Here is a 143,672-nt window from a genome sequence, read left to right as displayed (position 1 = left end):
CACCAGGGTTTCCTGATCCCATACAGATAACGCTTAGAAGAGCATAACGCTCAAGGCAGACATCATTTGCTAGCTAAGCTAAACTACCATTTGATTTTAAAATGACTTCAGGGGTATTTTTGGCTTAAGGTTTAAGGGCAATAGTCTCAGGGGCTCATCCAACCTTCATAGCTCCAGGAAGTCTGGAGTCCATGAGAATTTGAAACTCTGCTCTGCATTTTCCCCCTTTTGAGGAAATAAACTTTTTAAATAATCTGTAACTTGGCCATTTGAATCAAGAATATGAAGAACATCTGCACTTTTCATGGTGTAATCCCACACACGGAAATTTGAGAATTTGATCTAAGACAATAGTCTCCAAAAAGGAAAGAATCTTACATGTGAAGATGTTCTCAACAGTGTTACTTAAAATAGCTGAAAAATTGGAAACCACCTATATATCCTAAAATCTGAGAATGGTTAAATGAGTAATAGTGTATCTACTTAATAGGTGTTAGATAAAAAGAGGTGTTAGATAGACATTTTAAAAGATGGTTATGATGGCTTTGTTATAACACAAGGTTTTGTAATGATGTAAAATACCTATGTTACAAAACAAAACTCTACATCCAAAATGTCTCCATGGAAAAATAGCAAAAGAAAACACAGCAAGTGTGCTGTGGAACTTGGGTCACTGTTCTACTTTGCAACAAAGTAAAAAGTAGTGGATTTTTGTTAGTCTAAGAAATAGAAACAAAGAAAATTAAGATTAAAAAAAAAAAAAAAAGCCCCACAGCAAAATGTTAATGGTAACAGTACCACGGGTGATCTCTAGTTTCTCATTTCTACTTTCCTATAACAGCATGAATAATTTATATCGAGATCAATTTTCCTTTAAAAATAGCTTTTTTTTCCTTATCTTGAAAGTCATATTTATTTTTGGCAAAATAATATGAATAAGAAAAAATAAGAAATGTTAACATTTCATGTATTTCCTTCCAGTCCTTTCTCCATGCATATTTCCATATCTATAAATAGGTACACTTTTAACTAGGGAAGAAAACCCCAAGGAATTTTGGAGGCATTCTTTCTGGGCTTGGAGGTCCCAGTTCCCTGGAAGTTTCTTGCGGCTCTGGGAAGAGCCAGGCTGCTGGCCCAGGCTGGTGTGACGAGAGCCAGGATGTGGGGGAGGGCATTTCTCCCTCCTCAGGATCTCAGACCAGGCTGAGCCCACCACCCTCAGGCCAGGCAGCTGCCCCTCAGGGACCAGCTTGTTTGGTGTCCCCCAGGCCCAACTTCCCCATCCAGCTTCCAGGCCCTGGCCCTCCCTCTTCCATGTCTTTCTAGGGACCTCTGAGCAACCCATCTGCTAATTAATCCTGGCATTTCCAAAGTCTCAAGTCCCTTTAACCAGCAGGAAACGTTCTCCTTTCAAGTGGTTTTGGCAGTTGTTGGCCACAGTTGGGGGATTTTCCATCTCCGTTCCATGAGTTGGCCAATTGGCAGACCCCCAGGCCTGCTGGGCCCTCCCCCACCTTGCCCTGCTCAGGTGGTGACCCTTGCTTTGGACTCTGCTAAAGCTGGGCCATGCTGCCCCCTGGGCATCTGCGGGTTAGTTTCTGGCACCCTACGGGCCTGTCAACTCATTCACCCCCGCAGGTCCAGCCAGCTCACTGCCCTTACGTCCCTTGATCAGGGAGGTAGATGCTGCCTTCACTCCTCTTAGGAAATGCCATGCACTTTTAGGGATGGGGGTGGGGTATGAGGAACCCCAGTTTCCGCACAGTCTGTCCTCAGTGAAGGTGTCCTTCCCCCTACCCCGCCCCTTCCCGTGCTGTGGCCACATCTGCCCCCATGAATAAGATCCTGTGATTCAGAACTTCTCTATTCCACCTCTAATAATCACCCTCTTCTCTTGGCCCCCACCCAACCCCCACCAACCCTGGGCCGCCCAGCAGCTTTCTGATAACCACAGCTGGGTTTCTTTCTTGGTCAGAGGTGAATATGAATAAACAGAGTCACTGGGTTCACCTCAGCAGACTTTTCTTTGCAGCAGCTTGTTTCTATGTAAAGGACAAAACAGGTCAGGCTGGCCGAGCCCTGCTCCCGTCAGGGTGAAGATGGGAAATGCGGAGGCTGGGCTGGAGATGGAACCAGGACACCCAGGAACTGTCATTTTCAGTCTGCTTAAGGGCCCAGTACAATCACAAAGGAGGCACTTCAGAGTATTTATAGACCAATGGTCTTCTCCAGGCCCCAAGGGGATGGAAGCCACCATTTTAGTTCCCTCTTCTGGAATCTAAATTCATTCAGAAAGCATTAGCTAAGCATCCACTGTGTGCGGAATACTTGCTTCTTTTTCAAAGAAGAACGTTGTCACCCCATCCTTCACCGCCTAACCAGACTTGGAGGATTGCTGTTCCTGATGTCATAGGTCAAACCCAGGCTCCTAACCCTGTAGGGGAGGAATCCGATGCTTTGCGTACCTGGTCTTACCATGTGGCCTGGTGTGTTGGAATTTAAAGTGAACCTTCTTAGCAACACTTCCTTTAATTCCTCAAACATTTATTTTTAGGATGAGATTTTACTCTTTTAATCATTGCTAATGGTATGATAGGGCCTCACATACCAAAGTGCCCCAGAATTGATGGCCAAACCCATAAGATGGCTGCTTGCCAAGGGCAGCAAAGAGAAGAAGGAGCAGGGCCTGGGGGGATATGGAGATGGTGAGAAACCCCACTATTTGTATTAGTGTCTGGCTCCTCAGAAAGGCCCACTCAAGGATTCCTCACAGACTGGGGGTCCACTGGAAGGATAGATGTGGAGCAAAAGATGACGACGGGAGAGCAGGCCTTGGGAGACCTGAGTGCCTCGGGATCTAAGAGACCTAGCAGAGCTGGGGGACCTGGGGCTGCCCCTCAGGGGAGGCCTGGCTAATCCCTTCTCTACAGCTCCACCCTTCACAGGACTCAGCAAATGTGCCCTCATCTCAGAGTCTGTCACTGAGGCATCTTCTCAAAGCTCCTTCTGTTCCTGTTCCCAAGAGCCTGGCTCTTTCTAGGTACCTCACATTCAAATTCCTGAGGGAGGAAGCCTGATCGGCCCAGCTCATGATGGGGGTGGAGCTGGCACTCCTCAGGGGTACCTCACAGGCTGCTGATTGACCTAGCTCAAGTTGGAGTGGAAGATTTCACTCCCCAACCACCTCTAACTGCGTGATTTGTTTAATAATAGGCACACAACCCAAACTGGCCAATCAGAACACTCCTGGCTACATTTCTGCAGTGTCACTGGAAAGCAGCCCTCATTTCTGGGGGGGAGTGCTGCTGGAGGGATGCCAGCCTTTGGTCTCACCTGACCCTCATTGTTTCCTCCTTATAGGGAATGCCTTATCTTAGAGATGTGGAGAATGACAGAGACTTAATGACATAATTTGAGCTCCTGGATCTTGATGTACCTGAAGCTGAAGCTGGCCAATCTGTGAACTTTTCATATACAAGCCTCTAGATTTTTCCCCCACTTAAGCTAGCTTGAGTTGGGTTTCTGGCACTTTTAAGTAAAAGACAACTCCACAGAGTTGCTGCCACTGCAACCTTGATGAACTCAGTTGGATATGGCTTGAGTGTCCTTGGGAGGAACCCAATAGAGTTTATTTTTTTTAAGCTAGGCTTGATACACCAGGCCTTTCATGACTTGACTTCAGACTCTTTCTGCAACCTCATGGCTCCCCAAGTCCCCAGCACACGCACACAAGCTTCTCTTTGGCTGTGCTCACACAGAATAATGGCCTCCCCAAAGATGTCCACGTCCTAATCCCTAGAAGCTGTGACTATGTTACCTTACATGGCACACAGCCTTGCATGATGTGAATAAGTTAAGAATTTTGAAATGGGGAGATTATCCTGAATTATCTGGATGGGCCTGATGCAGTAGCAAGGATCTTATAAGAATGAAGGAGGAGGATCAGCGTCAGAAAAGGAAAGGTTGGAGTGACCACAAGCCAAGGAATGCAGGTGGCCTCTAGAAGATGGAAAAAGCAAGGAAATCGATTCTCCCTGGAGTCTCCAGAAGACCGTAGCCCTCTTGACACCTTGATTTTAGTGAAATTGATTTTTTTTTTTTTTCCTGGTGAGCTCTCCTGCCTTGTGTTACAGTGGCATCCTGATCAAGGGGTCCTTTGCTACCATGTTACGATCTCTGATCTCCAGAACTGTAAGGTAATAAATTTATATTGTTTTAAGCAACTAAGTCTGTGATAGAAGAAAGGTCTGGTGACCTATTTCAAAAAAAACCCTACGGATCACAATAGTCTGATCCCATCGTGCAGTAGTCGGGGGCCGACTTGAAAGCAGCTAACAACAACAAAAATGAAGTTTGTGGTAATTTGTTCCAGCAGCCATAGGAGACTGATACAGTCAGTCAGCCATGCTTTCTCCCTTTCACTGTAACTTCTTCATACCTGCTGAAAGAAAAGGCTTGGCTAACCCCTCCCCAAAGCCACATTCTTCATAAGACTCAGTAACACTCCCTTATCTCAGCCTGCCTGGCATGCCTATTACTGCTCCTAGCTGTCTAATCCCTCCCAGTCCTTCAGTACTCAACCCAAGTGTCCAGGAAGTCTTCCTTGGTCCCCTACAACCATCGGTTTATTTATCTGTCCTCCACCCCCAACCGGGCTGTAAACTCCTATCTCCCATTCATCCATCTAACTGATGAGCACCTGCTGTGGGCTTGCAAACACCAATACTCTTGCCCTTTAGGAGCTTTTGTTCTGCTAGGGGAGAGAGACACAGGAGTCAGAGGGCAGGGTCTCCACCTCTCTCACCAGTGTGTCCCCAGTACCTGGCTGTGTTGGGCACATGGTAGACTCAATATCTGTTGCATTAATGAAAGGCAGAGTGAGAGAGGTAAGAGAGTCTAGCCTGAAGGAAGCCTACCATTCCAGGCCTCATCCTTCCACAAATCCCTATGGCTGCCCCATGCCCAAGGGCAGCCTCCTTCTGAGAAAGCCCAGACTCCAGGTCTCAAGGCTGGTGCATTGGTCAGAGTGTTTTTCTGGCACTGAGAGCTCCCTGGCTCCTCCTGCATTTGCCAAGTCTTTTCATTGCTCAGCCAGCCTCCAAGGCCAACTATGGGACCAAGGGCATATGCAGCCTATTCATCAGTCTGTGCCCTCAGTGTGTCCCCTCTGAGTGGCACTTCTCACTGTCTGGGAGGAAAATCAATCCCACTTTCAGGACCCCAGTGGTTCTCAACTCGGGACAATTTTGTCCCTCAGGGGAATCTGACGGCGTCTGAAGACATTTCTGGTTGTCACAATTTGGGGGTGATGGTACTGGCATCCAGTGGGTAAAAGGCAGTGATGCTGCTAAACATCCTACAATGCACAGGACAGCCCCACAACAAAAAATCATCGGACCCGAATGTCAATAGTGCTGAGGTTGAGAAACCCTGAGGCCTAGCCACAAACTTTTGAACTACTTTTGACTGGTAACCTTTAGTGTTTGGGTTATGGAGGTTTGGCTCCTATTTTCAAGAAATAGATGGACAGAGCTCTCTTGTCTTCCGTTATGGTGGAGTCCTGGTCAAGGGGCCCTCTGCTACCATGTTATCTTCTTTTCAAGGCCTTCCCTGATATCTCTGCTCTAGTTAAGAGAGAACCCCCACAGTGCTGTATTCTTTACCTGGCTTCCTCCCCTACAGTGTTATATAGAAAAATCATTTCCTTTGCTGGGCTCCCCCCACCCACCCCTAGCTTTGCATGTGAATCCTGCTTTTGTTTGGAGGTTATATGTAACCCCACTGCACCTGCATAGTAGGGCTAAGAATGACTACCTTGTATGAACTCCCTACTTGTAAACCCCTTTAAAAATAACTTGCCTGCCCACCCTTGGCAAGCTGCCTTGGCAGCAGCAGCTCCGACTGACTCTTTTTCCTTGTACAATGAAATAAAAGTGTCTTTCCTGTTCTCCCACCTCTGTCTCTCGTTTATTGGCCTGTACAAGTCACGCTGAGCAAAAACCTGGGGTTTCCACCTGGTAACAGTGGATTATTACCCACTGGGGTTGTGATGTTTGGAGGCCAGGCCAGACTGGTAGGTATGTGTGTTAGCCGTTTCCTGGACACATAAGTAAGTGCCCAAGCATCTTTGGGGGTCAGCCCCTGCTCACCTTGGCCCAATACAAGCAACATGTGAAGGATGGCATCATGGCATTCAGACCATCCTGAGCTCAAGTCCCTGCTGCGTGGTCTGCTAGCCTCAGATCCTCATCTGTAAAAGAGGACTAGTAAAACCTGTACTGCAGAGTTGTGGGGAAATGAAAAGTGAATTTCACTGGTGTGCTAGAGCTGGCTCCTAATGGCTTGAGCTGATTGTTAAATTTTCAGAAATCTTGTTAGCCAGTTGTTAAACACAGCCATCATTAAAAATTAAGTTATATACATTAACCAGTCAAATAAACTATGTTAAAAACAAAGCTAATAAATACTCAAAACTCATCACTTCCTAATTATTTTTATCACATCTGACTATTATCTATGCTTTTGAGGTTATTTCTATTTTATTGGATTGGTGGAAATACTGTAGAACAATGTGCTACTGCATGTCTCTTCCCAGCTCCAAGTTCAGTGATGCCATGTTGGTAGCTCGAAATCAGCCATGGCGGGAGTATTTACACCATGGAAATTGGCAAATGCTAGCAGTCAGAACTTGATTGTTTTACTGATTTTCTAGACTTAAGAAAGTGATAGGGAAAATGTTGATAAAGCAGATTAAACTTGAAAGTGAGTCATGTCTGTAGCTATTACATTATAAATAGCACAAAAAATTGAGATAATACTCTTTCAGTATTCAAAAACTATTACCCAATTCAGACAAAAGCATGGAGCTCCAATATACATCTTCATTGTTTCAGTTTTTTCCTAGACACTAATGTAAACGAAGATATCAGTCCACTTTCATGTCAGAACTGCTCTTCTTCATCAATGATACAAACTACTTCTTCGGTGAATGTGATAGTGATCAAGCATCTATTTGTAGTAAGATTTATACTAAACTTATGTACATCTCCTCTCTTCCCCAGAAAGCCAGTTGTTAAACATTTATCAGCACACCGTGGATGTAAAAATATTAGCATAGGGATGGTGCTCCACAATGTCAGCTCAGAAACATCAGGAGAACTTGGACTGAGCAGGTTGGAAGGGCAAGATCTAAGCCTAGGAGACTTATTGGGAGTAGAAGTGAGTCCTGTCTAGTAGGCAAAATGGTGGGCACTAGGTCATTTGCACCAAGTCATTCATTCATTCATTCATTCAAGCATCATCCAAAGAGCATTAAGTCTGTGCCCGACACTAAGCTGGGTGGTAGTCATATAGTTCACCTATCTTTGGTGAGCACCTACTATGTTCCAGGTACTACTTTGTGGTGAACAAGATCCTCGTGGAGCTTATAGTCTAGTGAGAGAGTGAAATAACCAGGAAATTATAACATCAAGTTGGAGGTCTTTGAATGGGCTACAGGGGACGGTCCATGAATCCTCTGAAATGAGGAGTGAATGTGTGTGTGTATTTCAGGTCCCAGGCCAAGACCCCCAAAGCCCAAGCACAGCTCCGGCAGAGTGTAGTTAAGTGCTATGGCAGAAAAATTACAGGGTGCGGTGGGATGGACTTGGGCTGTCAGGGAGGGCTTCCAGGAGAAAGGCAAAGGTGGAGAGAAAGAGCGTTGTAGGCAGAAGGAACAGGTTGTGTCAAGGCCTGGAAGCTTGAGAGTACGGCCTGAATCGGTGGCAAGGGTAGTAGTGGCAGTGCAGGGCCGGGCAGGGATCAGACTGGGAAAGGCTGTATCAAGAAGCATCACAGCAACCGTTGTGAATAATAAACTCTAAGCCGGCTAATGTGTCGCTGTTTTACTAGGAAAGTACAAAAGCAAACGTTGGTTGATGAAAGATAAATGAATAATTTATAAGGATCAGCACAAAGCTGGTTCCCATAAGGCAGAGGTTAAAGATCTCCTAAATGTCCAACTTTTCCAAACTCAGCATCTCTAACGTCAGCTCTCTTCCTCCTCTCTGTACTCTCCCTCCCACCTTTGGGTTCCGTAATTCATTGCAACTTCTCACAGAACTCACAAACTGTACTTAGAGTTAAGTGGTTCATTAAGGAAGTAACAGCATACAAGTTGGGATAGCGATCAACTTGGAAGTAACAGAAATAACTCAGGAAGCAGTTCTTCTGTCAGGACAGCTTCTTCTTGCCTTCTGCCACCAGGCCCTGCTGGGAGCCTTCTGCCCCTGGGCCCTGCTGGGGGCCTTCTGCCCCTAGGCCCTGCTGGGGGCCTTCTGCCCCTGGGCCCTGCTGGGGGTCTTCTGCCCCTGGGCCCTGCTGGGCATCTTCTGCCCCTGGGCAGTGCTGGGGGCCTTCTCAGGCAAGTGTTACAACTCTTAGTTCCCTTAGTCGCTAAGCCCCACTGCAGCCATCTAGTGCTGGTCTCCTGGTTCCTGCCGTATTGTGCCGCTATCTTTCTTGCTACTGCTGCGCTACCATCCCTGGCTGTCTTCTGGGTTATAGCTCCTGTCTCTCTCCTTCCCTCCCCCGCCCCATGTCTCCCCTTAAGCCTAGCGGGATGGCAAAACTGACCAATGCCCTCATTAGGATTCCATATACCTTATTTGCATAATACACCCCACAAGGGTGCCATGCACCTTATTTACATTGTCAGCCAGCTACCCTATTCCTTAGGTAGGCCACATACACTTCATTTGCATAGTCATATCCAGTTATTTGGTGTGAGTTACAAATTAAGTAATTCGCTGCAGAAGAATGAAGAAGAGACAGGAAACCCATCCCTGAACTTCGAAGGACTGAAAAGTTCTCAAATATCTGAGACCCTGCATGGGCAGGGATGAGCCAAGTGGGAGACTCCAAGCCAGCAAGGACCCCCACCCCCTCAAACAGAAGCCACAAGGACTTTCCCTTTCTCAGGACCAAATTGTCAGGTGAATGACTGGTGCAACGGGTCCTTGCCTATGATCAAGCACTTCCTGCCCTGCAGGATTGGCACTGAGTGGCTGGCAAGGTCAGGAGGGTGGTCAAGCAAGCTCAGACTTTATATAAAAGGCCAGAAGATGACCCTTCCTGGGGGCTTTTCATCCAAGCCCGCTTCCCATGACCCCACCTGAGATCTTCCACAAGGTTCTGCACCCATACCCCTAAGGCTGCCAAATTCAGCAAATAAAAATAGAAGACTCCAACTAAATTTGAGTTTCAGATAAACAATGAATATCTTTATATGAGTAAGTATAAGTATGTCCCATGTAACATTTGGTACCCAGCACTAAACCCACCTACCTTCTCTCTCCAGCCAGTTTTCTGGGGGGTTTTGTGAAAGACAAGTGATGCCTTTGAAGGGAAAAGACTGGAGAGAGGACAGAACTGGATCGGCCAGACAAGAGGGGTTGAGCCTAGCACTAAGCCAGGACCCTGGGTCAGAGCCAGACACAAGGAGGAGCCCTGAGTCTGGAGGGAACAGAGAAGCAGAGGTGTCAGGCCAGATTCCTGACGGCAGAGCTAGACTTGAAACAGAAATGGGCCTGAAACTCCTTAACTCCCACCCACAAAGGGTGAGGAGGTGGGGGCCCTGAGAGGCCACAGGCCAAGAGTTTAGGAACACAGGCTCCAGATCTGAGTTCAAACCTGATATTTATAAGCTCTATGACCTTGAGAGCCCTGGGGGCACGGTGGTTAAGAGCTTGGCTGCTAACCAAAAGATTGGCAGTTTGAATCCACCAGCTGCTTCTTGGAAATCCAATGGGGCAATTCTACATTGTTCTATAGGGTTTGACTATGAGTTGAAATTGACTCAATGGCAACAGGATTGTTTTTTTTGGTTTGATTACGATCTTGGGCAGGCACTAGCTTCTCTGTGCTCCTGTTCTCCCATCTGTCAAATTGGAATAACAATATTACCCATAGGTGGTTGTGTGGGTTACGGGGATTGTAGGGCACTCAAGAAATGATAGGCATTATCATAAACTTTCACATTATTGTTGTTAGCTGCTGTCAAGTTGTTCCCTGACTGATGGTGACCCCTTGTACAATGGAATGAAATGCTATCTGGTCCTGAGACATCCCCATGATTGACTGTGGATAGGACCATTGTGATCTATAGGGTTTTCGTTGGCTGATTTTCAGAAGTAGATCACCAGGCTTTTCTCCCTAGCCTGTCTTAGTTGGGGGGCTCCGCCGAAACCTGTTCTGCATCATAGCAACACACAAGTCTCCACTGACAGGTGATAGCGGTGCACGAAGTGCATTGATCAGGAATCAAGGCCACGTCTCCCCAATGAAAGGTGAGAATTCTACCACTGAACCACCAATGCCCCCCCATATCATTATATAACTGAAAACCAAACCCAAACCCATTGCCGTCGAGTTGATTCTGACTCATAGTGACCCTATAGGACAGAGTAGAACTGCCCCATAGGGTTTCCAGGGAGTGGCTGGTGGATTCAAACTGCTGACCTTTTGGTTAACAGCCATAGCTCTTAGTAATTATAGATTACTTGGACTTTTGTCTGGTTTACTAGTATATACCCAGTATCTAGAACAGTGCCTGGGACATAGTAGGTGCTCTGTATTTGCGTGTTAAATGGCCAAATGGTGGGAGCAAGGGCTTAGTGTGCAGGTACCAGGAAGGGACCAGACACCCAACATCTCTGAAGTTGGCCTGTCCCACTCCCCCCTACCATGCCTCCCAGCATTAGCCTGATGACAAATAAACAAGACACATGGGAACTTAGAAAGCCCAAGCTGAAGAGTGTGGCTTTGTTTCAGCCAAGTTCTGGGAAATCAACCCCTTTCCAACACACGACGGCGTCTCAGGATCCTGACTCCTGTCGAGGACCTTGTTGGAATGAACAGTGTCCTGATCCCAACTACTTCCCATTCTCACCAGGCGGATGGAGAGGAACTTGGGAAAACAAACGCAGGAAGAACAGCGAACCAATGTCTGTTTTAAGCTCCTCTCTGTCCCCCCGACCCCCATCCCGCCTCTGCAGGCCAAAGGATGCAGCTCTACCACAGCCCAAGCTGAGGTCAGATTCCTGGTTTCACGGTTATTTGGGAAAATGCACTTTCAAATTCCTGGGACTCTAATGAAGATGCCTCACAAGCCCCAAACTCAACATGTCTGAAAGGGACATCTGGACATCTGCTCTCCCTGAGTCCTTTTGCCTCCAAAGGCAGCCCCTCCATCCCCCTTCATGCCAGAAACCAAGGAATTTCTCCTGGCGTCTTCCATCTCTCTCTCAGCACCAGGTCCCAAATACCACCTGCTTTCTTCCACAGCCCCTGCCACCATCCCAGTCCAAGCCTTCCATCCTTGGTCTGATGATTAATAATCCCTTGGCCCCAGGCTTATCCTCAACCTCTTCTCCACTCATTGACCTCTCCAGGATGGGCCTTTGCCTGGCTGCCCCTCTGTCCTGTGTATGGTCTTCTCTGCTCAGCTACTTCCTGTTCAGCCTTCAGGTACCTACAAAGTCACCTTTTCCTCCTTGATGAACACCTAAATCCACACCTAAAAAAAAAAAACAAAACCCATAAAACCAATTCCGACTCATCACGATGCTACGGGACAAAGTAGAACTGCTCCATAGGGTTTCCAAGGAGCAGCTGGTGGATTCGAACTGCCGATCTTTTGGTGAGCAACCAAACTCTTAACCACTGTGCCACCAGTAAAGGCAAATTGCAGACATGAGACACTTCACTCCTGAATACTTAAGTATGTGCCTTCTAAGATCAAGGACAGTCTCCTACGTGACCAAAATGCCATTTTCATTCCCAGGGATTTAACTTTGATGCCGGAATAGAATATAATAGGTAGCCTGTTGTGGATTGAATTGTGTCCCCCCATATATGTTGGACTCCTAACGCCTATACCTACGGATGTAATCCCATCTGGGAAGAGGGTTTTCTTTGTTATGTTAATGAAGCCATATCAGTGTAGGGTGTGTTTTAAACCAATCACCTTTGACATGTAAAAACAGTAGATTAACACCAAAAAGGAACACAAACAAAAGGGAAGATGCACGCTAAAGGAGTATCACCAAGGAATAAAGGAATGCTAGGTATACAGAGGAAACCCTGGTAGCATAGTGGTTAAGTGCTACGGCTGCTAACCAAGAGGTCGGCAATTCGAACCCGCCAGGTGCTTCTTGGAAACTCTATCAGGCAGTTCTACTCTGTGCTATAGGGCCACTATGAGTGGGAATCAACTCTACGGCAGTGGGTTTGGTTTTTTTTTTTTTTTGGTAGGAGTCGAGACTGGGTTGTGTTACAGACACTAGGAGATCTTTCCCTGGAGACAACAGACAGAGCCTTCTGTTAGAGCCAAAACAAACAAACCAACCCATTGCTGTTGAGTGCATTCCTACTCATAGGAGACCCTACAGAACGAAGCAGAACTGCCTCATAGGGTTCCCAAGGAACAGGTGGTGGATTCAAACTGCTGACTTTTGGGTTAGCAGCCGAGCTCTTAACCATTGTGCCAGCAGATCTTCTTCCCTAGAGCCAGTGCTCTGAATTTGGACTTGCAGCCTCCTAAGCTGTGAGAAAACTGATTTCTGGTCTTTAAAACTACCCCCTTGCGGTGTTTCTGTTACAGCAGCACTAAGAAACGAAGATATAGTCCATATTTAAATTCTCCAATAGTTCCTAAAACTGGCTGCTGTCCTTATTTTAATACAGGATGCAACCAAGAGTTATACACTGTATTTGGAGCCGTCTCTTTAGTCTTTGTTAATCCCTCTGGCAGCACAGGTTCTTCCCCACTAGGGCCCGAATCCCGCTCGCCTGAGCTGGTATGTTTGGTGATCGATTTCCCTCTTGACCGCAGACTCTTTGAGGGCAAGACCTAGCCGGGCTTGGGTTTCCTCAACTCCCCAGAGTTCTTGGCATATAAGAAGCATTCAATATGTATTTTTTTTGAAGTTGAATTGAGGAGATGACACAAATTCTGTGTGGTCCTAACTTTTCTTTCACGATAAAATCTGTCATCCAGCTGAGAGGGGTGCAGCTGAGGAAATAATCTGGACTCAAACTCTTACTCAGTCTAAAACGTGGAAGCACACCGCATGAAAAGAGAAGGAGAGCTGGTCTTTGCTGAGTATCTTGTGTCTGTCTGTCTGGGATTTGATACTGTCCATTTCCAGCATGGAGGGAGTAAGAGGGACATCAAGGTGGGGGTGTTGGGGGAAGGGCAGGGTAAAAGTTGGGCACTTTTCTGGCTCTTTCTGAGTCAGGGCCTCCCAGTATTGCCCCTCCATCTGCACGCAGGGTCTTGAATTCTCAGGAGGGCTGGGGTGTTCTGGTTAAAATAAGAATGCAAAGCTTGGGTGCAGCAAACGCTTTCTAGATCATCACCTCTGGGGCCATCCATTCCTGAGCCCTCTCATTGGCTTGGAGAGTTGCACACTGGCTACAATAACACAGCCCTGACAAAGTCTTTGGAGGGGCAGGAAGGCCAAATGCCCCTGCGAGACAGAGAGGTCATTCCATGTCACCGGTATTTATTGACACAGCCGTGACTGTTCCTGGGACAGCTGTGAATCAGAGGAACTGCTGGGAATAGTACTCAAAGGCCAGACTCTCACTGTCTGACCAGCCGCCTGGGCATCCCTCCCTCATCCCTGACCCCCGCCCAGGGCAGGAACCCTCAGCGGGCCAGGCCTGCCAGCTCTGGTAATCACCGGGCTGTGTAAGGCACGGGGTGAATAAAATAGGGCGCCTGCTTTCATTTAACTTACTGCTTGGGGCTGAAGACAAACTTTATTCCTTCACTGTTCGACAGGTATATATTGAGTACCTTTTCTGTGCCAGACATGGATCTAAGCACTGAGCTTTGGTTATTTGTTCTACATTTTTTGAGCACCTACTGTGTGCTAGGCAGGCATTTTTCTAGATAATGGTTCTGGTCATTTGTTCTTTTTTTTTTTTTTTTTTTTTACCACCTACTATGTGCCAGGAGTCCCTAAGTGGCACAAAGACTTAAGTTCTTAACTACTAACCAAAAGACTGGCAGTTCAAATCCACTCAGAGGTGCCTCAGAAGAAAGGCCTGGTGACCTACTTCCCAAAAACCAGCCGTGGAAAACCCTATGGAGTGCAGTTCTACTCTCACACACGTGGGGTCGCTGTGACTCGATGGCAACTGGTCTGGTTTTGGTTTTAACTATGTGCCAGGTATGGTATTCGAATGCTCACCAGGTAGTCAAGTCCAGCCCAGAATCCAGTTCTGCCCCTCTTTCCCTTTGGGGCCTGGAGGAGGGCCTTGCGCTCAACAGGTCATCTCAGCAGGGGAGCAGCCCCTGGAGGGGCTAGCAAGAGTGAGTGGTTCAGGTTGGCAGCTCGACTCCACCCCAGGGAGGGGTGTCCAGGCCAGGCCACTCTCAGGCTGTGCAGCCCCCACCCACACCGCGGGCGCCCCCCCCCCCATTAGAGTGGATACTGTTGCTTGGAGACGCTGTGCAAAACAGTGCTGGCTACTCTGCAAACCTGGCGTTACCCCCAGCCCCTTGGCCCATGCAAGGAGCCCAATCCCCTAATTAGAACCGGCCGGCTTGGCCCAAGCCCTCCCCTGGCCCGAGCTGACTTCAGTGGCGGTAAAACTTGCAAACTCTTTCCTGTGCACTCCCTAGGGAGTCAGCTTGCAGGAGCCTCCGAGGCGAGTCACTTCCCCTGGCCGCCTGCCGGGCAGGTGCAGCTGTGGCCTTGGCCTCCCGGACAAGGACTTTGGAGCTCAGAGCTGGCCGTGTGCTCATGCCCACCCAGGACCTGGGAATGGCCTGATGAATGAAGGAGCCCCTACTGGGTAAAGCTCAGCTGCCTCCTCCCAGGCCTCTCCCACCTCGGTATCATCACCCCTTTCTGCTCAGCCAGGAGCGCCCAGCCCAACTCTGTATCCTGGGAGGCCAGCGCAGGAGCACCTACTCCAGGAAAGAGATTTACTGACCTCCAGGTGGTTTGTGGCTGCTTCTCTGAGCTTCCGAGGCACTCGTCCAGTGGCAATGATGGTGTTATCATTATTTTACCTGTCAGTCTGGGACTTCTTCTAGAGTAAGGACTGAGTCTTATCTATCTCCGTATCTCACCCTCACTACCAAGCTTGGCACAGAGCAGGATTCAGGGATGTCTGTTGGGTGGCTGAATTGGAGGCTCAGCCGTTGGTGCCAAAGCTCCTCTCCGAACCGCTGGTTCCGGGGGGAGGATGTCTACCCCCTGTCCTCCAGGAATCAGAGGCATCAAAGCTGAACTGCTTCCCCAAGGGACCCCGGAGGCTGGCGTGGCCTGGTCCATCGATGTCTCTGGCCAGGTGGATGGGGCTGATTCCAGTGCGTTAGCCAACTTCTGGCCAAGCCTGGGCCGAGATTTCCACTTGGAGAAGGTCCTTCTGGTTGGGCTGGCTGAGGACCCAACTCGGAATCTCTGACTAATCCCAGCTGTCCAACCTTGATCTCCAGGGCAAAGGGAGAAGCTGGCACTAAAGTCTTTTCCCAGGTCACCTCAGCCTGCCTGTGTGAGAGGTGGTGGGACCCAGGGTCAGGGCTTGGCGTCCCTGATGTCTCTTCTGGTCCCCCTTCTGCCCCCAAAGGCCATGTCAGTTTGCAGAAAATCATGGCTCCCACCTCAAGAACTGTGTGCAGCAGCTGCCAGTGGGCCACGCCTGGCTTGAGGTTTTCTGGAAAGGCCATTGCTCTTTTCTGAGCTCTGTCAGTGCTTGTCTACACCAGAGGCAGTGGGATTCCAGGTGGGAGGCCAGAGGCAAGGGCTGTCAGCCGAGACAGTGACTTCAAAGGGCTCTCCCAGGCCCCCTGCTTGGGTGTCCAGCTGCAGGATGGGCTGAGTTGCCAGCCCAGCAGCTGGCAAAACATGACGCCATGGCTTGAAGCACCAAACTGCAAACAAGGACAGTGCTCAATGGCAGCTCACAAGTCAGGGTGACAGTGGTATCCTTCCAGGGAGCAGGGGATCAGGGTGGCTTCGGATTACAGAGTCTGCATTAGCGTCTCCTGGGACAGGGGAGGACAGGGTCCCTGAGAACAACAGGGCCTGACTGGTCCTTAGCCACTTCTCCCAGGCACTCGTAAACTAGTTCTTGCTAATTACTTAGCTACCACTTTGTGAACATCCCATGCTGAGGGCCTATGGGGCGAATTAGGGATCTAGACAGGCTCTGGGTAGTGATGCTGAGGAGGAGAGGAAATGACATTTATTAAGCACCAGCTGTATATCTACCTGGCTTGGTGCTTGATCTTGGGGATAGAATAAAGGGGAGTTTACCCTCTAGAAGCCGCAGGTGGGGCGGTAGCCTAGGGGGGTGGAAGAGAGTGGGTGGAATGTGAGTTCAGACTGGGGGCTTCCCTGGGAACAGATGGGAATGGAGAGGCTGATGCCCTCTGTCCTTGTGGGTGGGGCTGTCACTTAGTTCAGAGAATAAGGTCTTTGGTGGGCCAGATCCCTGGCAAGAGCGGGGGAGAGGAAGTGGTGTCTGGGCCTGAGGCTGCAGCTGTATCCTCTTTCCCGCCTCTTTCCAGCTTTCCCTCACTGCAGGCTCCAGGCCCATCTCTCCTCCTGCCCTCTCCTGAGATCCTCGCTGAGACCATGACAGGCCCCTGGCCCTCCCCACACCACCTGCCTCCTGGTCTCCATGTTCTCGTGTGACTCAGGAGGGTGGAAGAACAGCCGGGAAGCCTCTCCACATCCTCTCTCATTCCCTCCCTGGTCGCTGGCCAGAATTCCCTGCCTTTCCTAACAGGACCCGGATGGCCAGTGGACTCCTAGGTCCCGCTGAGCACACGGGATCTGAACCCGCGTTCCATCAGGAAAAACCTGGTGCTTTCCACTCAGGAAGAGCCCGGTTCGTCCAGGGTGTGGCTGGCAGGACTTGACAGGGACCGGTGCCAGCAGTGTAGCCTGCAGCGCCCTGGGGCTGTGCCCCAGGGACGAGGGCCACTGTGAGCCCTCAACTACTTCAGTGAACAGTGTTTGTAAATCTCGCCAGTCGCTGGGTCATGGAGACCTGGGCAGAGTGCTCTGGGCTCTGGAATCTGCCCAGGAGACAGCCTGCAGGGAAGCAGGAGACCAGCCTCCAGCCCCCAGCCTCACAAAGCTCTCCTGGAGCTGTCTGCTGAGGCTTTTAAAGAAATAGCAAGGCACTGCCTAAGCTTGATAATTTGCTATGGGAGGCCTCAGTCCCCCAAAAGCCAGTTTAACAGGACTCAGGAGGCACTGGGCTTTTCTAGAGGGTAGTAGGAAGTGGCCCAAGCAGCTGGCCTCAGGGGCTCCTGCCACTGTCTGGGCACTGTCTTTGGGCAGAACTTTCCTTTTTTTTTTTTTCTCTTCCTAGCACTGCTGAGACCATTTCCAGGCCATGTTAAGCAGGGCCCAGCCTCTTGTCAACAAACGCTATTGCCAGGGCCCAAACAGTCCAAGTGCAGGATGCCAGGATCTCACTGAACGCAGGGTGCCAGGCCTCAGGGCGTGAGCCAGTCCGTGGGTGCCAGCTCTGGGAAGAGTGAGCTGTGTCAGAGTCCACCTCTCCTCTCCTGTCTTCAAGCATTTGCCTTTTTTTCTTTTTTTTAATCTTAAAGCTTTTTATTGGGTTTGGAATTCTGCCCCTAGAGTCTGTGTAAGTGGGGTTGACAAGCACAGGAAGCCAGCAGAGTTCTCTCCCTCATTCTAGTAGGTTCTTCTTCCTGGTTTTCTTGTGACTTCCTAGAGAGCCAGGGCAGGAACATGCCCAGGCACAGTGTCCCCTTGGCTTTTGCCACAAACCTCTGGTCCTCCATGCCTCCACCCTGGCACTTTCTGGGAAAGGTTATCTCTCTGCTACTGAGCCCTATTTGCATAGGTCAAAAGTCAGGGGCAGCACTGTCAACTGCAGGGGTCTGACATGCTGGATGAGCCTCTGAGGCAGGTCGTGAATCATCTGCCGCTGGTAAGAGTTAGGCTTTGAACGTAAGCACGTTAGGATGGATATGAGGCTAATCCTTATAGGTGATGTGGTAGACAGAATAACAGCTTCCTAAAGATGTCCACAGGGAGCCCTGGTGGTGCAGTGGTTAAAGCGTTTGGTTGTTAACCCAAAGGTTGGCAGTTCAAAACCACCAAGAGCTCCAGGGGAGAAAGATATGTCAGTCTGCCTTGGAAGCCCTATGGGGCAGTTCTACTCTGTCCTTTAGGGTCACTATGAGTAGGGATTGGCCCAACAAGAGTGGGAAAGATGTCCATGGTGATGACCTGATGTGTGGTGGAGTAGAACTGTGCTCTGTAGGGTTCTCAGTGGTTGGTTTTTCAGAAGTAGATCACCAGGCATTTATTCTGAGTCACCTCTGAGTGGTTAGCAGTCAAATGTGTTAACTGTTTACACCAGCCAGGGTCACAAAGAGTTAGGGTTGACTTGATGACAACTGGTTTTTAAAGATGATCACACCCTAATCCCCAAGCCCCAAAACAAAGACCAGCGCTGTCAAGTCCGTTTCAACTCATAGCGACCCTACAGGACAGAGCAGAACTGCCCCACAGGGTTTCCCAGGAGCAGCTGGTAGAGTCTAACTGCCTACCTTTTGGTTGGCAGCCAAGCTTTTGAGCACTACACCACTTGTGAATATGTTACCTTACATGGCAAAAGGGGCTTTGCAGGTTTGATTAAGTCAAGGATCTTGAGATGGGGAGGTTGTCCTGGATGAACTGGGTGGGCCCAATGTAATCACAAGGGCCCTTATAAGAGTGAGGCAAAAGGGTCAGAGTCAGAGAAGGAGATGTGACAATGGAAGCAGAGGTCAGAGAGAGAGAGAGAGAGAAAAGAGATTCAAGGATGCTATACTGCAGGCTTTGAAGATGGAGGAAAGGGGCCGTGAACCAAGGAATATGGACAGCCTTTGGAAGCTGGAAAAGACAAGGAAACAGATTCTCCCCTGGAGTCTCTAGAAAAGAACACAGCCCTGCCAGCACCTTGACTTTAGGAATTTTAACCTCTAGAACCGTAAGAGAGTAAAGTTGTGTTGTTTTAAGCCACTAGGTTTGTGGCACTTTGTTACAGCAGCAATAGGAAACTCATACAGGTGACATCTGTGGTCTCACCTGCCCTGTCTGGCATTCTTTCCTCCTCCCTCTGCAGACAGCTCCTGGACCTTCCTTTAGGAATCTCCCTTCCCCTATTCCCAGGCCCTGTGTTAGGTAGAGCTGGCCACACCCCCCACTTCTGGGGGAGCATGTGACCTGGCCTGGCCAATGGGATCACTGCATCACACTGGGCAGTACAAGTGCCTAAACAGAGTCCACAAGGCTCTGTTCTGGGTTTTTTGCTGAAACTGTGGGCAAGAAAGTATCACCCTTTCCACTGAGGTGGCAGAGGATAAATGTTAAGCCTGGGGCTGCTGGCAGTCACCTGGTCACTAAGAGGCGAGGACCAGGAATCCAGAGCTGAGAGATGTCCTGGGTGTGTCTGGATTAAACCAATCCTGAGCTTTTCTGATATACAAACCATTAACTCATCATGGAGTCCCTGGGTGGCACAAATGTTTAAATGCTCAGCTACTAGCTAGAAGGTTCATGTCCAACAGAGCAGCGAGTCTTGGCGATCAGCTTGGGAAAGGTCACAGTCTCAAAAACCCTATGAAGCAATTTTACTCTGCACACATGGGGTCACCATGAGTCAGAATCGATTTGACAGCAACTAACAAGAAGCTCACCATTTTTGCTTAAGCCAGTTTGAGGTGCACTTTTGTTGCTTGTGACCCAAAGAGTTCTGTCATAATGTCACTGCCAGCTACTTTTATTGAGATCGATTTCCTGATGGAGGAGGGAATGGGGTGGAGTTACAGCCCACAGCATGGAAATTACCCGACCCTTGGCCTGTCTTAATTGGACCATGACCACTTTAGTGTTCGTAGGGGGCAATTGTGAAATACTGGACTACTCCCTGAACAAGTTTAGTTTGGGAGCTTCCATGAAAATCTGAGTGGGCTCCTGCATGGATATTTTCCATCCGTCATGTGTTTGCAATGAAACAAAGTGGAGAATTCCATTTCCAGAGGCCTGAAAGTCATTAAACCTGTCTTAATCTTTCCCTGGAGTACCTAGGTGGCACAAACCGTTAAACGCTGAATTACTGGCGGAAAGTTGGTTGTTCAAACCCACCCAGAGGTGCTTTGGAAGACAGACTTGGCAATCTGCTTCCAAAAGGTCACAGCCTTAAAAACTCTATAGAGCAGTTTAATTTGCATACGTGGGGTTGCCATGAGTGGGAATCGACTTGACGGCAACTAACAACAACAGTCAGTCCCCAGAACTTTGTGATTGAGAAATGCATGCGGGGCCCACTTTTTGACCAACTTGGTGGGAGATATATGAGCTAGTGGTTACACAGTGAGAGATGTGTGGGCTAGCCTCCTGGGACTCTCAGAGGGATAAAGGGCTTGGCATTTGGTATTTGATGGACCTAACCCAAAAACCAAACCCAATGCTGTCAAGTTGATTCCGACTCATAGTAACCCTATAAAAAAACATAAGCAAAAAAACCCAGTGCCATCGAGTCGATTCCGACTCCCTATGGGACAGAGTAAAACTGCCCCATAGGGTTTCCAAGGAGTGGATTGTGGATTTGAACTGCCAATCTTTCGGTTAGCAGCTGTAGCTCTCAACTACTCCTTGATGAAGGAGCTGGTAAAAGACTGAAGTGAAATTCTTGCAACTCTCCTTTCTTCCCTTCCCAGGTGAGCACCTACCTCAGTTCTCCTAGACACCTTCCTGCAGATGGAGACCTTCTCTTCTGAAGCTTTCTTTTGTGACAGTCTAGAACAGAAGGCATGAGGCAGGGGCAAGGAAGCACGTGGTGAATTGCTGGAGAAAAATCTTGTGGTGCATGTGTGATAGTTGGCATAGAGTACACAAGCAAAGGTGTCAACGTTACCATCATTAAAACCAACCCTGAAACCAGGTGGGCAGCACTTCTTGTGCCCTCTGGCAGGTGGGGGTCCACTGAGGTCCTGTGGCTTCTGTTTCCACATCCAGGGGAATAGAAAGGCCACAGCTCTCCATGTGACCATCAGGGTTGGTGTGCCATTGTAATAATAGCCATGCCAGACATCTTCTCCCTGCCCCCCATCCTTGTTCCATCATCCCCCTGTGTAGGAATGACGTGGTGGGGGCATCTGACCTTCTCTAATTTCACAAGGGGGAAGGAGAATCATGGTCAACAGCCCAAGGCTGATTCCTATGAGGTGGAGGTCGGACATGTCTCCACGCTCCAACCTTTTTACCAATTCTGACACCAGCCATCCCTCCCACAATACTCTCTATGTCTCTTTGGGGTTCCGTAATTCATGTACAATTACATGGCCACACAGAACTCACAGACAATACCCACAATTATGGAGTTTATTTGGGAAGTAACAGGTTACAATTCAGAATCAGGAAGGACTCAGTATAGAGTATTTTGATCAGGACAGCCTCTTTTCAGCCCTGCCCTCAAACAGGCTTCTCTCTGGCCCTCGGACCATCAGCGCAGCCTCTGCCCCCTTGGGTAAGTGTTACAAAGCTCTTTAGCTCTGCCAATAAGTACTCTGAGGCACCCCACTCTGCCAGTAAGCCTCAGTCTGAAGGCACTCAGCTCTCTCGCTCAGTGGGTTGGCAAGCCTAGCTCCACCGACAAATGCCTGGAAGCACCCTCCTCTGCCAGCAAGTCTCCTGCCTGAAGGCTCTCAGCTTTCTCACACTGAGGACTGGGAAGCCTAGCACGCTCTCTCTTCTGGTTCTGCTGCTGCCATTTCTCTGCTGTGCTTCTTGCTATCTCCACTGTTACAGCTCTCTCTCTCTCTGTCTCCTGGGTTTAAGAGGGTCTCAGTGCATGGATCGTCCTGGGTCCAAAAGATGCACTCCACTCCCATCTTTTCTTCTTGGTGGTAGTCATGTTCCCCTCTGTTCTGGGATTGGCTCTCTTTCAAGCCTAGCAGGATGGCAAAACTAACCAATCCCCTCGTTAGGACTCCACGCACCTTATTTGCATGGTCCCACCCCACCAAATGCACCATGCACCTTATTTGTATCATTACAAGCTGTCCAATCCCCTTGGAGGGCCACGAGCACCTAATTTGTGTAGTTCCACTCAGTCATTTGGTGGGAGTTGGGCAAATCTGTTGCAAAAGACTTCTTTAAAGTGTTGAAAAACAAAGGTGTCACTTTGAGGACTAAGGTGAGCCTGACCCAAGCCATGATATTTTCAACCACCTCATATGCGTATGAAAGCTGGACAATGACTAAGGAAGACCAAAGAAGAACTGATGCATCTGAATTACGGTGTTGGTAAAGAATATTGAATGTACCATGGGCTGCCAGAAGAAAGCACAAATCTGTCTTAGAAGATGTACGGCCAGAATGCTCTTTAGAAGCAAGGATGGAGGGACTTCCTTTCACATACTTTGGACATGTTATCAGGAAGGACCAGTCCCTGAAGTGGGACATCATGCTTGGTAAAGTTGAGGGTCAGCAAAAAAGAGGAAGACCCTCAATGAGATGGATTGACACAGTGGCTACGACAGTGGACTCAAACATAGCAATGATTGTGAGGATGGTGCAGGACAAGGCAGTGTTCTGTTCTTTTCCAGATTTTGTTATTCATGCCCAGCTTTCTCATGCATGTGAGGCAATTGAAAATACCATAGCTTGGGTCAGGCGCACCTTAGTCCTCAAGGTGACATCTTTGCTTTTTAACACTTTAAAGAGGACTTTTGCAGCGTATTTGTAGAATGCAATACACCATTTAATTTCTTGACTGCTGTTTCCATGGGCATTGATTGTGGATCCAAGTAAAATGAAATTCTTGACAACTTCTATCTTTTCTCTGTTTACCATGATGTTGCTTATTGGTCCAGTTTCAAGGATTTTTGTTTTCTTTATGTTGATATGCAATCGATACTGAAGGCTGTAGTCTTTGATCATCATCAGTAAGTGCTTCAAGACCTCTTCACTTTCAGCAAGCAAGGTTGTGTCATCTGTCTATCGCAGGTTGTTAATAAGTCTTCCTCCTATCCTGATGCCGTGTTATTCTTCATGTAGTTCAGCTTTCTTGTAGGCCTATGGATATTACTCTATCACTATGGTGTTGTTGCAGTACAATGGATCCCTTTTGTGTGGCCTTTCTAGCCTTGGTCTTGTAACTCCCATCCACGTGATTGGGTGGGACTGTGCAATAAGTGCAGTTGTGGCCCTCCAAGGGGATTGATCAGTTTTGCCTTAAAAGAGAGCCAATTCCAGAGCAGAGAGAAGATCCCACCACCAAGGCAGAAGAGCCAGGAGAGGAGAGCACTTCTTCTGGATCTGGAATCCCTGTGCTGAGAAGCTCCTGGAACCAGAAAACCAGGAGAATGAGCTGTAATCCTGAAGATGGTGAGAAGTGGTGGCAGGAGAGACCAGCAGTAGACCACACAGTGGTCTTCCCAGCCCACCAAGCGAGAAAGCTGAGTGCCTGGAGTGCCTCTGGGGGACTTATTGGCAAGGGTTAAAAGAGTTTTGTAACACTTGCCTGAGCAGGACAGAGGCCTAGGGCCAGGAAGAGATGTGCCTGTGAGCACAGCTGAAAAGAGGCTGTCCTGATGGAAGAACTGTATCCTGAGTGTTCCTGAGCCTGAATTGTAACCTGTTACTTCCCCAATAAATCCCAAAATCATGAGTATTGCCTGTGAGTTCTCTGTGGCCATTGCAATGAATTATTGAACCCAGCAGAGAAGTAGGGAGTGCTGTGTGAGGGACAGCTGGTGTCAGAATTGGCAAAGATGGCCAAGAGAGGAGGCATGTCTGACCTCTGACTCATAGGAATCAGCCTTGGGTTGTGATCTTGATTCTCATTCCCCCTTGTGAAGTTACAGGAGGTCAGACACCAGCCCCGTGCTATTTTTACAGCTGTACTACAGGATAGATCTTGAAATGTTCTTTTTGACAACGAACACAACGCCATTCCTCTTCAATTTGTCATTCCCAGCATAGTAGCCATATGATTTTCTGATTCAGTATGGTCAATAGCAGTCCATTTCAACTCTTTGTGCCTAGGATATTGAGGTTCAAGCATTCCATTTCGTTTTTGAGAACTTCCAACTCTCCTTGGTTTGTACTTCGTGCATTCTGTGTTCCAATTACTAATGGATGTTTGCAGCTGCTTCTTCTCATTTTGAGTCATGCCACATCAGCAAACGAAGGTCCCAAAAGCTTTACTCTATCCAGATCATTAAGGTTGTCTCTACTTGGAGGAGGCAGCTCTTCTTCAGTCGTATTTTGAGTGACTTCCAACCTGAGGGGCTCATCTTCCAGCACTATATCAGACAATGTTCTGCTGCTACTCATAAGGTTTTCACTGGCCCATTTTTTTTTGGAAGTAGATTGCCAGGCCCTTCCTCCTAGTCTATCTTAGTCTGGAAGCTTTGCTGAAACCTGGCCTCCCCATAGGTGACTGTACACGTGAACCTTGCTGGGGGAATACACAGGGTTCAAATCAACTACCTTTGTGGAAAGAGATGATTGAGAAGCTCAATATCATCAGTCAGACCAAGGCCAGGGGCCAACTGCAGAACAGACCATCAATTGCTTGTATGCAATTTCAAACTGAAGCTGAAGAAAATTAGAGCAAGTCCACAAGAGCCAAAGTAAGACCTTGAATATTTCCACCTGAATTTAGAGACCAACTCAAGAATAGATTTGATGCATTGTACACTAATGACCGAATACCAAAGGAGTTGTCATGTATGAAGAAAGCAAAAGGTCTTTAAAAGGACAGGAAAGAAGGAAAAGTCCAAAACAGATGTCAGAGGACTCTGAAACTTGCTCTTGAACATAGAATAACTAAAACAAATGGAAGAAATGATGAAGAGCTGAATAGAAGATTTCAAAGGGTGGCTCAAGGAGACAAAGTGAAGTATTATAATGAAATGAGCAAAGACCTGGAGTTAGAAAAAACAAAAGGGAAGAACATGCTTGGTATTTCTCAAGCTAAAAGAACTGAAGAAAAAATTCAAGACTTGTGTTGTAATTCTGAAGGATTCTACGGGCAAAATATTGAACAACGCAGGAAACATCAAAAGAAGCTGGAAGGAATACACAGAGTCACTGTACCAAAAAGATTGAGTTGCTGCTCAACCATTTAAGGAGGTAGCATATGATCAAGAACCAGTGGTACTGAAGGAAGAAGTCCGAGCTGCACTGAAGGCACTGGTGAAAGACAAGGCTCCAGGAGCTGATGGAATACCAGCTGAGATGTTTCAGCAAATGGATGCAGTGCTGGAAGTGCTCACTTGTTTATTCTAAGAAATGCAGAAGACAGCTACCTGGCCATCCAACTGGAAGAGAGCCATATTTGTGCCCCTTCCAAAGAAAGGTGATACAATAGAATGCAGAAATTATCGAGCAACATCATTAATATCACATGCAAATAAAATTTTGCTGAAAATAATTCAAAAATGGTTGCAGCAGTACATCGACAGGGAATTGCCAGAAATTCAAGCCAGATTCAGAAGACGATGTGGAACAAGGGATATCATTGCTCATGTCAAATGCATCTTGCCTGAAAGCAGAGAATACCAGAAAGATGTTTGCCTGTGTTTTATTAACTATGCAAATACGTTAGACTGTTGGATCATAACTAATTGTGGATAACATTTCAAAGAGTGGGAATTCTAGAACAATTGTGCTAATGCAGTGCCTGAACATAGATGACAGGCAGTCGTTTGAACAGAACAAGGGAATACTGCACGGTTTAAAATCAGGAAAGATGTGAGTCAGGGTTGTATCCTTTCACCATACTTACTCAATTTTTATGCTGAGTGTTGTAGATTAAATTGTGTCCTCAAAAAATGTGTGTCAGCTTGGCTAGGCCATGATTCCCAGTATTGTGTGGTTGTCTTCCCTTTTGTGATCTGATGTGATTATCCTGCATGTTGTAAATCCTAACCTCTATGATGTTAATGATGCAGGATTAGAGGTAGTTATGTTAATGAAAGAGGACTCAATCTACGGGATTAGGTTTTATCTTGAGTCAATCTCTTTATGAGATAGAGAGAAGAGAGCAGAGAGGAGAGGAACCTCATTACCACCAAGAAGGAACAGCCAGGAGTGAAGTGTGTCCTTTGGACCCAGGGTCCCTGTGTTGAGAAGATCCCAGACCAGGGGAAGATTGATGACAAGGACCTCCCCCCAGAACCGGCAGAGAGAGAAAGTCTTCCCTGGGAGTTGGTGCCCTAAATTTGGACTTCTAGCCTCCTAAACTGTGAGAGAATAAACTTTTGTTTGTTAAAGCCGTCTGCTTGTTGTATTTCTGTTATAGCAACACTAGATAACTAAGACACTGAGCAAATAATCCAAGAAGCTTGTTTATAGAAGAGGAACGGGGCATCAGGATTGGAAGAAGACTTATTAACAACCTGTGATATGCAGCTGTCACAACCTTGCTTGCAGAAAACAAAGAGGACTTGAAGTACTTACTGATGAAGATCAAAGGCTACAGCCTTCAGTATGGATTACGCTTCAACATAAAGAAAACACAAGTTCCCACAATCGGACCAAGAAGCAACATCATGATAAATGGAGAAAATATTGACATCGTCAAGGATTTCATTTTACTTGGATCCACAATCAATGCCCATGGAAACAGCAGCTGAGAAATCAAATGATGCATTGCATTGTGCAAATCTGCTACAAAAGACCTCTTTAAAGTGTTAAAAAGCAAAGATGTCATTTTGAAGGCTAAGGACTCACACCTTTCCTGATTTTAAACCATGCAGTGTCCCCTTGTTCTGTTCGAACAACTGCCTCTTGGTCTATGTACAGGTTCAGCATGAACACAAGCCGTGGTATTTTCAATCGCCTCATACTCATGGGAAAGCTGGGCAATGAATAAGGAAGACCGAAGGAAAACTGATGTATTTGAATTGTGGCGTTGGCAAAGAATACTGAATAAACCATGGACTGCCAGAAGAACGAACAAATCTGTCTTGGGAGAAGTACAGCCAGAGTGTTCCTTAGAAGCAGGGATGACTAGACTTTGCCTCACTTGCTTTGGACGTGTAATCAGGGGGGGGCCTATCTCTGGAGAAAGATATCATGCTTGGTAAAGTAGAGGGTTAGTGAAAAAGAGGAAGACGCTCAACAAGATGGATTAACACAATGGCTGCAACAATGGGCTCAAACACAGCAATGATTGTAAGGATGGCACAGGACCAGGCAGCATTATGTTCTACTGTACATGTGGTCACTCTGAGTCAGAACCGACTTGATGGCACCTAACACCAAGACATGATGCTGAACACGTTTCAGGGGAGCATTCAGACTAAGATGGACTAGGAAGAGAGGCCTGGGGATTTAGTCTGAAAATCAGCCATTGAAAACAGTATGGATTACAAGGGCCCGATCTATAACTGATCATGGGGTCGGTACAGGACCAGGCAGTGTTTCCTTTCTTTGTGCATGACAACGCCATTTGTTGGGGGCCAACCCCATGACAGCTAACAATGATAGGCAACTAATGTGCCCATCTACCACTTTTAGGTACGTGACTTTGGACCAACTCTTATGCCTCTTGGCCTCAGTTCCCTCTGCTGTAAAAAGGGACAAATGTCTCCCCTTTGTTGAGAATTAAATGGAAATTGGAGGTTAGAATGTTGTCTGGCTTCAGTAGGCATTCAACAAATGCTGTGTCCGATTTTAAAACCTGGCCTCTGAATCTGTGCCTCGAGCCATGGCAGTGGAGCCACCACTGACATTTCTACAATTAGGTTCTGTTGTTTCATGTCCCCTCTCTGTTTCCTTCCCGTTTACCCTGTGCCCGACCAAGAAGGAAGGGCCTCTGGTCCTGGCAGTGCTTGTAGCCCTCAGCATCCTCAGTAAATGCTTGTTGAGAGGCTGCTGTGTGAACCAAACTCTGGAGAGCCGAGGAGGGCTCTGGTTTCTCTGGGTTGTTCACTGAATAAACATGTCTTGCGCCAGCGAAGTACCAGGCAGTGTGAAACAACACAGGGTGGTGGAGACTCGCTCTGCCTCCTCCGGCTGTGTGTCACCTTTCGGGCAAGACTTTCCCCTCTGTGCCTCAGTTTACCCTTTTGTGAATCAAAGCCAGAAGTCCAACTTCCTGGAAGTGCTGTGAGCACTAAACACAATGGAACGTCCTGGAACTTTGCCTGGGGCCTAGTGCACAGAAGCAGTCCCTAACTCGTGGGCTTTGTAGCTGGTTTATTGAACAGCTTGAAGTGGTTTTAGTTCTCCCCAATCATTATCCCTTCCCCACAGCTCTGCCAGGTCAAGCTGCTGTTTCCTGGCCCTCAATTCGTAGATATTCAATCTCTTTCAGTTTTTTAAAAATATAGGCCTGGGCATTGTGGTTTTCTGGTATCTTCTTTCATTCTTCCCTTCTGCTTCTGTTTTAGCTCCTCCTGAGTGTTGAGTGGGACTGTCCCTGGGTGGTGCAGACTGTTTGTGTTCAGATGACTGTTGAAAGGTTGGTGGTCCAAACACACCTAGCGGCATTGGTGAAGAAAGGCCTGGCGATCTGCTTCTGTAAAGATTACAGCCAAGAAAACCCTCTGGAGCAGATCTACTCTATAACACAAGGGGTCACCATGAGTTGGAATCGACTCCAAGGCAACAAGTTTCTTTTTGTTTTGTTTTTTTGAGTGTTGGGTAGGTAAGGGGTGACAAGAAAAAGCCTGTCCTGGCTGGCTCTTGCTGTCGCCTCTTTCTGATGCCCTTCTGGGTGGGCCATCCTGACCTCCGTCTTTCCCCTTCTGTTCCTGGTGATGCGTTCACTGTCCCTGCTGCTGCACCCTTGCCCGGAGAACCCCCTGGGTGCAGAACCAGAATAGTGGCCTGTCACCTCCTGCAGCATTTGTTTGCCACTAAAGACGCTCCAGGAGATGCTCCCATCCTTGACTGGCCAGGCATTGGGTGTGCAGCTTGCCCCACGGCTGCCCCGTTTCTGCCCCACCCATCCTCTTTCCTCCTGATTCTCCTACCTGCCTGCTTACATGGCATCAACAAGTCCGACGTGTGGGCAAACGTCCAACTGGGGGTAAGTGACAGGTCTCCCCTTCTCATTGCTCCCCCTTCCTTGTCCTACAACTCACTCAGATCTCCCTCCCCCACAAGTTTCTCCGATTCCCTTCCTTGTAGCCTGGGACAGCGAGACGATCACGGGCGGGGCAGTGGAGCAAAGCCAGTTCAGGCCGTCTTAGTAGGCTATGAGAGGACACCTGGCCTCAGGGGTTGGGATCTCTCTGTGGCGCTGGGTGTTGTTGCTATTTGCTGTCGAGTCAGCTCTGACTCATGGTGACCCTGTGTACAAGAGAACAAAACATTGCCTGGTCCCGCACCATCTTCACAATCGTTGGTGAACTCGAGTTTGTTGCTGCGGCCACTGTGTATTTTGAGTGTTTTCCAACCTAGGAGGCTCATCTTCCAGCCCTATATAGGACGATATTCTTTTTTTTTTTTTTCTATTATGCTGTAGATGAAGGTTTACAGAGCAAATTAATTTCTCATTAAACAATTAAGACACATATTGTTTTTCGACACTGGTTGCCAACTCCGCAACATGTCAAAGCTCTCCCCTTCTCGACCTTGGGCTCCCCATTTGCATTCATCCAGCTTTCCTGTCCTCTCCTGCCTTCTCGTCATTGTCTCTGAGCTGGTGTGCCCATTTAGTCTCGTATACATGGTATTACTGTTTGTTTTATGGGCCTTTTCAATCTTTGGCTAAAGGGTGAATCTCAGGAGTGACCACTGTACTGAGTTAAAAGGGTATCCCGGGGCCATACTCTTGGGGTTTCTCCAGTCCCTGTCAGACCAGTAAGCCTGGTCTTTTTTTTGTGAGTTAGAATTTAGAATTTTGTGAGTCTAGATTTTTCTCCAGCTTTGTCCAGGACCCTCTATTGTGATCCCTGTCAGAGCAGTCAGTGGTAGTAGCTGGGCACCATCTAGTTGTGCTGGTCTCAGTCTGGTGGAGGCTGTGGTAGTTGTGGTCCGTTAGTTATATAGGACAATATTCTGTTGTGATCCATGAAGTTTTCACTGACTAATTTTTGGAAGTAGGTGGCCAGGCCTTTCTTCCTAGTCTGTCAGTCTGGAAGTTCCTCTGAAACCTGTCCACCATGGATGACCCTGCTGGTACTTGAAATACTGGTGGCCTAGCTTTCAGCATCACAGCAACATGCAAGCCACCATAGTACAACAAACTGACAGATGAGTAGGGGTGTGTCACTGGAGATGGGTATAAATTTGGGGGCAACAGGAAGTGTCCTATTTGATCTCCTCTTATAACATCACCGTTACTATTGAATGCTTGGGACATAAGATGTTCTCTTCTTGTTTTGTGCATGCGGCCAGTATGAGGGGAGCGTGAAGGGGTGGAGAGAGGAAGAACATTGTAAAGCCCCTTTCACGAGGAGCCCTGGTGGTGCAGTGGTTAAGAGCTTGGCTGCTACCCAAAAGGTTGGCAGTTTGAATCTACCAGCCGCTCCTTGGAAACCCTATGGGGGAGTCCTACTCTGTCCTATAGAATCACTATGCCCCTTTCATGAGTCCTTTAGGGTTCCCATTGTCTGAGATGGTCTTGTGGAGGCCTGTCTGGAGCCAGAGGGGTAGTTGGGATGGTCCCTTCCCATTGCAGATGTGCTTGGCGTGATTTTGGGAATGTCTCACAGCACATTCGGGCCTAAAGTTGCCATTTAGATCAAATAAGCCAGCAGAGATCCCAGCAGGAAAGGCCTCTGGGTCCCCCTGGCTGGGTTTCCAGGAGTGGGGGCGGGGCCCAGGTGCACCATGGGATACGAGCCATGGCTCTGACCCCTGTTCTCCTGTCTCACCCGTTGCCCTCAGTTTTCTCTGGCTTGGTGCCCCAGGGCCCTGATCTGTGCAGACAGAGGGGTGGGGTTTGGCGATCCATAGGGAAGTGAGTCAGTGTGGGTGTGCTGAGTCCCACCGTGGGAAGCCTCCCGCTGCAGGGTGATTAGGAGCCTGAAGGGCAAGGATTTAGGCCCAAAGTCACCAGTAATGGAAGCAAGAGCTCTACCCCATCTCCAGGGCTGGTAGTGTGTGCCAGGCACTCTGATGGGCACTTAACTGCATATCCGTGCTGAATCCTGCCAACAGCCCTATTGGCTGGGCTCAATCTCAAAGCATTACCTCTTGGTGTAAATCTTCTTCTGCCCACTCACTGGCCCCCAGGCACCCCCAGTCCACACCAGAGGCAAAGATGAAGACTCTGCTGACCCAGGGAGGAGCAGGTTTCCTGTTCCAGAGTCTAGATCTGACTGGCTACCCTGGACAGGTGTTCAGGTTACGTACTGCACAAGGTGTCTCACCTAAGAGGGCATACTGTTCTCTGTGTAGACCTAAACTAATCTAGATGAGAGCATGTGGTCAAGCATGGAGATGGCCCTGTGGCTACAGCTGATACAGCCAGGCCAACTTCCTTGACGGATAAACTCACAGGTCTAGACACACTCGTGGCACTCCTACCCACCTTGTGTGCTGCTGTGCCATGCTCATCAAGCTCTGGGGACACCTGAGGTCCCCTGCCTGCCTGAAGCTCTCAGCAGCCTGATCCCTACCCTCACCCAGCTCCTCCAAGGGCAGGCCTGAGCCAGTGTCCGAGGAGCAAGTTGAGAACAAGTAAAGGATAAAGGAAGAAGGGGCCAGTGAACACAGGGGCAAGTAGCCGAGTGGCTGAAAAGTCCTGATCATGGGCCTGGGGGCTTGGGCTGAGAAGAGCTCTGGACCTTGGCAGGCTTTTGGGTCTGTGCCAGACCATGGAGAACACTCTTTTTCTCACCCCAAGTGGTTCTGGCGCTGGATCCTGCAGGCTCTCCCAGCCCAGGCCCAGGCCCGGACCTGGGGGGGCAGTGGTTGAGCACTAACTCTGGAGTCCAAGGTTAAAGATCCAGTGGGCTCCTCCAGTCAAGTGTGCCTCCTTACCCTCAACAGGCAGTGTGGGTGCTGCCCTCCTCCTCCTCACCCCCTGCCCCGGGCACAGGCTGGGGGCACAGCCAGGCACGCTGTGAGGCCGCCAGCCCACAGGGAGTCTGCTCCCACCCCCCTGGGCTCTGGAGAGAGGCTGGAACACAAAGCTATTTTTATTTATGATAGTGTCAGGGAGCCTGCCTCCGTCTAGACGGCTGGTATTATCATCTGAGGCCATCCTGGAATGTGCAGCCCCATTTATTTAGAACAGAGGACAGTGTGCAGATTAAACAGCTCGTAAAAATAAGCTGGGAACCAGCGCTGAGCTGAACTGACCAAGGTAACCTCGGCTAGGTCAATTGTCCTCATTTCTTTTGGACACGGGGGTGTTTTCAGAGAAAATAAAGAGTACTGTGGGCCTGGGGAAGCCAGCCCAGCCCTCCTGTGCCCCCTTGGCAGAGATGCACATGGAGTCTCTGCCTCACTAGTGGGGTGTCAGGAAAGGCTGCCACCCAGCCCAGGACAGGCCTTCCGGAATGCCTGGAACTTGGCCACCTTCGGTGATTGATGAGCGGCCACAGTGGACCCAGACACCCTCTCTTGGAGCCCCTGCCCTCAGCACAGAGGCGATAGTCCATCCTGGGTCACTGCTAGGCATCCCAGGATCTAGGCTTCATGGGGGAGCCAGGCCCAGTGACTGATCAAGGAGGCATGCCCTGGTCACACATGTACCATTTAATTAATTAATTCATTCATTCCTTCGCTCACTCAACCCATAAGTATGTACTGAGCCAGGCTGAGACTCAGGTCTCAAGGGGCTTCCAGACAGACATACAGGTAGACAGGCATGAAAACACAGATTCCTCCAGCATGAAATTCTAGAGACTGCCAAATTATCTGATCTTATCACTCCTTTGGTTAAATCTCCCAAGGGCTCCCTGGTGCCTGTGATAGAAAGTCAGGGCTCCAAAGGTGGGTGCCCCAGGCCTTCCCAGCCTGGCCTACCCTCATCTCATGCTAGGCCCAGCCCGCTCATCCTGCCCAGTATTGGCAGCCTCCCAGAACCCTCCCTTCCCCACCCCAGAGCTCCATCACACTGCTCCCTCTGCTCTGAGTGCCTTTCCCCAGGCTCCACCTGGCACAGCCCGCTCCGACATCTCCACCTTGTGAAGCCTTGACAACCCCTGTTCCAGGCAGGGTTCCTGGCAGCCACGTTGGTGGGCTGCAAAGACTTCTCCCCCTGCGATCCCAGAAGGCAGGCCAGGAGGCTGCACAGTGTGTTGGTAAACCTGCTGGCCTGGGGCCTAAGCCAGACATTCCTGTCTGTTGAGTCCAAGACGATGCACCTAGCTGCCTGAGCCTCATTGTCGTCATCTGTAAAATGGGCGTGAGCTCAGACCCTCTGTGCCCCAGGGGCCCAGGCACCAGGCATGGAAGGTGAGGCCTTCAAGCACAGGAGTTCTTTCCCAGGACATTCCCAGCTGGCTGCCCTGCATTGTGCTGAGCAGGCTCCAAGCAGTCCCCCATGAGAAACAAGACACCACAAGGGCGGGACCAGAAGCCACAACAGAGAGGCCCAGACGCTTCTCACGAGATGATCAGATGGTTCGTCCCCGGAGGCTGAGAAAACACTGAGAACGTAGATGGCTGGTGAAACCCATGACTGGAGCACCCAGCAAGAATCCAGAGCCAGAGTCTGGGCCAGGGGCTTCTGGAGAGGAAAGACCTCTGTGTTTAAGCAGAATAAATGACCCTGAATTCCTGAAGGTCTAGGTTTAAATCTGCTTCAAGAGACTGCCTGTGGAGACTGAGAGGCTGTGGGCTTAACACATCGGCTTCTTATCACCATGGTTCAGTGGTAGAATTCTCGCCTTCCAAGTGGGAGACACAGGTTTGATTCCCGGCCAATGTACCTCGTGCATAGCCACCACCCATCTGCCATTGGAGGCTTGTGTGTTGCGATGTAGCTGAACAGGCTTCAGCAGAGCTCCCAGACTAAGATGGACTAGGAAGAAAGAAAGGCCTGTTGATCTACTTCAGATAATCAGCCAATGAGAACCCTAGGATGGCAACAGTTTCACCTGCAACCTATCGTAGGGATGGCGTAGGACTGGGTAGCATTTCGTTCTGTTGTACTTGGGGTCACCACAAGTGGGAGCCAACTCCACGGCACCTAACAGCAACAACGGTCCACCCATCCCTTCCAGGGCACTCACCACATGCCGGACACACTGCTCTGGCACCTTACAAAAAGCCACCCACTCATTCTGACACCACCTCGTTTTATACAGGAACCTACACAAATTGGCTCACTTTCCTCTGCTGGCAAATTCCTATGAATCCACCGAAACCCTGAGCAGGCATCCCTTCCCCGATGGCCCTATCTCCCCCATCTGTTGGTCTCTGCCCCGCCCACTGAGCTTCTTGCTCCGGAGCCTGGTTTTCTGAGTCTGAATCCCCCCCAGGGTCCAGGATGTGTCTGGCACAGACCAGGGGCTCAAGACATGGAAGAATGGAGGCTGTGAGTGTGCAACAGTGCCCTCTGCTTTCCCTCATGTGGCCTCCTCACTCAGGTGCTCTGCTTTCCCTGGTAGGTGACAGGGACGTATGTCCTCAAGAGTCTGTCTTCCAAGGGAGTCTGGCTGTACGCTCCTCAGGAGACATACCTCCCCTAGTTAATCCTTCCAGGGGCCTTGGGGGGTGGGGGGCAAGCAGAGAGGGCCTGGCTTCCAAGGACGGCTGCAGAAGCCCCCAAGGAGAAGTTGCAGGATCAAAGCAGATGGCTCTCTGGGAGGGGTGGGCATCACTAGGATGCTTACTTTTCTAATTTCCCATAAATAAATATTATAATAATAAGGCCTTGGGCATGTGTGGGCTTCACAGCTGTTCAAAGCATTGCCTCCTTCCTGGCCCCATTTGATCTTTGCAATGTCCTGAGGTTAGCTGCAAGGTGTCATTATTCCCACTTTACAGAAGAGGAAATTGAGGCTTCCCAAGGCGAGGACCTGTCCAGAGTCACAGGACTGGCAACTGTGTTTTGAGTCCAAAGTCCGGCCCTCCTGACCCCTTGCCTGGGCCTGGACACTTCCGCTGGCCGCTGTGGGGTTCTTAGGGCTGCCAGGAAATGCAGAGCTGGAGGGGTCATCCCTCCACCCCAGGGAGACAGGGTCCCGCAGGGTCCCCAGGTCCTGGCATGTGTGTCCCCAGACCTGGCCCCAACCCTCCTGGGTAACCCCAGCCCTGCACCCAGCAGGCCCCTCTCCTCCTCAGGCAGCTCACAGAGGCATCGTCCCTGGAGGGAGGGCCAAATTCTACTGCAAAAAGAGGATGTTTTCCTTTCCTGTGGACAAAACATTTCTGGCTCTTTCAGGAGAGGACTGAACACTCTGTCCACTCTGGCGGACTCTGGCGGGTTCAGGATTCCTGGATGGACAAGTGTGCTTTCACATGCAACAAGATGAATTACACAACCTCCCTCTGGGCTCCTCACCCGCCCCACCCTACCCCCCGCCCCTCTTCCCCTGTCACCCGCTCTGCTCCAGAGCAAACTTTCTGAGAAGCCGTTCCAAGTGGCCTCAGGAAGTGAGCACTTGAGTTGTGTGCCTCTTGCCACAGTCTTGGTTTCAGGGCTTCTCGGGATAGGAGGAGCTGAGAGACCCCCTACCCCAAGCCTGTGAATCCCACAGTCTCATGTGGGAAAATCGCAGCTGCCTGATATGGTGGCCTTGATCCAAAGGTTGGTCCTACTGTTGCTCCCTGGGACTTCCCTGGTTCACTGGGATTTCCAGAGGCTTGAGAACCTTCCAGAGCCCCTGGCTGAGCTGTGCTCCCAGCCCTGGTCCGCATGGCCTCCCAAGCAACATTTAAAGAGGCTGGCGTCTGATAGCCAAGGGGAAATGCATTGCCTAGGAGGTAGAAAAAGAGGAAAGAAAGAGAGCACAGACCGGCTGTCTTGTGTTCTGACCTCCCAGCCACTCCCACATGCTTGGGGTCAGTGCTTGTCATGGAAGACCTGCTCCTAGGGATGCCTCATTGCAAAGCTGTTTTAGACAAAATGGGTCCAGCAGTGAGCTCAGGCAGAACATTCCATAAGCTTAGGGTGCCTGGAAGACCCCTTAAATTCAGGGCCATGCTGCCTCCCCCAGGAAGGTGGGGTGTCTGAGGGCTGGCTCCCACCCTATCTCACCTCCAGGCAGCACAGACTTGCAGACCAGGAGGGTGAGGCAAGGTTGCTGAGCAGAGGCCATGGCCCTGCGCCAGGGCCCTGAACCCGCTGGGGAGAGCTGAGCTCCAGAGGGAGGCAGGCTGCTAACCAGTAAGCAAGTTGTAAAAACCCAACTCAGACACAACATCTGGCAGCTGCTTCAAATAGTTCTGTGTCTGAGGTTGGAGCTGCTCACGGCCCTGCAGTGAATCAAACCGAGTCAGCGAGGAGCCCTGTGCGGGCCGCAGGCCCCTCGTCCAGCAGCGCCTCCCTGCCTCCCTGCTCTTTAAATAGCCGAGTTCACATTCCATCTCCTTGTAAGATCAATTCAGCACGGGCCTGGCTGCAGAAGCTCCAAGTGCTCCAGCCTCTGTCTCTACGTCCCAAAGAAAGACCAGGAGACGGGCTGTTGTGGATTGAATTGTGTCCCCCCAAAACACATGTTGTAAATTCTGACCCCATACCTGTAGATAAAGGAGCCCCGGTGGTGCACTGGTTAAGTGCTCGGCTGCCAACTGAAAGGTTGATGGTTCGACCCAGCTGTTCCTTGGGAGAAAGGCCTGACCATCTTCTCACGTAAAGATTTGTTGTTGTTGTTAGGTGTCGTAGAATTGGTTCCAACTCATAGCAGCCCTATGAACAGCAGAACAGAACACTACCCTGTCCTGTGCCATCCTCACAATCATAGCTATGTTTGAGCCAATTGTTGCAGATACTGTCAATCCATCTTGTTGACAGTCTTCCTCTTTTTCGCTTGTCCTTGACTTTATCAAGAGGATGCCCTTCTCCAGGGACTGGTCCCTCCTGATAAAATGTTCAAAGTAAGTGAGGCAAAGTCTCGCCATCCTTGCTTCCAAAGAGCGTTTTGGCTGTACTTCTTCTAAGACAGACTTGCTCGTTCTTCTGGCAGTCTGGTATATTCAATATTCTTCTCCAACACCATAATTCAAAGGCATCAATTCTTCTTTGGTCTTCCTTATTCATTGTCCAGCTTTCGCATGCATACGAGACAATTGAAAACACCGTGGCTTGGGTCAGGCGCATCTTCATCCTCAAAGTTTATGGCCTTGGAAACTCTGTGGGGCAGTTCTACTCTGTCACGTGGGGTCAGTATGAGTCGAAATCATAGACGCAACAACCTAGGTTTGGCAGTATCCAAGGTCGAAGCAGCACCAATTGTAGAGGGCCGCTGAAGGGATTACATACGGTCATGCATGCACATTGTTCCATAAAGCCTCATGGTCCTCCTAAGAGGGGGTGCTATCAGGAACCCTGTTCTGAAGATGTATGTAGTGGGCCAGAAAGACATGTCCACATCCTAATCCCTGTTCCTGTGAATGTGACTGTGTTTGGAAAAAGGGTCTTTGCAGATGTAATTTAAATTTTCCGGAAGAACCCTAAATCCAATGACAAATGTCCTTGTAAGAGACAGAAGAAAAAACACAGAGAAGAGAAGTCCATGCGAAGATGGAGGCAGAGACTGGAGTGATGCAACCCCAAGCCCAAGAATGTCTGGAGCCACCAGAAATTGGAAGAAGCAAGGAAGTTTTGTCCCCTAGAGCCTTCGAAGGGAGAGTGTCCCCAAACCACACCTTGATTTTGTACGTCTGGCCTCCAGACTGTGAGAGAACAAAAATTCTTTTGTTTTAAGCCATCCAGTTTGTGGTAGTTTGTTACAGCAGCCACAGGAAGCTAATACAGTATGGGAACTGAGGATCAGAGAGGCTGATCAAAGCCACACGGCTCTTAACTGCTCTGCTGTCTGCCTCCCTGGTTCTGAGCCTGGCGTTTAGGAAACTACGTATTGTTTCCACCCTGACGGACAGGGGCTCCAGGGCCTAGGCAGTTTCCCTGCTGAGACGCCCCCTAGGAAAATGTCGCTTGTGGACAAGGCAGCTTGGATAAACTTGCGAGCACAAAGGTCTCTGGCCATTCTGACAGGCATGTGAGTAACAGTACTAGCTGCTCTTATTGATTGTTTACTGTGTGCCACGCAGAGTCTTCAGTACCTTGCAGACATTAGCTCATTCGATCCTCACAACGACCCTATGTTGTTGCTGTTAGTTGCTGTTGAGTCGCCTCCAACTCATGGCCACCTTATGTATAAACGAATGAAATGTAGCCCAGTCCCATGCCCTCTTCACGACTGTTGACGTGTTTGAGTCCATTGTTGCGGCTATCGTGTCAATCCATCTCACTGAGAGTTTCCCTCGCTTTCATTGGCCCTCTGCTATACCAAACAGGATGTCATTTTCTAGTGACTGGTCTTTCCTGATGATGTGTCCAAAGTAAGAGAGAAGCCTCGCCACCCTAGCTATGAAGAAATATTATTCCCCCATTTTACAGATGAGGAAAATATGACACAGAGAGGTAACGGGGAAGGGTGTCCATGAGCACCCCTTAAAAAGCCAATTGGAAGGGAAAGAAGCCTGACACAAAAGGTCACATATTGTATGATTCCATTTACATGACTTATCCAGAAAAGGTAAGTCCATCGGATCAGAAAGCAGACAGGTGGCTGCCAGGGGCTGGGGGAGGAGGAAATGGGGAGTGGCTGCTGAATGGGTGGGGAGGGGTCTCCTTTTGGGGTGAGGAAAATGTTTTGGAACTAAATAGAGGTGGTGTTGTCCAACATTGTGACAGTACTAAATGCTACTGACTCATACACCTGAAAATGGCAAATTTGGTGTTACGTGAGTTTAACTTCAATTAAAAAAGAAAGGCCAACTAGAAAAGGGTGAGGTGGGAACCCTGTTGTGCCTGGTCCTTAATGATGGGCCTCCAGGGAGGAAACTTGTTCCCATTTCACAGATGAGGTCACCGAGGCTTGTAAGATTCTTGTTCAAGGCCATCAAACTGGGCAGTAATGGGGGGAGCTGGGCACCAATCCCAGGCTGTCCTGGCTCCAAACCCAGGCCTTTCTCCTCAATTACAAAGCTTCAACTCTGGGATCCGCTTGAAGGTGAAGTTCTTTTGCTTTTGGGCTGAAGTTTATTCTCTCTGTAACCAGCTGCCATCGGGTGGATTTCGACTCGTGGTGACTCCGTGTGTGTCAGAGTTCAAACGCACCCTGTGGGATTGTCCATGGCTGGTTTTCTGAAAGTAGGTCGCCAGGACTTTCTTCCCAGGCACCTCTCGGTGGACTTGCACCTCTAACCTTTTGTTTAGCAACTGAGCAAGTTCACCATCTACAGCACCCAGGGACTCTTAGTCATCAGAAATCCTGACCGTCAATCACCATTACCTTTACAGAAAACGTTGAGAAGGTACTTCACAAATGTGCTTTAGCTGAAAAATTTTTCGAAAGGTGGGGACCTGGGTGCAGGTGGGAGGGGAATGGACAATTTGCTCCTTATGCTGTAAAGAGACAGGGGAAGACCAGATCCAGGGAGAGATGGTCCTGGATGGGCACCCTCATCCCAGTTTGCTGTGCTGATGTTGTATGAAACACCTATGAGCAGCAAGCCTCCTCCTTGTCACAGTGGGCAACATTCTGGGAGGGGGCTTGCCTGAAGCAAGGGCTGTAAGAGGTGCCTTGCGTCTCCAGAGCTCCTGGTTCAGCTTTCCAGAGACTAATTTCCTTGGGGAAACAGGCTCAGGGCAAGACCCTCCACCTCTAGTATTGTTCCTTGGGCTTGACTTGCTAATTCTTGGTAAGACAAGCCCCTCTGGGCCTTGGCGAGGATGCTGGCATGACAGTACTAGGGTCCAGGTCTCCTGAAACATGGAGTGGGTGGAGATGGCTGAGTGTGGCAGGATGCCCCTTCTCCCCTACCATGCTAACCTTCCCATGGCATCTTCTACGTCAGTGTTCCCCAAGCTTTTCTGGGCTTTGGCACCCCGTAGGGCTGTGAAGCAAACCCTGGAGGCATAGTGGTAAAGTGCTACGGCTGCTAACCAAGAGGTCAGCAGTTTGAATTCACCAGGCGCTCTTTGGAAACTCTATGGGGGCAGTTCTACTCTCTCCTATAGGGTCGCTATGAGTCTCAGAATCGACTCGCAGGCAATGGGTTTTTTTTTTTTTTTTTAGGACTGTGAAGGCCCATGGGGAAGGACACAGGGTACAACTTCTCATATAATTCCAGGAGCCCCAGGAACCCCAGTGCAATGGCTTCCAAATACCAGTCCCCAGACCTGCTACATTAGTCATCTGTTATGTTGTTCGCTGCCATCGAGTTGGTCCCCGACTCATGGAGTACCATAAGAACAGAATAAAATGCTACCGGGTCCTGCACCGTGCCCGTGATGGGTTGGGGTGGGACTGTTTTGATCCATAGGGTTTTCGTTGGCTGATTTTTGGAAGTAGATTGTCAGGCCTTTCTCCCTAGTCCGTTTTAGTCTGGAAGCTCTGCTGAAACCTGTTCAGCATTGCGGCAATATGCAAGCCCCCACTGACAGATCCGTGGTGGCTGTGCATAAGGCATATTGGCCAGGGATCGAACTTGGGTCTCCTTCATGGAAAGCAAGAATTCTACCACTGTACCATCATTGCCCCCATCCCAGAGTCATCTACAGGCCCCACATACTGCCTCAGGGGTTGTGGAATATAGCTTTTTCCTAAGTCCCCCCTGGCGATTTGAATGCATGAAGCATCTGTGAACTTGAGACTAAGACTCCTAAACTAGGTCCCAAGACTCATGTGCACTTATAAGTGGCCTCTCTGAAGTGGACCTTGCAGCTGTCCCTAAATATGTGACTTACACGGGCACATGAGCTTGAAAGAGGTCTTTGCCTTTTCTGCCTACAAAGTGGACCCAGCAGAGGCTGCAGCGGGGGCCTGGCAGAAAGACCGGGCAGCAAGACCGAGCCAGGGCAAGGTCAGTGCCACCTTCTGTCCAGCTAGCTGTCCTCAGCCTGGACTTTTCCACCAAGAACTTTCCCTCTGCCTAGGAAAATCATTATCAAACCGGCAGCGACAGCAGCAGCTGTTCTCTCGTCCAGGAAGAAAGGTTCCAGCAAAGTGTTAGCTTTCTCTCTTCTTAACAAGAAAAAAGGAAAAAAAGATCAGAGCCCAACAGAGGACATGGAAGGTCCTGGGCCGGGTCGTGCTATTGCCAAGTGCCCCAGAAGGCCGGCTCAGGCCGCATCCTTCCTGCCCTAGGAGAGCTGTGGAGCGGCTGTAGCAGGCTTGGCTAGGGCAGGACATCATTTGTTGACTCTCGAGCCCAGTCCCTAGCTCATGGTTTCCTCCCTGGTTGCCATGGCCCCGTACAGAAAACACAGCAAACTCCTGGCCCCAGGCAGCTCATTTATTTCAAATATCCCTTGCAGCTGGAGTCCAACCATGTTTGGGTGTCTGGACTGGAGCATGAACTAATTGCTCTGTCTTCGGCCCCCTCCCCAGCTCCCCCAGCATAGTTTATGGTTCAGTAAAGTCCGCATTCCTCATCCCATGGAGGAGCGGCTGGGAAGACGTGCGCAGAAGATGGACGGAGGCGGGAGGCCACTTCCCATCCATGGCCAAGCCCTGAGAGCGGCTACCTGCTTGAAGGCAGGATAGTAATTGCAACCACATGGGCCAAGCCTGCACAGATGGTTTTATTAACGCGGCTCCCTTCAACACGAAACCCTGTTCCCCAGAAGTCTCCCGGCAGCACAAAGACCCTTATTTTCCCTGTGTGCCCCCCCTCGACCCTCCCCCACCGCCTGACCCCAATCCTCCCCCTGCCATCTTCTTCAAAGGAAGCCGGAGTTCCAACTGCAACCCAGACATGAACTCCCAACTAAAACTAAATTTAGACCACCCCTTCCTCCTGCCGCCGGCCTGGGCACGCCTGGGGAGGGCACCTGGGGGTCCCTCTTTCCAATGCCCACCTTGATTTGGGGGACTTCAATCCGGAAGAAGGAACGTTGATTTAGGAATGTTTGGTCCGTTTTCAAAGACAACGTCCCAATCCCGAGAATTTGCCATTTTCCAGAGCAGAAATGCACGAGCTTGTGAATGTGTCCGTATCCTTGTTAATACAAAGAGCCTTGTCCTAGAAGACTCACCTGCGAGGCCTCAGGCCAGCCATGCTACCCTCCTGTGAGATTGTTATTGTTGGTTGTCATCTAGTTGATTCCAGTTCATGGTGACTCCATGTGTTGCAGAGAACTGTGTTCTGTAGGGTTTTCTTGGCCGTAATCTTAGGGGAAGCAGATCACCAGGTCTTTCTTCCATGGTACTGCTGAATGGGTTTGAACTGCCAACCGTTAGGTTAGCAGTCGAGCGCAAACCATTTAGTACTGTCATTTTACAGAGGCTTGTCCAAGGTTAAAAAGCTGGTGTCAGCGCCAGTATTTGCATGCAGGTTTGACTCATGTCCAGGTGCTTTTCCCTGGGCCAACCTCCATGAAAAGCCAAACCTATTGCTGTTGAGCCGATTCTAACTCATAGCGACCCTATAGGACAGAGTAGAACTGCCCCATAGGGTTCCCAAGGAGCTGGCTGGTGGATTCAAAGTGCCGACCTTTTGGCTAGCAGCCAAGCTCTTAACCACTGTGCCACCAGGGCTCTCTGGGTCAACCTATCAACACTGAAATCGTTGCTCTTTACCCAGCAACTCTGCAAAAGGAAGAGCTGACAGGCAAAAGCAGTGGTCTTCAAACTCTCTTAGGCAAGGCCACCTGGGAGATATGGAAAAATGCAGATCCCTGGGCCCAGCCCAAGAAATGTTGATTCAGTCCATCTTGGGTAGGGCCCTGGAAGCTGCATGTTAACACCCCCAAGGTGATGCTGAGGCAAGTGGTCTAGAAGAAATCTGGTCAGGAGACTGTCTGAGCAAGGGACATGGGACTTTGGTCCCAGTGGTCTTAGACCCTCCACTCACTAATAGACCCTCAGACCAGGGCATTTTCCACAGTGCCATCCAATCTTGACATGTCTTTAGAATTCAAAATTCCCCAGTGAGCTGAGTATACTCTGGCCAATTTTTCTGGCAACTAGTCATTGACACATGATCACATTTAGTGAATTTTTGCACTGTTCACTTTGTCTGGAGCTCCACTCACCCAACCTCCAACTAACCCAGAACTTCCTGTCCTCTCTGCTGGGGGTGGGTCTGCCCTCAGTGGCTGGCAGGATTCATGCAGGCAAAGGCTCATAGACCATCATTGTGCTCTCAGCACCGGGGACTCAAAGGCGGATGATGGACCAGCTCCTACTCACAGGGCCCGCCCCAGAGCGTGGACTCCAAGGACACCCACACTTGCTCACCCTCTGCTCCCAAAAAGCCCATTGTCAACTCAAGCTTGACAAATATATAAAGGAGCCAGAGGTGCTCACGAGGCTGTAGAATCGCTTTCCAGTAGGTTCTGCAGGCTCCCTTTGTCTGGACTGCCAAGTGTTCTAGGGTCATTAGAAGTCTCCTCTGTCTGGGATTCTGGCTGCTGTCCCACCCTCTGCCAAGGGGTGACAGGGTCACATCATCCTCTGTTGAAAGCTGTGGGCAGTGGGGCCTGCTGGGCTGAGGAGGGATGTCTTAGTTTCTCCTTGCTGTTCTTGGGTGCTGTTGAGTCGATGCCAACTCATAGCAACGCCATGTGACAGAGTAGAACTGCCCCTTAGGATTTTCTAGGCTGTAATCTTTACAGGGGGCCCTGGTAGCACAGTGGTTAAGAGCTCAGGCTGCTAACCAAAATGGCAGATCACCAAGTCTTTCTCCTGGGGAGCCAGTGGGTGGGTTCGAACCGCCAACCTTTTGGTTAGCAGCTAAGCGCTTAACCGTTGACCCACTAGGGCTCCTGCTTAGTTTCTTAGTGCTGCTGTAACATAAATATTCCAAGTGGATGGCTTTAACAAATTTATTTGCTCACAGGAGGCTAGAAGTCCAAATCCAGAGTGCTAGCTGTATCGGAAAGCTTCCTCTCTTTCTGCCAGCTCTCAGTGAAAGTCTTGTCTCTCTTCAGCTTCTGTTCCTTGGTTCCTTGGCAATTTTCACATGGGTGGCATCTATCTTCCCCCATCTGTGCTTCCTTGCTTCTGTGCCTAATCTGCTCCTTTTATATCTCAAAATCGATTGGCTTAAAACACACCCTACACTGAGATGACTTCATTAACATAACAAAGAAAACCCTGTTCCCAAATGGAATTCCATCCACAGGTATAGGGGTTAGGATTGCAAAACATATTTTTGGGGGACACACTTCAATCCACAATGAGGGGTCAGTCAACCTTCTTTCCCCGCTCCCAAGGCACAAAGGAGGAACTCAAAAGTGGTTTTGTGTTTTAATAAACGTTCCTTTATTAGGTTACTGAGTATTATCAATGATCATAAAATAGAATGGGAATTTTGAAACTGTACAAGCCACAAGGCTCGGGGCTGACAGGAAAGAAGGGGTTAGGGGCACCGGGGAGCTGGGGGTAGGAGGTGCAGAGAGATGACAAAGAGCTGCCATTCACCCAGCCCCCATGGGGTGGGACTACGTTGGGGCCATAAGCTCGGCGTTGTACAAGTTCAATTGTCTCCTGTGCGACAAGGGTCAGAACATGGTCCACCCTGCACAGGAGCAGGGAAAATCTTTAAAAGTCTTACTGGTAAGCCCCTCTCCCCCCATGGGGGGAAAAAGACCCTCAAAATAATAAGAGGGTGATTTCTCACCCAGTCTTGGCACCAATTTTGTGCTTTAAAAAATATACTCCGCTGAAAGATTTTCTTTTTCTTTATAAAAGGTACCCTACAGCAGCTGTTTAAAACATAATCGTTACAGACAAATACATATGCGTGTATATATTAAACCTTTTAAACAAATAAAGTCATCTATTGTACCTGTACAGAAATGAACCAAAGTCAGAATCCAAGAGAGCTGACTTCAAGAAAGAACTGGGCACAACAAGGCAGTCTGCTAGTGGGGGGCTGTGGGAGGGGCATCCCCCACCTGCTGGCTGACCTGCCCTTCCTCCCCCCTCCCCCCTGCCCTGGGGGATGCTGAGGCTCCAAGGGGAGTCACGATGACCGGGGGCCTGCTCCAAGACAGCCCAGAGCCCAGGCAGGGTGCTGAACAGGCACTGGCACTGGCTCCATGAGAAGGGGCTTGACCCTGCCCTTGGTGGCATCAATTCTGCCCCAGCCCAGGCCCTTAGGCCCAGAGACCCACTGACCCTCCCAATTTGGTTCTGGCAGCCCTCTGGGGAGGCCAGAGGCCCTGAGGATGCACTTCAGAAATTTCAGCTAGAAAAGCACAACCAAAAACAAAACCGAAGCATCCATGGGAGGCTTAAGAAAGATGTGGGAGCCCAAGAGGGACACAGCCACAAGCCCACTCAGACAGGTTCCCTAAGACACTCACGTGGCAAGTGGGGCTGACATCCCCCGAGGGACTCACTCGGAAACTCGGGCAGAGTCCCGGGGAACTGAAGTCAGGGAGCCCAGACAAAGACTACCTGCACCCACGCCCGCGTGCACACATGGCACAGACACAGCCCACGGAGATGGGCAAGGGGGGCACGCACATCCCAGGGAGGGGGCAGGTGGGAGAAAAGCAACCTGACACTGCGGAGGAGACTGAAACAAGGTTTCCTTTCTCAATGGAATAAATAAATGGCTTTTGTTATTGTTAAAAGAATAAATACAGGGTATAGGGGCACCTACACCTGGGGCTGGTGCTGGTTGCTTATTTGCATGAGGTCCAATTTGGGTTTCTGCCTCGTGTCCATGGTGGGTTTCTGCCATCCTGAGCTTCACCAGCCATGGCTGGGCCCCTGCTGGGCTGGGCCCCATCGGCCCTTTTCTAAAGCACCTCTCCAGCTCTCCTGGGGATCTGTTTTGGGTGCTGTGGCACTTCCCACCGGCTCCACTGCCCCAGAACCCCCAAGTGGCTGTAGCCTTCTCCCGGACAGTATGGGGGGCTCCCCATCCCACCCCGAGAGCAGATCGGAGCTCAATGTAGGACTATAGAAGTTTATTCTGTCTTTTTTAAACAGGGGATGTATACGGCATGCAGGGTGGCTGCCTTCTGCCAACGTTGGGAAGGGGGACGGAGGAGACTGTCGGGATCTGTTCATGTCCGGCAGAGGCAACCGGGGAGGGATGGATGGGAAGAGCATGGCCTTCTGTCCACGGCTGCAGGTGCCGGTTTCAGGACCCAACATGGTGGGCGGCCCTGTGGCAGGTGGCTCAGTGAGGTGGCACCAGATGTCTGTTGAGCAGAGGTCCTAGGAGGCGCATCACTGGTAGAGGAGGTAGGCCCTGAGCGCAGCGGGCAGCGGCAGTCTGTGGATCTCCCCGAGGCGCTCCTTCCCCAGGGCCAGGCGCACTGAGCGGCGGCAGAGATCCATGAGCGGCAGGGGCTCGGCTGGGTAAACCGAGGCAAGAGAGAAAAAGAACATCAGTTAGCACAGTGCTCTGCACATTCTGGATGGTTCTGGAACAGACAATACTAACCACAGCAGCAATATTATGAGCTAACACAAGAACCCACTCTGGGCCAGGTAGCCCTCTGCAGACACTAACTCACTGGATCCCCATCACGACCCCCTGAGGGAGCTACGATTACCATGTCCCCATTTTACAGATGGAGAAGCTGAGGAATAAAAATCAGTTGCCATTGAGTTGACTCTGATTCAGGGTGAATCATAAGTGTCAGAGTAGAACTGTGTTCCACAGGGTTTTCAGAGGCTGATTTTTCAGAAGTGGACCACCAGGCTTTCTTCCCAGGAGCCTCTGGCGGGACTCAAACCTCCAGCCTTTTGGTTAGTAGCTGAGTATATTAACCGTTTGCACCACCCAGAGTAGAGTCTCAATGACTTCCCCAAGGCAGCACTGCTGGTGGAAGACAGGACTAGGATTCGAGCCCAGGCCATCCAGCTCTTACCCTCCAGCAGCAGCCTTTGATGTACGTCTGCTGGGGCACACTGGAGCCAGGTCTCCCCAGCCAGCACCTCAGCCCCGGGCCCCACCAGGCTTTCGGAAAGGGCATTGTTTGATGTTAACCCAGCTGCTCACAGACACTGTCCTCATCTCTGTTTCAGCTGCAGACCCTGAGGCTGAGTGGGGACGTGACATGCCAAGGCCATGGAGTTAGGAGGCAGCAGGGTAGGGGTTTGATTCAGGGAGTCTGGCCCCGGTGTCCATGCTCTGAGCCACCACACCATGCTGACAATTAAGATGTCAGAAACACTTGCCCAGAGTCCCCGTGACAGGTGGCAGGGCTGAGGGGAGGTCCCAGGCCAGTGGATCCCATGGCCTCGGTGGGTAGAGTCTGTGCTGAGTGTTGGCAAGTGAGAGCCTGAAAAACCCCCAGTCCCCGCGCTTCTCTTCCTGACAGGAGCTCAGTTGAGTGCTGAGGCTGACAGAAACTGGAAATGCCCGCCCAGCCATAGCAGGACCCTCTGGGGCCTCGTCCTAGGCCACCCCCTCAGCTTCCCTGGGGGAGCTGGGACCTGGGGCTAGTGGCAATCGGAGTGGCTTCTAGATGCAGCCTGCAGCCTGTGTCCCAGGAGCCTGAGTCCTGCCTTCCTGGAGGGAAGCTCCCTTCTCTCCCATGTCCCTGACACACTCCAAGCTCCAGAAGTCTGAAAAGCTTCTGAGTGCCTGCAGGGCCCAGGGGGCCATCCCCATCATGCTCCAAGTCCACCCCTCAGCTGTTCTCTGTCCTGAGCCAGGTCCAAGTGAGCACACCTGGGCCCCCAGGCCCCTCCACAGCCCTCCAGATGAAGGAAGATTAAATGAGGGGACATGGGGCTTTACCCATGGCCTCCCCTTGACTTTGGGACTCCTTTGTAAGCAAGACAAAGGTCAGACTTAAAATACCCCAGCATTCCCCCTCGACCCCCTAATTCACCAATAAAGGGTGAATATAACCTTTTTAATATTCACCAAAGCTCAGAATACTAAAAATAACTCAGGAAAGATCAAATCCTAGGTCTGGGAGGGCTTGGGGGGAAAATCAGAGAGTGACTGCTAATAGGTACTGAGCTTCTTTTCTAGGATGATGAAAATATTCTGAAATTGATCGTGGGGATGGTTGTACAACTCTGTGAATATACTAAAACCTGCTGAAAGGTGCACTTGAAATGGGTAAATTGTATGATATGTGAATTAGATCTCAATAAAGCTGTAATAAAAAAAGAGAGAAAATCTTAGGCTTGGTAATGCATCGACTAATTTCCAGGTTTTAAAAGCCAAACGATTGCTCTTCATCTCCCCACAAGCAGCCACAGCTACAGCTAGACACAAGCAGGAACTAAAACGGTGAACGCTTCTAACTGAAAGCTTTGAAATGGGCTTTTCCTGGACAACCTGGGATGATTACAGGGAGCCTGCCTGGAGGCAGGAAGATGAACCAAAATGATCTCCCAAATCCTTTTAGGGTCAAAGATTCCATAAAACCCCTAGTAGAGTAGGGCCCAGTCCCCTTCCTTACCCCCTGTCTGCATGTGGAGCCTTGAGTCTCCTCCACGTAATGTGTCCTGTCCTGTGGTCCCATCTGGCTCCTCACCCCAGTGGTGTCACCCTGCACAGCTGCCTGACTTGAAGCAGGTCGCTCCCTCTGCCTGGGCCTCAGTTTCCTCATCTGTCAGATAAGGAGACCAGTCCAGACGCTGCCTGTACTGGGTTTCAGAGTGTTCCCCAAATTCTTGCCCACCTCAGAATGTGACCTTATTTAGAAATAGGTTCTTTGCAGATATAATTAGTGAAGATGAGGTTATACTGATTAGTGTGAGCCCTAAATCCAAGGGCTGGTGTCCTTATAAGAAGAGGAGACGCAGATACAGACACACAGGGAAGATGCCACATGATGACGAATGCAGAGACTGGAATGATGCGGCTAAAAGCCAAAGAACACCAGGAGCTACCAGAAGCTGGAAGAGGAAAGGAAAGATTCTTCCCTAGAACCTTCAGAGGGTACATGGCCCTGCCAGCACCTTAATTTCCAACTTTCTTAGACAATTGTGGCTTAAATTGTTCCAAGTCACCCGGTGGTTAGTGGTAATTTGTTACAGCAGGAATAGAAAACGAATACAGTAGCAAACTGAAATACCATGCAGTCCAGTCATTCCAACTCATGGTGACCCATGTGTGCAGAGCAGAACTGTGTTCCGTAGGGTTTTCAAGGCTGTGATCTTTTGAAAGCAGACTGCCAGGCTTTTCTTCTGAGGCATCTCTGGGTAGCTTTGATTCACCAAACTGTCCATTAGTAGTTGTGAACTTAACCATCTGTGCCACTCAGGGGCTCCCAAGGAAACTAATACTCTCCCCAAAGAACCATCCAGCTGAGATCCCGAGGGCCTGAAACACCTAGTAGCAACCTCTTGGCCTGGACTCAACTACAGAGGAGTGGTGCTTCTGCCTGAGTGAGCAAGTAGGGGAATTCAGGCTGCAAGCCCTCTTCTCCACTCAGGAGTTCCCCAAGGGCCTGGGTTGCCCCAAGCCCCACCTACCTAGGATGTACTCAGCCACTTGGAGGTGAAAGGGCTTCCCCTGGTGGCTCGAGGGCACTTGAGGAACCACTGAGAGCCATTGAATGTGGCCCCACCAGGAGTTCCCATCACTGCCCTCTAGGCTTAATGGGTTTCAGGGCAACTCATAAGCACCCTCACCAAGAAACGTTTCTTAATGGTGGGGGCCTGGGTGAGCCCTGGCTCCAGCTCACTAATTACAGGTGGCTAACATCACAGCAGGAGCCATGGTGGTGCAGTGGTTAAGCACTCGGCTGCTAACCCGAGAAGTCATCGGTTCAAACCCACCAGCTGCTCCTAGGGAGAACGATGTGGCAATCTGCTTCCATAAAGAATCCAGCCTTGGAAACCCCAGGGGGCAGTTCTACTCTGACCTATAGGGTTGCTATGAGTCAGAATCGAGCAGAAGGCAATGGGAATATCAGAGCAATCTCTGGGCTGATAACCAAAAGGTTGTTAGTTCGAGTCCACCCAGAGGTACCTCAGAAGAAAGGCCTGATGATCTAATTCCGAAAAATCATTCATTGAAAACCCTATGGGGCACAATTCTACCCTGACACACATGGGGTCGCCATGAGTTGGAGCCAACTTCACAGCAACTGCTACAACTTCAAACATCACAGCACCGACAGCAGCTACAGTCTTTTGAGTGCCTATTGTGTTCTGGTGGGAACTGTGGCATCCACCCCGCACAGGGGGAAGTGGGCTTGGGCAGGTTAGGATTGGATGCCCAAGGTCAGAGAGCCATAGGCTAGAATCTGGACACACACCCAGGTCTATCAAATTCTAAAGTCTAGCTCTTTCTACTCCACCACCATGAAGCAGAAGTTCCTAATAGCCCTTCAAAGTTTATCCAAAGTGGAAATCACCTGCTGCCAGTGCCTCCCACTGCCCCATGCCAAAAGCTGCCCTGCAGTGTGGGGGAACTTCTGGTGCCTGGCCACCTTCCCTCAGAACTGAATAACCCAGTTTAGGGACGCATCCAGAAGCCAGAAGAGATGTGTTCTCCTGACACAGCAGACCTTCCAAGACTGTGGCAGCTGGTGGCTACAATGATGCATCAGGAGCTAAAAATGTGGCCAGAGTCATCAGCCAAGGCACCCATTGAATGGGTCTACACTCAGAGGCCTCATCTACACAAACAGATGAGATCGCACCCCCAATGACAGAGGGCTAGGGTCTGTGTTATGGATTAAAATGTGTTCCCCCAAATAAAAAGGTAGCTACGTATGCCAAGAGGTATGGGAAGATGTAAGGGAACATACCCACTGGCAGACATAGGTTTGGTGGTGGATATTTCTATACACGTAACCAGATATGGCTCATATAGAGGACACAAGGGTATAGTCAGGGAAACCTTTTAGACATAAGCAAACACCTTGCAGGTTGAAGTTCCTAAGCTGGAAGACAAAGGACCATAGACTCAGGGGACATCTACGTCAACTGGCACAACATAGTTCATAAAGACAATGTTCTGCATCCTACTTTGGTGAGTAGTGTCTGGGATCTTAAAACCTTGCAAGCAGCCATCTAAGATGCAAGTGTTGGTCTTTTCCCATCTGGAGCAAAGGAGAGCAAAGAAAACTAAAGACTCAAGGAAGCAATTAGTTCAAAGGACTAATGGACCACATGAACCACAGCTTACACGACCCAGGGAACAGAAGAGCTAGATGGTGCCCAGCTAACACTAACAACTGCTCTGACTGAGATCACAACAAAGGGTCCCAGATAGAGGGGGAGAAAAGTGTAGAATAAAAAATCAAATTCACAAAAAAGACCAGACTTACTGGTCTGACAGAGGCTGGAGGAACTCCTGAGACTACGGCCCTAAGACACACCCTTCTGACCTAGAACTGAAGCCATTCCCAAAGACCAGCTTCCAGGCAAACAATCGACAAGCCCGTAAGATTAAAAACAACACTTGAGAGGAACTTATTCCTTAGAACAATCAATTGTATGTGATCAAAACTGTAGTGCCTGCCCAAAAGCAAAGATGGGGTGGCAAGAAGGGGTAGAAAAGCAGGATGAAAGGAATCAGAGAACTCAGGGCAGAAATGGGGAGAGTGCTGACACATTGTGGGAAATGAAACCAAGGCCATGAAACACTTTACATACAAACTATTGAATAGGAAATTAATTTGCTCTGTAAATTTTTACCTAATGCACGATTAAAAAAAAAAAAGTATTCCCCCAAAATATGGCTAGAATCCTAACCCCTCTATCTGTGGCTGTGATCCTGTTTAGAAATAGGGTTTTCTTTGTTATGTTAATTAGATCATACCTGAGTAGAGTGGGTGGGTTCTAAATCTAATCGCTCCTGAGTTATAACAAGAGCAGATTAGACATAGAGATACACACACATGGGGGGAGACAGATGTCACAAGCCAAGGAACCAAAGAATGCCTGGGGCTACAAACAAGGAAGGAACTGACAAGGCTGAGACCATGATTTGGACTTTTAGCCTCCAGAACTGTGAGAAAATAAATGGATGTTCTCTAAAACCGCCACTCGTGATATCTGTGTTACGGCAAGCACGAGGTAACTAAGACACTCTGATTGCTTTTGAAAGGCTGGGCACAGACTGAGTGTGGGTACCAGCTACAGAAACAGAGTCAGATTCTGTGCCAAGGAAGAAGGTGTGTCCGACCCACTTCTGTTGGTTGCCGAGAGGACTTAAGGAGGCCTCCCCTGGCCCTAATGCCTTTGACAGGGGCTGCGAGGCTTTGTACTCAGCTCCATCCACAAACCCGATTCCTCTGAAATCCCAATCCTGGAAAGTTCCTGACCAGAGTTTAGCCGGTGGCTCCTCTCCAGCCAAAGCGTGAGCTGATGGCCCATGTCTCCTTGAAGGCCGCTATGCCAGTCTCCAGGAAGTTGAGGCACTCGTTCATTTACATAATTTATATGAATGAGAGAATGATGCCGAGTGCAGCTCAGAAATCAGGAAGTACAACAGGCGCTATCTACGGAGCAGAATGCCGAGGAGCTGGGAGAACCGAGGGCACTGACCTCTGCATGTCTGTGAGAACGGCTACCTGCTGTCCTGTCGGGTACGCATGGCCCAGTGCCCCCACCTGCGGCCCTCTGGCAGATCTCTGTGAGATTTCAACCTAACACAAACCTCCTGGGAGCACAGCACTAAGTGAATGAATTTCAGTCTGTGAGGTCAAAGGGTAAATGTCCCACGTCAGGACATGGCCCCAATTCAGTGACAGCCACATGAATCGCCTGTCTTCACGCCCCTGTGCCTGAAATGGCTTGCAGTGAAAATTCTCTGTGAAATGGATTCCAGAAGTTGTGGGTACAGAGATGGCCATCCCAGGAACATGTGTGTGCGTGTGTGTATGTGCGCGCACGCGCATTTCCTTTACATTATGCAGTTCTTACAAAAGAAGTCCCTAGGTGGTGCAAATGGTTAACATGCTTGGCTGGTAACCAAAAGGCTGGAGGCACTTTGGAAGAAAGACCTGGTTGGTGATTTACTTCTGCGAAATCAGCCATTGAAAACCCTATGGGGCACAGTTCTACTCTGATGCACATGGGGTCACCATGAGTCACAGTCGACTTGATATCAGCTGGTACTGGCACAAAAGAAGAACAAAACAAAGCAGCAACCCTTGTCCTTGTCAAGCAGGGAAGGATGCCTGGCATCTGCCCAGGTAATGGACACCCTCTGTGCCGTCCCCCCAGCTCTGACTGCCAGCTGTCCTTGCATGACCAGCCTTTCTGGGGGGAAAGTGTCTGGAAAAATCTCCCCTTCTCCCGTGGCCTCCCCTCGCCCCCTGAAGGAAGGCCCTGGCAGGGTGGGGCCGTCCAGCCCACAGGAGCTCCCCCAGAGCCTGGCTGCAAGGGGTGAGCAGGAAGGAGCCATCGTCAGGCGTCAGGGCGAGGCTCCTGGGGAGAACATCTTGTGGGGCAGGAGGAGTCACCAAGTGGAAAGGCTCCCGGAGGAAAGAGCTGAGCCATCCCTGAACCCTCAACTACTGGGAACCACGGCAAATTCATCTGGGGGTAGTAAAGAGAGAGCTTTAAAATGCCAAACCGTGGGGAGTCTCCTTAGCAGAGAAGGAAGTGAGGGAAGGGAAAGGGCCCCGGGTCGGGCGGTGGGGGGCTCCCCTTGGTGACCTGCCAGTCCACCGCTTTGTTGTTGTGTGCCATCCAGTTGATTCCGACTCATAGCAAGGCTATAGGACAGAACAGAACTTCCCCATTGGGTTTCCAAGGCTGTAATCTTTATGGAAGCAGATGGCCAGGTCTTTCTCCCAAGGAGCAGCTGATGGGTTCAAACCACCAACCTTTCGTTAGTAGCCGGGTGCTTAACTACTGAACCACCAGGGCTCCTCTGCTTACAGCAGGCTCCAGGGAGGGCAACAGGGGCCAGGGGCAAGCTAAGCCTAACCCCTCACTCGTCAGTGCCATCTCCGCCCCCACCCCCACCACATGTGGCACCGGGAAAAGGAGCATGGTGACATGGGGAGCTCAAGGAGGAGCCAAACCAAGCCGCTGTGGGGTGGTCACACAGGGAAAGATGGGTCCTGGTTTGCTGAGAATTCAAAGCCTTCACTTCACCCCGACCCAAAACGCTGGCCTCGCATACGTGAAAGAGCAGGGAGGGATGAAGGCTGGGGACATGCGCACACTGCAGTGTCCTGGGGGGGAACACGGGTGGAGTCGGTTTCAGCCAATCTGCCTCCACAACACCTGCTCCCAGCTGAGGGTCCCAACCTGGTTCAACCAGCTGGTGGGAGGTATAGACGCCTCAGGGAGTAGCAGTGGGGTCAGGGCTACCTCCAAGACTTCTGAGAGCCTGGCATCAAGAAGACATGTCCAGCCAGGCCTGAGCCCAGGCTTCTGCCTGTCACGCCCACTGCTCCAGAGACCCCATAGGACCCAAGTTTCAACGACAAGACAGCGAAGTTATAAGAGGTTGAACCCATAGCCAGGGCAGCGGAGCAACCACGGGGTGGGGGTGAGGACTTTCCTCCCTACTCAGAGAATGCTGCCTCAGAAGGTAAAGCAAACCCTCCAGGGGCAGGGAACTTATGCAACCTTTGACCTCACGTGGTAGGCACCTGCCTTCCACAGGAAGGAGTGAACAGAGAAAGCCTTGGGCTGTCTGTCACTGTCTATCCTTCCCCCTACCGCCTCCCCCTGCAGTAGCACTTAGCACCGGGTGAGGGAGGCCTCATGGGAATTTTCTCCACTTCCTTCTCTCTAAAACCTGCCCCTCCAAGCAAAACCCTGATCCCACCCTGCCAAAGCTGCTCCTATCAGGGCCACCAATGACCTCACTTTGCCACATGGGATGAATAATTCCCAGCTGCCAACATACCTGACCTGGCAGCACTTTGTTCTGGAAGTGCTTTCTTCACTGGCTTCCAAGACGCCCCTTTCCTGGGTCCCCTCCAGCCACGTGGCCATTCCCCGTCAACTGGCCTCTAAACCCTGATGCCCCAGGGCTCAACCTCAGGCCTCTCCCCTCTTTCTCCCCCACTCCTCCCCCCAACTCTCTTGGGAATCCCATCAAGGGTCTTGGCTTTAAGCATCATCTCCACATGGATGGTTCCCCACTTATAACCCCAGTCCACATCGCTGTCCTGGACTCCAACCTTGAATCCACTCCTGGATGTGACCAAGAGCATCACAGACCTAACTTAGCCCTGGAATCTGCTCCTCGTTGGGATTCCCATCCTGCCACCTGCTCAGGCCAAATACCTTGGAGTCATCCCGAATCTTCCCTTCCTCATCTCATATCCAACCCAGGATGGTGCTTCCAAACAGCTCTGGAACCTGACCACCTCTCCTCACCTCCATGCTCCCACCCTGGCCCAAGCCCCCACCCCCTCCCACCTGAATACTTGTCACAGCCTCCTCCTGGCCCCCAGAGGCCTTTCCTACCCCTGTGGCCCATTTTCCATAGAGCAGCCAAGTGACCCTTCCAAAACACACGATATCTGTTCCGCAGAGGTCAGGATGGCAGCTCTGACACTCAACACTCCATCCTGCATCCCACAGTGCAGTGGGGCTGGCGGCTCTGCACCACCCTCCCATGCTTCTGCTCCACTGACCACATCTGTTTTCCCATCTGGACCCTCCGAAGTCCACTGGCCATGGGGAGAGGCCCATTCATGTCTGAGCAGGTCTGGGGCAAGAGAGAAGCCAAGGGGCCCTGGCACTGCACGACATTATGACCCTGGTGTGGGGGAGGGGTCCTCATCATTCACCACAAGTGCCCTGAGGTCTGCGCCCCAGTCACTAGCCACATCTAGTCTCCATTCTGGGTCCAGCTTGCAGGCGCGCTTCCCAGCAACTTATTTTCACTTTTGTGTATTTACTCTCTCCCTTTAAAATTTTCCAAACAAGTAAAATTAGGAAAGCACCAAGCTCCCCCCTCTGATGCAGAGCTAAGGTGGCCATTCCTCTATTCACCAGGCCTGCGCCTGGATTTCCGGGCCATTTGGCAGAGCCATTTTGCTCTGCCTTGTTCTGACTTGGCACAGGCGTAGAGCTCCCAGCCCCTCCTGGCCCCTCCCAGCCACTCCTGGGGTCTGTGTTGTGTTGATGCCGTGCAAACCCACAGAGCTAATGAGGGCATCAGCAGTCTGTTCCAGCAGGGACATGGCCGGACCACTGCACCGGAGACCAAGAGTCTTGGTGGCCTGCCAGTGACTCCACAGGCCCAGCAAGTCCCTCGCCTGTCTGTCTGCATAGAACAGAAGTGAAACCTCCTTGGGTCTGGGACCACTCCTTTGCTGGAGAGGAGAGGCGGGCCACAGCCCAGGGCACCCCTGAGGTCCAGGTCCTAGGGAGGATATGCCGGGACTTCTGACCTGACCACCCAGCTCTGGGTTTACTACCCTCCTTCATTTCCCCCAAGGGGATACACTCATACAACTCACTCTGCTGGTTCCTAATCCATGTCTGAGGTGACCTCCCAGGCAGGTCACCTGCTGGAAACACACTTGGTAACCTCTGCCAGGAGTCCTGTGACTTCAGGGTGCTGGGCCTCCTAGGTCGGAAAGAGCAGCCCTGGATGCCGGCAGTGCGGAAGCCTGCCAGGGTCAGCGGTTCATGTCATTGCCCAGCCAAACCCTGGGTGGGGCAGCAGGGTTTCCAAAAGAAAATGTGTAGGAGTTGGCACCTGCCTGACTGCCCTGGAGGTTTTCTTTTCCAGTATCTTCTGAAGATTGAAAGGAGGGGCATGGAGAGGGGGAGAAGGAGAAGCAGGAATGGGAGAACCTGAGGGTTTGGAGACTCTTAAGATAGACTGAGTGTCTGTGGTGGGGGAAGGAGCCTCACCCCGCTCACTGGTCTGCCGGGGCAGTTAGAACTTTGGGTCCCAGGTCACACCCAAGAGGGTCGGCCCATGGTGGACTGAGTTTTCTGGCCTACCCCTTCCAGTGGTGGGACGTTCATGCTGCGGAAGGGACCCATGCAGGCCCGGAGCAGAGGGGGCCCGGCTCAAGCTCCGGAAGAGAGGGCCAAGTGGAGTGGACAGTTCCGGAACACTGGGACTTCCCACCACCTCGAGCACTCAGCCAGGCAGCCACAGAGCCTCTACCTCCCAAACCAGGGCGTGTGCCACATGTGGGCTGTTTTCACACAGACAGTGAGAGAGGCATTTTCCTAAGGACCCCTGGAAATTGCAACTAAGAGACACTGCCTCTTTCTAACACATGTGTTCCCCCCAGTCCAAGAGAAGTCCACTCAGGAGCCTTCAGCACCAGCAAAACTCCCTGAACCTGGCTGATGAGCCAGAAAGGCCATTAGCTTTCATTTATGTGAAGGAGGGGTGCCAGGAGTCTCAAAGGTCTTGGACTGCCAAGTCCACAATCCTCAGGCTCGATAAGAAACAGGTTACTGTGCTAGAATCTGGTCAACTGCAGATCAAACCTAGAGGCAGGTCAGGCAGAAATCAACAAGGTCTATCAAAGACCCTTCATTCATTTGTTCACTCATTCATTCATTCAGAAGCGCTGCCTGCCAGGTAATCTGGCAGATTCTGGCTTGTATTCCTCATTAAACCTGGAGCAGGCAAGAGTTGCCTTGAGGGTCTGAACACAGGGGTCTCTCTACTTAAAAGACATTTCCATTCCAGTGACTGGGTGGACTTGGGCCTGGGCCAAGCCAGGACCACTGGGACACATGAGGGTACCCCTCGGCCACGCAGGGGACACTTACGATCAAGCCCGTTCAAGTAGCGCATGCGGATCTCACAGTGGCCCCAGACAGCACTCACTACAGGATACAGTTTTTTGCCCTTGAGTCCCCGAAAAGCCACTCCCATGTACTGTCCATCCACAATGAAGCTGAGGGTCCCATCGTCCATGTCCAAGGCCACCAGGAAGGAGTCAGGGACGATGAAGGTCTCGTCGGGCTCCAGAAAAGCTGGGTACGTTTTGCTCGGCTGGTTCTTGCCGTCGTGGTAGAGCCGGTTGCGCCCCAAGTCCCAGCCCCAAGACTCGTGGTTGTTCCCCACGAGCGTCGTGTACCCGACGGAGTGCAGGGGGGCATCCGCTGTGGCCACCCCCACCACGGCATGGGTGCCCCGCTGCCGCATGGCCCACGTGATCTGCCACACGTGCAGCCCCCGCGTGTACCCGACCTTGCCCCGGATGGCGTCCGTGCTCTGGGCCACCGGGTGGCGGTGGAAGATAAGCTTGTCATCTTCTTTCACGAAGACGTTGAGCGAGCGGTCGTTGTTATTCCATGAGTGCAGCAGCTGCACGTCGTAGGACACCGGGGGCATGTCCAACAGCAGGTCCAGGCGGGTGGGCTTGCAGTAGTCCAGGCCCTGCAGCTCCTGCTTCAGCGGCCGGTATGTGGGGTCCTGTATGGCCACTGTCTTGATCCCCCCGGTGACCTTCTGACCCATGCTTGCCTTGGGTTTCACCTTCCCCCAGGAGCCCCGGGCCAGCTCATCAACCCCAGGGTCTCTCGTCCAGCTTTCCGGTAAGGCTGGGGCCCTTCTTCGGGAAGGTTGTTAGGAGACTCCTCAAGTTGTGGAGCATCCAGGGTTGCCTAACAGATGGAAAGAAAAACAGATGGATGAGCAGGGGTGCAGGAGGAAGGGGAAAAAGGAAACCGTGAGCACGAGGGTTATCGAGACAGCTGACCCCGTGGCACATCCCAGCCGCTGGGGAGCTGGGCTCCCCACAACACCTGACCTGGGGTCAGAGGGAGCCTTGGAACAGGAAAAAATCTCCCCTCTGGCCCGGCAGCTATAAAGGAAAGGGGCCAACCGCCAGCATCTGCATGAAGATAGGGACCAGACACTGTCCTCAACCATGGTGGGTGCACAGTGTGAGACCCACTCAGACGCTTGCCAGGTACCGCACTGAGGCCAGTGCTCTTGGTTTCAGGGCAGAGGCCAGGCTGCTGGAAACCCTGAGATGAGCCTCTAGGTAGTGGGCATTGTCTGTAGTCAAAATAAGAAAAAGCTTATCTCCCTGGCCTTGCTGCTTACAGGGAAAGGTGAAGTCTTCCACCCCTAGTTGCCATAAAGTCAACTCCAACGCATGGTGACTCCATATGTGTCAGAGTAGAGCTGTGCTCCATAGGATTTTCAGTGTCTGATTTTTTAGAAGTCTCCAGGCCTTTCTTCCAAGATGCCGCTGGATGGACTCAAACCTCCAACCTTTCGGTTAGTATGCAGACACTGCAGTGAAGCCCCCAGTAGCTGTTTAAGATGCCAAATCACAGCTTCTCTCTCTTTTCCAGCAGTGCAGCCTCCCACAGACACCCCCCCGGTTCACCCTGGGGAAGGTAATCCTGGTGTAGGCGGGAAGCTCTGCTGGGGTCTGCATGTGCACTTGACTGGGGAGGGCCAGGAACCTCCCAGCTCAGCAGTTCCTGAGGCTTCAGCAGCCCCTGAGCAGGTCCCCTATCCCGCCTGAACTGGGGGCCACAGAGACGCTCCTCTGCAGAGCCCTGTGCTGGTTCAGCCAGGTGGGCACCAGAAGCTCTCACACCACGCACCCCACTCCCTGGGGTTTTCTGCCAACTGTCAGATGACCCCCTCTTTTTCCTGCCTGCACCCGCCATCAGTGGATGGGTGCCTCCCTCCACTTGGCACCTCACCCCCCAGTCCCCTGGGTCCCTTGGAGGAGTGGGAAGGCAGGTTGGAAGACAGCCCTCACTGCGTCTATCTCCTGTCCTCTCCTTCCGTGGTGCCCTGGGAAAGTTCTACTCAAGAAGGAGGCCACTGAAAAAACCCACTGCTGTCGAGTCAGTTCTAACTCATAGTGACCCTGTAACTACCCTATAGGACAGAGCAGAACTGCCCCATAGCATTTCCAAGGCTATAAACTTTACGGAAGGAGCCCTGGTGGCGTACTGGTTAAGCACTTGGCTGCTAACCAAAAGATCAGCAGTTCAAACCCACCCGCTGCTCTGTGGGAAAAAGATGTGGTAGTCTGCTTCTGTAGATATTAAGCCCAAACCCATTGCTGTCAAGCAGATTCTGACTTATAGTGACCTTGTAGGACAGAGAACTGTCCCACAGGGTTTCCAAGGCTGTCAGTCTTTATAGAAGCAGACTGCCACATCTCCCTCTTGCAGAGCGACTGGTGGGCTTGAACCGCTAACCCTATGGGACAGTTCTCTGTCCTACAAGGTCACTATAAGTCAGAATCTACTTGACAGCAATGGGTTTGGGCTTAATATCTACAGAAGCAGACTACCACATCTTTTTCCCACAGAGCAGCGGGTGGGTTTGAACTGCTGATCTTTTGGTTAGCAGCCAAGCGCTTAACTATTAAGCCACCAGGGCTCCTTCAAGGAGGAAGAGGTGGGTGAAATTTGGGGACTGACGGGACTTGGGCCACCCTGCTGTCCCATCCTCTGCTCCCAGCCTTGAATAACAAAAAATGATGTTGTTTTGGCTTCCTGGGCCCCATTCAAGAGAAAAGGTACTTCCTACCATCAAAAGCCTCCTGGGTCCTGGACAGGACTCTTGGCTGCCCAGTTTGGGAGACAGCTTCTGGAGACCAACCAGACAATGGACAAGACAGGCTCCTGGCTAAAGAAATGCAACCAAACAAGAATGCAGAGGTTACAACGTGAGCCATTGGTGGAAAAGCGTCACTCAGGTTGCCTGTTGTAGGGACCACTCACGTGCCAAGTGAATGGAATGGAGAAAATACAGAGGGACCTGGGGTGGGGGTGGGGGGCTGTGGGTTTATCGCTGCAGTTGGCCTATTGCCTCTTCAGCCTGCACAGCAATTGCTGCCTCGTAGCCTCAAGGACAGGGTGCCTGCTGGTAGGTGAGGGGGGCCGGACCAGCCACACTGCCATCAGCTGCCCGACGCGGGGAATGCTGGGAACCTAGAGGCCCAGGCCTCCCCTCTCTGATCCTGGGGCTACCAGGGCCTGGAAAGAGGAGCAGGCTCAGCAGTCGGGTGGAAGCCTCCCTGGGATCTTCAGCCACCCTGGAGCTTGCTCATTGAGCTGGGAGGAGCAACGCCTTTGGGATGGCCAGGCCTCTGGAAGCCTTCTTCCCACAGAACGTTCTGAGTGGGAACATTGGGTGCCTGGACTTCCTTCTCTACCGGCAGGGATGTGATAGAAGGCCCGTTGCTCCCTGAGACCGGCGAGGACAGCTGTGTCAAAGGTGTGCCCCTCTACAGCAGGGGACCACCTGGTTCTGGGACAAGCTCGAGGGTTACAGTGACCTCACTGTGACACAGTGATCAGAAGACAGCATGGCCTCAAAGCGAGGCACACACTGTCATCTAGGCCAGTTCCAGCAGTGAGATCCCACCACTTGTGGTTGCCAAGCAAGTCCACAACACGCACCTGCTGCTAAACTTCCGCCTCCTTTGGGCCCTGTGTCGGGAACTATCGGAGGGGGCCCCATCTGGGCCTGGCACTGAATGGCTTTGAGCAGTGGAAGCTCTTGGAAGGAAAAGTCCGGGAGGAAGGGGCTGTGGAGAGGGTGGTGGGACATTCTCCTTGAGCATGGAGGGCAGGGAAAGTACCTGTGGCATCATGGGAGGACTCTCTCAAGGGGACGTGGGCCACCCACTCTGCCACTTCTGGGTCATCCTGCCATCTGAGTCACCTCGAGGTCATCAATTGCCATGGCAACTTCAAGGCCACTCTGACTCACCCATCACCTGCCCGCCCCCACCTATGTCCAGGCTATGGTTAAAGCTGACGCTTCCTTCTCTTCAACTTCCTGCCGTCCATACTTGGCCGCCTCCTCGCCGTGCATCGACACACGGGGCGGTTGGCTACTCGTCTCCTTCCATCTATTTTTAAATGCAGCTGCAGGGGCCCACCCTCCTTTGAGTCCTCCAGGAGTTCAAGTGGCCCACCTTCTCCCAGCTCCAGCCCAGCCAGGTGCTCTCTCCTTCAGCTTCTCCTTATCTGCCCTCTCCCACTGCCCAACGCTCGGTCCAGCCCTGCTTTCCTGAGCTTCCAGTCCTCAGGGAAACTCATGCACAAAACCACTGGCAAGGATTTGACCTTGACTTTCCCGCGCTTGTTTGCTCATTTATAATATGGGACGTCACCGGTGTGCCACTCACTCACCTGAAAATCAACTGAGACAATATGCAAGAGACAACCTGGCCCACTGGCTTTTTTACTTTGTTTTATGCTGAGACTGTGCTCTGTACAACTAACAAAGACCACTGTTACCTAGTCTCCCCAGTCACCACACCTGGCCCTATAGATGGAGAGCTGTCTTTAGGCCACAACCGCCCAGTCAAGTGCTTGGAATGCTGGGCTAGAGCAGATCAAGTTCAAAGTACCTTCTAAACCAGGGATCGGCAAACTTTTCCAGAAAAAGCCAGATAATAAATATTTCAGACTTTGCAGACAATACGTAAACAGGTGGGCATGGCTGTGTTCCAATAAAAATTTATTTATAAAAGCAGGCAGTAGGCTGAACTTGACCCATGGGTTTGCTGAGCTCTGTTCTAAACCCAAGAAAAACTCAGGCAGCCCCCATGGCCAAAATACCTGAACATGGACCTCAGGGGAGGGGTTGTACCACCCACAGGTGCTGAGTGACTCTGATACTCGTCTGGCAAGGGCTGCTTCTGTTCACTGCCAATCTGAGATGGGGCATCACAGGGCAGGGTAGACCAGGTAGGAGGTACGGGAACCCTTTGGAGCCCCAGCTCCGGGACCACCCCACTTTCCTACCAGTCTATGAGAGAGGTGAATGCACATGCCCAGGCCTTCCAAGGCCCAGAGGTGCCCCAGGAGCACAGGGACTGTGATTGCTTAGTGAGCCCTTGGGAGTGTCCATGAGGTAGTGAAAACGAATTTTAAGCACACAAAAAAGAATAAAAGCTGAGAAACACTGATTTAACAAATCATATTCACAAGAACGAACTGCCCCCAAAGCAATTCCGAAAGGCTCTCCGTGCACATGCCTTCTCATAAAGCAAGCACTACCATCCTGAGTGCTTCATCCACCAAGATACATGGTCAGGACCTGTATCGGCAGAAGGTCATTTAACATAAAGGACAAGAATTCCCAGATACAGGTCTGGGGCCATCCATGACATGATTTCTACAAGGATTTCACCTTAGATCTCCAATCACTGTTTCTCAGTCACACATTTTCATTACCCAGGAAACGGGGCAGCTGCCTGCCGCCACTGGCCAAAAGCACAAGACCAGAATGGCTGCTCGGATCTGAAACCAGCCTTGGCAAAAAGAGACAGAGGTTACCATGATGGAGTCACCAACCACTGGTCCGGCCCCAAGGGGCCAACTCCAGAGAAGAGGAGGCAAGGAGGGAGAAATTTGGCGAGAGGCATGGATTTGTGTGTGTGTGTGTGTGTGCATTAAAGTTTACCGAGCAAATTAGTTTTCCATTCAATAGTTTGTACATAAAGTGTTCCAAAACATTCGTTTCGTTCCCCACAATGTGTCAGCACTCTCCCCATTTCCATCATAGGCTCCCCCTTTCCTTTTGTCCTGATTTTCTATTCCTTCCTGCCTTCTCATCTTTGCTTTGGGCAAATGTCACCCTTTTGATCTCGTATAATTGATTGTTCTAAGGAGCATGTTCCTTTCAGGTGTTATTATTTATTTTATGGGCCTGTCTATGGTTTGGTTGAATGGTGGTCTTTGAGAATGGCAGCAGTTCCAGTCGAGAAGGACGTCTCAGGGCCACAGACTTGGGGGTTCCTCCAATCTCTGTCAGACCAGTAAATGTGGTCTTTTCTGTGAATTCGATTTTTTGTTCTACAATTTTTCTCCCACTCTGTTCAGAACTCTCTGTTGTGATGCCAATCAGAGTGGTTGGCAGTAGCAGCTGGGCACCATCTAGTTCTTCTGGTCTTGGGTCGTGTAGGCTGTGATTCGTGTGGTTCATTAGTCCTTTGGACTAATTGCTCCCTAGAGTCTTGGTTTTCTTCACTCCAGAGAGTAAGAGACCAATACATGTACCTTAGATGGCTGCTCAAAAGCTTTTAAGACCCCAGATGCTACTCATTAAAGTAGGACACAGAACTTTATGAACCATGTTGTACCAATTGATGTAGATGACCCCCGAGTCTATAGTCCTTCGCCTTCAAGCCTAGGAATTTCATCCTGAGAGGTGTTTGGTTATGTCTAAAAAGTTGCCCTGACTCTGGCCCTTATGTGCTTGGGGCACGGATTTCAACCCTCAACTCAGACACTACTCGGTACACAGCACCTGCTGAGATGCTTTGCCCTCCCTTTAATTAAAGCTGCGACTCTAAAAATTCTGCCTTCCAAAAAAAGGGCCATTGGGTCAGCTGGCCCTAGGCCCCACCTCAAAGCCCATTGCCATCAAGTCGATTCTGACTCATAGTGCCACCTCTACTACAAATTATCCTCTTGTTTTTTAAGAAAAGGTTTGGTGAACAGGCAGCACCCTTCGCTGGAGGCATGTCCATGGTGGCTGTGGCAGAGGGGGTAGGGGGTGAGGGAACCCACAGCACAGAAACTACCAGAGAGTGACACACACACCCCCATGTTCTCTAAGCTCAGGTCCCCCTCAGTGCCTTTGGCTGACCCCGGAACAGTTAAACCATTGTTTTGACCCAAGATGGGGAAAGAACAAAATTCAGGATGTGGAACAAGGTGACCTATTTATAAAGCCTCCTTTCACCTGAAGATCAAAAAAGCTTCCTTCACCCCTCCCTCCACCTCTCCGCCCCACACATCTGTGGTTGCAGCCCAGGGTTTTGCAAGAGAAGCATGCCCCAAGCGATCTGTTATTATATCAGAATGCACTGTCTGCAGCACGGCAGAGTGGCCGCTCCGGCTCCGCCTGCTAATTACGGTTTCTCGCTCCTGGGAACCAGACTCCCTTCAGCCTCCCCAACACAAGCGGCAGGAACATGATCCTAGGCGGAAGCACTGAGGACAGGCTAAAAGTGCCCCCGAGAGTAGGCCAAGGGCCATGTGGTTACAACACCCCCCCACCCCAACTGCCCACTTGAGGGGGGGATACTGGGGAGAACCCAGGGGGCGCTGTGTTCTTGCTCAAGTAATAAGTCTCCACCCCTAGAATCAACAAAAAGGATTTAACCCTTCTGGAAAGTTCTGACAAGCGATCTTGGAGAGAAAATCCCACGCGGTCCAGGGCTCTAGCCTCTGACCTCAAAAGACTAAAAATGCACCTGCCATCGACACCTACGGGAGGACACAGATTACTCATGACACTTTCAGAATGGGCTCGGATCAGTTGGGCCCTGCCCCTGGGAAATCAGTGTGACACTCATATAGAGACTAAAGATTAAAACAAAAAGTTACGGCTATAGCCGTCTCCAGGCTGTGAGGGCAACAGTCCTCGTTCAGACGAGAGGTCCTGTTCTTGTAGGGACCTCAGGGACACACAGGGACCTTCCCAAAAGTTGATCCAAGACAGTAGCAAATGTGCCTTTGAGTGCTAATGGAAATTCAGTCTAGACTGAGATCCTGAATGCCACCCAACAAGGAGGCTGAGGGTTGGTCAAATGGCCTGCCCGGTCCACATGGTACCTGCCTGGCCCACATGGGATCTGTCTGGCCACATGGTGCCTGCCTGCCTGGTCCATGTGGTGTCTGCCTGGTCCACACGGGGTCTGCCTTGTCCACATGGGGCCGGCCCGGTGCACAAAGCACCTGCCTGGTCCATGTGGGGCCTGCCTGGTCCACGTGGGGCCTGCCCAGTCCACGCAGGAGGCAGAAAGGCAGAGTTTTGAGGGCAGAACCATGTGACCATCTCCAAGGGGAAGAGATGCTGGCAGAGGGAGCCCCTGGAGAAAGGCTCAGAGACTCCGATCTCTTTCCTTGCCCCCATCCACCTCCGTAAATTCCCCAGGGAAGGGAGGAAATGGGGGCTCATGGCAGATGCCTGCAAAGCCCCAGGGTGGAGAGGGTGGCCCAGTCAGGTCACTCTGGCCCTGAGGATGCTGAAGCTTGCCTTCCCCAAGGTGGGGCAGAGAGGGGCAGCAGGTAGGCAGGGGGACACAGGGACACAAAATTCTTACAGAGGGCTGGGCCTCACCCCTTCCTCTGGAACTGCCCGGCCCCAGGGGAAGAGTCCCAGGACGCTGCCTGCCACTTCCGTCCTCCCAAGTGGCCACCCCGGCACAGGAAGTCTGATCAAACCCAGGCTTTCACGTGGCACAGGGGCCCAAATGGGAGCTGGCGACACTCCAACCTCTTCCCAGGGGAGGTGCTGACAGGGAAAGGTCACCACAGGGAGTGGACTCTGGGTCACCCTACATCCATCCAGGGAGACTGAGAAGGAGGGAGACCGTGGGCAGACCTGAAACAAATCAGTTCACAGAGAGATGCAAGGGGCCACCCCAGGCGCTGCGGGTTTAGAAGGTCCTGGGCAAAGAGCCTTCTTCCCCAACCCTGCAGACCCAGGTCAAGGCTCTCGAGCCACCCCGGGGGGTGAACAAGGAGGAAGGAGGCTGGCACTCATGATTTCAACGTGGAATCCTACAGCTCAAGTGCCCGGCGCAGTATAGTACACACAGTAGGTACTTAATACATGTTGCTCCCTGTCCTCCTCCTGCCTCACCTTCAACATCAGGTGACACCTGGAAGAATGGAATCTTGGACACCAAAGGGCCAGAAATCGTAACAGGAAGGAATGCCAAGGCAGGCAGACACAGGCCCTAAGGCCTCACAGGCAGCCTAGGGAAAAGCAGGTTCTTGGGGGGGACCTGCCCCTTCACAGGGCAGCAGAAAGGGCAGGGCAAGAATAAGGCCAGCAAGAAGCCACAGCTCCAGCAAAGCCCCCTGTAGATGCATATCAAATGCCCAAATTAAATAATGCAAACCCCTTAGGTCAAGAACAGGGGCAGAAGTTCCAGAGAAGTTCCACCGGGAGTGAGGAGCAGAGGGGAGCTATAAGGATGTTCTCCTATAAGTAGGTTTACACCAGGGCTTCGAACTGATTTGTTCAAATTTGCATTTCCACCCCAGATATATTGAATCAGAATTGGCATTTTAACAAGATGCCCAGGTGATTCTTGTGTATAATAAATGTTGAGAACCACTGCTCTACTAGTGGTTCTCAGAATTGGTCCCTAACCAGCAGCATTAGCATTGCCTGTGAACTTGTTAAAAATGCAAATTCTCAGCAGGGGTTCAAACTGGAAAGAACTGGTTTGAAGCCCTGGTTTACAGGAGTGGTTTTCAAAGTGTGGTCCCTGGACCAGCAACATCAGCATCACCTGGGAGCTTGTTAAAAATCAAATTTCTGGGCCCCACTCAGATCTATGGACTCAGAAACTCTAGGCGTGGGATCTGGTGGTCTGTGCTTTCATGAGCCCTCCAGGTGATCCGGTCCCTGGGTAGCACGAATGGTTAAGCATTGGACTGCTTAACCTAAAGGTTGGCTGTTCAAACCCACCCAGTGGCTGCATGGAAGAAAAGTCCTGGTAATCTGCTTCCATTAAGACTACGGCCATTAAAATCCTATGGTGCAGTTCTGTTGTGTAACACATGGGATCACCATGAGTCAGAATTAACTCGAAAACAACTAACAAAACAACTAGATGTTCCTGGGTGGTGTAAACGTTAATGCACTCAGCTGCTAATTGAAAGCTTGGAGGTCTGAGTCCACCCGAAGACACCTTGGAAGAAAGGCCTGGCTATCTACTTCCATTGGCTGAAATCAGCCATTGAGAACCCTAGAGAGCATAGTTCTACTCTGATATACATGGGGGTCACCATGAGTCGGGGCTGACTCAACAGCAAGCGGTTTTAAAGTTTGAGAAAATGGTGCAGTACCAGGCAATGTCTCCTTCTGTTATATTTAACGTTGCTATGAGCCAGAGCTGACTTGACAACTAACAACAGCAAAATCTGAGAACCACAGGTTATTACGGAATCCATAATAATGAGAACTACCAGGCTTGGATATGCATACCATAATTTTTTTTTTTTTTTACCTTCTTGTTTTTCCATTTTGATTTAAAAAATTTTAAATGTTACATGTGCTCATAAAAAATCTCAATATAGGAAAGTATAAATTAAAGTCCTCTCCCCCCTCACCCCATACCACTGCCCAGAAGGAAGCACTGGGGTGTATGCACCCTTCCAGGCCTTTCTGGTGCGTACACAAGTGCAGACGGGGGGATGGTCCCAGTACACATACCATCTTACAGTTTGCCTTTCCCAAGTCCGTAATATACTAAGGCCCTGGGTAATGCAAATGGTTAACACCCCAACTGTTAACTGAAAGGTTTGCAGTTCAAGTCCACCCAGAGGTACCTTGGAAGAAAGGTCTGGTAATCTACTTCTGAAAAACCAGCCACTGAAAACCCTACGGAGCACCGTTCTACTCTGACACACACAGGGTAGCTGGTTTTTTCGGTTTAACATGAATTTTATGTGTTAATGCTGTGACATTCCCTTATAGGTACACATTTGGTTGTTCTAACTGTGACAATGGTCATGTGTGGGGGGTTAAGAATTTCACCATACCAGGACAGGCTGAGAAGTTTCTTTTAAATTAGTTTATGGTCCTCTCTCCTATCATCCCTATGAAAATCATGGATCTCAGAGCACCCCTCCCCCATTGTCAAATTTAATAGAAAATCAAATGTCAAGGTGAGCCACCCCCAGGCTTCTTGATCTTCGTGACTGACTAGTGACCCATGGACCCCTGGTGGTGCAGTGGTTAAGAGCTCAGCTGCTAACCAAAAGGTTGACAGTTCGAATCCAGCTGCTCCTTGGAAACCCTATGGGGCAGTTCTACTCTGTCCTATAGGGTCGCTATGAGTGGTAATTGACTGGATGGCACTGAGTTTCATGAGTTTGGTTTCTTTGGTTTAGTGACCCATGGCAGGCTGAAGGTGCTCGGGAGTTTCTGCCAAGTGAGTTGGAATCAAAGGTTTGTCGACTGGACCGCATCCAATGTACTTGGAAAGGATTCTAGAAGGAATTGGGCAGTAGGTCTTTGAGTGCAATTTAATCGCCACTCCCTGTGTGGGATTTCACACAACTGGACAGGAAGCCGAGGGAGAAGTAAATCCCTGGGCCTCACAGGTCAGTCGGTGAAAAGGAACTTAAGCACAAAGATACTCTGGAAGCCACAGCGGCCCTCAGGGGCTTCCCCTTAGACCTCTTAGCTGGACTTCCTCGTACAACCCTATCCATCTGGATAATCCTGAACACCTGGGCCGACCGGCACTCCACAGGGGAGAGCCCAGCACGGCCGAAAGCATGGAATAAACTAATCCTGAGCTTCTGGGTAGGCCGTAGAGGTCTGGGTGCAAGATCCCGGTGGTGCCAGTACATCACGTGCAGAAGGTGGGAGCTGACTTCCCCCACCCTTGCCAAGAAAATATAATACATGAAATATTTAAATTTAGTAAGATTTTATAAAATCATAAAGCAAAATTGTATTTTATAAATCACAATAAGGAAAACAGTATATTTAAATTTAATAAAGTTTTATAAAGTTATAAAATAAAACTATATTTTATAAAAGATAACTAAAACATGTACCTTTAAAAAAAAAAAACTCAGCTGCAATAAACATGGGTGTGCATATATCTGTTTGTATGAAGGCTCTTGTATCTCTAGGGTATATTCCGAGGAGTGGGATTTCTGGGTTGTATGGTAGTTCTATTTCTAACTGTTTAAGATAACGCCAGATAGATTTCCAAAGTGGTTGTACCATTTTACATTCCCACCAGCAGTGTATGAGAGTTCCAATCTCTCCGCAGCCTCTCCAACATTTATTATTTTGTGTTTTTTGGATTAATGCCAGCCTTCGAGTGGATTCTGACTCATAGCAACCCTATAGGACAGCGTAGAACTGCTCTGTAGAGTTTCCAAGGAGTGCCTGGTGGATTTGAACTGCCGACCTTTTGGCTAGCCACCATAGCTGTTAACCACTACACCACCAGGGTTTCCATGTACCTTTTAGAAGATTATAAAATAAAATCATCTTTTATAAAATAGAAGAAAATATAAAAAAAAAATAAAACAATTGAATTTTATAAAATGATATTTTATTAAATTGAATAAAATAAAATATTACACAGCCAATAAAAACGTTAACTGGAAAGGTCACCGTACAAAGGGCATGGAAAAAGCCTTGCTATGTTAAGCGAAACAAAGAACACAAATGTATTTATGCTAAGACTAAAAGGAAGAGAAGATTGGACAGGCATATGAGGGGAAAAGATGGAAAAATTAAAATTTATTTAGAGTGATGAATTTCCCTTCCCTTTATGTCGCCTTGTTTTATTGTGTGCTGTCGATTCTGACTCATAGCAGCTTCATGTCACAGAGCAGAACTGCCCCATAGGGCTTCCTAGACTATAATCTTTATAGATGAAGATCGCCAGGTCTTTTCTCCCAAAAAGCCAATGGTGAGTTCACACCAAACCTTTCGGCTAGCAGCTGAGTGCTTAACCATTGTACTACCAGGGCACCTTTTAAAATGCCTTGCTCTTTTTTTTTTCCTTTTGTTATTTTCTTGTGTTTTTGGTGAAAGCTTACACAGCTAATTAGGTTCTCATTTCTATACATATTGTTCTTTTCTTGTGTTTTTGGTGAAAGCTTACACAGCTAATTAGGTTCTCATTTCTATACATATTGTTCGGAAACTCTGGTGGCATAGTGGTTAAGTGCTACGGCTGCTAACCAAGGGGTCGGCAGTTCGAATCTGCCAGGCGCTCCTTGAAAACTCTATGGGGCAGTTCTACTCTGTTCTCTAGGGTTACTATGAGTCGGAATCGACTCGATGGCACTGGGTTTGGTTTTTTTGGTATACATATTGTTCAGGGACAATGGTTACATTTTTCACAATACAACAGTGTTCTCTTTATTTCCATTCTGGTTGTTCTGTTTCCCTTAATCTAGCTTCCTTGTCCATCTTATCTTCTGATGTTTGGTCTAGGAAAATGTTTACCACTTGGTTTCATTTAGATCATTATTTAGAGAGCACAGTACTCACAGGTGAATTGCCTTACTCTTGAAGAAACGGATGCAAAATGTCCACCTCCCAAAACCCACCCAGGCAGGAGGTGAATGTGGAAGGAGCAATGTGAAGAGCAGAGAGCTTGCAGGGACCTGGCCAGAAGACCTTGCTTGTTAGACACCAGCATTACACACAGGGACATAGCCAAAGATGTTCATATGGGAGCAGTGAGAAGCCTTCTACAGCTGCATTGCTACAATTCAGATCTCCCTCCCAGCCCCAGTCCTTTGCTTTCTCCAAAAGAAAAAGTGCAGAGCTGTGGTTTGGCAGCCCCTGCTGTCTCAGAGCAGCACCTGTGGATCGAGTTTCTCTGGAGGAATTTGGAGTGTGTGCCTGCATCTCTGGGGCTGCGCGTGAAATGTGGTCTGGGGAGGGGACGACCAACATACCCATAAGCGCCGCTGGCCTGGGGATGAGGACATGGAAGAGCGATGTCACCGCGGATCATGCATCCACACACTTTCGCTCTGGGAACATGGGCAGGATGAGGAGAGAGACACGCTTGAGCTCCCAGGTCTCTACTCTTCACAGAGCAGGTCAAGACCCCGTGGCCACTCCAGACTGGCACTTTCTGACATCAGAAAACAGTGCTGGCCCTTTGGCTCCTGTTTTCCTCCTATCGATGTCAGCACGTACCTGCCAGCCATGATGCCACATATCAGAGCTCTGCCCACAGACAGGATGGCCCCAGGTTAATGCACAGTTTGACTGGACTTGTCACCACATGAAAACCCATTCAAATGGGTTCAGCTTCTGCGTTCTCACACTGATTAGGCCTCATGGACCCAGCACGCCCCATGCATCTCACTCATGTGCTGTTTCCCACAGACTCTTTCTGCCCAGACCTGCTCATGCAAAACGTGGAGAAAGTTGGCCAAAAAGGACCATGCTCAAGGCCTATGCTTCTGAGTTGCTTCTTTACCCATCCACAAAGTATCTGTTAGGCCCCTGACACACCAGCCTGGGCTTCCCATGGATTTCCTTTGCTCCTTAGTCCCTGCGTATCTCAATAAGGTGGATGATACAAAAACGTGGGTTATACGTGGTCAGTGTTTAGGAAACTAGGAGAGGGTTCTCCCCACACTTCTAGAAAACATCTTCCCCAGGTGGAAGCTGGTAAGAACCAAACAAAATGGACAAAACAGTTACCTGCAGAAATGACCCGACTTGAGAGATGGTCTTGAATGCTTCACAAATGAACACTTGGAAAACACCCAAGTCCAGATAAAACATCTCAGGGCTGGAATTCATTCCAAAAATATTTATTAGGCACCTACTATATACACGGAAACCCTGGTGGTGTCGTGGTCAAATGCTACAGCTGCTAACCAAAAGGTCGGCAGTTCGAATCCCTCAGACACTCCTTGGAAACTCTATGGGGCAGTTCTACTACTCTGTCCTATAGGGTCACTATGAGTCAGAATTGACTCGACAGCAACAGGTTTTTTTTTTTTTTTTAATATACACAGGTCTAAATCGCTGTCTTTATGGAGCGTACAGTCTAGTGGAGGAGATAGATAATAAACAATTGAACAATTAATGCAAGCTTCACGGGGCAGGGATTTTCATGTGTTGTGTTCGCTGCAGTAGCCCCAGTGCCTAAAATGGTGCCTGGTTCATAGCAGGTACTCAATAAACAAATGCTGGATAAACAATGGATAGATATATCTAATACTGGGTCAGGTATTAAGCGTCATGAAGAAAAATGAAGCAGAGTAGTGAGGATAGAGGGACTGATGGGAGTAGGTGAGGAGGGAAGGCTTCTTTGATACAGGGATGTACAGACAGAGATCTGAATGAGGGGAGGGAGCAATGCATGTGAATACGAAAGGGGAACAGCTTTCTAGGCAGGGGAACAGAATGTGCAAAGGCCCTGAGGCACCTGGGCTGGGTGGCCTTGAGCAAGTTCCCTAACCTCTCTGAGCCTCAGGGTCCTCATCCACTGAAATGGGGATAGTGACAGTTCTGACCTCACTGGTTTGCTTTAAGGATTAAATGAGATATCCCATGGAAAGCTTGGCATATAATAAACAGCTAATGTTGGTGATATATTTGTAATTTAATGGTTTGAAGGGAAGGGACAGAAGGAGAGAGGAAAGGAAGGAAAGAGGGAGTGAGGGAGAGAGGAGTGAGGGAGGGAGAGAGAGGGAGGGAAGGAGGGAGGGAGGAAGGAAGAAAGGGGTGCATACGCACTGCATATATGAGGGCTTCTTGAGAAAGGTGGGTCTCTGGTCATTCCCCGGTGGAATGCAGCAGGTACAAATCCTCAAATCCATTCCCTGCCCCAAACTCAGTAATTTCAGTTAATGGGAGCAGAGAGGCCTTCACCAGACACCCTCAGGTGCTGCTGAAATCAAGGCCGCCCAAGGCCAATGGTTCTGTCTGCTCCCGGCTGAACGCTCTCTGGGTGCCTCCCCTGTAACCCCTGTGAACTGTGCCTGCAGGAAGCAGGTAGCAGCCGCGGTGGTGGGCCTGGGGTGGTCCTGGGTGGCGACGTGTGGGGTGTCCTCATGCCTTTGTGCTCTCTTTGTGGCCGGAATGACTGTTCTGAAGAAGTTTCTCAGGAAAGCAATCTAGATCGGGGGTAGGCCTATTCCACTGACACAAACGGCAAGTGGAAGAAGGGGAAATTGGCCCAATATCCATCTAGTGGGCTAGTCCAGGAAGGCAATCATGGTTGGGGCGGCGGGGAGGAAGAAACAGGACTGAAGGAACCTTCTATAATCTCAAAACATAACAACAACACAAACAACCCATTGCCATCGAATCAATTCTGACTCATAGTGGCTCTACAGGACAGAGTAGAACTGCCTTATAGGGTTTCCAAGCGGAAGAAGGGGAAATTGGCCCAATATCCATCTAGTGGGCTAGTCCAGGAAGGCAATCATGGTTGGGGTGGTGGGGAGGAAGAAACAGGACTGAAGGAACCTTCCATAATCTCAAAACATAACAACAACACAAACAACCCATTGCCGTCGAATCAATTCTGACTCATAGTGGCTCTACAGGACAGAGTAGAACTGCCTTATAGGGTTTCCAAGGCTGTAATCTTCATGAACGCAGAGTGCCAGATTTTTCTCCTGCAGAATGGCTGGTGGGTTCAAACCACTGACCTTGTGGTTAGCAGCTGAGTTACCTAACCACTGAGCCACCAGGGCTCCTTCTCCAAAATATAAAGCCTACTAAAAGAAGGCTTTAAAAAAAAATTTTTTTTTCTTTTTTTTCTTAAAAGAAGGAGGAGATGGATGGGTGGGACAGGCCATGTCAAAGGGAGGCAGAAACCAATCTGAAAGATCTCCCAATGGCCAACTAGAAACAATTTGAGCAAACAACAAAGAATCGAAGGCACTTGGTTATCACCACAAAGTCAGCCAGCTTTGGGAACATGAGCAAGCCCAGCACTGGCCGTTTGGGCTTGACCAGGTCTCAGTGCTGGGACCTATCAGGACTGCAAAGGTGCACTGCATGTGCTTGCCTCCGCAGGGCTGCTCTGTGACATCGGACAGCCACGTTCAGAAAGGTATTTCCTCTGCAAGTTTGACTTTCCATCACATAAAAACAGCAGCATGTTCCTTTGCAGGCGAAAGGAGAGGAAAGCAATGTGCCCCACGCCCCCCGATGGCTAGGGAGGCCAGGCCAAGACCAGGTGTGGGACCCCTCCCCACCCTGCCCCACGCCCCAGCCAGTCCCCCAGCCCACTGCCTTCCCGCCAGGCAGCACATTTCCCTGGCTGGAGAAGGACCCCAGATTCTCCCCCAGTGCCAAACACACTGAGTGTTTCTAAGGCTGTCCCAAATTTCCGTTCCCATATCAAATCCTCCTCTTTTCTGCTGAGGCAGCAAGACCTGCCAACAAAACAAGGCAGTGGGACTCAAGTTTTCGTAACACATGCTTTCCCCTTGAAACGTGCTACAATGAATCACTGAAGTTTAATTGTATCAGCAGCTGGGCTGGTGGAAGGCATCGTGTGAAAGTCCAAAGCAGAGGAGCTCAGGCCAGTCCCCACTAGCTGCTGCTGCCTCTGCCCTCCCTCTCCCCAAATGTCCCACCACCCTCTCCAGGCCCCCAAATGGAAAATTAAATAGCATTTAGATCTTGACACACAGAAAGAGTCCTCGCCTTTAGGGGAGAGGGAGCTGGTCACCCTGCAGCCGTACACCTTGGTACCAGCCACTCACTCCGAGAAGCAGCATGGGCATCGCTTGGGAGAGCGTAGGAAATGCAGAGTCTCAGGTCTCACCCAGGCAAACTGCATCTGAATTGCACTTTAACTAGATCCCTGGGTGATCCTGCAGGTGTCAGGTGGGTGGGTGGGGGCTGTCAGTCTGGGTCCCCTCCCTCCCCGCCCCCCCCAGCAAGAGACTCAGTGTAAGTCTTGGCTCAGTGGAAACACCCATGAGAAAGAAATAAGATGGAGCAGCTTCCTTCTTTCTCCAGTCCTGAACATATCTGACCCTGAGACCCTGAACAAATGAGAGCTCGAGGCTGGCCAGTTTAACGAAAGTACATGCAGCGCCTTCTGCCCAACCCACAGAAGGGCGTGCAGAAAAGTGGCTGTCGATCCACTCGTCCAGCTTCTGCTGTGGTCACTGGGGGCCTGGGAAGATAAAGTCCAAGGTAACACCCCTCAGAAGACCCTATCTGCTGCTCAAAACTTATCAGCGGGTCCTCTGCCCACCCTCCAGGCTCCTGGCGTTCTCAGCTTCCTCTACTCCTACAAATATCCCTTAGACACCAACTACCCAAGCCAGCCTGGCCATTCCCTACAGAGCCCCAAGCTTTCCCACGGCTACACCTGCCACAGTGCAGGTCCTTTACTTCAAACAACCCCATCCAGCCGTAATCCCAGCCATTTGAAGTCTAATGCCTCTTCTATGGAGCCCTCCCAGATTGGCTCCCTCCACCTTGACTGACTCACAGCACATCTCGAATCTTCTCCAAACTTTCCCTGGAATTACTTCCAGACCTGCGCAGGTCCTAAGGTCCTGCCGGGACCTGTGGCAAAGGCCACCCACAGCCCCGTGCACACATCCTTGTGGAGACCAACAACGCTGCCAGAGACCCATCCATGCATGGCCGCAGTGAGCAACCCCACCGTCTCCCAGACACCTACCAGAGGATCCGGAGTTCTGGAATGTTTCAGGCAAGGGCCTGGGGAAGGCGCCAGGAGAGAAGCCCCTATGAGTCCTCACAGGTAGGGAGAGAACGGAAGAAAAGGAAAGCAGGTAGTGCCCCAGCACCCTGTAGCAGGCCCTGAGTGTCCCCGAAGGCCTCCTTTCCTGGGCTGGATTGGCCCTGGCCTGAGTGAGCTCCACCGTCACCAAGGGGAAGCGGCCCTTGGTTACCACTGGCCGGGAGAACACAGAAGGCAAAACAAACACTGGAGGCCGAGCGGTCCGGGCTCGTTCCCCACTGCTGGGAACAATTACAAGGTACTTGGTCCTGGCTTTTCAAAGCCTCCAGCATAGAGGCTGCAGGCCCAATGAGAAAGCAAGTTAGAAAGCATTCTCTTCCTCCTGCAGCTGCGATACCCCTGCCCAGGACTCAGGGACCCTCCCTTCACCCCACTCGGCAAAGCATAGCCCTGCACGGCTGGGAATCGCAGCAGGATCGGGGGAATGCAGAATCCTGGGCATACACTGGGTTTGCAAAATCTCAAGTGGGCCTAGCTCAGCAGGCAAGGTGGTGACGCCCCCTTCAGGCCTCAGGCCTTCTTCAAAGAGGGTCGCTGCAGACCCCAGCTGGCCCATAGGTGCAGTCTCAGTGACAATGGTGCTGCTGGCTTAGTCCCCTACCTAACCCCCTCCAGCAAAGGCACCAACTCTTTTGTCCCCAAGAAAGTTGTCATGAAATGAACAGAAACTCATGACCAATGAAAAACACATTCCTGATCAGGCTCTGGCCAGGAGGAGACCTGGAACCCTCGAGAATCACACAGCTCCTCCCTGGGGGCAGGGTCTCCCCTTGAAGAGGCACACACAGAGGGCTCCTGAGGAGCCCAGGGCTAGGGCCTCAGCGTCCCACCTCCTTGTGAGAAGTGGCTGGGGTGAGGCCAAGTGGAAACGGGGTGGAGGTGGGGCTGAGTGACCCTGTGTCTCCCGGGTCTGCCAGGTGGGGGGGCACACAGAAGGGAGAGGTGCTGCCCCACCCCCTCCCAGCCATCGATTTGCACTGGAGCCCTTGATGTCCTCTAGGCCTGTTTCCAGCCACCTTGTCTTTCTCTGCACCCTGACCAGACAGGTGGGAGCATCCTTCCCCTCAGCCTTTTTTTCTTTTTTTGGTGAAAACATACACCCATTCAAAAACTTCTGCATGTACAGTTCAATGCCATTGGTTATGTTCTTCACATCGTGTCACCATTCTCACTATCTCTCCCCATACTGTTCCACCACCACTGACTTTTACTCTCTATGTCCCTTAACGTTCTCATCTGTCCTTTGCACTTACTGTTGTCAATTTGATCTCACACAGATAATTCTTTACAAGAGGGCAATGGTCAAGGCTGACATTCTGTTTTAACTGAGCTAAACTGCTGCTTAAAGATGACTTCACGGGATCGTTTTGGGATAGTTTGGGATCAAAGTTTCAATCCCCCAGCCTTATTGTGGAGTCAGGCTCCTGACCTTGGAAGGGGAACGTGGCAGCAGGGCTACTTCTATAAACAGGGGGAGCCACCAGCACACGCTTGGCTGCTACCCAAAAGGTTGGTGGTTCGAACCCACCCAGCTGCAGAAAGACCTGGCGATCTGCTTCCATAAAGATTATAGCCAAGAAAACCCTATGGGGTGGTTCTACTCTGTCACATGGGGTCAATATGAATCGAAAACGACTTGCCGGCACCCAACAACCACCACCACCCCCACCAAAGCCACACAGGTCAGTTTCCCCCAGGTTTACTGGAGTCATGCTGGTTGCAGACTATAAGAGCCTGCACCTGCTTCAGGACCCTCCTGAGAGACAGAATGAGAGAGGAGACGAATGAATGGGAGGTGGGGGGGAGGGGCACAGGCTCCTCCTTACCTGTGGCTCCACAGGACCATCAGCCCGGGCCCCAGGTGGCTAGAGCCCCAGGTGGCTAGAGCGTCCCCAACAGGAGCTGGGGGAGGACAGGGCTGAGCCTCCCAGTGGGATACTGGGGAGCCAGGGACTGACCCCGAACAAGGTTGGAGGGTCAGCACACATTTCCAGAGGGGAAATGAGCCAAAGGAGAACTGGCGTGCAGGCAGGGCAGGAGGCCAGGCATGCTTCACGGTCCCCCTAGCCTCACTCTGCTCTCTCGCCTCCCAAAGTGTTTCTCAGTGACGAGGCAGGCCAGCCGCTCCAGGGCCTGTTGCACGGTGTTTACCCTTGGCCATGCTTTTTCGACAGGGCGCACCAGTGACAGCCCCAGCAGCAGTGGTGGGGCACAGCAGTAGCGGCCCTGGCGGCAATGGCGGTGGATGTGTTGTGGTGCCGGGTAGGCTGGTGCGTGGCCACAGGTCCCCGCAGGCAGAGAGGGATGGGTAGGGGTCTGCCTGGGAGGAAGGAGCCCGAGAGGGGCACCTGTGCTCCAGCCCAGGCGGGGCGACTTGCCTTTTATTTTTTCTAACAAATCAGTATTTTTGGAGGTGGGAAGCCCTGCCCCACCCAAGTATCTGAAGCCAACTTCTCAGTCCTCACCAGGTCGAGGCCATGCTCGTATCAGGGCGGCTAGGGGCCAACTCCCACCCCCCCCACCTCTGTCCTGGGTCACAGAGAACTGTTCTTTAGGGTGGACTGCATGGAGCGGTAGAAGCTGAAGCTACCAAGGGGCATTAGAGTCTCAGACCCCAGCTGTGACACACAGGGAACTTAAATGGAACACTTCTAGGACAACTAGACAGAAGCTACTGGAAAGCTCCCCTCCCCGTTTTGTCTCACCCCTACCATACCACTTTACAGGCCGGGACAAGCAGAGTAGGTGGAGAAGTTTCTGCTAGACCTTCCGGTTTAGTCTCTGATTTTGGAGGTGGAAAGGAGGAAGGGCCAAGAATCACTGGACTAAGTCGTCAGACCCCTCCTTGTCCTCCTTGGAACCCCCTCTTTCCCTTCCTCCACCTTGAGGTCTCCCCCACCTGGCCAAGGCAACCATTTCTGACTTTCCCATTTCTGCGCCACCCAACAGGAGCCCAATAAGGAAAGCAGTCACTTAGCAGTGCTTTTCCTGTTTAAAAATCTTTAAAACTTACTTTTGTTCCATGTACTCCTTCCCACAGGTGAAGAAAAAATTTAATCAGGAAAAATAAAAGCTCTTGAGTTCCTGGGTGGTCCAAATGGTTCACAGGCTCAGCCGCTAACTGAAAGGCTGGAATTTTGAGTCCACCCAGAGAAGCCTCCAAAGAGAGGCCTGGCAATCAACTTCCAAAAGATCAGCCATTGGAAACCCTAGGGAGTACAGTTCTACTCTCACACACGGGGTCACCATGAGTTGGAATCGACTTGACTGCAACTGGTCCTAGTAATGACCCAGTCAGCAAATATAAGTGCCTGCCCTCCAAGGTACCGCCTGGTGTGGGGAGACCGAGGCAAGCCAGCCACAGTTGGCTCTCAGAACCTCACGGGAGAGATGATGTTACAATAAAAGCAGGATGCATGATTAGGATGGCCGCTGAGACTCAGGCCGGGGGAGGTGGGAAGGTGTGAGTGGAAAATCAGTAGGATTCACAGGGATGTGCCCTTTTAGAGATCTTGACCCAAAGGGTTAGATTTCAATGACAGGGATGAGCCAATGGAGGAAGCAGACTGGGGAGACATACTCCTGGAGGGAGAGCCTCTCTAGCAGAGGTAAAACAGTTGCCGAGTTGATTCATGGTGATCCCATGTGTACCAGAGTAGAACTATGCTCCATAGGGTTTTCAGTGACTGATTTCAGAAGTAGATCTCCAGGCTTTTCTTCCGAGGTGCCTCTGGGTGGACTCAAACTCCCAACCTATCAGTTAGTTAGCTGAGCATGTTAACCATTTCTACAACCCAAGGACTCCCTAGCAGAGGTAAGGAGGTGTATTTGGGAGCCAGAGGGTGGTCAAGTTTGATCAGAATGTAAGGAACATTTAGGGCAATAATGCCAGAGAAAGAGGAAGAAACAGATGGGCAAGGACCTTGAATGCCAAGTCAGGGAGTCGGGGCTAAGGCACTGTGGAGTCCCCCCCTTCCTGGAACTGGCAGGGACCAGATGGGGAGGCGACAGGTCAGAAAGTCTCCTCTGCAAGTTCATCCAACCCCCTGGGTTTCCAGATAGGAAGCAAAAAGAACTATAAATGGAGAGCTAATGGCCCGCTCTTTCCATGGAGCACTTCCAGCTGTCCTTAATGAATTCTGCAGTAAACGGCAGTGGTGCTCTAAATACAGCAACTGATGCCCTTTTATTGTCTCAAGGTGAGTGACCTGCCAAACAACGTGGCCGAGGCACCATAACACACAGGAGATGGGTGTCCACCTGCCCCCACGAGAACCACTTCCTCAAAAACGCTGTCAGAAAACACCAGCTGATAGTTCTCCACTCAGTGTTCTTTCTTTCTTTTGCTTTGGGGCAGGTAGGTTAAGAACCAGGAAGGAAGAATTAGAAAATTCCTCTCAGGTAAACAGAAAATTTGAAGTGTTTTAACAACCTAAGACCCACTCACTGCCATCCAGTCGATTCCGACTCATAGTGACCCTACAGGAGAGAGTAAAACTGCCCCATTGAGTTTCCAAGGAGCGCCTGGCAGATTTGAATTGCCAAACTCTTGGTTAGCAGCCATAGCACTTAACCACGATGCCGCCAGGGTTTCCAACCTAAGAAATAGCTCTTAAAACGAACAGCAGGAGAAAGCATTGCTAATTTTTCACCTGCAAAAACAAGAATAAATACCTGTTTTGGAAGACTACTGAGCGAATCAGAGGAGGCAATGAATATACAGGAAGAGTCAAACAGTTCCTAGCACATGCAAGTCCTCAGGCAATAGCAGATGCTGGCACAATTCCCACTATGCACGGGACACTTCTAAGCCCTTGGCAGTTTATATACATGAATGCATTTAGAGAGTGCCTGTAATGATTACTGTTCACAAGACATTCAGGTGGTCAAATTGTGACTCCAGTGCTTATCGTCCAGCTACTGACCAAGGAAGCAGAGAACCACAACATTCTTCTAAAGCACAAAGATGCCTTATAAGATCTTCCAATCAAAAGACTTCATTTTATATGGGGGGGGGGGGGGGAGAAAGAAAGAGAGAAAGCCCTGAGGTATAGAAAAATTAAGTGATGAAAGAGGAGGCCCTTTATTCCGATGCTACTGGAACAAATGGAAAATGCTAAGAAATTTGGCTGATCATCCTTGGCCATCCTCCATTCAACACTTAAAACTGCCCAAAGGCCTAACTTGTCCATACATCTTGCTGCCTTTCCCACGATCCATGATGGAGGGCCTCCAGGGTCTACCTACGCTTAAGAAGAGGGAGAATGTCTCCAGTTATTTGGCTCACGGGTTAGGGATTTTTTAAGTCCACTGATATTTCTGCCAATTCTGTTTCCACGTCAAATTTGTGAAGCACCTACATCGTGAAACAGATGTGAATACATTCTGCTGCCTTGGCCACTGGAATATTCTCACACAGCATAGACTTCACCTAAGCAGCCAGGGAATATTTGAGCCAAGCTCTTTTTTTATTCCAAGGAAAGGAGGTTGGCAAAGAGGTCTGAGTAGCCTGTTAGCCACCCTCCTGCCCCCAGAATAGCCCCATACCTCCCTGCCTGCCCAAGCAGGTATGTGCGTATCTTTGCAGATGCCATTATTTTATTAAAAAGGGATCGTATTTCACATTTTCTACCACTTGTCTGTCCATTTATCATGCTATGGTGGCTTACATGTTGCTGTGATCCTGGAAGTTATGCCACCGGTATTTCAAATACTGCAGGGTTACCCATGGCGGACATGTTTCAGAGAAGCGTCTAGACTAAGACAGACTAGGAAAAAGGACCTGGTGATCTACTTCTAAAAACTTATAAATAGCAGCAGAACCCTGTCTGACTTAGTGCCAGATGATGAGCACCTCGGTTGGAAGGCACTCAAAATATGACTGGGGAAGAGCTGCCTCCTCAAAGTGGAGTCAACTTTAATGATGTGGATGGAGTAAAGGCTTCGGGACCTTCATTTGCTGATGTGGCATGACTCAGAATGAGAAGAAACAGCTGCAAACATCCATTAATAATTGGAACGTGGAATTTACGAAGTATGAACCTAGGAAAATTGGAAATGGTCAAAAATGAAATGGAATGCATAAATATCAATATCCTAGGCCTTAGTGAGCTGAAATAGACTGGTAGTGGTCATTATGAATCAGACAATCATATGGTCTACTATGCTGGGAATGACAACTTGAAGAGGAAACAGCATTGTGTTCATCATCAAAAAGAACGTTTCAAGATCTACCCTGATATACAATGCTGTCGGTGAGAGCATAATATCCATACGCCTACAAGGGAGACCAGATAATACAACTATTCAAATTTATTCACTCACCACTAATGCCAAAGGTGAAGAAATTGAAGATTTTTACCAACTTCTGCAGTCTGAAATTGGTCAAAAATGCAATCAAGATGCATTGATAATTACTGGTGATTGGAACATAGAAGGTGGAAACAAATAAGGATCAGTAGTTGGAAAACATGACCTTGGTGACAGAAAAAATGCGGGAGATTGCACGATAGAATTTTGCAAGACCAAAGACTTTCAAACATCTTTTTCAGCAACATAAATGGCAACTATACACGTAGACCTTGTCGGATGGAATACACAGGAATCAAAGTGACTACATCTATGGAAAGAGACAATGAAAAAGCTCAATATCATCTGTCAGAACAAGGCCAGGGGCCTACTGCAGAACAGACCATCATTTGCTCAAATGCAAGTTCAGGCTGAAGCTGAAGAAAATGAAAACAAGTACATGAGAGCCAAAGTATGACCTCGATTATATCCCACCTGAATTTAGAGACCAACTCAGAAACAGATTTGACATGTTGAACACTAATGACCAAAGGAACAAATTGTGCAAGGACATCATATGCGAAGAAAGCACGAGGTCATTAAAAAGACAGGAAAGAAGGAAAAGACCAAAATGGATGTCAGAAGAGACTCTGAAACTTGCTCTTGAACATCAAGTAGCTAAAGCAATTAAAAAAAAAAAAAATGATAAAGTAAAAGAGCTAAACAGAAGATTTCAAAGGGTGGCTCGAGAAGACAAAGTAAAATATTATAATGAAAAGTGCAAAGACCTGGAGTTAGAAAACCAAAAGGGAACAATACGCTCAGCATTTCTCAAGCTGAAAGAAGTGAAGAAAAAATTCAAGCCTTAAGTTGCAATTTTGAAGGATTCTGCAGGCAAAATATTGAACAATGCAGGATGCATCAAAAGAAGATGGAAGGAATACACAGAGTCACTATACCAAAAAGAACTGGTTGATGTTCAACCATTTCAGGAGCTACCATATGATCAAGAACCAACGGTACTGAAGGAAGAAGTCCAAGCTGCACCGAAGGCAGTGGCAAAGAAAAGGCTCCAGGATTTGATGGAACACCAACTGATGTTTCAACAAATGGATGAAATGCTGGAACCAAGCTACCTGGCCAACCAACTGGAAGAGATCCATATTTGTGCCCATTCCAAAGAAAAGCGATCTAACGAATGCAGAAATTATCAAACAATATCATTAATATCACATGCAAGCAGAATTTTCCTGAAGATAATTCAAAAACAGTTGCAGCAGTGCATTGATAGGGAACTGTCAGAAATTGAAGCCGGATTCAGAAGAAGATGTGGAACGAGGGATATCATTGTTGATGTCAGATGGATCTTGGCTGAAAGCAGGGAATACCAGAAAGATGTTTACCTGTGTTTTATTGACTATGCAAAGGCATTCAACTGTGTGGATCGTAACGAATTATGGATAGGATTGCAAAGAATGTGAATTCCAGAACACTTATTTGTGCTCATGAGGAACCTGTACACAGACCCAGAGGCAGTCATTCAAACAGAATAAGGAGATAATGGGTGGTTTAAAATCAGGAAAGGTGTGCGTCAGGGCTGTATTCTTTCACCATCCTTATTCAGTTTGTATGCTGAGCAAATAATCCGAGAAGCTGGACTATGTGAAGAAGAATTGTATCAGGATTGGTGGAAGACTCATTAACAACCTGTATTATGCAGATGACACAACCTTACTTGCCGAAAGTGAAGAGGACTTGAAGCACTTACTGATGAAGATCAAAGACCATAGCCTTCAGTATAGATTACACCTCAACATAAAGAAAACAAAAATCCTCACAGCTGGACCAATAAGCAACATCATGATAAACAAAGAAAAGATTAAAGTTGGCAAGGACTTTATTTTATTTGGATCCACAATCAACACCCATGGAAGAAGCGGTCAAGAAATGAAACAATGTATTTCATTGGGCAAATCTGCTGCAAAAGACCATTTTAAAGTCTTGAAAAGCAAAGAAGCCACTTTGAGGACTACGGTGAGCACAGCCCAAACCATGGTATTTTCAATTCCCTCATATGCATTAGAAAGCTGGACAATGAATAATGAAGACTAAAGAAAAACTGATGCCCTTGAATTATGTTGCTGGTGAAGAATACTGATTATATCACAGACTGCCAGAAGTAGGAACAAATCTGTCTTGGAAGAAGTACAGCCAGAATGCTCCTTAGAAGTGAGGATGGTGAGACTTCGTCTCCCTTACTTTGGGCATGTTATCAGGAGGGACCAGTTCCTGGAGAAGGACATCATGCTTGGTAAAGTGGAGGGCTGGTGAAAAAGAGGAAAACCCTCAAGGAGATGGACTGACACAGTGGCTGCAACGGTGAGCTCATATGTAGCAAAGATTGTGCGGATGGCTCAGGATCAGGCAGTGGTCTCCTTCTGTTGTACACAGGGTTGCTGTGAGTCGGAACTGAATCAGCAGCACCTGACAACAACATTTCACCTTCTACCCTGCCTTTCTCACTGAATGCATGTGGAAATGTGTCCAGGTTTACTGGTGTGGTTCTGCTGCATATTTTTAATTGCTGTGTAATAGTTCACGGTTCGGACGTACTGGAGTTGGCCAATGGACTGATTTTGTCAATGGCGATACACCTAATTTGGAGTAGCAAAAAATGGTAGTCAAGGGCAAACATCCTGAGCCACTCACGGACCTTGTACTCTATTGTCGTGGTTGTTAGATGCCATGGAGTCGATTCCTACTCACGGTGACCCTGTTACAGAGTAGAGCTGCCCCATAGAGTTCCCAGGCTATAATCTTTATAGGAGCAGATCATCAGGTCTTTCTCCCTTGAAGCTGCTGGTGGGTTTGAACCACCAATCTTTCGATTGGCAGCCGAGCTCTTAACCAGAGATAGCACCTACCGCTAGTGGGGAGGAGAAGAGCGTGCACCTGTGTGGGCAGTGGAAACATGATTTGATGCATCCTTTTGGGAACCAAACTGGCAATTGACCATGGTATTCCTCTCTGGGGATTCAAGCCCATAAAAACACAAGCACTGGTACTAAGGACATCTGTGAAAGGACATCTATTACACAGTTGCTGTCATTTTGCTGTCATTTTTTGCCACTCCAAGTTAAGTGTATTGCCATTGGGTTGTTTCCACTTTTTGGTTATTGTGAATATTGCTGCTATGAACACTATCTGGTATGTTTTTGCTGCAGGTATACTGTCCTTAAATAAAAGGCTTACATTTAAAAAAATACATATATATACACACACACACAGGACACACTCCAGATTGTTAACATTGTTTGGGAGTGTGAGAAAGAAGGGGAAGAAGAGCAGAGGGGTGGTAGACAAACACAAAATACTCCCCCAAAATGTGTCCTCATACACAAAGGGCCATATAAACCAGGGATTCCATCAGCCTGAGACTAGAAGAACTAGATGGTGACTGGCTACCACCAATGACTGCCCTGACAGGAAACACAAGAGAGACTCCCTGATGGAGCAGGAGAAAAGTGGGGTGCAGAACTCAAATTCTAGTAAAAAGACCAGACTTAATGGTCTGACTGAGACTGCTAGGGACCCCAGAAGACATGGCCCTTGGGCTCTCTGTTAGCCCAAAATTAAAACCATCCCTGAAGCCAACTCTTCAGACAAAGATTAGACTGAACTATAAGACATAAAATGATACTCATGAGGAGTGCACTTCTTAGCTCAAGAAGATACATGAGACTAAACAGGCAGCTCCTGTCCGGAGGTGAGATGAGAAGGCAGAGAGGAACACACAAAAAAAGACCGGACTTACTGGCCTGACAAAGACCGGAGAAACCTCAAGAGTATGGCCCCCAAACACTCATTTAGCTCAGTAATGAAGTCACTCCTGAGGTTCACCCTTTAGTCAAAGATTAGACATCCCCATAAAACAAAACGAGACTAAAGGGGCACACCAGCCCAGGCGCAAGGACTAGAAGGCAGGAGGGAACAAGAAAGCTGTCCATAGGGAACCCAAGGTCAAGATAGGTCAGTGCTGACATGTCCCTGGGTTGGTAACCAATGTCACAAAACAGTATGTGTACTAATTGTTTAATGAGAAGCTAGTTTGTTCTGTAAACCTTCATCTAAAGTACAATAAGAAAAATGCGTCCATGTAAGGTCATGAATGTGTGTGTCTAGGTGTTACAAGGTTGGGCATCAAAACCTTAAAGATGATTACTTGAGGGTGGCAGGATTTCCAATGATTTTTTTTTTTTTTTAATTTTTATTAAGCTTCAAGTGAACATTTACCATTCCAATCAGTCTGTCAGATGTAGGTTTACATACATCTTACTCCCTTCTCCCACTTGCTCTCCGCCTATTGAGTCAGCCCTTACAGTCTCTCGTTTCATGCCAATTTTACCTTCTTCCCTCTCTCTCTATCTTCCCATCCCCCCTCCAGTCAAGAGTTGCCAACACACTCTCCTGTGTCCACCTGATTTAATTAGCTCACTCTTCATCAGTATCTCTCTCCCCGCCACTGACCAGTCCTTTTCATGCCTGATGATTTGTCTTCGGGGATGGTTCCTGTCCTGTGCCATCAGAAGTTCTGGGGAGCATTGTCTCTGGGATTCCTCTAGTCGCAATCATACCATTAGGTGTGGTCTTTTCATGAGAATTTGGGGTCTGCATCCCATTGGTCTCCTGCTCCCTCAGGAGTTGTCTGTTGTGTTCCCTGACAGGGCAGACATCGATTGTGGCCGGGCACCAACTAGTTCCTCTGGTCTCAGGATATTGTAGGTCTCTGGTTCAAGTGGCCCTTTCTGTCTCTTGGGTTCTTAGTTGTCGTGTGACCTTGGTGTTCTTCCTTTGCCTTTGCTCCCGGTGGGTTGAGACCAATTAATGTATTTTAGATGGCTGCTTGTTGGCATTTAGGACCCCAGGTGGCACAATTCAAAGTGGGATGCAGAGTGTTTTCATAATAGAATTGTTTTGCCCATTGATTTAGAAGTCCTCTCAAACCAAGTTCCCCAGACCCCAGCCCCTGCTTCGCTATCCTTTGAAGCTTTCATTTTATCTCGGAAACCTCTTTACTTTTAATCCTGTCTCCAATGATTTTTACTACTTTATATTTTATGTATCATCACCATTCAGATTCTTACCGATGAGCACGCGTTATAATCAGAAACAAGAATAAAGCTAGTTTCATTGTGGAAAAAATTACATACAGAAAAACACAAAGATCAAAAGTGCCAAACCCCATGTTCTTTCCGCACAGAGTGGCATGGTGGTTAAGGGCTACAGCTGCCAACCAAAAGGTTGGCAGTTTGAATCCACCAGCTGCCCTTTGGAAACCCAATGGGGCAGTTCAACTGTGTCCTATGGGGTCGCTGAGTCAGAATCGACTCAACGGCAATGGGAACACGAGACCAGTCCCTGGAAAAGGATGTCATGCTTTAGTAGAGGGTCAGCAAAAAAGAGGAGGACCCTCAAGGAGATGGACTGACATGACACAGTGGCTGCACCAATGGGCTCAAACACAACAATGATTATGAGGATGGTACAGGCCCGGGCAACGTTTTATTCTGTTATACATAAGGTCGCTATGAGTCAGAATTGACTCGATGGCACCTAGTAACAATAACAACAGCATGGGTAGAAGAACCCTGGTGACACACTGGTTAAACACTAATGGAAAGACCGGCTGTTTGAACCCACCCAGAGGCTCCATGGGAGAAAGATCTGACGATCTGCTCCAGAAAGGATTACAGACTAGAAAACCCTATGGGGCAGTTCTACATCGGGTCACTATGAGTTGAAAATTGACTCGAAGGCACCTAACAACAATAATACGGGTAAATCCAGGTAGCGGTGCCTCCTATGAGCACATGAGAAAATGCCCCGTAATACATGGATATCTTCTTCAAACGGGCACCATTTCCGTCATTATATTCTTGCTCTAAAGTTTTCAGGGGCTTCCTCCTGCCTACAGGATCAAGTCCAAATTTCTGAGACTGGCACCAAAAGCTGTTCCCACACTGGCCCCAGCCCCCTTTGTTACAGAAGGGTTTTCTCAAACCCTTCGCTCGTTCTAATCAACTACTCCTGATTCTCAATACGGCTCAGATATCCGCTTATGGTCCTTAGTCTACCCCCTTCCCCACCTGGAAGGCCTTTACCTACAGAACCATACAGACCTTCGAGAACTCTCTGCAAGTTCCTCATCACCTTAAAGAAAAAAAACCGCAAAGGTACTGTCCCTTTTCCTTTCATTCATGTTAGGCTCCAAAACAAAACCTTGGTATGTGCCCCCTGCCCTAACTCAAACAAACCAAACCCATTGCCACTGAGTTGATTCTGACTCATAGCGACCCTACAGGCAGAGTAGAACTGCCCCACAGGGTTTCCAAGGCTGTGATCTTTACAGAAGCAGACTGCCGCACCTTTCTCCCGGGACGGCTGGTGGGTTCGAACCACTGACCTTTTGGCTAGCAGGTGAGTGCTTAATCACTGCACCACCAGGGCTCCTTGGAAAAACCTCATAGCATCAAAGTTTCAAGAATAAAATATCAACATAGTGCCATTATTGTTGTTGTCAGTTGTCACTGAGTCAGCTCCCACTCATGGCAACCTTATAAATAAGAGAATGAAATGTTGCCCAGTCCTGTGCCATCTTCATGATTACTGGTATGTTTGAGTCCCTTCTTGTGGCTATTGTGTCATCCATCTCACCGAGGGTTTCCCTCATGTTTGCTGACCCTCTATTTTACCAAACAGGATGTCCTTTTCTAGCAAGTGGGCTTTTCGGATGACGTGTCCAAAGTAAGCAAGTCAGAGTCCCATCATTTTCGCTTCTAAGGTGCTTTCTGGTTGTAGTATTTCTTCTAAGACTGGTTTGTTCATTCTTCTAGCAGTCCGTGCTATATTCGATATCGTTCACCAACACCACAGTCTGAACGTGTCACAGAATGTTCTCCATATCCCTCTCTACCTCCCGTTCAACCTCACCGCCTCCCCCCAGGCCTGATGGTAGCCCCTCACCCCACCATTTGTCTAAGGCAAGAGCTGGAAGAGCTCCTTGACTCCATCATTAACTTCAGACAGGTTGTCAAGTTCACCTCCACCACTCCGGTCCTCCTCATTCCTCACCTGTCCCACCTCCTGTGCAGCATCACCTTGCTCAGTGTTTCACCACCCTGCTGCCATGTAGTCATCCCATCCTGCCCTCAGCGTGAAGTCCTTGAACCTTGGCACACTCCCCTCCATGCATCGGGATCTTGCCTTTGCCTCCCTCTCCAGCAGTTTCTCCCTCCCCCATCAGCCCCTCAACCTGGGATACGTGACCCTGTTGTAGAACCCAACTATCTGTGGCTCCCCGTACTGTTTCCTACTTTCAGGATTCTTCAAGTATGCTGCCTGGGATGCCTCCCCAGCTGACACCCATGCCCACCCAGGCTACATATCCATCAGCACCCTAGCAAGTTTTTCTGCTGTTTATCAGCAAGTCCTGGAAAATAGGGGGTCCACACCTGTTGACTTAAAGATAGAGGAGGGGTGACTTGACAAAGTCTGAAGACAATGGGGTAGGCAGAGAAATGCTACTGGCATTTAGTGAGTAGAGACCAGGGATGCTGCTCAACATCGTACAAAGCACAGGACAGCCCCTCACATCAAAGAAATATCCAGCCTGACATGTTAATAGTGCCAAGGGTGAGAAGTCCTGAGATGAGTGAGCTTCAGATGAAAGGATACAGTGTTTCCCTGAGACAAAACCGCCATAAGGGACCACTTGGGACCACTTAGAGCACTGACACCTGTGACTTCATATCAGGACAAGTGGGGAGCACTTCAAGCCCCCAGGCTTTCCCAGGGAGGCAGTTGAGCAGGACTTCACTGCTTGCCCCCACGCTGTAACCAGCCTTCTGCGCTACCCTGAGCCAGACACTGAGCCCCTCTGGGCCTGAAGTTCCCCTATGTAAAAATGAAGGGATCAGAGGAGATCAGCTCTTCCCCAAAGTGGGTTCAACAGATTCTTAAACACCTGAAAAACAGTGCCGAGTTTGGGGAAATAGTGCTTATACCCCTCCAGGAGATTCACAAAGCCCATCTGCACCTTAAAGGCTCTAAGAAGTCCTGCAAACAGAAACTTGGGTTTTATTGAACTCCACACCAGTTCCCAAACTCGAAGAGAAGGGCACACTCCCCTCATAGCATGTCTTCGCATCCCGTCCTGAGGGAAGCTGGTTTGGGGAATGGAGGAATGGACTGAGGGCCTCAGGATCACTTTTGGCTCTGTGACTCCACAATTGTGTGATGAGCAGGACCCTGCCCCCTCCCTCAGCTCCAGGACAGAATCCTCCACCACACACAGACAAAACGCCACCACAGCCACCTTTATGTGGCTCTTGAGAGGATGGCACAAAAGCGTGCTGCAAAGTGGGGAGAGTGTTTTACGATGTGATGTAAGGGGCTGTTCACAAACCCATCCAGCTCTGTGAACTCTCTGCAGGGGTCACATCATGTAGACTGTTACAGATTGAACTGTGCCCTCGAAATGTGTATCACCTTGGCTAGGCCATGATTCCCAGTACTGTGTGGTTGTCCTCCATTTTGTGATCTGATGTAATTATTCTATGTGTTATAAATCCTAACCTTTATGATGTTAATGAGGTAGGATTACAGGAAGCTACGTTAACAAGGCAGGACACAATCTATAGGATTAGGTTGTATCTTGAGTCAAACTCTTTTGGGATATAAAAGAGGGAAGCAAACAAAAAGCAGAGAGACCTCCTACCACCAAGCAAGAAGAGCTGGGAGCAGAGTGTGTTCTTTGGACTTGAGGCCCCTGCACTGAGGGGGTCCTAGACCCAGGGAAGACTAATGACAAGGACCTTCCCCCAGAGCTGACAGAGAGAGAAAGCCTTCCCCTGGAGCTGGCACCCTGAATTCAGATTCCTAGCCTCCTAGGCTATAAGAGAATAAATTTTGTTTGTTAAAGCAATCCACTTGTGGTATTTCTGTTATAGCAGCACTGGATAACTAAGAAAGAGACTCCCCCAAAGTCCATGTCTGACTAGCACCCCACTCATGAGGCCGGGGTCAAGGACTTACTCTTTGGGAGCAAACCGAGTGCCTGGTTCTGTGCCCGCTTCGGGCTTGTCCTCTTCATCTAGGCCAGGAGTCAGCAAACTGCAGCCCATGGGCCAAATCTAGCCCACCTGCCTGTTTTGTAAATAAAGTTTTATTGGAACACAGCTACAGTGATTTGTTTATGAACTGTCTGTGGCTCCTCTCAGGCCACAACAGCAGGATTGAGTAGTTGCAACACAGACCATGTGGCCTGCAAAGGCTAATACATTTACTAGCTGGCTCTTCACAGCACAAGTTTACTGACTCCTGGTCTAGACCTTAGGAATGGGTGTCAACCACTGAAGAGGCAGGGCCCAAATCCTCCCCCAAAACTTCTCCAGGAGTCCATCTACTAGGCTCAGGCCTCTGGCATCTGTGCACGCTGGGCTGATCAGCTGTATCTAAACTGAGAGAGAAGGGTGGGTCCTGCAGTTTGCCCACCCCATAATATACACTCCCTTTTTCCACACCCCTCTCTACCCTTCAAGATGCACTTTTGCCACCAGCCTTCCCTGGACTCCCACAACAGCCCTCTTCATAAACCAGGGCCTTATCAAGTTTCCTATCCTATCCTATCCAAAACTTAGGAAATTACTTTTAAGCATGTATCCCCCAAAAGATATATCCAGTTGGTCTTGAGCTCATGGCAAGCCCATGTATGTCAAAGTAGAACTGTGCTCCATAGGTTTTTTTTTTTAATTGTGCTTTAAGTGAAAGTTTACAAATCAAGTCAGTCTCTCATACAAAAACTTACACACACCTTGCTATGTACTCCGAGCTGCTCTCCCCCTAATAAGACAGCACACTCCTCCTCTCTACCCTGTATTCCCCGTGTCCATTCAACCAGCTCCTTTCCCCCTCTGCCTTCTCATCTCTCCTCCAGACAGGAGCTGCCCACATAGTCTCATGTATCTACTTGAACCAAGGAGTTCGCTCCTCACCACTATCATTATCTATCCAAACCCTTTCTGAGGAGTTGGCTTTGGGAATGGTTCCAGTCTTGGGCTAACAAAGAGTCCGGGGACCATGACCTCTGGGGTCCCTCTAGTCTCAAACCATTAAGCTGGTCTTTTTATGAGAACTTGAGATGTGCATCTCACTGTTTCCATAGAGTTTTTAATGGATGATTTTTCAGACGTAGATTACCAGGCCCTTTCTTCCGAGGTCCTGAACCTCCAACCTTTCAGTTAGCAGCCAAGCGTGTTAACCATTTGTACCACCCAGGGACTCCAAAATATATATACTTATTTATAAATTATACTCACGTGCTTCTGTATCAACAGATTATATATGTTACGATATACACTAAAAACACAGATATTTAAAAAGAATGAGGTAAAAATAAAAGCAATGCTACGAATCTCTGCCTACACCTGAGTGGATTATCAATACACGGCCCAGTCTGGGGCCTCTTGCTAAGAGCGTTACCCTGGCACCTACAGGTACTCAGTGCACAGGCATGGGGTATCCTCGTATCCTCCCTGAGAAACAAGGACCGATTTATCTAAGGGGTCATCGTGATGCCCAGAGGCTCCAGAGTGGAGGAGTCCAGTGTGAGGGTGGCCCCGGCTCTCAGAACCCAGGTGCCTCCCCCACCTGGAGGGCTGGGCCTTAGACTGAAGGCAGAAAGAGAGGATTAGGGACCCCCCAGAGCTGGCGCCAGCTGTTCCCATGGCGGCGAACACCCGGTGGATCCAGGGGGATTTTTGTGCTTTGACTCAGAGGCAATAAGTCTTTCAAATTCAACCAACACAGACTAAACTGCAGTAATGAGGAAAGCCCCTCCGAGGCAGTTTGTTCGGCTTACCATCTCTGCCAGGAGAGTGGGAGGGAAAAGGCTGACAATCGGGCTGGTGTTTACGATCTGGAGGCGGATGAGCAGGGCCAGCGTGAAGTCGGCTCTGGGAAAGCAGGGGCAGCTGTGTTCAGGGTAAAACTTCTGGAAGGTGGGCATGGGGTGGCAGGAGCATAGCCCATGGGTACAGCAGTTTCCCCTGGGGTCTTAGACTCCCACCTGCCCCAGCTTCTGCACTGAGCCCTCTGGCCCTCACTCCGGTCCTCCCAGCCTGCCCTCCCACCAGACAGGCCAAGTGCAGACAGGGACCATGAGGGCCCAAGGCCCCATCTGCCACCTTCGTATTCATTCAGGTAGTGCTTTTAGCCATTGTTCAGGGGCAGTTTGGGGTGACTGCTCCGACATTATCCACAGGCTTTCTCTGGGGACTTCAGATGGTTCCAAGGGCCCTCAGAGGGTTAAGTCTGAGCAGCCAGAAGGCATCTCTACCACCATGCCACAGGGGGAGACTGAGGCTCAGAAGGGTGATGTAACTAGCCCTTAGGGTAGTGCTAGGATTAAAACCCAGGTCTTCTCCAACTATCCGCCAAAGGACTCTCCATTTCCCAAGAAGTCTTCTCATGGGCACTCTCCAAAGTCAGGGAAGAGCAAATTCGGCCCCACGGAGAATATTCCAGCTGAGCTCCAGCTAAGCATCCCACTACCAGCCACACTCCTGGGCAATGAACAGACAGAATAAGGGAGATGGGGCGGGGGGGGGGGTGGGCGGGGGGCGGGGGCGGGCAGGGCACTGGTGGTTCAGTGGTAGAATTCTCGCCTTCTGTGCAGGAGGCCCCAGCTTCAGTTCCTGGCCAAGGCATCTCATGGGCAGCCAGCACCTGTCTGTCAGTGGAGGTTTAAGTGTTCCTACGATGCTGAACAGGTTTCAGTGGTGCTTCCAGACTAAGACGGACTAGGAAGAAAGGCCTGGTGATCTACTTCATCCGCCAATAAAAACCCTATGGATCACAAGGATCCAGTGCAAGCAATCCTGGGGCTGGTACGGGACTAGGCAATGTTTCATTCCATTGTGCATGGGGTTGCCATGAGTTGAGGTCAACTCAACGGTGCCTAACAACAATGGGGGGGCGGGGAAAGCTAGGGTTACCTTGACCTCATGGAGGCCCCAGACTACTTAAGAGTTGGGGCCACAGAAGAAATAGGATCCGATGGAACAAGAACTTCGGGTTCAGATGCAGGACTATGCCCCTCCAGGGTGGAAGAAACAGGCATATTTTCTGCTCCTAAGGAGGAGTCAAGGTAGACGAGGGAACCAGGATTTACATCTTTCTTGAGTTTTAATGGAGAAAGAACTCATCCACAGGGAGCCTTGTGCCTGCCCAGGCAGCAGGGCCACCCACGTGCCCAGGCGGCCTCCCCGTGCAGCTGCCCTGCTTTTAGAAACACACCCTGCTTGTTCACCACAATCTTCCACCAGCAGTTAAAGAAGGAAGTGAACCAAACAGCTCCCCCCATCAGCTGAGGGCTGGGAGGATGCTGGGGGTAAAGGTAATGATAGGGTTCAACTCTGCCACCCAAATTTGTCTCAACGGCTGCCACCGATGGCAAGGAGTGTCACAGCAAGCCCAAGAGCCTGCTGCGGGGATGGGGGTGGGGAGTGATGAGGGGAGAGGAAGGGTGGGGCCTCCCCCTCCTTCCCTCCCAGCCCCCCATCCCTATGTTGGGTCCTGCGCTGGGCAGGGCCTCCCCCATGCAGAGTCCTCAATTGTACATGTAGAAATTATTGAATTGGTATATGTTTGCAACAATTTTTAAAAAGAACAAGGAAATGCTTATGAAAAAATAAGAAAGGACAGTGGATGGGGCCCTTGAAGGCCTGGGCAGGAGGGACAGGAGTCGGCTTAGGAAGCAGACGCACCTGCAGTGAGCAGCCCAGGAGCGAGCAGGTAGTGGGTGAGCATGGCCAGGCTTAGAGAGGTTTGACGGTGGAGGCGGCAGGATTTGCCCCTGGGCTGGGCTTGATTCCTGTCCCACCACTTGCACACCATGAACATGGGTGAGTTCCACCTCTATGGCACAATCACTCTCTCATTCAGAGGATCCTTATTTGGCACCTGCTGTGTACCAGGCTCTGTACTGGGTGCTAGAACTGCCTGGCCAAACGGGACCTGGTCCCTGTCTTCAAGCAGGCAGCCCTGCAGAGGGAGAGGCGGGTGAGAAAACCAGCATCCTCATGTCTCCCCCCACTGGACCGTGTGGACTGAGAGAGGGGACTTTGGCACCCAGTATGGGTTCGAGAGGGAGCTTTAGTGGGGCAGGGTTAAGAGCTCAGCTACTAACCAAATGTTGGCGGTTCAAACCCATTCAGCGGCTCCTTGGGAGAAAGCCCTAGAGATTTCCCATAAAAATTGTTGTTGTTAGGTGCCATCGAGTCAGTTCTGACTCATACCTACCCCACAGACAACAGGACGAAACGCTGCTTGGTCCTGCGCCCTCCTCACAAGAGTAGGTATGTGGCAAGAGCAACCCCACACGCCCCAAGCTGGCTCTAAGAGCAGGCCAGCCAGGACCCAGAAAGCAGGGAGCAGCCGTGGCCTGGGCCCCCCCTCCCCGACCCTGGCACTTTTTCTCAGGGTGAGGTACACTCACTTGGGGCCACATAACAGACCACTGGCCCTTCTGAGTGGCCGGTCCCCTGGCTGGAGTACCTGCATCAGCAGTAGAGCAGAGATGGGCTCCATCCGCCATAAGCTCAGAGCAGACTGCTGCCCCAGCGCATCCATGCGAACCCTCCATTCAGGGGGCAGCCGCCAGAGGGTGCCTCCTGAGGGGGCTGCCAGGGCCCTTGCCCGCCCAGCCCAGGCCACTCCAAGATGTCTCTTGTCAGCCAGGCTGCTTGAGGCCAGGCTGTCCATACCACTCCCACCCAACTGTCTTCCAAGAAAAAATGTGTCTAGTCTGGCTTCAACACCACTAGCCCCATGACATTGTGAATGGACTCGTTTCCAAAACACAACTGTCCACCCAGTGTTGGTTGTAAGAAGACAGGTCATGAGGGTTATCATGGCAGCAAGTGTGGCTTTGAGGAGGCATCACGCGCATTCCCAGAGAGTCTCAGTGCCTGCAGGAGTGGCTAGCCGGCCTCCTTTTCCCAGCGGGAGCCACACACAAAGTTCCCTTTATGGGAACGAGACAGGCTGGCACTGGTCGCTCGGCCTCAGGGAAACCCAGGTTTAGACTTTCTCCGAGGCACAACAAGGCCTTTGTCTTGACTCTGCCCCATCCCCACGTGGGCTGGCCTTCTCCTCAGCTCACAGAGTCAAGAGCCACAGCCCTTCCAAGTCAGCCCTTCCCAGTCTGGGCACAGAGAGACACCACAGAGAACAGCAAGGGACATGTGCCCAGGCACTGAGCACAACCATGTCCCATGTCAAGACAGCCTCACGGTCTCACTATGTGCTGAGCACTGGGGTCTCAGTGGAACCACTGTCAGGAGGGTGACGAGGTGACAACTCTGGCAGCGAATAATGATATGATGCACTGATACAACCAACAATCCTGAGGGCCTATGTGCCAGGTCCTGAGCCTGTAGGCCTCCAGACATGACAAGGATGTCCCTGTCCTCCTGGAGCACAACCCAGCTGCACCAGCAGCACAAACTTTCTGGGTAAGGAAAGTGTAAACATGGGATTTTCCAGTTTCAGCTGCCGTCCAGTCAAATCCGACTCACTCAAATCGGGTGCAAACAGTTAATGTGCTCAGGTTGGAGTTTTAAGTCCACCCAGAGGTGCCTCGGAAGAAAGGTCTGGTGATCTTCTTCCAAAAAATCAGCCATTGTAAACCCTAGGGGGCCACAGTTCTACTCTGACACTCCTGGGGGGCCATGAACATAAGATTATCAACCAGGAAGTTGGTTCCCCACTTTGGCACACACAGCAGGTACGGCCTAAAGGCCGAAGTCATGATCAAGACAGAGCAGCTAGGAACACACTGCAGATCCCCAAGGAGGGGCTTTGGAGCTGGTTCTCAGACGGCCAAGGGCAGCTCGCAAGCCTCAAACCTGCGTGCCACCCACCTCTCTGCGGTCTGTATCCTGTGACTTCTTCCTGCAGAAAACGCCCCCTTGCACTTCTCAGCTCACCACAGGGAGGAAGGAGCCAAGAGAAATGAAGGGTAATTTTAAGGTCCAGGCTTGAGGCCTGTGGCTGCATAACCCCTGCATCTGTGAGCAACAGCAGGGAAATTTATTCCTCATCAGCTGAAGCCCTAGTCAGGGGAGTGTGGACGGTGAGGCCCAAGAAGGCACTGTGAGGATGTACAAAGGCTGTGTCCCCAGAATCTGCTCACTTGGGCTCCAGGTACCATAAAACACAAGGGTAGCTACATGTCAGAGGAGGAGCCATGCCTTGGCAGGAGATGGGTCCTTGTGTCCCTCTCAGCTCTGTTCACATCTAGATTCTGTGCACTCTAAAAACTAGGCCACTCATTGCAGATGGGGCCCAGGTGAGGGGAAACACGGCTTACCACTGACTTCTGGGTACCCAGCAACACTGTAGCATGGATGTCTAGGGTCAGGCTGTCACTCATGCCTTGGCATGCCAGTTACATACACAGCAAGCATCTCCAGACATCCACCATGACCTCTGTCAAAAGGCCAGAGGGACACCTCACCAAGAGAGCTAGGGGGAACAGAAAACCCCAGTGATTTCATGGAAGGAACAGCCTGGCTGAGTGCCCACACAGAGGCTGGGGCCAGAGAGGAGCCAGACAGGTCAAGCTATCATTCCCTCAGCTCCCGCCGGCTGGAACCAGTCTGCCGCACCCAGACCCTCAAAGCCACAGTCCGCCAGGCTACTTCACAAGGAGGGGGCAAGGTCAAAGGCGGAGATGGAAGGTCTCAGAGATGGATTTCCCCAGTCCAATATGGCAGAGGGGAGGAGGTGCGGCTGGAAGGAACCGTGGTTGGTGGGTGCTGAGGTCGTGACGTTCTGGAGGCCAGTCCTGGACAAGGATGGCCACCTGCCCCCAAGACAGCACTGTCCCTCCTCAGCCAGCATCAAAGCAGCGATGGCCAGACACTGCCACCATGGGGAAGGTCACCTCTGGGTCAGTGCTGGCGGCACGGGAAGGGAGTGACCTACTTCCAAGCCCCATTCAGGAACCTCCTGCAAGCCCAGACGGCTGACGCAGCCAGACAACAAAGGAAGGGGGGGCTGGGGAAGAGGATCAGGAAGGGTGGAGGGGGGTGCTGGAGGTGTCCGATGAGCTAACACGGGTGGGCAGGCAGCTTCCCTCCATCGGGAGGGCTCTCACCTCAGCCTCCACCTCCTGCTGACCATCAGTGTGACCAGAGCAAGACCAAACATATAAGCCACTAGCCCTCCACAACACCTGCCACCTTCTGTGCTGGCTCTGCTGACCCGTCTGGAATATTCCTCCACTTTGCAGTCTCGGTGGAACCTGCAGTGGCCCTGGCTGCCCGAGAATTTGGTCCAGGACCCCTTAAGCACTGTGCTTCCTTCTCTCAGCCCACCTGCACCCTCCATCTGGCAAGTATCTCATTTCCTCATAAGCCTTTTAAGAAATTCATCAACACATCAGCTTTGACCCCTGGGCTCTCAGCATTGATATCCCCTCTCCAACAGCCACGAAGTTAGGACTTTGTGTGTGTGGTGAAAACATACACAACAACACGTGCCATTTCAACATTTCTTATGAGTACTATCCAGTGACATTAATTACCTTCATCAAGTTGCACAACCAACACCACCAAAAGTCAGGACTTTCAAAACCCTTTTGTCAACAAGTCAATGCATGCTACAAACTGGAGAGGTGAACAGGTACTTTTCTGGACAGGAATAGCAAGTGAGAATCTGTTAAAAACTTGTGAAAATGAGAGCCACCCATGGACTTTGAAGTTGAAAGCCCTGGGTTCATATCCCAGCTCTGCCCTTTGCCCTGCTATGACCTGAGATGTTCTAAGACTCAATTTCCCCATCTGCAAAAGGAGGAGAGTAACAGCACCTGCCTCGTAGGGTTGTTCTGAGGATGTGACGAGACGATGTCGGTGCACATTTAGCTCAGCACCTGGTGCATACTACTGAGGCTTTCATGGTCCAGTGGTAGAATTCTTGTCTTTCATGTAGGGGACCCGGGTTCGATTCCCGGCCAATGTACCTCATGCATAGCCACCACCCATCTGTCAGTGGCAGTTTGTGTGTTGCTATGAAACTGAACAGGTTTCAGCAGATTTTCCAGACTGAGATGGACTAGGAAGAAATGCCTGGAGATCTACTTCTGAAAATGAGCCAATGTGGGGCGGGGCGGGGGGGAAGTATGGATCATAATAATCCAATCTACAACCGAACATGGGGATGGTGGAAGACCAGACAGTGTTTTGTTATCTTGTGCATGGGGTCACCATGAGTTGGGGCTGACTCGACGGCCGCTAAGAACAACTGGTCCACACTAAGTGCTCATTCGGGAGAAGCTACAGAGTTGGGTCCAAGACAAAGAAATATACCTCAAGCACTAGGAACTAAGTCCCAGTGACTTGGGCCTTAATAAAGAATCAATCAAAATCCATAGAGGATAGGCATTCGAGAAGAATCTCCTGCCAATGCCTGGGTACCACCTTTGCCCATCTGTAAAACAGACATGTTGTGGCAGCTTCCCGATAGAGTCAGGAGGCTGCAATGAACATTGAGGGCCCACGGAGCACACCATCTGTCAGCGCTACCTATTCGTATTGATCTTGCTGCTGCTGTGGTACCCAGCCCCCCCATACTCATAAACCCCTCTGTCAGAGGCTCGAAGGCCCTGCTCAAAGGCCAACCAGATACCCACCAAGCTGAAGGAACCTCTCCCATGTACTCAGCAAAGCTCCCGCCAGCCACCTTCCTTAGTCTCTCACTGGTGCACCTTACCCTCAGTAAGATCCTTGAGTGGTGCAAACAATTTGCATTCGACTACTAACCTAAAGTTTGGCAGTTCGAACCCACCCAATGGTGCCATGGAAGTAGGGCCTGGTGATCTGCTTCTGTAAAGACTACAGCCAAGAAAACCCTATGGGGCAGTTCTTCTCTGTCACATGGGGTCACCACAAGTCAGAGTTGGCTCCATAGCAACAGGTTTGGGGTTTTTTTGTACCCTGGATGGGGTCTTAAACATGATGCAACACAGTATTGATTAGCCATTCATCTGTCTACCTCCCTCATGGGTTCATTAGCTTCTCAAATGGTTCTTGTTATTGATTGAATTGTTGGAGTTGCTGGGTGCTATTGAGCTTATTCCATTCATAGCAACCCCATGTGACAGAGTAGAACTGCTCCATTGGGTTTTCTAGGCTGTAATCTTTACATCTTTCAGCCTTTCTCTTGCAGAGCCACTGGGTGGGTTCAAACCACCGACCTTTTGGTTAGCAGCCAAGTGCTTACCTGTTGTGTCACCAGGGCTCCTTATGAGCCCCCAAAATAAATGTTAAAGTCCTAACCCTTGTACCTGTAAATATGACCATGTTTATGATATTAAGGTCATACCAGAGTTGGGTGGGCCCTAAACCTAATGCTTCTCAGTTATAAAAAGAGCAGAACAGACACAGAGACAGACACACTAGGGGAAGACAGACGCCATGTGAGGACCTGTCTACAACCAAAGAAACACCAAGGAAAGCCGGTAGACACCAGGAACTAAGAGAGAGGCCCACAAGAGGAATCAACATGGCTGTCTTAGTCATCTAGTGCTGGTGTAATAGAAATACCAGAAGTGGATGGTTTTAACAAACAGGAATTTATTTCTTCACAGTAAAGCAGGTTAAAAGTCCAAATTAAGGGCGTCAGCTTCAGGGGAAGGCTTTCTCTCTCTGTTGGCCCTCAATCTTCCCCCTGACTAGGAGCTTCTCCATGCAGGGACCCCAGGTCCAAAGTATGGGCTCTGCTCCCAGCACTGCTTTCTTGGTGGTATGAAGTGCTCCCTCTCTGCTTGCTTCCCTTTCCTTTTATCTCTTGTAAGATAAAAGGTGGTGTAGGTCACACCCCAGGGAAACTCCCTGGGATCAGGGATATGACTTGAGCAAGCGTGTTACAGCCCACCCTAATCCTCTTAAACATAAAATTACAATCACAAAATGGAGGACAATCACACAATACTGGGAATCATGGCCTAACCAACTTGACACATACTTCAATCCATGACAATGGCCAAGACCCTGATTTGGACTTTTAGCCTCCAGGACGGTGAAAAAATAAATGCCTTTTCTTTAAAACCACCCACCCATGTTATTTTCTTCCACTCTCGAATACTAAGATGGCTCTCATGCCCATCTCTGCGTTTCTCTGTTGCACTGGCAGAATCCTTAGTACATAGTATGTGTTCAACAAAGGCGTAAAGAATTAAACTACTGAAACTCCTTTCTGGAAGGCACCAAAGTCAGGGCAAGTGTAGATAAGAGTCGTAGAGGGTCTGCTCTTTCCTGCGATGGGCCCTGGAGCTCGGTGGCCGTCCGGTGCCATGCGGGATATTTGGAATTCCACCCCACACACATGCTTTTTTTTATAAAGCGCTTCTTGCTTCACCCTAAATGTACCACTAACCCAGAAACTCGACACTCAAAGGAGTTGTCTAAGCCCAAAGAATGCACTGTTTAAGGCCCACCGCCTGGGACGCCTCTGCAGACTAAACTAAGAAGTTTTAAGAGCTTTTTTCAGCTTACAGAATTTTTTTTTTTTGGGGAAGGGTAGGAGGAGAAGGGGAAATAAGACTATTTTCAATACCTGTAATTACTCTGCTGCCTTTTCCAGCCAGAGTCCCGGGGAAGGTCCCTCCCATGGCCTTGGCCTGGGGGGTGGGAGTCAAGAGACTCAAGAATTCTGAGCTGTGAATGGAGCAGAGGAGAACCAAGATCTCTGTTTTAAAGGGGAGGGGACCCTTCCCCTGGAGCCTGGGTGGTTCAGTCCCTCCCCATCATGCTACCCCTTCCTGACCAGAACTTACTAGAATTCCTTCCCACTGAACCCGGCCACAGGAGGTTCTGGCCTCAAGAACATCGGTGATGTAAAGGAAGGATCCCCACAAGGAACACGGAGCCCACCCCCCGCGGCCCTTCCAGACGAAGGTCATTGTCAGCAGGTGTGGAGCTTGGGTCACAGCCACAGCTAAAAACCAACCACCAGCTGAGTCAGTCATTCAGCCCCTAAATGGATCCAACACCCACTGTGAGCCCCGCAGTTACAGCCATGGGGCCGTCAGAACTCCGTAGAACAAGCCCTGCCCTCCGGAGACATATCAACAGGCAACCATGAGTTATAAACTGATTAGATCAAATTTTTCCATAGTCAGTGGAGAGGTTGGCTAGCTCGATCATTCATTCCTTCCTTCATTCTTTCAACAAATTCCACCCGAGCAGACACATGTTCCAGTCACTGTGCTGGGCAGGTACCAGGAATCCAACAGTGACCAACAAAGGTCTCTGCCCTGGGGGGCTCCCCTGGGGATGTTTCATCAGATGGGGGTCCCTGTGATGTCCACCATGCCTCCGTGACATGGTGGGGACCTGGTGGGCTGCAGGCACAGGGCGATGTCCCCATGGCAGCCTGGAGATGCTGGGCCCACACTACCAGGGTTTAAAGAGGCAGAAGGCCAAAGAGAATAAACAGCAAAAAGTACCGAGCAGGGAGAGGGGGTGCCTTCTTTGGGCTGAGACAATCCTTTATCCTAAGGGGGGGTGGATGAAACATGCTCTGCGGTGGACCTGGAGAGGCACCCACAGGGTGCCCACGCCCACCCTCACCCTCACCCTCTGCCCACTGTAGGCCTAGACCTCCCTGCCCGTCCTTCACTGGCCCTAGAGACACCATCCCTCCCCAAACTGAGCTTCCCATAACCAACACTGCACTTCCCCAATCTGCCCGGAAGAGAGGGAAGTGAGCCCAGCTGCTTCCCAGCCCCACCTGGCGACATGGCTGCTGGCCTCCGCAATGTCCACCCGCTTCCTCCACTCTAAGAGGTGCTCAGGCAGAACCTCCCTCACACCAGCCTGGGCACACCAGGGCAGGCCCAGAGCCCAGGAAGTTCCAGAATAAAATGGGCTTAAAAACTCACGGCAACAAACAGGAAGCTGGACTCTCCCTCAGGCCTGCACCTGTGTCCTCGATTCCCGTCTGGGTGCCTCCTGGAAGCTCAGCCCCAGAGGCAGGACAGAGCCTGCTCACAGAGGCCCTTCACAGACCTGGGCTGACTGAATGGAAGGTTAAAGAAGAATAGAAATCACCCACCCAATGAACTAACCAGTTGCTGCCGAGTCGATTCCGACTCATGGCCACCCCATGTGTGTCACAGCAGAACTGTGTTCCATGGAGTTTTCAATGGCCGATTTTTCAGAAGTAGATCACCAAGCCTTTCTTCCACAGCGTCTCTTGGTGGACTCAAACCACCAACCTTTCAGTTAACTGTTTGCACTACGCAGAGACCCAGTGAACTACAAGGGCTCAAAATAAACCTGTTCTATGGCCACAGGAGATCAATTACATATACCTATGAAATTTTTTTCCACTAAAAATCCTGGAGTCATACGGAAGATGATGATAACATTTATTAAGCACTTACTACACACATGAGGAAGCCCTGGTGGCGCAGTGTTAACAGCTCAGCAGCTAACCAAAAAGTTGGCAGTTCGAATCCACTAGCCGCTCCTTGGGAACCCTATGCAGCAGTTCTTCTCTGTCCTACAGGGTTGCTATGAGTCAGAATTGACTCGACAGCAATGCGTATGGGTATGGGTACGGGTACGGGTACGGGTACGGGTACGGGTACGGGTATGGGTATGGGTATGCACGTGATACCGTCTAAGCTCCTGGTGATTTTGAATAGCCATACCGCCTCCACCAGTGATAAATCTCTTCCATCCTCCTCTTTCTCCTCCTTCTCCAGATCTCACTCATCCTGAAGGCCCAGCTTCAACGCCACCACCTCCAGAAAGTCTTCCCAGATTCACCTGCTGAGAGTAAACCCTGGTCCCCATCAACATCCTCCAGGATTCTGCTTGCCTCTCATTGCCTTTATCACCCTCTGCTACGTATTACATTGTTGGAGAGTTATCTTTGTATCTGCCCTCTTCCCTTCCAGAGAGCTACCCATACAACGTGGTAGGTGTTATGAGAGACAAGGTTTCCCTAGTGCACACAGCAAGCCCTCAAAGACCAGAATTAAGGATTATAAATTCCAGAGCACGTTCACACCTCAGAGCTCATAGGTCTTTTGGAGATGAGGCCTCACCCTGCGTCAGGCCTGGGATTCCACGGTGACAGCACCACAATGATTGGAAAGGATTCGTGGGGTTCTCTTACATCCGCATTTCACATATGGGATACTGAGGCTCAGTGAGGTTAAATGATATGTCCAGAGTCAGACTGAGGAAGTACCAGAGCCAGACCCCAGCCCTGTCTGTCTGCCTCCCAAGTCAGGCTCTTAACAGCTGCAGTCCCCATACCCAGACTAAGCACAGCTTCCCAGGATGGCATCATTGTGAAGATGTGTCACCAGAACAGGCTGCACTGAGATGGCCATCGGGCTCTGGACACTGAAGCACTTCCATACTCATCTATACCAGTACCAGTATCCCATGTGTGCAGTGAAGAACAGTGTGCCATAGGGTTTCAAAGCTGTGACCTTTTGGAAGCAGATTGCCAGGCTTTTCTTCTGAGGCACCTCTGAGTGGGTTTGAGCCACCAACCTTTCAGTTAGTAGTCAAAAGCTTAACTGTTTGCACCAGCCATAGCTACTGCCCTGTGCCTCTGGGTGCCCACCTCCATCAGTCAGCCCCTTTGCCATGCACCCCCTCCCATACACCAACTAAAGGGGCTATACCTGGAACAGCAGAGGCCCCCCAGGACCCTGCCCCAATGCCAACACCAAGGTCTGCTCTGCTTGGTTGATGCCCACACTAAACCAAGGTGCTACTACTCCTGGTAGGGTCGTCATGGGAAGACACACACAGATACACATACACACACCCACCCTTGTCTGTTGGGAGCCAGCTGTCCTTCACCCTTTTCCCAGAAGAATCAAACACACCTGAGCACAGCCCATTCTCCTCTGAAGCAAGTGGCCTGCCCAGCTGAGAGATGTCTCCTTCCCAGATGGGGTGCCCTGGGAGATATTGGGAGTCCAGAGTGGTAAAGCCACTGTCTCGCCCAGCACCTTCTTCTTCACGCAGTTAGGCAGCACGCCAAGCAGCTGCCCCCTCCGCAGGACCCTGGTGGCTCCACCTCCCTGACCTCCTGCACCTTGTCCCGGCTTGTCAATGACTAAGTAATTTCTGCTGAGCCCAGGTGCCAGGAAGCTCTGCTGGCAGCAGAACGGCCCCAGGATGCCCGGAGCCACACGCGCTAAACCCATAATTGGCTGAGTCCTCTTCTTAAGAAAGAAACCCCCCTCCATGTTGTGTTGTGTTTTGCCTTCCCCTTAAATGAAACAAATCCACCCACGTAGTTACTGGAAACTCAAACATGTGAAACTGAACCGTTTGCAGAGAGGATTAGTCAGCAACCTCGAGAGCCCGCGAGCAGTCTGCGAGAGGTCCTCCTGTCTGAGCCTGAGGCTTTCAGCGGGGGGCAGCGAGATGGCCCAGACTCCTCACTCTGGGAGGCAGGGGCAGCAGGGCTCTCCAAACTGCAGGGGACGCCCCAACTGCACCTACGGAGGTCATGCTCCTTTGCACCAGGTGGGGATGTGAAACCGATTGTCATAAGCCCTGGCTCAGGAATTGGACTCAGGCTCAAATCCCACCCCCACCGAGTTCATGGAACCTCTCTGAGTCTCGGTTTCCTCATCTGTAAAATCGGAGTAACAGAACTGAAAGGGGCGGTGTTGAGATTACGAAAGACCATCTACGTGAAGTGTGGTGCCCGGCCCCCGACAGGCAGTCACAAATGTCAGCTCCTGCTCAGATGCCAGAGCTTAGCTAGGCAGATGTGTTCAACCTGGGGTTCTGATCCTCAGAGCCAGCACGGGGTCTCTTGTCACAGTGGAATACATTGAGCTGGTTTCCGATCTTGCTGCTTTACACACGACAGAGTGTAACAAGGACGGAATTGGGCCAGGCCAGGGGCCAGCAGGTACAGTTCCAAGCCCAGGTCCCTGTGTCCAACCTGTGCAACCCTGCTGGTTTCCTCGGCCTTGACCCCCTCATCCTTAAAAGGAGGCCAGATTTACTCCACGGACATTTTATTTTAAACGAGCACAGTGTGTTCAAGAAAAGCAAATGTTAAATTATTTGCCAGTGTTTTAAAATTGTGGATTTCCAGCTTATTTCAGGGGAAAAAAAATGGATGCTAGAGCCCCACTGGGCTCTACTTCCCCAGCTAAAAGAGGCTGTCCCTTACACAGGCTACTCTTTGCCATAGTCCTCCCCTTTCCCTATAGCCTTTTACTAGCTGCTCCCGTCATTTTCACCTCCTTCCCAGCTCTTGGGGACATCTAAACATATGACCCAGTTTAAAACCCTCATTTTATGTAGGAGCACGACCTCAGCCACTTGCCACTAGAAATATCCACAGGAAGTGTCCCTCGGGAAGGTAATTAAAGTCTGATGCTTGCAGCTGATTTTTCTTGGAGAAAAACAAGGTTGATATATGAAGATCTACACTCCCAGTGGGGCCAAGGGAAACCCAGGGATGAGACTGTCATTTTCTCAAATTCTTCAAGTGATTTATTAGACAAAGATCAGAAGCTGGTGTCCCAGATCCTGCCCTCCACTTCCTCCACCTCCCTCCCACTCCTCCTAGTTACAAACCCAAAGACGCCTCTGACTCAGGACCTCCACATTCTGGGCACAGCGAAGGTGGGCAGTCGAGACCAAGACTGAGGAGCCAGCAGCACAGTGCCGATTTTCCCATCAGGAGGGGCCTGGGACACGGCTCGCAGACAGAGGAGCCTTCCAGCTTGCCAACCAGCCAGCTGTTTTATTTCGCAAGAGGAGGAGGATTAGGGAGGACATGGCCGGATCTACTCAGAGTCCAGCAGACATGCAGAAAATGCCAAGTGCGCATTGGAGGGCTTTTGCAAGTGGCCTTGGTCACCTTTGCTGGCAAAAGCACAAGGTTCAGGTGCTCCAGGTTTCTTGCCTCTCCATTGACACTCCTTCATTCATTCTACCCTTACCCAGCCCTACTAAGGGCAGCCCCTGAAATACCGCAGTGAACAAGCTGGACTCACCCCATCCTCCCAGGCTCACCTCCCTGCCTTTCTCTTTCACTTCTCCATCTGGGCACACTTCCTGCACCCTTGCCTTTGCCTGGTGCAGGCCTTCTTCTTCAGAAAGTTCTGCCTTTTCCCTCCATCCCAGGCACCCGGGCACACACCTATCTGAGAACTTCCACTACATGGTACCCAGTGACTGCTGCCCCCCCATCCCCCTAACTCATGAGCCTATTCAGGCTCACAGGCAGTGAAGGGCAGTGGTTAAGAGCAGAGACTTATTGGGTCTGTAACCCCACTTGACATCTTAGCTGTGTGACCCTGGACTAGTTATTTAACCTTTTTGTGCTTCATTTTTCCCATCTGTAAAAATGGGCATAATACCCACTGCACAGGGTTCTCAGGAGCAGCAAAGAAGTCAACAGATGGAACGTGCCTAGAGCGGCCTTAGTCTTGACGGCCCGCCTTCTGCACGCCCACGGTGGCGAGGTTCTGAGTGCGAGGTCATCTTTTGGTTCATAACCAGGAGGTGAGAGAGGGAGAGGGAGGTGGAGGAAGTGGGAGGGCAGAATCTGGGACACCAGCTTCTGATCTTTGTCTAATAAATCACTTGAAGAATTTGAGAAAATGACAGCCGAGTCTCTGGGCTTCCCTCGGAACACTGGGGTACAGGTCTTTGTACATCGAGTACATTGAACACACTTGTCTGGTTTCCCTACAGTCTCCTCTCTAAAGCCAGGAGGAAAAGGCAGTCCACGCGAGGGCCGGCTCGCACACATGGCCTCGGACTAAGCCCTGGGTAATCCGCAGGTGCTGCACTGGCTGCCTCAGCCCGCTGCCTTCCACAGCCCAAACTTCGCCCAGGCCGCCTTTGCTAGGTGCTTTCCAAAACCATGCACCTTGGTGAGATGAGTCAATATGTGAGATCGTCCAGTCTTCCACAAAATTCAGCTCACAAGCTCAGCTGCCCATTCAAGAAACCTCTGTGACCGTACTTGCTTGCATCGCTATCAGCAATTCCCAGTTAAAACCAGTTGCCGTCGAGTCAACTCTGACTCATGGCGACCCTGTCTGTGTCAGCATAGAACTGTGCTCCATAGCGGCTTCAATGGCTGACTTTTCAAAGTAGATCGCCCAGCCTTTCTTCCAAGGTGCCTCCAGTGGGACTCAAACCTCCAACCTATCAGTTAGCAGCTGAGTGCATTACCCGTTTGCACCACCCAGGGTGCAATTACGGTGATTACAGAGCTGGGGGAAAAGTGCCACAGTCCCCCACCCCACTGCATGCTGCAATAATGAGAACATGGACTCTAGGATGGCGCTGACAGCTGCCCAACGACACATTTACTAAAACTCATCAAACTGCACAGTGTGGAAATCAAACTGCACAGTGTGGAAATGATACCTTGATAAACTGTCAAAAACGAATTCTGCACTAGCGCCCACTGAATACACTCTAAGCCTTGAAGAGACAGCACGCCAAGGCCTGTAACCTTCAGGAAGCTTGGTGTCTTCTTACTTGTCTTATAAAAAATTCAGGAAGACACAAGCAGGGGAAAGAGTTAAGCCAAGACGAAAAGCTTAGTCATCATGAGGGCTGTTGTTGCTAGGTCCTGTCAATTTCAACTCATAGTGACCCCATGTGACAGAGGAGATCTGCCCAGAGCGTTTTTTAGGCTGTAATCTTTATGGGCGCAGTTCAACAGACTTTTCTCCCGTGGAGCCGCTGGATGGGTTCCAACTAACAATTTTTCAGTTAGTGAGGGCTACTGTATCTCAGTGCTGAGTCACTGGCTTAAGGGGAGAAAACCAGCTACATTCTTCTACTTTGTCTCACCGAGCAGAGCTGTTTTATCTGACTAGGGCATGTAGTTTCAAGCACAGCGCAGCAGCAGCAAGAAAACTCATTGTCCCCAGGGTTGCTCCAAACTCACCTTCCCAGAAAGGAAACACAGGTCATATCTTAAATACCCAAAACATGGTGGGTAAAGCTGCATTTCACACCAGACACGACACAATGCAACTCTGGTAGGATGGTCCTGGGTGCTACCTGTTCTGCCCCTAGTATAAGCCTGTTGCCATCAAGTCAGTTCCGACTCATGGTGGCCCCACGTGTGTCAGAGTAGAACTGTGCTCCATAGGGTTTTCAATGGCTGATACTTTGGAAGTAGATGGCTAGGCCTTTCTTCTGAGGCACCTCTGGGTAGACTCAAACCTCCAACCTTTTGGTTAATAGCTGAGGTGTTAACCGTTTGCACCACCCAGGAATTCCACCCTGTTGTTAGTTGTCGTTAGGTGCCATCCAGTTGGTTCTGACTCATAGTAACCCTACGTATAACAGAACAAAACACTGCCCGGTCCTGTACCACCCTCACAATTGTTGCCATGTTCGAGCCCATTGTTGCAGCCACTGTATCAGTCCATCTCCTTGAGGGTCTCCCTCTTTTTGGCTGATCCTCTACTCTACCAAGCATGATGTCTTTCTCCAGGGACTGGTCCCTCCTGACAACATGTCCAAAGTATGTGAGATGTAGTCTTGCTATTCCCGTTTCCAAGGAGCACACTGGCTGTACTTCTTCCAAGACAGACTTGTTTGTTCTTCTGGCGGCCGATGGTATATTCAATATTCTTTGCCAACACCATAACTCAAAGGCATCAGTTCTTCTTTAGTCTTCCTTCTACACTGTCCAGCTTTTATATGCATATGAGGTAATTGAAAATACCAGGGCTTAGGTCAGGCACACCTCAGTCCTAAAAGTGACATCTTCGCTTTTTAATACTTTAAATAGGTCTTTTGCAGCGGACTTGCCCAGTGCGATATATTCTTTGATTTCTTGACTGCTGCTTCCATAGGCATTGATTATGGATCCATGTAAACTGAAATCCTTGACGACTTCAATATTTTCTTCATTTATCATGATGTTGCTTATTCCTAGTCTGTCTTAGTCTGGAAGTTCCAATGAAACCTGTCCACCATGGATGACTCTGCTGGCATTTGAAATACCAGTGGCGTAGCTCTCAGCATCACAGCAACACTCGAGCCACCACAATATGACAAACTGACAGCCATGTGGTGGGATTCCACTCTAGCAGAGACCTTTATCTGTTCCTGTCCATTTACCCAAAGTGTTTCGAGGAGAGGGCAGAAGCAGAGGGGCAGAAGACTACCCACAGCCTGCCTCTGGTGAAAATCAAACCCATTGCCGTCGAGTCAATTCTGACTCTTAGTTGACTCTACAGGACAGAGTAGAAATGCCCCATAGAGTTTCCAAGGAGCGGCTGGTGGATTCAAACTGCCGACTTTTCGGTTAGCAGCCGCAGCACTTAACCACTACGCCACCAGGGTTTCCGCCTCTAGTGAACGGGTCTCCAAATTTATTTTCAGCAGTTCTAACAATTTTCCACAAAGTTAAATCTTACAGAATTCTTCCCCACCCCACCCCCCCCCCCCAAAAACAAAAAAGATAAAAGTAGCACCGCTCTCGTTCAAATGGGTCTTAGTCTCCCCCTCCCACATGGTAGCCTGAGGCCCTGCACGAAGCCCCGGACCAGCCCAAGGAGGCAGGGTCCAAACCCTGCTTTTCCTAGGCAGGGCAGAGCCTTGCCCAACTTTACAAGCGGGCATCCCAGGACAATTCAATGTCAGCTTTTCAGGGTTGCCTACTGTTGTCGTTAGCTGCTGACATGTCAGCCTCAGCACACAGCGACCCCATGCACAATGGAATGAACCACCGCCCAGTCCTGTGCCATCCCCATAATTTGTTGCAGATTGGACCATTGTGATTCGTAAGGTTTTCACTGGCTGATTTTCCAAAGTAGATCACCAGGCCTTTCTTTCTAGTCTTTCTTAGACTGGAAACTCTGCTGAAATCTGTTCAGCATCGTAGCAACATGCAAGCCTCCAATGACAGATTACGGGGAGTGGGGATAGGGTGACTGTAATAAGGTGCATTGGCTGGGAATTGGACCTGGGTCTCCTACATAAAAAAATCCAGTGCCGTCAAGTCGATTCCGACTCATAGCGACCCTATAGGGCAGCGTAGAACTGCCCCATAGAGTTTCCAACATGGAAGGTGAAAATTCTACCACTGAACCACCACTGCTCCTCTCAGAGTTGCCCAAGAAAATGAAAACACGGTTTAAAACCTGCAAAACACAAGAGCCATCTCTGACCCATCCTGGAGCTTCGACATTATCCCTACATTTGACCTTTCCAGAGAAAGGAGGATATTTCACGCATATTAAAGAGACGAGGGAATGAGTGATAATTGTTGATGCTACATGATACAGGTGTGAGGTTCAGGATATCAGTCTCTCTGCTCTTGCCTGTGTTTGAAATTTTCCATTAAGAAGTCCACATAAACACTGACTGTAAAGCAAAACCTCAACCATGATGAGACGCATTAGAAAAATCCAGTCAGCTCTCAGGAACCCAGCTCAGACGGCCTCCTGGGCTGGGCCTTGTCTGGCCATCCCTCTTTTGGCGTAGGGACCACAACAGACAGGACAGAGTGGCATTCAGGGAAGCCTGGATGCAGGATGAAGGAATTAAAAAAATCCTTTATGTAGAGCCATCTGGACACCCCTGTGTGCTGCTTGGTGGTGAGGAAGATGGGACTTCTGGGGCAGTCCGGAGGGAAAGAGGCAGGGGGTAAAAAGAAAAAAAAAAGATTTGTTTACACAAAACAGCTCAAAATTGCCCCAACAAGATGGAACTGGAATGAAAAAAAAAAAAAAAAAAAAAAAAAAAACTATCTTTCTGAACATCACATTTCTCCAAAGATGAGGAAGTTTTATTTTTTAAAGGGACCTTAGCCTTTGCATGTCATTCTAATAAATTTAACACTGGTGTTGTCCCCTTAGGATCATTTTTTCCAGACTTCATAAAATGGCAGGCGACCTTTTTCTTTACAGTTTTCTTAAAATCTCCAAGCTGAGAAGATGCTCAAATGTCTAAAACACTACTGGTCTCCTCCTGCTCCCCAGTCTGCAGAGAATTCAGCAACGCAGTTCTGATTCCCAAGTCTCCCCAGTCTATCCAGGGGTTCATCCCCTCAGAAATTCTATGGTTTCTCTATACACTCAGCCCCCCGTGTCCGCGGGTTCCACATCCACATATTCGACCAACTGCAAGATGGAAAATATTTTTTAAAAAGGACTATTTTTAAAGATTATTATTCCCTAAACAATATAGTATAGTATAACAACTATTTACATACCATTTGCATTGTATTAGGTATTATAAGTAATCTAGAGATAATTGGAAGTATACGGCAGGATGTGTGTAGGTTATATGCAAATACTATGCCATTTTATACAAAGGACTTGAGCATCCTCAGATTTCAGTATCCACAGGTGGTAGTTCTGGTAAGATAATTTTCCAGGCACAATCTTGTGACGGGATTGGGTAGTCTACTAATTAAATAAAAAAAAAAAACGTATTGTCGTCCAGTCAATTCCAACTCACAGGGACCCTATAGGACAGAGTAGAACTGCCTCATAGAGTTTCCAAGGAGCACCTGGTAGATTCGAACTGCGGACCTTTGGTTAGCAGCTGTAGCATTTAACCACTGTGCCACCAGGGTTTGCAAAACCCCTGCAGGAATTGGTCAATTACTATGCAAACCGGGTAGCTGTGGCTCATCAAGGGTATTGGTCAGTTTTGCCATCCTTCTAGGCTGAAAAGAGTCAGTCCCACAGAGGTTGAGGAGGACTTCACTACCATCGAAAAGAAGAACCTGGAGTGGACCATGTGTTTTGGACCTGGGGTCCCTGGGCTGAGAACCTCCTAAACCCAGGAGACAGATAGAGACCTGTAACACCAAAGATCATGAGAAACAGCACAGCAAGCGGCAGCAGCAGTGTAGGGCAGCAGAAACCAAGAGACCGGTGCAAAACGACTGCGTTGGGACTTGTCGAGCCAGAGCCACGGTGCGAGAGAGCTGAGCCCCTTCAGGCAGGAGGCTTCTGGCAGAGTGGGGTGCCTTCGGGCCCTTACCGGCAGAGCTAAAGAGCTGTACTTGCTCAAGCAGAGCAGAGGTCAGTAGCAGAAGCAACAGCAGTAGGCCGGAACACAGGGCCTGGCAGCAATAGGAGCTGAGAGCTATCTTGGTTGGAAGCTGTCCTGAGTGACCAACTATATCCTGTCTCCTGAATTGTAACCTGTTACTTCCCTAATAAACCCTATAATCGTGAGCATGGTCTGTGAGTTCTGTGTGGCCATTGCAATGAATTATAGGGCCCAGAGAGAAGCAGGGAGTGCTGTGGGAGGGATAGCTGGTATCAGAATTGGTAAAAAGGTTGGAGAGAGGAGGTCTGTCTGACCTCTACCTCATAGGAATCAGCTTTGGGCTGATGCTGTCTTGATTCTCCTGCCCCCTTGTGAAGTTAGCGGACTCTGACACAACCATCATTACATTCCCCCATTAACATAAACTCACTGTCCCCCAAGCTTCCTGTCTAACCTTTTGAGTCACTGTTGTCAATTTGATCCTATAAAGATGGTACTTTAAAAGAGCACGGAACCCTGGTGGTGCACTGGTTGAGCACTTGGCTCCTAACCAAAAGGTCAGTCTTTTGTACCTATCGGCCACTCCACAGGAAAAAGATGTGGCAGTCTGCTTCCACAAAGATTAGAGCCTTGGAAACGGTACGGGGCAGTTCTATTCTGTCCTGTCTGGTTACTATGAGTTGGAATTGGCTTGATGGCAATGAGTCTGGTCGGGTTTTTTTTTTTGTTTTTTAGTTAAGAGCACAATGCCTAAGATAGACATTCTTTACTAATTAAGCTAAACTATTGTTTGGTTTAAAGAAGACTTCAAGGGATATTTTTGGTTTAAGGTGTAAAAATTATCTCAGGGCAATAGTTTTGGGGGATCATCCAGATCAATGGCTCCAGAAAGTCTAGACTCCATGAGACTTTGAAATTCTGTTCTGTACCACACTTTCAATGCAAGAGGGAATAATAGTCGAATCAAGAGAAAAAACTGTAGTGTACCCAAGCAACTTCGGAACAACTTTTGGGGGAATAGAGCGGGGGAGGATGCAAGGACACCCTGTACCCAATGACAACTCCTCCTGGGCCTGGCATTCGAGGCCCTCTGTGCTGTACAGCTCCAGGCAGCTTTCCCATGATCCTACTCATGGTTGCCAGCCCCTCCTCCGCAGGGTCACTCTATCTCCCTGCCCCATCCCTGATGAGGCCCAACCAGCCTAGACTCAATTCTGAACGATCACACGAGGCCCCTAGTATCCACCTGTACTGGTGCCTACCCACCACACCTGGCCATGAGCTAACATCTCTGGCACACACCTGTCATCTCCACCTGCTGGGTCACAGCTGTCAAGGGCCTTGGGCTGCTTCACCCACCTCCAGTTGTGCCTGGCAAATAATAAAACCAAAAAAACCAAACCAGCTGTTGTCAAGTCAACCCTGACTCATGGCGACCCCATGCGTGTCGGAGTAGAACCGTGCTTCACAGGGAGCACAGGCATTTTTGAAAATCCTATGGCTGATTTTCCAAAGCAGATCGCCAGGACTTTCTCCTGAGGCACCTCTGGGTGGGCTCGAACTTCCAACCTATTTACTAGCAGCCGAGCTTGTTAACCATTTGTATGACACAGGGACTCTGGCAAATAATATGTGCTCAGGAAACAAAACCAATATGTCCAAGAGTCACAGGAAAAAGAACACAGGCTCCGGAATTAGGCCAACCACTTGCAAATCCCATATTATCCCCATAGCGTGTCACCTCAGGCAACTTACGAAACCTCTGTGAGGCTCTCCTTCTCATACTGGGAGGTAACTTCTAACTCAGAGGATTGTTTTGAGCCACAGGAACCCCCCTCTGCCGTGGCAGGCACAGTACTTGGCACATGGAGGGGCAACCAGTAAAGGTTCAGACTATGACTGGCAGGATCAAACACAGAGCAGAGGAGACTTGGGACACCCCAAACTAAATGCTGGCCTGAGAACAGGAGGGAAAACGCAGGAAAAAATGTTAGGGAGTCCCAGCAAGTAAGGGGTCAATGCTCCTTTCAGGTGGTGACAACTCAGCTCTTCTCCTATGCCTGGGGCGACCCCACCAGTCTCCTTTCTATAAACTGTTCCCCACCCACAGTCACGGGACCAAGGCCGCAGGGCTCAGGCATGCCGAGACCCGCTGCGACAGTGCCGATGACGCAGCCAAGTGTAGACACAGGGCAAATGGCACTCATGCTGGTTGACACAGGTCAGGGCCACCAAGTCACTGACCAGAGGGCAGGAAGCTACTGGCCACACACCAGGTGAGACACAGGCAGTCCATTCCATCTGCACCCCCCCCCCCAAAAAAAACCCCACTGTCATCAAGTCCATTCCAACATACTTTGACCCCACTGGTTACAGAGTAGAACTGCTCCATTGAATTTTCTAGGGTATAATCGTTATGGAAACAGACCGTCAGGTCTTTCTTCTGCAGAACTGCTGGGTGAATTCGAAACACCAACCGTCAGGTAAGTAGTTGAGCACAAACCACTTGCACCACCCAGGGATCTTATTCAGGGTCTAACAGGTCCAATAAAATGCTGGGGGAAAAGGAGAGAAGAAAGTAAGCAGCTAACACTGAAGCTCTGGTCCCAGACAAGCCAACAGGATTTGGAAGTGGCTCCAAACTGAAATACTGTCAGAAATCAACCATGGAAGCAGCTCCCTCCCACCACCACCACCACCCCCGCCCACAAGCGGCCTGGAGGGGAAAGAGCACCAGGCGTGCCTATAGCCAGCCTCAGAGCGCCCGCCCGCCCGGGGACGTGCCTGGTATCATGCTTGAAGTGGGAAAGGGCAAGTGGCACAAGATCAGTTTGGGATGAGGTCAGCGGGGCCACAAAGGCCATGTCAATGGCTTGGGGGTTTACCCTCAGAGATTTCAAAAAGGGTTTGACGATGAGTGTTGACACAATGTGAAGAATGTACTAGCGTCAATGATCATTTTGTCTAGAAACTGTTGAATGGAAACGGCTTTTGCTATGTATATTTTCACCAAAAATAAAATACAAAAAAATAAGGGTTTGACATTGTCTGGTTTTCATTACACAAAGGGGACTGGCTGCAGGAGGATGGTGTGGGGTCACAGTGGCCATGGACATGGGGAGGACAGATACCACAGCTCTAGGTTGACCTGACAAACACACTGGATCCAATCACTCCCGCCATCAAGAGACCTATGATTGAGCCAGGAAGGGAAGCCAGCTTCCATTTAGGGAACATCTGAATCTTGCCTGCAAAACTGAATTAGCCAATGTCGGCAGAGTACGTCAGCAAATTCACAGACTCCTGGAGAGAAGACTCTGCCCAGACGCCCCAGTGGAATCAGACTGCCACCCACCACCCATGCCATCTCTGCCACAGGTGCCATCACAGTGCCCTACAAACCTGGGCCACCTCTGACTCCCCTCTCTCCAGGTCCCTCCATCCAATTTATCAGACCATACGTGACATTTCTTTTTCTGTCTTGTCTCTCAGATTCCTTCATTATTCTCCATGCCTTCTTTGAAGCACAGTGTGGCAGCCAAGAGCAGAACCAGAAGCCAAGCTGTTGGGGCTCAGGTCCCAGCTCTTCCCCTTGGTGGCTCAGTGACCTTAAACTAATCACTTAACCTCACGGAATCTTAGTTGTCTCGTCTGCAGAATGGGCATAATACCTACCTTGTATTATTATAATAATACCTTGTACATATTACCGGTTCCATGAGTATCAGATGACTTCGTGAAGGCCCAGCACCTGGAAGCCTGAGCAGGCCAGCGGGGTCTGTTGTTACCGTCCTTCCACACAGAGCAACCTCAGCGCAGGGCACGAATTACAACAGGCCCCTCGGCGCCGCCTCTGTTCTTGTGACTTCCTCACATTCAGCTGCCCAGCTTGGCTTCCTAGATGTCCCCTAAGCCGGCTTCTCCCCACCTCCATCCCATCTCCACCTCCTCTGGTCTGTCCTTGAAAGGTAAGAGGTACCACACAGAAAAACTGGTGCCCATCCACCTCTGCTGTGTCTAAAATGCTTCCTGTGATCGAATCCTGGCTATTTATAGTGAAAAACTGCTACGTGGACTGCTGTGGGGAACAGCGTTCACCACAGGGGAGGCCCATTGGCTCAGCCATCTACCACAGGGCAACGTCGGTGACTAACTGAGAGACTCACGGCCACCACCTTGGGGCATCAGTGTCAAAGCTCATCTGGCAGAGAGGCCGCAGGTGCCCTGGCCCCTTCCCATGGGGTCACCATCCAGTGTCATGGCCTCTCTCCCATGGTCACTGTTCCCTGCCCCTCTTCCTGCAGGCTTGTCCTCTAATTCGCCAGCCTGCTGTTTGAGGTTCCAAGACCACCCCCTCCTCACTTGCCACACTGCCTGTCATGGACCAAATTACGTCCCCACAAAAATGTGTGTATCATTTTGGCTGGGCCAGGATTCCCCTATTGTGTTGTTGTCCTCCATTTTGTGATTATAATTTATGTTAAAGAGGATTAGGGTGGGATTGTAACAGCCTTACAGGTCACATCCCTGATCCAATGTAAAGGGAGTTTCCCTGGGGTGTGGCCTGCACCACATTTTATCTTACAACAGATAAAAGGAAAGGGAAGCAAGCAAAGAGTGGGGACCTCATCCCACCAAAAAAGCAGTGCCGGGAGTAGGGAGCAGAGCATGTCCTTTGGACCCAGGGTCCCCGCACAGAGAAGCTCTTAGTCTAGGGGAAGATTGATGAGAAGGCCAACAGAGAGAGAAAGCCTTCCCCTGGAGCTGACGCCCTACAGTTTTTTTTTAGAGCCTACTAGACTGTGAGAAAATAAATTTCTTTTTGTTAAAGCCATCCACTGGTGGTATTTCTGTTATAGCAGCACTAGATGACCAAGACACTGCCCAAGTACACTCCCTAGAGCACAAATTCCTCGCCCGTCTACTCTCAGCTGCACACATGTCACCATAGCCTGTGGGGCCCCCTGGCCTCTGGCCTCTGCCCTCTCCTGGCCTCCAGCTACATACTAGCCATGCTCACCTACCTGTCTTCCCACCTGGAATGCCTCACCTACCTTCCCCACCCCCCAGCAGTGTCCCCACAATGTGCTGGGCACTGTCAATACCAGTGACAGTCCTGTCTCTCCCACTAGACAGCAAGGCACCCTGAGAGTGAGACCACCCTAGGAGCCCTAGGCCAAGGGTGTAAGCACAAGGGTCTCTTCCTACTGTAGATGAACCCTCGCCAGGAACAAGGGTTCCATCCCCTGGGCATGCTTCATCTCATGCCAAATGCTCCTCTGCTGATGGTGTCAGCCCCCCTTTGAAAGGAGGTTCCAAAGTTCCTGTCTCCAACCCAGACCGTTCTCCCCAGCTTCAGGTCAAACTGCAGTCCAGATGCCTCCACTTGGACCATTTCCACCTGGGACAGGTTCAGGGCATCTCTGTGTGCTGAGCTCGCTGGCTCCACCTGATCCTCCACCATTTCGTCTGTGCTCAGAGCTATGTATGAGGTCGCAGTCCACGGTAACCTCCAGTCACCCACGCACCTCCTAGGCACTGCAGTTGGCACCCTCCTCGCCCCCAGGGCAGGCTGTGAACCCACAGGTCTTCCCACCTCTCATTACCATCACCCGAAGGTGTCTCTCAGAGCACACCTGGTCATGCCATCAACACTGTTGCCTGTGCGACCACGAGGAGCCATGACAGATGGCACCCTGGCACCCAGCCCAGGTGGGTGTCTCTCACACAATTTCTTGTTTCATCCTCAAACCACCCCAAGTGGGGGTGTCCCTGAGTTAAGGACATACGCTTGCTTTACCTGCATCATCCCATCCAAGCACTACGACCCCAGGAGGTAATACTGACAGTATCTCATTTTACCAACACAGGAACTGAGGCTCAGAACAGGTGAGCGACGAACCCAAATTCACCGTCAGCCAGCGACAGACAGGGCTGCAATCAGAACCCCATCTCCTGGCTTTACTATTGCTGCATCCTCACCTTGTCACACAAAGTCACCCATGAGCCAGCCCCAGCAGCTCTTACCCACAAACCGGCAAACTCCTATTCCCCCTATAGGATGCAGACTTCTCCTCCAGGAAGCCTGCCCTGATCTCCCTAAGCAGAGCTGGTCACTCCTTCTTCTCTTTTCCCTGAGCCCTATGCATCACACCTCCATCTGCCCAGTGGCCAGGGAGCTCTTTCAGGGGGAGGACTTGGTGGCTCATCTATGCACACTCAGCTGCTCTTCGGAACCCAGCTTCCCACTGCTCATCAGCTTGCTGCTGAATGACTTTTCTGGCCTTTGCTCTGGAGCCTGCTCCCTTTTTGGGGATCAGCATGAGACAGCAGACAACGTTCAGGACCTGGAGCTCTTAGCCCCTGTCCTGAAGAATGAGGACAGGGAAGGAAGCCCCAACCTGGGTCCCCCAGCTCAGAGGGCAGCAGGATGCCTATTCCAGCCATTTAGGAGTGTGCTTCCCATAAGGGGAAGCTCCTTGTCAATGGCTAGGCTTCTTCCTACATGCCAAAAAAAAAAAAAAAAATAGGGGCCACGAAGGTTTTCTCCTCTCTTCCTTTTCATAACCAAAACCAAACCAGTTGCTGTTGAGTCAATTCTGACTCATGGCGACCCTATGTGTTGCAAAGTAAAACTGCACTCCATAGAGTTTTCATGACTGCGACTGTTCAGAAGCAGATTACCAGACCTCTGGGTAAGTTCAACCTGCCAACCTTTCATTAGTAGCCACATGCTTAACTGTGCCACTCAGGGGTTCCCCGGGTCTTCCTTTTCATGGAATAGGGCTTGTCAGACTCTCAAATGATCAGAAGGAGAAGCAAATGAGGACACGGGTCCCCCCTCTGCCACTACTCTGCTAACATGGTCACATCACCTTCCAAGCTCTGGCCTTCCCAAGGGAATCCAGTCGGCCAGTCCCAGGTAGGGGGATATCCTCACCAGCACTTCAGCTAGGAAGCCACTACCAACCTCCCTCAGGGCTGCCAGGCTGAGCTGCCCAAGGGCCCCTGGAGACCCAATGACTCCACGCCCATCTGACACAAGCTGCTGTCCTAGAAGATGCCCCCTCCAAACCAGGAGATCAAGAAGGGTTCTAGGGAGTCCAAGAGCTCCCTAAAATGATGTGCAGGCTCTTGGCTCTGTGTGTGTGTGTGTGTGTGTGTGTGTGTGTACGTGAAGTTTCTTGTGCAAAGGACCCACAGCTTCCACCCGATCCTTAAAGCATCTATGACCCAAAGGAGAAGACAACATGACCCTCGGAGACAGGGTGACGAGACCACAAACAGAGGAAGCAGGTGACATCACAATACAAGGACACATTTTGGATCATTGTTGTTGTTAACTGCTGTTGAGTCAGCCCCTGACGCACAATGACCCCACGTACAACAGAACAAAATGCTGCCCATCCCGCGCCATCCTCATGATTGGTTGTATCCCCACGATCGACCATTGGGATCCACAGCGTTTTCACCGGTTGATTTTTGGAAGTAGATCACCAGGCCTTTCTTCCTAGTTCATCTTGGTCTGGAAGCTCCGCTGAACCTTGTTCAGCATCACAGCAACACTCAAGCCTCCGCTGACAGAAGGGTGCTAGCTGTGCTCCCGAAATCCAATCCAGGCCTGCCACATGGAAGGTGGGAATCCTACCACTGAGCCACCGTTGCCTGATTTTGGACCATCTGAGTGGCCTAAAAATGGAGCCAGCAGCTCTGGGCTCCCAGGCACTGCTCTTCTGGCAAGGGGTGTTCGCAACTGGGGCCGCTGTTGAGATCCCATCATCAGGGAGGTCCTTGCAGCCCTGGGACCCAAAATTCCTGCCCAGCTGTCTTTCTCCAGGTATGGCGTTTACCTTCTACATCCTTCTAGTCTTGGGCCCAAATTAGACCAGGTCACCCACTGCCTCCCTTGTTTCCCAGGACACACCCTGGCTGGCAGGTATTCCCTCTGTCCTCCACCATCACCACAGGACAAGTGCAAAAGGGCTGAGCTTGGGTCCAGTGCTTGTTGACAAACCACTTCTACGTACCCCACGGCACCCAGCCCTGCCACAACCCCCTTGCCTGCATTGCACAAGGCTCAGACCTCACCAGGCGGCCAGGCTGTGTGCATCAGCTGGGTTTGCCCTAGTGGGAACTCTTCCCTGTCCTTCTCCAAGGAAGGCCCAGAGAGCCCAAAATGAAAGGCTGATGTGGTTTGTCTTATGATCCTGGGCCTCACTTATTTTTAGTGTTGGGCAATAAGCAGAACTTTTAAAGCACAAAACAAGCAAGAAGCTTCTCAAAGGCTCCGGGGGCGGGGGAGGGGAGGCTGACCATAAAACAGAACACCTCCTCCAGGCAGTCACAGTGAGGAAGGACCTCAACTACAAGTGGGCAAGAAAAGGCTTCCCGAGGCCTGCCCCTGAGTGGAGTAAGAGTTGATCTCTTTAAGACTCAATTCTTCCCTTAAATATTTCTTAGGAAGTAGTTAGAGACGATTTGACATCACGTCTGGAGCTTGCTTCGATGTGTGTGTGTGTGAGTATGCACACATGTGTGTGTTGACACTTGCTGAAGCAGGGTGGTGTGTGTGTGTGTGTGTTGACGCTTGCTGAAGCTGGGTGATGGGTTGTGTGTGTGTTGACGCTTGCTGAAGCTGGGTGATGGGTTGTGTGTGTGTGTTGACACTTGTTGAAGCAGGGTGATGATGTGTGTGAGTATGTGTGTGTTGATACTTGCTGAAGCTGGGTGATAGGATTGTGTGTATCGACACCTGTTGAAGCTGGGTGACAGTACCTGGGGGCTCATTATACTCTTCTCTCTACTTTTCTATATGTTTGAAAAAAAAAAAAAAAAGACAAACAACCCAATCAAAAAATGAGCAAAGGACTTGAAGAGACGATTCACCAAAGCAGACATACAAATGGCCAATAAGCACATGAAAAGATGCTCAACACATCATTAGCCATTAGCAAAAAAAAAAAAAAATGTTGCCATCAAGTCAACTCCGACTCATGGCGACCCTATAGGACAGACTAGAACTGCCCCCTAGGGTTTTTAAGGCTGTGGTCTTTACAGAAGTAGAATGCCACATCTTTCTCTCGCAGAGTGGCTGGTGGATTCAAACCACCAACTTTTTGGTTAGCAGCTGAGCACTTAATCATTGCACCACCAGGACTCCTTCAATAGCCATTTAAAAAAAATCCGTTGCTATTGAGTCGATTCCGACTCGTAGTGACCCTATAGGACACAGCAGAACTGCCCCATAGGGTTTCCATTAGCCATAGGGAGATGGGAATCAAAATCACAATGAGAAACAACTTCACCCTCACTAGAATGACTATGAGCAAAAAAACAGAAAATAACAAGTGTTGGCGAGGATGTAGAAAATGTGGAACCTTCATCCATTGCTGATGGGAATGCAAAATGGTACAGCCACTGTGGAAAACAGTTTGGTGGCCCCTCAAAAAACTGAACATAGAACTACCATGTTGTTGCTGTTAGGTGCCATTGAGTCAATTCCGACTCATAGCGACCCTATATACAATAGAATGAAACACCGCATAGTCCAGCACCATCCTCACAATCTTTGCTATGTTTGAGCCCACTGTTGCAGCCACTGTGTCAATTCATCTCCTTGAAGGTCTTCCTCTTTTTCGTTGACCCTCTACCAAACATGATGTCCTTCTCCAGGGACTGGCCCCTCCTGATAACACATCCAAAGTATGTGAGACAAAATCTCGCCATCCTTGCTTCTAAGGAGCACTCTTCCTGTACTTCTTCCAAGACAGATTTGTTCATTCTTCTGGTAGTCCATGGTACCTTCAACATTCTTCACCAACGCCATAATTCAAAGGCATCAATTCTTCTTCGGTCTTTCTTATTCCTTGTCCAGCTTTCGCATGCATATGAGGTGACTGAAAATACCATGGCTTGAGTCAGGCACACCATAGTCCTCAAAAGTGACACCTTCTTTTTTTAATACTTCAAAAAGGTCTTTTGTAGCAGATCTGCCCAATGCAATACATCTGTTGATGTCTTGACTGCTGCTTCCATGGACGTTGATTGTGGATCCAAGTAAAATGACAACTTCAGTCTTTTCTCCATTTATCATGATGTTGCTTATTGGTCCAGTTTTGAGGATTTTTGTTTTCTTTGTATTAATGTGTAATCCATACTGAAGGCTGTGGTCTTTGATCTTCATCAATAAGTGCTTCAAGTCCTCTTCGCTTTCTTGATGCTGCATTCGTCTTCCTAAAGTCTAGTTTCTCGGATTATTTGTTCAGCGTACAGAATGAACAACTATGGTAAATGGATACAATCCTGACATGCACTTTTCTTAATTTTAAACCCCACATTATCACCTTGTTCTGTTCGAACAACTGCTTCTTGATCCATGTACAGGTTCTGCATGAACACAATGAAGTGTTCTGGAATGCTCATTCTTTGTGATGTTATCCATAATTTGTTATGATCCACACAGTAGAACGCCTTTGCATAGTCAATAAAACAGAGGTAAACATCTTTCTGGTATTCTCTGCTTCAGAGAATATGGTAGTTCTTCTTCTCTGAACAATGCAGGGAGAATTACCATATGACCCAGCAATCCCAATCCTAGGTGTACACCCAGAAGTGAAGGCAAGAACGCAAACAGAAACCTGTACGCCAGCATTCATTGCAGCCGTTTTCACAAGAGCCAAAAAGTGGAAACAACCAAAATGTCCATCAACAGATGAACGGGTAAACAAAATGTGGTACGTACATACAATGAAATATTACTCAGCCATAAAGAGAAATGAAGTCCCAATACTATATGCCACAACATAGGTGAACCTTGAAAACATCATGCTGAGTGACATAAGTCAGTCACAAAAAGACAAACACTGTATGATCTCACTTATAGAAAATAAGCAAATATATAGAAACCAACTTATTAGTGGTTACCAGGGGTAGGAGGGAGGAGGAAAGGGGGAAAATGCATGCAGCCTTAGGTTAGGGGGCACTGAGTTTCTGTTAATAAACCAAACCCAAACTCGTTGCGGTCGAGTTGATTCCGACTCACAGCAACCCCGTCGGACCCAGCAGAACTGCCCCACAGGGTTTCCAAGGAGCTCCTGGTGGATTCAAACTGCCGACCTTTTGGTTAGCAGCCGTGGCTCTTAACCGCTACACCACTATAGCACCAGGGTTTCCTCCTGCTAATGGTGGTGGAATAATTTGGAAATGGATAGCAGTCATGGTTGCAAAACATGAACATAACCAATGTCACTGAACTGTACATGTAAAAAAATGCTGAACTGGCAAATGCTTTATTATAGATATTTTACCACCATAGAACAATTTCAAAATAAATGCATGCTTCTTGAAGGAAAGGCTGAGGCAGTGGAGGGGCCGTAATGTACCGGTAAGGGTTTAACAGTCAAAATCTGGTTAGAATTCTGGCTCCACCACTCAGAAGCAACGAGACCTTGGCCAAGTCACCCATGCCCCCGCCCCCTAGCCTCAAGAGAATGTGGGTGGCAGCGCCCGATGCCCAGGGTTCTAAGGAAGTGTAAAAGGGTTAATGTGCCAAGGTCTCAGATCACAGCCTGGGACTAGTGAATGCTGTAAATGCGCTCCTGCTATAGGGGGGCAGAGGAAGACACCGGGCGTAGAAGGGAGGAGAAGCGACCGCCCCTCTCCTTCCCTGCTGCTACCCAACAACCAGGGGCGGATTTATGGGCTCAGCTCCTACCTCCCTACCAAGTGTGCGGAGCAGAACTGCTCCACAGAGTTTTCAAGGCTGTGACCTTTCAGAAGCAGATCATCAGGCCTTACTTCTGGGGCACCTCTGGGTAGGTTTGAACCACCAACCTTTTGGTTAGTAGTCCTGCGCTTAACCATTTGCGCCACGCAGGGATGCCTCTATTGTTGTTACTCAAGCTCAAGCAAGGTCACGTGCCATCATGGATTGAATTGTGCCTCCCAAAAATATGTGTCAAGTTGGTTAGGCCATGATTCCCAGTATTTTGTGGGTGTCCTCCATTTTGTAATTGTAATTTTATGTTAAAGAGGACCTTACCCAGGTCACATCCCTGACCCAGTGTAAAGGAAGTTTCCCTAGGGTGTGGCCTGCACCACCTTTTATCTTACAGGAGATAAAAGGAAAGGGAAGCAAGCAGGGAAGAGGGGACCTCATACCACCAAGAAAGCAGCGCCTGGGCAGCAGCCTGGAGCAACCTGGAGCAGAGTGCATACTTTGGACCTGAGGTTCCTGCGCTAAGATGCTCCCAGGCCAAGGGAAGATTGATGACAAGGACCTTCCTCCAAATCTGACAGAGAGAGAATGCCTGCCCCTGGAGCTGGCACAGGAGTACAGACTTCTAGCCTACTGGATCGTGAGAGAATAAACTTCTCTTTGTTAAAGCCATCCGCTTGTGGTATTTCTGTTATAGCAGCACTAGATGACTAAGACACGTGCATAAAGCACTAGGCAGCATGGTGCCTGGTACCTGGCTATAATAAGAACTTGGATGAATGCACACCAGCCACAATCTATCTCTGGAGAAGAATGGGTGAGAAACTCCCAGAGTAAACGTGTGCACATCATAAGAATCAGAGGTTTTGCTAAATGCAAAAACGCATCTGCAGGCAAGTTTTCACTCCCCAGGAGGAAGGAATAGGTGCAAGAAGGGGGCAAGCACAGAGCAGGGGAGCACTGGATCCCCGCCCCACTCCTTGCCTGGAGAGGAGAAATTAAACATCTGTGCTGACTCCATAGGGGGTGAGTTTTACAAGGCAGCCCCAGGGAGCCCACTGAAGGGTGGATTCAGCCTGGAACAAGCAGCCTGAGGAACGCAGCCTCACCCAGCTCCAAAGTGACATCACCAGGGCCCAGGCAGGACCACTCCCTCCTATGAGCCCTGAAACCATCTATGTCCTGCAGGGCCCCCACCACTCAGAAGCCCATCACTCTTGGCTGAACGAGCCACTGGAGTCAATGTGTTGCTATTTTCTCAGCCTCTCTGGTGCTAGCCAGGCTTTTTTGAAAGGAAAGCTTTGTAAAGTTATTGCATTCGGCCACCATAAACACACACACACACACACACACACACACACACACACACGCACGCACGCATGCTCCATCTACTGGGTAAAGTGTTCCCTGCAGAAGAGAGAAGCAGTAAGAGAACAGGAGGAGCGTTAAAATGATCTAATCCAGCCATCACTTTACAGCTGGGGAGACAGGAGGAGCCTTGCCCATGACCTCAGTGCTGGAGGAACAGCAACGGGCGGCAACAGCCAGGACTTCAGAGACTTGGTCTCTCGCCCTGGCTGTGCAATGTGGGCAACTCAGCCACCCTCTCTGGGCCTCCACGGGGAAAAGAGGTTGGACTAGGGAGATGCTCAGTTAGGGCTTCTCTAACTCTGTACTCCTCAGGGTGGAGAATCCTGCTAATGCTTAGTTCAAAACTTTCTGCCACCCAGAGGGGAGCAGAGGAAGACACTAGGCGTAGAAGGGAGGAGAAGTGACTGCCCCTCTCCTTCCCTGCTGCTACCCAACAACCAGGAGCGGATTTATGGGCTCAGCTCCTACCTCTCCCTAATGCCTACTCCCAGTCTACTGTCCTAGCTGGGGAGAGAATTCTTCCAAGGACATCAAACTTTAGTCACCGAGGATGGTGCTCTTACTGTGAACACCTGTTAAAACTCAACTCATAACCAATTTCTGATGCTACCAGCTGGAGTGTTTAATTAAATATTACTCACTCAGGAAGCGGCCCCTGCCAACTCACCCCTAACTGTACAGTTCATTCCCACAGAAAGAGAGAGAAGGAGAGAAAGCGGCTGCACCCTCTTCACTGGCACCAGTGGCGAACCTGGCTTCCCAGGTGGGGTTTGGATGGTCCAGCACCGCCCATTTTTTAAAACCAAGCAAGGAAAGTCAGATTAAAGCAACTCTCAGCAACCAGAGGCCTCACTGGCGGGTCACTGCAGATGGCATACACACTTGCTCACACACACATACACACTCACAAAGACATAGGCAGATGCACTCATGGGCACACATATAGACACACAGGCACATACAGACACACAGACACACACACACAGACATCAGACACACAAGCCATGAAGACACACACTCAGGCACACACCCTCACTCACATACAGCCTCACTCACACACAGTCACACACACACACACACAAATACACAGACACACACATTCACACACACACACACACACACGCACAGGACCTACAGTCTGTCATCCGCAGGTGAAGCCCACCAAGCCCGGAGCCGCTGGCATTTGGAACTTTGCTCTCCAACAGGACAACCACCAAGTCCACCCCACGCTCGGGGCGAGGTGCGCAGTCCCGCCAACGGCCCGAGCTGCCTCTACGTTTCCCTAACTGGTTCCTGATGGGAGCCCCCCGCTCTCCAGTGGTCGTCAGGAGAAGTCGCCGCGGCCGGGCCCGGCGGGGAGGCGGCGCCGCCCAGGGTGTCGGCCTGCGGCCCCCGGGGAGGCGGCTGCGGGCTGCGGGAGATTCCTAGGGGCCAGTGGGGCCGCGCTGCAGAGCCCGGCTGGGACTGGCGGGAAAAGTGAAACTAACTCTGCAGCGCGGGGTCGCGATGCCCCCGTGCGGGAGGGGGCGGATCGATGTCCCCGCCCGGCCGCGGGGACAGTCGCGGGAACCGAGCCTCGGAGCGCCGGGGCACCGAGAGGTCTGCCGGGGCCGCTGCGCGCCCAGACCCCATCCCGTGTTGCAGCCGCCGATCCTCCACCCCAGCGCGACCGTCCCCGGGGCTCCTGGGACCCCCACCCATCCAGGCTTGCCGCGACCCGCCTCCGCCCGCAGCGGCAGCGGAGAAAGCGGCGCTGGGCGGCGCCCCGGCCCGGTCCCCCAGGACCCGCGCGACCGAAGGGCGCCCGGGCGCCACAAGGAGAGGGACGGCGCCCCGCGCGCTCCGCGCCCACCCATCCGGCCCCGTGCCAGCCCGCGCCCCCCGCCGCTCCCGCCCCGCCTGCCTACCGCACCCAAGGCCGCCGCCGCCGCCGCTCTCGGGTCGGGCCGCGCCCGCGGTGGGGACAGAGTCACCGCCTTCCGTGGCCCCGGCGCCGGCGCCTGGAGCCTGGTTCCTGCAGCAAGCGCGCTGGCTGCCCGAGCGCTACTTCTGTGCAGAGAACGCCAGAGCCACCGCGGCTTTAAAGTGAAAAAAATCAGCACCGGGGGCGGGGCCACCCGCCACGCCCCCTCCGCCTCGCCCCTCCTTCCCTCTCCGGCTCAAGCCCGCCCACTCCCCGCCCCGTCCCACCCCCCAGGCTCCTGCGCGGCGGGGCAGGGGCTGCAGCGGGTCCCGGGCTCTGGGGAGTGGCTGGGCGGGGCGGGGCGGGGCAGGGGCAGGGGCTGGGCGGGGCAGGGGCGGGGTTCGGGGGCGGGGCTGGGCAGGAGCGGGGTGGGGCTGGACAGGGGCGGGGTGGGGCGGGGCAGGGGCGGGGTGGGGCGGGGCAGGGGCGGGGTTCGGGGGCGGGGTTGGGTAGGGGCGGGGCTGGGCAGGAGCGGGGTGGGGCTGGACAGGGGCGGGGTGGGGCGGGGCAGGGGCAGGGGCGGGGCGGGGCAGGGGTCGGAGGCGCATCGCCGGCCTCGCGTCCCCGCCGCCTCTTTTGAGTCGCGGGTGAGCGGGAGCGCGGGCGGCGCGCGGCCGAGTCTTCCCGGCCCTGGCGTCAGGGGGTGGCGGCCTTGGCTTGGCCATATCCGAAGCCTTCGGTCCCTGCGGACGCGTCTTCGGGAATCGCCGGGCAGCCTCCGCAGGCGAAAAGCCTGGGTTGCAACACCAGGAGGGTGGAGTGGGGGGCTTGTTTAAAAAAAAAAAAAAATTCTTTGGGAGGATTGGGTTCTCTCAGTCACCTCGGAAGCAAGACCCTGTCGGCCCTGTCTGAAATTCCCAACAGTTTAAAAGTTGTCATTCGATTCGAGGCGCAGCGAATATTGCAGGGACTCCCCTTTCAGTATCCACAGGGACAGGGAGTCCTGGGCACCTCCAGCAGGCTCCAGGCACCCGGCAGGTGCTCCAGGAATGTTTGTTGAATGACTGAATGATCAATTGCCTGTTAAGTCCTTCCTTTAGCTCTCTGGGGACCTTGTAGCCCTCTGGGGATTTCCCCATACAGTGTCCTGTGACTCCAGCTTATCAAGGAATTCTCTTCCCCCGCCTCCCAGCAGTCACCTGCACCAGAGGGCTGGGAAGATTTTAAAGAAATTATTTTGAGAGCAAAATCTCCTTAAATTCCCCCACCCCTCACTGTGTGTAAAGAGCGCCAGTGGCTCAATGGTTAAGCGCTTGGCTGTGAACTGAAAGTTTGGCAGTTGGAACCCACCCACCAGCTCTGAGGGAGAAAGGCCTGGCAATCTGCTCCTGTAAAGATTACAGCCAAGAAAACCATATGGGGGCAGATCTACTCTGTCCATGGGGTCACTGTGGCTTGAAATTGACTTGACAGCACCCACCAACTGTGTGTAGCATCCAACAAAGGAGAGAGAAAACTAACATTACTGGAGAATCTGTTAAAAAGAACATGTTTTCCATAGTTATTTAATCTTTACCATAACCCTGTGAGGGTGGGACTGTAATACCTGTTGCAAAGATGAGGAAACAAATGCCCCTCCATTTCTCCACCTCCCACCCCACCCCATACACACCCATTACCAGAGCTGAGATCCCAACTATGTTAGATTTCAATGTTTGTTTTTTTTACCTCACTGTGCTGAAAATCACCACAGCCCTCGTCTCCTGGGGAGACCTTGAGGGCCAGACTGTGTATAATTCAAGCAGCAAGGTCTGTTTACTTACTGGTGGTACAGTGGTTAAGCACTCGGCTGCAAACCAAAAGATCAGTGGTTCAAACCCACCAGCTGCTCTGAGGGAGAAAGATGTGGCAGCCACCTTCTGTAAAGATTACAGTTTTGGGACCCCCTGTGGGGGCAGTTGTACTCAGTCCTATAGGGTCGTTATGAGTCAAAATCGACTTGATGGGAATGGGTTCGGTTTTGTGTGTGTGTGCTGAAAATCAATTTGTTTCATTTCATTTTGAACGTAAAATAAAAATGTTAGTCGCCCTGAGTTGGCTCCAACTCATGGCAACCCACATGTAACAGAAGGAAACCTTGCCTGGTCCTGCGTCATTTTCACATTCGTTGGTGTGCTTGAATTCACTGTTGTGGCTGCTGTGTGTTTTAAGTGCCTTTTGACCCAGGCGGCTCATTTTCCAGCACTAAGTCTGACAATATTCTGCTGTGATCCAAAGGAATACTAAGGCTCAGTTGATCACCGTAGGAGGGCGGGCCTGAGCAGATATTCTAATCTCTCAATTGGCTTTTGTGGTTCAAGTTGTCTACAAATGTTGAGCCCCAGGCCGGTCAGGTGACAGCCACTGTCAGCAATCTAGTGGACCTTCAAGTTTAAAATAGCACATGACTCCCTCTGGCCACATCGCAATTTGAGAACAGTTAGTCTTCCGATTTTATGGCACTTAGGAGAACTATGGGAACGCTGGGGACAGCAAAGGGCCTTTCCAAGCTACTTGAATATCCCAGAGTAGTCTCATTCCTGAACATCACAGGAGCTAAGGCTCTCTGTTTGGATTGTTCCTACTGTGTTTGGTGTGTTATGAAGAAATGTGCATCCCTGGCCAGGTCCTGACACCTGGATGGAGCTGGCAGTCACACATCCTGGGCCATGATGCTGTCACCTCTCCTAATAGAACTCCTCCAGTCCTCCCCTCTTCTCCTGGGGAGGCCTTGAAGACCAGACTATGTGTAATTCAAGTGGCAAGGGCTGTTTACTTACTCTTGGCACAATGGTTCAAGCTTGGCTGCTAACCAAAAGGTCAGCAGTTCGAATCCACCAGCTGCTCCTTGGAAACCCTATGAAGCAGTTCTACTCTGTCCTATAGGGTCACTATGAGTCGGAATCAACTCAATGGCAATGGGTTTTTGGGTTTACTGATCTTACCTTTGATGTGAGGACCCATGAAAAGGACCTCAGAATTAAGATTCCTTAGCCGCTCTCCACCCACCCCTAGCATCATTAATCTTGAAATCTCAGCTTTAATCTAGTCGGGTAATTAGGTCCTGCTGACTTAACTTCCCCAGAGGAATTCCTGAGGAGTGAGCCTTCCTGTTCTCCAAGATCCTTGGCAGGTGGACTGGACAATACTAGACGGCTGATCATCCAACAAGGACCCACTGTGGCCACGTGGAACAGTGTTGAGTAATCATGAGGCCAACTTGTGTGTGTAAAAGGGTTGTATGTACATCATATCAGCACTGATACTATTGTTTGTTAAAAAGATATATAATCTTGCAATATTGTAACATCAGCTGATAAACCCCAGTCCAGGAATTTGAAGACTGACTCAAAACTTAATCTAAGTATTTGTGTTCCACAGGGGTGAGTAAGGAGGGGGGCGGCTCATGGGCTCCTGGTGGCGATATCTTCAGCCCCCTACTCCACCCTATACCCCCACACACATTTCATCACTTGTATTGGCACAACTTGTTCACTTCTTGTCTGTTTCAGGGAAATGACGGGGAGAAACTGTTAGATAACAAATTAGCCTTCACTGGTTTTTCTGATGACTATTCTGAGTCTGTTCAGAAATGTCTTGTACAACCTTTGGGCCCGTAGAGCTGTACACTGCTGCCCTTACAAGTTAGTTGTTGTTGTTAGGTGCCATCGAGTCAGTTCCGACTCATAGTTACCCTAATGGACAGAGCAGAACTGCCCCATAGGGTTTCCAAGGAGCAGCTGGTGGATTTGAACCGCCGACATTTGATTATCACTGAGCTCTTCACCACTACACCACCAGGACTCCAACCCCTTATAAGCTTAAGGGTTGCTCTTTTCCCTGTCCATATACCACAGACTGCCAAAAGAATGAACAAATCTGTCTCAGAAGAAGTGCAACTAGGGTGCTCCATAGGAGGAAGGATGGTGAGACTACATCTCACATACTTTGGACATGTTATCAGGAAGGATCAATCCCTGGAGAAGGACATCATGCTTGGTAAAGTAGAGGGCCAGCGAAAAAGAGGAAGACCCTCAGCAGGATGGGTTGACGCAGTGCCTGCAAAAATGGGCTCAAGCATAACAACGATTGTGAGGATGGCACAAGATGGTGTAGAATGTTGTACATAGTGTTGCTATAAGTCGGAGCTGACTCAATGGCACCTAACAACAACTACAGCATTTTCCCTGAGTCCTTTCTGCGGATTGGAGTGAATGGGCAAGGGATTTGGAATCAGACAAACCTACAGCTGTGCCATTCACTAGCTATGTGACCTTGACCTTTTCTGAGTCTCAGCTTCCTCATCTGTAGAATAGCTGTACACATTTCTCAATGGGAGGGGAATGCATCATTCAACAAATATTATCAAGAACGATAAGTGCAGGGCATTGTGTAGACTTAAATCAGAGGGTTTTGAGGAGTTTTGAGATAATAAACACACATTATTTATTACTATTGATAATAATAAAAAGAAGTTTCCTAAAAAATTATGGGATCCATAACATAGAAGTGTGGCAAGATACACCAGAATAAAAATAACCCTGAAACATATTAATAAAATTTAGGCCTAGACCCCATTCTGCATCCTTAGTGTAAGATATATTTATCTAACAAAGTGAAATTGAAGCAGAGTTGCTGTTATCTTACATAATTTGGATCTTATTACATTCATGAATTAGTACATTGATTCATTTTATAGAACCCTTGGCCTTAAACTTCTGTAGTTTTCACACGGGATTACTGTACATACTATTAAACAGTGACACCTATTGGCAAAGTGTGAGCTTGCAGCCTAGCTCTATTGGATATTGCTGATCATCAGAATAAAGAAAAAGATGCACAACAAAGTTTCAGGAGCTTTAAATGAAATAGTGGGTGATAATCAGGCTTGGGGAGAGTTCCTATGACCTTAAGAGTAAATTAATAAAGAGATGATCTTGGACTTGTGACAATAATTATTGCAAAGTTCTTCAAAAACACTTCCAGTAAAGTAATAGTGAGCAGGCCATGATTTTGCTTTCTGTCTTAACTCTTCCCCAGACAGTTTCAACAGTCTTTCAGTGTAATTTTTCCATGGAATGACATCTTGACTATTATAGCAAAACTCCATTAAAACAACAGAAAGGAAGCCTTCCCCCATACTCTTCTGGTCTCTCAGTATTTATTTATTTTTTAATTAAATACTGAGGGACTGAACGAATAAATATTGAACAGTGCCAGGCACTGTTCTGTGTGCTGGAGAGTTATAAACAATAAAGATTCTGTAAAGGTCACCTCTGTCCCAACTGACAGACCTCCACCAGTACGAGTCACTGTCAAGTTGACTCCAGCCCAAGGTGAACTCATGTGTGTCAGAGTAGAACTGTGCTCCATATGGTTTTTAATGGTTTAAATTTTTTGGAAGTAGGTTGCCAGGCCTTTCTTTCAAGGTGCCTCTATGTGGACTTGAACCACCAACCTGATGATTAGTAGCAAATCGTGTTACCCATTATCACCAGCCAGGGACCCCTAATGACAATTAAAAAAGAATAACAGCAAAAAAACATTGTTGTCAAATCAATTTCAACTCATGTTGATCCCATGTGTTACAGAGTAGAACAGTGTGCCATAGAATTTTCTTGGCTGTAATCTTTACAGAAGCAAATTGCCAGGCCTTTCTTCTGTGGCACTGCTGGGTAGGTTTGAATCACCAACCTTTATGTTAGTATCCAATTGCAAACAACTTGTGCCACCTGGGGACCCTACAACAATAATAGCCAACCCTTGTTTTTAGATGTCATCAAGTCAATTTTTGACTCATAGTGACCCCATGCGACAAAGTAGAATTGCCCCCATAGGGTTTTCTAGGCTGTAATCCTTAAGGGAGAAAATCACCAGGGCTTTCTCCTGAAGAGCCACTCAGTGAGCTCAAACCACCAACCTTTTTGTTAGCAGCCAAGCTGTTAACTGTTGTGCTACCGGGGCTCCTTAGCCAATCCTTACTGACAGCTTATTATGTGCCAGGCACAGAGTAAGTACTTACATGTGTCAACTCATTTAATCCTCACAAGAGCCTTATGGGGTAGGTACTACTATCCCATATTATAGATACGTGAACTGAGACACGAATGAGATAAAAAACTTGGTCAGGGTTGCACAGCTACTAAGTGGCAGGGTCTGGTGATTGGAATGCGAAAGTTGAAAACAAATAAGAAGGATCAGTAGTTGGAAAATATGGTCTTGATGCTAGAAACAATGCTGGAGATCACATGATAGAATTTTGCAAGACTAATGACTTATTCGATGCAAATGCCTTTTTTTGACAACATAAATGGCGACTACACATATGTACCTCACAGGATGGAATACACAGAAATCAAATCAACTACGTCTGTGGAAAAAGACGATGGAGAAGCTCAAAATCATCAGTCAGAACAAGGCCAGGGGCCGATTTCAGAACAGGCCATCAACTGCTCAAGCTGAAATTGAAGAAAATTAAAACAAGTCTATGAAAGCCAAAGTATGACCTTGAGTATATCCAACCTGAATTTAGAGACCATCTCAAGAATAGATTTGACTCATTAAACACTAGTGATGGAAGACCAGATGAGTTCTGGGATGAAATAAAGGACATCATACATGAAGAAAGCAAAATGTCACTAAAACAATAGGAAAGAAGAAAAAAAAAAGAAACAATGAAGTAAAGGAGCTGAACGGGAGATTTCAAAGGGCGACTAGAGGAGACAAAGTAAAATATTATACTGAAATGTGCAAAGCCCTGGAGTTAGAAATTCTAACCAAAAGAGGAGAACACGCTCAGCATTTCTCAAGCTGAAAGAACTAAAGGAAAAAAGCCTAGAGTTGCAATATTAAAGAATTCTATGGGAAAAATATTGAATGATGCAGGAAGCATCAAAAGAAGATGAAAGGAATACACAGAGTCACTGTACCAAAAAGAATTGGTAGATGTTCAGTCATTTTAGGAGGTAGCATATGATCAAGAACCAATGGTACTGAAGGAAGAAGCCCAAGCTGCACTGAAGGCATTGGCAAAAAATAAAGCTCCAGGAATTGACAGAATACCAATTGAGATATTTCAACAAACGGACGCAATGCTGGAAGCCCTCATTTGTCAATGCCAAGAAATTCGGAAGACAGCTACCTAGCCAATGAACTGGAAAACCATATTTGTGCCCATTCCAAAGAAAGGTGATCCAACAGGAAACCGTTTTATCAGTAATAACACACGTAAGTAAAATTTTGCTGAAGATAACTCAAAAATAGTTGCAGCAATGCATCATCAGGGAGCTGCCAGAAATGCAAGACAAATTCAGAACAGGACATGGAATGAGGCATATCATTGCTGATGTCAGATGGATCTTGGCTGAAAGCAGAGAATACTAGAAAGATGTTTGTCTGTGTTTTATTGTCTCTGCAAAGGCATTAGGCTTTGTGGATCATAACAAATTATGGATAAGATTGCAAAGAATGGAAATTCCCAAACACTTAGTTTTGCTCATGTTGAACCTGTACGTAGACCAAGAGGCAGTTATTTGAACAGAACAAGGGGATACTGTGTGGTTTAGAATCAGGAAAGGTGTGCGTCAGGGTTGTATCCTTTCACCGTATCTATTCTGTCTGTATGCTGAGCAAATAATCTGAGAAGCTGGACTATATGAAGCAGAATGCAGCAACAAGATTGGAGGAAGACTCACGAACTTCCTATGATATGCAGATGACACAGCCTTGCTGGCTGAAAGCGAAGAGGACTTGAAGCACTTGCTGATGAAGATCAAAGATTAAAGCCTTCAATATGTATTATACCTCAACATAAAGAAAACAAAAATTCTCACCACCACACCAATTAACAACATCATGATAAACAGGAAAGATTGAAGTTCTCAAGGATTTCGTTTTACTTGGATCCACAATCAACGTCCATGGAAGCAGCAGTCAAGAAATCAAACAATGTATTAGATTGGGCAAATCTGCTGCAAAAGATGTCCTTCAAGTGTTAGAAAGCAAAGATGTTACCTTGAATACTAAGGTGCACCTGACCCAAGCTATGGTATTTTCTATCACCTCATATGTATGCAAAAGCTGGACAATGAATAGGAAGAATGAAGAAGAGTTGATGGCTTTGAATTGTGGTGTTGGTGAAGAATATTGAATATACTATGGACTGCCAGAAGAACGAACAAATCTGTCTGGGAAGTACAGCCAGAGCGCTCCTTAGAAAGGAGAATGGTGAGACTTTGTCTCGCATACTTTGGACATGTTATCAGGAGGGATCAGTCCCTGGAGAAGGACATCATGCTTGGCAAAGTAGAAGCTCAGCGAAAAAAGGGAAGACCCTCAAGGAGGTGGATTGACGTAATGGCTGCAACAATGGACTTAAACATAGCAATGATTGTGAGGATGGTGTGGGATGGGGCAGTGTTTGGTTCTGTTGTACATAGGGTCCCTATGAGTCAGAACCGACTTCACAGCACCTGACAACAACAAAAACAACAGCAATGTGGCTCAAAAGTCAGCAACTTAACTCTATTCCCTGTGGTCTTTTAGATGATATCTAAGAAATGAAAAGAACAAAAGAAAGACAAGAAACAGTAGTATAAACAGGCTATTGAAAACTACCTAATGAATATCAGAAGAAGAAGCTAGAAGAAATCATGACCAGTTACCTCTTGGGTGTAGGAATTAGTGTGGGGCCGGGTGGGGCAGGAAATTGCTGGGGTTTTTTTTGTTGTTGTTTTACTCGTAGCACTCTGATTATTTAAAACTATTTGCACGGATTATTTTGATTAAAATAAAAATTAAACCCAGAAAAGGAAATTCAGAGAGTACAAATGGGATCCTCAGCCTGCTCCCCAGTGGTGACCACTCTCTCCAGGTTCCTCTGTGTGTGTGTGTCTGTCTGTCCTGATTTTCCAGACCTGACTGTGCTCTCAGAAGTAGGTGGGGAGCTGCCCTCTGTACCTGGTCTCCCTCTGGCTTCTTTCCCCTGAACAGCCTGTCTTGGAGATGGTTCCTGTCCAGGCACAGGGGTCTCCCTCTAGTGTCCATTGCTGGGTTATAGCTCAGGGTCTCCCCAGGTGCAGGGCACCCTGGGTGAGTTCTTTCCTGTATCCTGCGAGAGGACCCGACTAGCCACAGAGACTCGGGAGCAGAGCCTTCGGGCCCATTGTTCTCTGCTCCCTGGCAGAGCTGAGAGCCCAGCCACTGCCCCCCTGACTCACCACCCAGACAGGCACAGTGGAGGACTCCAGGAAGGAGAGGTGTGTCAACCAGGTGGCCCTGGAGGAGCCTGGCAGTCTGCTCGCTGGCCCAGGCATCAGAGTATCCTTTTCCCCCTCTCATAGGGGTTGTCTGGTAGCCCTGGCCTCTTTATCCTCTGATTTACAGGGGCCAGAGAGACTCCTGGTGCTGTAATCAAAGACCACCCTCTCTGGATAAATGGTGCATTTGATGGGATAATGGATGTGACAAGCGGCAGCCAGCCCTCCTCCCCTCCTTTCCCCTGAGACTACCTCCTGTCTTCCACCTTGTCCTTGCTCCATCCTCCCCCAGGGGCCCTGGAAGCCCAGTGTGGGGCCAGATGAGTCTGGGTGAGGTCCCAAGGGCACCCACCCGGAACCCAGGAGGTCTGGGGTGGAGTGAGTTGAATTTCCTTTCTATTTAAAGAAGAAAACACAAGTAAATATTTTTAGGTGCCAGCGAAGAAGTCACTTCCTTTGCACAGGGGCTTCTCGGTCTGTTTTGTGGCTGAGCAGTGGCTGTCCCAGACAGCAAAGTTAGGATGGGGAGAGGGGGAGGAGGAGGAGGAGGAAGGGAGAGGTGGAGGGAGCAGGAGGCCTTTCCTCTCCCTGAGCTGCTCAGGACAGATGCTGACATCTGTTTTTAAGTGAGGGGTCTGTTTTTTCCCTTGCTCAACCTGTGGGCTGGCCTGGAGCTCCAGAAGGAACTTTCAGGAAATTGGTGGCAATTTGAACCCGGGCTCTTTCTGGCCTCTAGATTTCATTCCGATACTAGACCACCCAGGCGGCTGGCACTCACCGAGAGTGGGTGAGCTCTGCAGGAAGGCACATCTGGGAGACATTCAGCAGCCGTGCCTGAAGCCAGGGCCATCCTCGATGGTCAACCTCTGTCCCCTAGTGCAGGCCATGCAGGCACACCTGTCTCCTGGGGCCTGGAAAGGACATGGGGAGCTGCAGCAAGACCTTGTAGGAAGCTCTGCCTCCTCCATGGGGGCTCCAGGCTCTGCTCAGGTGGTGGAGCGTGCAGCTGTGGCAGACCTGGGCAGCACCAAGGTTCAGGGGAAGCTGCTGAGCAGGACTCCTGGGGCAGAGGGGCACATGTGCAGCTTTGCTGGGAGACCTACCTCTACACGCAGCTGTGGTGTCCACAAGTAAACAAGCACTCTGAGAAGGCTCCAAGCTTTCAAACAGCTTCCAGGTCACTAAAGAGGAGGAGACCTGAAGGAGCCCTGGTGGTGCAATGGTTAAACACTCAATGCTAACCAGAAGGGCAGTGGTTCCAACTCACTAGCCCCTCCAGCAGAGAAAAGCCCTGGCAATATGCTCCCCATGAAGATTACAGCTCAGGAAACCCTATAAAGTAGTTTTACTCTGTCCAACAGCACCCAACAACAAAGATCCCCCACTATGGATGCTCCTGGCCACCTGTGAATGCCTTGGTTGGTGGTTCAAAGCCAGCCAGAACCTCAGAGAACAGTAGCTCTGTCCTCAGCTTAGAGGATGAGACCGACGGGAAGGAGCTGGCCCCACGTCACACAGCAGAGTGGACCTCAGCTCTCAGCTGATGCATCCCTTCCTGCAGAAGCCTTCTATGATGCTGCCCAGGGTAGGTCGATGCCCTGCCAGGTGCTCCCACAGCCCTGGCCTCGCTGTGCTGGGATCACCTGGTCCTTGTCCATTCCCCTCCCCCCCACCCCAAGTCTGGGAGACCTGGGACAGAGGCCTCCTCTGTCCTGCTGCCCAGTTTGTCCAACACCTAGCACGGTGCCCGGCACACAGTAGATGTTTAATCAATACTGATGGAATGATGCAAAATCAGCCTATAAGCTTTTACTGGATACCTAATTTGCAGCCCTGGGTGGCACAGTTTGCTAACCGAAAGGTTGGTAGTTTGAACCCACTCAGCAGTGCTGCAGAAGAAAGGCCTGGCAACCTGCTTTCCATAAAGATTACAGCCAAGAAAACCCCATGGAGCAGTTCAACTCTGTAACACATGGGATTGCCATGAGTCAGAATCAACTTGATGGCAACAGGTTTGGAGTTACTTTGGTTTTAATTTGTTGCCACCTACTTGATGGAAATCTTCCCAGGCTTCCTGTCCCTTCTTGGAGCCCTGCTGTCCCCAGTCCCAAGTCCATCTGCAACACTTAGATCACCCCTGTCAGGGTACTTGACTCGCCTGCTGGACTGCAGGGCCTGTCTCAGTCACTCTTCTATTGACCATATCCCTGGCGTCCGAGAGGCCTGGGATTGTCAAATGATGGGTTGATGGTTGGACTCATGTAGATACACATCCCTGCGTCCCCTGGTGGTAGCGCGAGCCTCTTACTCAGAGCCCCTGAGAGCAGAATGTCTGTGTGGCTTATAGTGAGTGCCATGCTGAAATTCAGACTGGAAAGCAGGGTTATTCTCCCAGTTTCCAGAGAAGATTGAGGCTCAGAGTGATAAAATAGCTCCATATCCCCCTCCTCTAAGCAGCTAAGCTACTTCCTACAGATGAGTGGAAAATGTGCCACAAAGATACTTGTGTTTTTTGGACAGGCCTCTGGTCTAAAAGAAAACCTCTCTTGGCAGTAGCCCCTGAGAGTCAGAGCAGGGGTGTGTGGGCAGAGCATGGAGCAGACAGACCCCTCGGATCTGGCCAGACGTGGGGTACAAGGACCTGGGCTGCCTTTGCAGCTGATCAAAAACACATGGAAAGGAAACTCCCATGGCCACATGGCACACACGGTCCCACTCAGACTACTTCGATAGGAGATCTAACAATAAGCACTTAGTGAGTGCCAATTGTGTATCAGGCAATGGGACCATAGAGATGAGCAGTTAGCCCTTGTCAAGCTAGTAGCGAAGGTCCATCAGCAGATACATCACAATCCGGGAAGGAGCCCAGAACCTTCCTCTCTTGTTCATGGCTATGTCTGCAGCGCCTGCCATGGTGCCTGGCACTCAGTAATTACTTATTAGGTGAATGGTTGGATGGCTGGATGAATGGTTGGATGGATGGATGGATACATGAATAAACATACAAATGAATGAATAAATACATGAATGAATGAGTGAATGGATGAATGACTCCAGTGGCAAGTTGGTTTGGCAGCTCTCTGCACCTACCCTGCCTTTGCTGACTGGACTCCTCCTCTGTTAAAAACCCTTTGATGATTACCCAGGGCCCATGAAATGATTCTCTAACTTTCCCCCCATACTACCCTAACCCTCCTCAAACGGGACTATCTTTGAAGCCTTGGGTTTTATGTTTGAGAGGGATAGAATTTTGTATCCTGCTCCAGGTTTGTTTTAGCGTAGAAATAAAATTTCCTCTTCAACTCATGAAGCCCCAGTGGGGTTAAGAACTTGGCTGCTAACCAAAAGGTCGGCAGTTTGAATCCACCAGCTGCTCCTTGGAAACCCTATGGGGCAGTTCTACCCTGTCCTCTAGGGTTGCTATGAGTTGGAATCGACTCGAGGGGAATGGGTTTGCTTTTTTGTTTGTTTGTTTGTTTTCTTTGACCCTTGGAGTACAATCTTTGTTGCAGGAGATTGCGCCTCCTTGGTCCTATGGCTTCAAGTCTCCCACCCTGTGGAGTGATCCTGTTTGAGAAGCTGGGATTGGCATGGGGTAACGTCTGAAATCCTTGGTTGGCCTTCAAGGCCCCTAGGATCTGGCCTCCCTCAGCCTCTGCTGCCCCAGGTCTGTCCACCTCAGACTCTGCTCTCCAGCAGCACAGCATGCTGCCCCCGCCCCCCACCCTCACCCCCAATTAAGGCTGCTTCTGGCCTCCGAGTTCTGCCTACTATCTGGGATTGCCTTCTTCCACCCCCAGCCCCTTCTCTCGGCCATTGCCGGCAAATCAGGAAGCCCTCCTCCTCCCCCTTCAGGAAGCCCTCTGAACCCCAAATTATTATACTAACAACAACAACAAAATACAGTATTAGGAGTCCCTGGGTGGTGCAAATGTTTAAGCACTCAGCTACTAATCAAAAGTTTGGTGGTTTGAACCTACCCAGAGGTATCTCTGAAGAAAAGGCTGGCGATCTACTCCCAAAACATCATCCACTGAAAACCCTATGGAGCACGATTTCACTCTGACACACATGGGGCTACCACAAGTCAGAATCAACCTGACGGCCAGTGGCCTTTTAATACAGTAACTAGGAGCATCTGTTTCAGTCTGTCCCCGGTACGACCCAGGACTGTTATTGTGAGGGAAAAAAAAATCTAATTTCAATTAGTTAAGTTGAAAAAGAGGCAGGGTTGACTGGTTTACAAAACCGAGAAAGGTGAGGGTGGAGCAAGCTTCAGGGATGATTGGAAGGTAGGAGCCCTGAGTGCTTCTTGTCTAATTGGCTTCATTCTCTGGGGCTGGCTTTCTGGGGAGGGAGGATGCCTGGCCACCTGCAGCCCGGCAAGCCCAGAACAGGTCTGCAGTCAAAGGAAAAAAGCTGTTTCCACCAGCCCCTGTAGAAAAATTTCAGGAAGGCATAGGTCCCAGGTGAAAACAGGTGGCATACACAAATTCAGATCCTTCGAGGGGAGTCCCAAATCAGAACGAGTTACCACCAAGTCACCCCCGATTCATGGTGACCCCATGTGTGTCACAGTAGAGCTGTGCTCTATAGGGTTTTCAATGGCTGATTTTTCAGAAGCAGATCGCCAGGTCTTTCTTCTGAGGTACCTCTGGGTGGACTCGAACCCCCCCACCTCTCAGTTAGCAGCTGAACTCATTAACCATTTGCACCACTCAGGGACTCCTAGGGAAACCCTGGTGGCGTAGTGGTTAAGTGCCTAGGAGAGTTCAGAAGGGCCTAGTTACAAAAGTATGGGCACCTTAGGGAAACCACAAGATAATATAGCCCTACTGATGGGGGGTGGGGACTGTTCCACCCTCTCAGCCAGCAGGAGGGAGGAGGGAGCAGTGCTGGAACCCTAAGGAGGGTGTCACACAGGGAGAGCTGCCTGCACAGGTTCCAGGACCTTCTTTAGGGGAGGCAGCCAGCCCAGGTGACCCCTCAGAGTTGGAGCAATAAATTACCCCCTCCCTCTCAGCCTATTGATCGACCCATCTCCTCACTGGCTGGATCCACCCAGAGCTGGGTGAGGGAGCTGTTTGATGCAGTCTTGAAGCCTAGCCCCTGGGACCCAGCCAGGGTGGGTAGGGACAGGGAGGAGCAAGGATGGGCAAACCTAAGTCCCCACAGAGAGGGTCTGTGCTGCCTGCTGCATCCCTAACTGCCCCTGGATCTTGCCTTCACCAGGAGAAGGAGGAAGAGGTGCTGGGAAGATCAAGGCAATGGCCCCAGCACCACTCGGCAAACTGTCAGGTCCAGGGTCAGGGCCTCTGATGGACTCCCTCTTTCTCCCTCCAGGGTTCAATACTGATAAATGGGTGCTTGTTGAAGAAATGAGTGAATGATGCTATTGCAAAGCCTTGTGTGGAGGGACGTACCAGGGGCCCCCCTGGGGGCAGCAAGCACCTCCCTGGGGCCTGTGTCCAGGGGCCAGGATGCTGGCACATGGCCACCGTAGACTGCGAGGACACCTGGGGACTCACTTCTCTTCCTCCTCTCCTTGAGGGAGCACAGCGCTGGGCACCTCATGCCACATAGCACCTTCTTCCAGGGCTTAGGGGAGTCCCTGGGTTGGGGAAGGGAGCTGCTGAATGAATTCCAGGGGTCTGCAGGGAAGAGGGCTGGGCTTCCCTGGAGTGGAGCACATTGGTAATTGGTGGGGAGGCCTGGAGACGACCAAGGAGGAGGAGAAGGGAAGGGCTGAGGGAACGGAAAGAAAAGAGTCCCTTTTCAGGAAAAATGGAGCCTATGTTGTGAGTTACTGGAACATCCTT

At 50.0% G+C, this 143,672-nt stretch overlaps 1 protein-coding gene across 3 annotated transcripts; it reads right to left on the bottom strand.

Moving 5' to 3' along the window:
- Nucleotides 1-46,035: 46,035 nt before the first annotated feature.
- Nucleotides 46,036-128,588, bottom strand: SPSB1 (splA/ryanodine receptor domain and SOCS box containing 1). 3 transcript variants are annotated; one of them, XM_064281228.1, is made up of 3 exons: nt 128,567-128,588; nt 57,731-58,570; nt 46,036-46,443 (listed from the first exon to the last, which is right to left on the bottom strand). In XM_064281228.1, exons 2-3 carry the CDS (start codon nt 58,422-58,424, stop codon nt 46,316-46,318), a joined length of 822 nt encoding a protein of 273 aa, XP_064137298.1. In that variant the 5' UTR covers nt 58,425-58,570; nt 128,567-128,588; the 3' UTR covers nt 46,036-46,315. The 3 variants fall into 3 exon arrangements, with proteins under 3 accessions (XP_064137298.1, XP_064137300.1, XP_064137299.1); XM_064281230.1 differs by lacking the exon at nt 128,567-128,588 and adding an exon at nt 105,434-110,986; XM_064281229.1 differs by lacking the exon at nt 128,567-128,588 and adding an exon at nt 60,471-69,413.
- Nucleotides 128,589-143,672: the final 15,084 nt, after the last annotated feature.

The sequence above is a fragment of the Loxodonta africana genome, chromosome 3 (genome assembly GCF_030014295.1).
Source record: "Loxodonta africana isolate mLoxAfr1 chromosome 3, mLoxAfr1.hap2, whole genome shotgun sequence".
Taxonomy (NCBI): Eukaryota; Metazoa; Chordata; class Mammalia; order Proboscidea; family Elephantidae; genus Loxodonta; species Loxodonta africana.
Note: the sequence above shows the minus strand (reverse complement) of the source record. Positions and strands in the feature narration are given on the sequence as shown.

What these genes read in the sequence shown, in the direction of transcription:
- SPSB1 (XM_064281228.1), bottom strand. Translation starts at nt 58,424, where the DNA reads ATGGGTCAGAAGGTCACCGGGGGGATCAAGACAGTGGCCATACAGGAC. An exon ending in CTACTTGAACGGGCTTGATC is followed by an intron (nt 46,444 to 57,730) that starts GTAAGTGTCCCC and finishes CGGTTTACCCAG; the next exon opens with CCGAGCCCCTGCCGCTCATG.